The following is a 111,021-nucleotide window of genomic DNA, read 5'->3' as shown; positions in this document are numbered from 1 at the left end:
TATTAATGGTACTGATACATTAAAAAAAGGCAGTTGAAAGATAGCAAAATTTAAGACTTCAATCTTGTATAAATTTCTGTCACGATTTCTTTCAAGTCATTTCTCGCAGAGAATACATAAATAAATAATTGAGTTACTATCGGGATAAAAATGGAATGGATTGATAAAAATGGAAAAGTGGCTCGTTTTATACTGAATTAATGTAATTTCATACGCGACATAATCTATTTACGTCAGTATAACAATTACAAATTGATTTTTTTTATAAAACGCACGTGTTTAATTTACAGAATAACAAAGAAAAATACAACGCGCTCTGTCTTTCGGTCTAACGAGCGTGAGGTTAACCTAGGGAGGAGGGATGTACGGAAATATCTATTGGTCTAGGACTCGAAGACCTTCGAGCGATGCACGGGGTCGTTTGATCTGGATGCGGGGCGTCGGGACGCAAGGTTACAGCGGTCGTCGGGTCAGCAACACCACGGCCGTCCCTCCCGCTTTTCCCTTTCCACCCTGGCTGCCATCCCTCGTCCTCTCGCCGCCCTCGCCAAGCTCGATGTAGGTACGTCTGCCCTTCCTTCCTAACCCTCCTCCTCAACGAGAGAGAGAGAGAGAGAGAGAGAGAGAGAGAGAGAGAAAGAAAGAGAGAGAGAGAGAGAGGGAGAGACAGAGAAAGAGAGAGCTATGTCGCCCTTCTCTACCCGTCTCCCTCGCTCACTGTCCTTTATTTGTCCTCACTCACTAGTGCCAGGGCGTGCCATCTTCGCGAATCTATCGAGATTCTTAATAGTTATTGCGACAAGGGATCGTCCTTGTGTGTTTCCACGTATAATAACTTCCCCCCGATATTTAAGAAGAAAAAAGACTTATAGGTGCTTATCATTAAGTATAATATATAAGTAATCACATTTAAGTATCACGATAAACATATTCACTCTCTTTCTATGGATCTAGCTTCTGTAATTTATCTCTCCCTTTTTTCAGACTTAATTCCCTCATCGACGTGACATTATTTCCTCGAGAAAAAAAGTGCCAGTTAATAAATATTAAAAATAATAATTAGAGAAATGAAAGATTTCTTTTTTTTTGGATTTTTTTAATCTTGCGAATTTTTGCAAGTTAATTATAATGGATTCCCAATTAGAGTGCGGAAATCACAACAACTGATTGCGAAAATTATTATATATTGATTGCGATAATTATAATATTAAACAATCGTTACTATCGGCGCCATGATGAAACGCAGTAGTCACCCCTTCGATGTCGTCGCATCATTTTTTTATAACACCGCCCTTCCATCGTGATACTTTACCACCACTTGCACAGACCAATGCGGTAGTCGAGTCGCTTGCAAACAGCCCGATGGAGGGGGTGTCTGGATCACCCCCTTTCACGTTAGTCTGTCTGTCTGGCTGGCTACTTTCCTGGGGGTTCGCAACCCCTGCTTTGCTAAACGTTATACGAACCATGACACTGAAATGCACCGATTGTTTATGCACGCGAAGTCTCGCTCATAATAACGAACTGCTTCGCGTATTCCCTGCCTCGTTAATTTTGTTTACCTCAATTTGCAAACTAATTTAATTCCACGACGCTCTTTTCTCGTTAAGAAAAAAACTTATTCAAGCTTTAAATGACAGGCGCTGTCTCCTTCCAGCGATTTTCGAATACTGAGTATTCTCTTAATAAAGATTCTAGATAATAAATATTACTTTGCTTCGTTAACATTCATAAATTTCAATGAGAACGAAAGGAAAAACACACGACACAAAACTGATCGCTTTCGTGCCAATGCGGGCGATCACCTTGCGCTCTCTCTAACAACGTCTATTAATTTTAATTAATGGAGAAAGTGCAAAGAGCAATCCTAAGATGTTATACTGCAAAATATCACGATAATATTATATTCTGATTGCTAATCTTATAATCACGTGACATATATATGCGTACATCTAAAACATGTCAGCATTTTAATCGCTCGTAATTTATTGAGTCAATAGGAAAATCTTATTCGTTTTTTATAAAATAAATAGTATAAAAGATTTTTTTCTAATTACATTTTTTTTTTACAGAATAGATGTTTCTACGAATGTTTCACCTGACAGTTTCTGACGACAATCATCTGCAACTGTGTCTGCTGAGACATCAATATAGATCTACTCTAACGTGAGTCATTCTTATTATTTTATTGCAACTACATATACTAATTAAATAAAAAGAAAAAGGCTCTCGATTATGATAAAATCAAAATATAAAATATTACAGGTCAATACAATATTTATAATTTATGTTAAGCCAAATTAATTATATAAAATTTAATTAAATACAATTGAATTAATTGAATACAAATCTTAGAATTGAAATAACTCTAACTTTGTTTAGATAAAATTATAAATAACTGTGTGTTAATTCCAACGAAAAAAAAAACAACAAAACGAGATAATTTAATTTTGATGAATTGTATAATGAATTGTTTAATCACTTTTATAAAATATGAAAGAAAGTACGGCTTCATAAGAGGCAATACGCGAGTGTACAGTACGGGCTGAATTTTTTTTTCACGAATGGATAACCGATATCGCGTTTATCGTGCTTGGACGGTGCAACGGTTTATCAAGCAGACGGGGTTTTGCACCCTCGTTCCATCGACTATATAGTGTAGGGTTCTAGAAGCAGCTACAGCTACCCGGTAGAGGGAGAATCGTCTGCTGGAGGGGGTGTCTGGGTCAATCCCCTCCAGTCTGGGGGTTCGCAAACTCAAACGCATTTCCCGGGGTTCGCAAATCCGTGAGCGTGAGGCGTTACGACTGGAAGATCCATGACACATTTTCGATCGTTGGCGATGTTCCATCGAAAGTATGCGCTCTTACTATGTGTTTGGCCAATCTAAAAAAAATTTTTAAATCAAATGTTATTTATCTATAATTCACACATTTATTTAGCATGCACTATCAATAAAAAAAAAAAAAACACTTTTAATTAAAATACAAGTACATTGCAAAATGTATATAAAAGGTACGTTTTCACTAGAATAATTTACGTAAATTAAGAGAATATCAAACTATAGAGAAAGACAAGAAAGACAAGAAAAAGCCAGTAATAAAAAAAAAGTATTCAAGATCCCATTAATTCGATACGTCAATGCACCAGCGGATTAACTGTCAATCAACATTAACCGAACATGGAACATTTTTCAATGCCGGTCTTATCTCTTACGGGGTTGGTCTTTTTCATCTGCTCTCGTGGGTTTTTCCGGAAAGCGCGTAACACGCTGCACGCGCCGAATACTTGCACCAGGACAAGTAGCAGTCAGCCACCTACGTACGCGCGTAATGCACGTGCTCGGAGGAGGAGGAGGAGGAGGGCGCACACGTATTGCAAGTAATAAAACTCAACGAAAATGAGTCGACGAGCATAAAAGTGGCACAATTGGTTCAGTGGGGCGGTGCCCCTGCGGCCTTGGCTCGGGACAGTGAACCCCGTGGCCATGCGAAACGCGTGCAGCACGAGTTTCGCTGCACACGGTGTCCCATGCACTCCCCCTCCGCCCCCGACGTCCGCGCCGCGTGCTCTCCTCCTCCTCTTCCCTCTTGCTCCTCTTCCCGTGATGGACTTTTTCTCCTACCTCGCCCCGCGCTGCGCCCGTTTTGCACATATGCAACGTCCATTCTCGGGCGTTTCACTCGCCGTAATGCTTTCAGGGCCGGGTAAATTGTTCTTAAATTTCTCATCCTAAATATATTCATCCGAGCAATACTCTCTGTGTGCTCTTATCAACATATTAATAATTATTACTATCAGTATTTCTTCGATATAGTTTTACGCGAATCTTGTATATATTATTAATATAACTAGTAGTATAATGCAGATGATGAAAGTTTGCTTTCTTTTATCGGTTAGATAATTATTATTATTTTTTTATAGGCACAGAGTGAGAAGTTATTTTAATAAATGGGCGCAAACATTCTTAGAAGTTTTTATATATTATAATATATATAATTTTATCCTGTTATATCAAAAGACAAAAAATCATCTTCATTAAATAATAATTATTTGTTGGTTCTCTAAATTCTCGCATTTAATAATCTTGAGCTAAAAGATATAAAATAAAAGAATCGTTCGTAAAATTTGTAAAGTGAAAAGAAGATCAGTTCGGATGAACTATTGGAAGTAGGAAACTGGTAACAGATATATCTCGATCAGAGGAGCATTAGCCATCCCTGGAAGCTGGCAGGCACGTACGCACGACGCGCCTGGATGCGTGTATGCGCGCATGTTGCCACGCTCTACAAAGCCGACGAGCGAGCTAGCGCGAGGAGAACGTTCACCCTGACTGGTGCATCGGCCCTTCGCAGCGTCTCTCAAACATAAGCAAAATCATGAATTGGCATCCGAGGTCTCTAGGTAAGGTCGCCGTAGTCACGAACTTTCGCCATAACGTAATAATACCCGCCTACACAGTCTCGCCACGATCATTAAGAAGCTCGTAGAAATGTCATCGATTACATAAGAAATTTAATTTTTAATGATTATGAAGTTGAAGTAATTGAAGATTTAAATAGCGAACTCTCTCGACGAACATTCGCGTGGAATCGAAAATTTGAAAATTTATTACGAGATTCGAAATCCGCGGAAATCGAAATTTAAGAAATGTCTAAGGCTACTTGGCGCACGACGTAAGAAGAGGCAAATAAAAAGTTTTCTCGCTACATTGAACGAAGTTGTAGTTGTGACATGTAACTTCGTTCGACGCGTTGTCTCCTATCAAATGCATCTCTTCGGCTTTCCGATCGGCGGATGCCGCTCGCGGTCCACGATCCTGCGTTTCTTCCTCCGCTATTTCCCTCTCGTCGCTGTTTCTTCTTCTCGACGACGAGCCTCCTCCGAGAATCTTCCTCTCCGTCTCGCGTTCGCGCAGCTGTTCGCGCGAACGCGATATTGGGCATTGCACTCGACGGCGCTTCTCGATGCTGATCTCCTGGGTTGATGCACGCGGAATGCAGCCGAAGGCGGCCGACATGCACCGGGAACGACCGAAGTGGGCTACCAACATCGCGCTTGCAGCTGCAACGGTCATCTCGGGTTCGATGCACTCGCACGCCTAGCACTCTGTGCATGCACGATTCTGCACGAATGACTCAGCCGGCCCGGCGCACGAGGAGTACGACCTTGACCCGCCTGCACGTAGGTGCATCGCACCTACCTTTGCGCCGATACCGAGAACAAAATACGTATGTCGTCGCGAATTTCATCGCATCGCGAATTCTAGGTGGATCTCCTCTCGCTTCTGTATCGCGTCTTCTTCCTATTATCGTTATCATCTCAAATATTCAATCTGGTCTATTGTTACTAATTATGTCGTAATATATAATTAATTATCCAATTCATAAAATAGTGCTAGATACATGTGTGAAATATCTCTCAATTGCCTGCTAAAAGTTTATTTAATCATTGTCGAGTAAATATAAGATATAATGTTTTATTCTCGCGTTATCACGAAAGAAACTACCGCGGCTCGTGTGACCTTCGTAGGAGATGGATGAGCGAGGAACAATGACATCTGCAGTAAACACTGCAGGAAAGTAGTACATCACGAAAAACATGAAGAGTCAACGTGCGATATACGAGAGATAAATATGAAATAGATTAACGTATCGCGAGTAATTTAATTTCTGCCGACTTTCATGCGAGGAAAAAAGAGTCCTGCACACACCGGCGCCTCGTATCCTTTTGAAGGATTCGCGTTATTGCAGTTAATTTACGTTCGTGCATAGTTCAAAGTGTGTTGTCCCCAACGCTCGAGTTCAACGACTGCCGGACGAGAGCGAGACAAAGACTGAAAGGCCCTACCTCCTCAGGGTATCTTTATAGAACACAGTGTCATCGACACGCCGGGGTGTATCCATTGTAAAGGTCAATGCATCTATTGCGGATAACCTCATCGCGTTCGTCGATCACGGAATGTTTAATTCGCTTCACAGGCACGCAACACGTCCATGCGTGACGGTTGAGCTCGCTTCGATACTTACCGCACAATGACATCTGTTGATTATTCATGATTTTATTATTTACACACACACACACACACACACACATATATATATATTTTTTACAATATTATTTATGATTTTATTATTTACGCAGTTAAAATCTATCTCTTAAATTTTGCAGATTACATGTTTCACAGAGAAATACTAGACCTCGTAAGTTTCAGATTTCACTGAATCAAGATTTAGATTAAATCTCTGCGCGTATCAGGGGTCTCATAGATCTTTCGTATTTAGACGATACATGATTCTTAACTCTTATCGTTCGTGAATTTATTTAAATGCATTTTTAGATCGTTGATGAATCTGATCCGTTTCCTGTATATGTTAGCCATCGCGTCTGAGGAAAGGAAAGGTTATCGGCATACGTCGTCAGCGCATCCTTTCCTTCGATTTTTTTCGAACGTTGTATTTATATATCAGTGAGGGGATGTATTTTGGTCCCATGGAAGTTGCAGCCACCACGCGATGGCGACGCGCTTTTAACCTTGAACTGATGAACGAAAGCAGCCGCGATAGGACCGCAATGTCTTAAGTTATTTCTGGAACGTCACCCTGGACTATGATGCATCTTGCGTCGTTGATGTGTTTTCATCCAGCTATTCTATCTATTCAGTTTTCTTTTAATGAGCAGGATTTTTTTTTGTTTTTCAAATATGCAAAGTATTTTAAAATTACTATTTTATAATTACACTAAAAATAATAATTAATTTTTATCAATATTTTTTTTATTATAATATATATATATATATATATATATATATATAATTTTATTTTTAAATTACTTGCTTTTTTAGTTAAACAATTGATTAATAAATTAACTCTAATGTTTGTAAAAAACATTATTTGTGACGAGCTATAATATAATCCTATTGATTTACTTTGTGTTGAACTAATATTTTATTATTGTTACTTCATTACAATTTAATTTAATTTAACAGAAACAGTGTCATTGCTTTCTGGTTAATGCTTAAAGATTACGAGAACAATGCGTTTTACGTTCATTTGTGCAATTACATAGAATGTTATATGTCGAGGAGTCGGTCGTCTTATCGTTCAAACATTTTTGTGGTCGCGCATTCTACAGTCCGAGTGCAATGTATCTACAGCACAGAGACGCAAACAGCGAGAGATTCTTCCAAGGGTGTACGACCTGACTGGCTAGATACTGCGGTTTAACTTTACGCACGCTGTCTTTGTTCACGAGGGCGACACCCTTTATACGTAGTGCGTTAACCGTCTTATTGTTAGTCTTCCTTTCTTCGCGCTTAATCGATCTTCATAAGGACAAATAAATGAAATCGATGAATAATAAACTCTAATAAAATTAATGCATTTAATATTTAAAGAAGTCTGAACTTACAAAAGTTAAAGGTTCAATAAGCTTAATCTTTTCAATTCATAGGCTGCAAAAAGCATCTTTGAAAAAAATGATTAATCTATTATCATTTTATTTTGAACATTTAAAAAATCTTTAGTTTAAAAAAATATATGAAATTCAAGTTTAATTCTGAAATTCCAAGATTTAAGATACTTGAAATGGGAAAGATTAATAAGAATAAAAAAAATTCAGGAAATTTCCAACACAAGATTTAAGACTAAAAGAATCCGAAAAATTGGATTTTACTTTTCCAACATTATTTACTGTTGCACTGTTATTAAGAATTATGGATTATACGGCGCCAATGCGGAAAAACATTCGTCGACGAAGGTTTGCGGGAGCGGATTTCATTTTGGAACAAGGGCATTGGTGCCATCGCGGCTGCCGCAGCGTAGCGTCGCAGCATCCACGTTGCAAGAAGAGCCGTCGTGGTACGAGCGATTCTTGGCACGAGTACAAGAGAGTTGAATGCACCGTCTAATTTTACGTGCATCCGCGCACGACACACAGTGTTTTCCTCTAGGTCTAGAGCAAATGTCGCGTCATCGCGTTAGATGTTTTCGATCGAGCAGAATTAAAAGTTAATTATCTTTATCTTATCCAAATCATTTATTAAGTGCGAATTGTCTATCAATAGAAATTGTGGATGTAAATAAAATTCATGGCAAGAGATCAGGCAGACATTTGCTTTCGTGATACGTGCTTATCCAACCGTTAAAAAGTAAAGAACCTTTGAGAATATGCGTGATAGGAGTGATCAAACGGAGTGCTTGCGCAATTGCAATGGCATGTCTGTATCTTTGCATCTTTTGGCTGCAACTACACGACTCCCCACCGAAGATATAAAGGCGGGGTTCGTCAAATACATACGAAGACAAATGCGAAAGGGAGCTTTTTTTGAATATCATTGTCTCCCTCGTGCTCCCGCATCGTTGCATTCGAGAGAGTAATTTCCATTTGATGCAGCTTCTCTCCTCGTCTTTGTTTCTTCCGCGTAAAGAGAAATAGCGCTTAATTATCGCTTAATTATATTATAAAATAGCAATTGCCAAGAATCAACATTAAATCAATTTTATACATAATCGTATATCTCAGAGATAAAAGAATAGAAAAAATGTAATCAATATTTGTATCGTCGCATAATGAGTACTTCCTCCCCTCATTTGACTTTCAAAAGTCCGCGACCGTTTGGAAGCGCCGACAAAAGATTCGACGATGCATTCGATATTGGTCGGTCGCGTCGTCCTGTTCGTACAACCGCGACGACAGAGAGGCCGTGTCAGAGATGGAAGTCGCCCTCCCCACACGGCCGAGAGCCCTCGTCTGGCTTCTGGAAGGAGGTTGTAGGGTAGGGAAGGTAGGAGGTTGAGGTCGTCGGCGCTCGCGGGAACGAGGCATTGACCTCCAGTGAGTTAGGATGTCTGCCGGTATTGATTCGGCGGCGATGCAGCGCGGACTCGGGGGCGGCGAAACGGGAATACCGGGACGCCGCGCCGGGTAAAACGGACGGGAGGGAGGAGGCTGACGCCTCGGAGGGACGACATGTATGTAGCGGAAGGGGACCCGGGGATCTGGAGGACCAAGGGGATGGCAAGGCTCCCGGGACTGAGAGGGCTCGCGGAGAGGGGCGTAAAGAGAGAAGGAGGGTGCAACGTACTGGGGCAAACTTTCCTCTCGCTCTTCCGTAGCCATATAACTCCCTCGTTGCCCGACTAACATGAGCAAAAAGAGACGCGAGCTCGCAGACAGGGGGCGGTTGCCAACCTAGAAGACCCATTAACCCTTTGAGCTGAGCTCCCTCTTGTTCGTCAACATTCTTTTTTAAAGAACCTTTAGATGCTTAAAAGCTTACGTATCGGAATAGAAATAAAACATATGTATTATGAAATATCTCTCTGTCGCAACATCTTTCCAAAGATCTTAGACTTTCCATTTATAAGATCATTCTCAGGGAAAAAATAATATTTGCAATGGACTTATTGCAGTTTATTATCGTCATATTTTCGTATTTACAATCGCATTTATTGTAGGACAAATATATTTATTTATTATTTATTTTAGATTTTAATTTTAACTTATGATAAATAAAATGATGAATAGCGTTAAATACACGACACTGAACATACTTGTTCCTTCGAAATACACACTGGCGAACGTTAGTAGCCCCGGGGTGCGACGCGACGCTTGTTCGATGTACGCAACGGGGAGGTAGCTTGCGAGGAAGTGGTGCAACGGGAGGGAATGTCGGTGGGGTGCCCGGACACCGAGGACGAAATTCTGCAGACAGGATGGCGGCACTGGGGCGAACTTTCGCTCTCTCGCACTGCAGTGCCACTATGCCATTGCCACGTCCTAGGATGCGTTAGCCCATTTTGGCTATTTAATGTAATTACAGATTGTTGATAAAAGAGTATATCTAAAAAAAATTTTGCAAAAATATTTTTGATTCATTATTGTAATTTTGAATTTTCTCATCAGTTAAAACTATATATATATATGTAATATAAAAAAATATATTATTTTTCTTATTTCTCTTTTAGTCGGTTTATTACATGTGAGTAAATTGCTTATTAAATATTTAATAAATATTTGTTAATAAAAACTTATAAATCATTATATATATTATGTAAAAAAAAATACGAAGTAAATTCAATATCAAAATTTGTGCAAAATGACAATTAAAATTCTTGGTCGATTTGAAACTTTTAAACGGATTGTTTGCGCGTAATTAAAAAAAATTCTTATTTTTATATTATTACGTTGTTATCTTTTTGAAAGTATCGATTATATTCGCGCTTTATTTTTCTCGTATATGTCTAACGTTCAAAAGTTTTGATCAGGTAGATTCGCGGACCAGGTATCATTATTTCGACGATAACGTGATGCGTGCAACATTCGTTTCGCGTGCACGCGATGTTCGGGGGCTTTGGCCAGCTGCTGGTGTACACAGTCACGAGGTCATTAAGCTTCAGGGGCATTGGCCAGCGGTAGCCATTTTCAAATGCATCCCCTTAACCGCATGATAGGCACGAAAGTCCAATTTTCTCCTGTATAATTCCCACATGCGCGTGTAGGTATGCACGAAAGATTTTTCGTGACGTGAAAATAATTTATTATTTATTCAAAAGAATTCAATTAAATTAGACTGCAATTTAATGATTTGTTACAATGTATTCCAGTGAAATCACTATCTTTTTTTCCATTCGCAGAGAGAGAGAGAGAGAGAGAGAGATTCTTTTTGTGCACGAACTGCCTTGAATTATTTTTATAATATAAAAGATTTACACTTGGCAAAATTCTCGCTCGCTTTTGTATGTAAAAATAATTTGTTTTTAGAATAAAGATATAAGAGTTAAAGTAGGAAATATTATACAAAAATATATTGAAGAATTTTATAGAATTTGACGCGAATAATGACTAAAGGCTATGTAATGTATTCGATCAAAGTCCTAAGACAATGTACCTCCCACGCAATGCTCATTTAATCCTACGCTTCTTCCTACCATAGTAACAAGATGCCGATTCACGGCCATGCTTTACTTCAGACAACGATCCGTCTAGACAGACACCCTCCACTCAGAAACCTACCATCTTTTCCCTTTAGCCTCGGGCTTCGTCTTCGTCGATGCATTTGCGTACGTATTATCGACCCTTCGTCGCTGGCCATAGCCCCCACTATTGTCACTATATATTATTATTCGATTTCCGGAGAATCCCTAGCTATGATAAAATCGAAAACGTACAAGCGTTTCTTGCTGTTGAATTTCTTGGTATCTGTAAGAGAAGCTCCAAAGCTTCTAATTCCAAGAGAAGCTCAAAACGCTATCTTATCAGACAAAATTGTATTTTTTGATAATTTTTTTTTTTTTGTAATATAGAGACATCGTAACAATGTAAAATGTAAATCGCTAATTAATAATTATATGACTGCATATTATCGATAATGTATACAATTAATGTTAAGTTTCTTTACATTTATTTTTTGCTTACACGTCTTAAAGAATAAATATAGTAAAATATTTTATAATATATATCATTGAAAAATTTTCAATTATTTCAGCTAGCCTGTTGGAAAAATAAGAAGTTCTCTCTACGATAAATTATTCGGTTCTTTCTAAGAACTGCGTCTCATATTCCCTTACAGGTCTTATTTCTCTTGGTTATAGTATTGGCGTCTCGCCCACATTTCTGCAATATAGAATGTCTAACGGAGCAATTTGGAAACAGAACTTTTTCTCTTTGCTCATTTATTTGCCACAAATTTATTTCCTCTATATATGTGTTGTGAAAGTGCGAACAATGTATAATTTTAATGATGGTGAAAACTTCCACTGAGCCGTCTAATTCCTCGGGTAGTGCGAAATCGAGCAGGGAGAAAAGAACAGAGACGTCGAGGGAAGTAGAGAGAAAGGGAGGAAGGGAGTGTGGAGTCGAGTGCTCGAGATGGTATATACTGTCCGTGCAAAAGCCTCAGCCGCGTTTCCATGTGAGGGTGCAGACAGGAAGGGGTGAGCAACCCCTCGACGTCTGGCGCATAGGCGTAGTGCACCACGTATACAATCGGATAGTGACCGGGTCAATGATACCCGACGAGAATAAACTTTTTTTCCACACCTGTCGATTCGCGCTAGAGACACAAGTGCAATTTCCTTTGCGGAAAAATTGTAATATTTACTTATGTGACGAAACTTTCCATTTTTGTAAATTTAATGATAAATATTTTGTGTACTCGTAATAATCTTTTGCTAATATTGCTAATAGTTTGAAGAAAATATTTGAAAAGTATCAACATTTTTGTTACACAAAAATCTCAGTAAAATCTCAGATTAATTTTCTTAATTTTCTTTCTAAATTACAGTCTTTTTAATAGCTCGATCTATTAAGCTAATTATCATTGAAAAGATAGAACCTTACATATTTAATATTAAATTTTTCTATACTAAATGATGCTGTATCATAAAAAAATATTGACGTTAAAATTTTTTTTCTAATTTATTTAACGTTATTTGTAAAAATGTAAATATTAAATATGATGCCTGATTAGCCTAATCATCCTTTGTACTAAGAATACTCTAAAGTCATTGAATACTAGTAATATTCGATATCTTATCAAATTTTAAACATCCCTATATGCGGATATTCTCGACCCTATTCTCGAGCGAAGTGGTTTGCGTTTCGCCCCGGAGAGCAAAAGAGGGGATGATTCGCGTTTAGGTGAGGTCCGTTGCTGCGCGCGCATTCGCGATGCAGCGGAGGTCATCCACCTGAAAGGTCGGGGTCACACTCTTGGTCGTCGTCGTTTATGAGAGGGAGGAAGGGAGCAAATCGGGAGGGGGGGGGGAGGCGAGGGGGAAGTTATATTCGCGCGGGGGTGGCTGTCGCGTGCGAGCCGCGGTCCTGTGTATGTGTGGGGCCTGGTTATCGCCATAGCAACCCCCGCGTGCAGTCAAGGCTAGACCGTGAGCTCTTTCGAGGGTGTATAGCACATTGTGCGCCGTCGTCTCGCGGATTTGACGAAAGGGAAGCGGAGGCGACAATAGCGATTCGTAAAACATCAGGGGCCACCGTCGACGAGATTTCTGCGGCAAGAATCCGGTCGTGTCATCGTCGGAGCGTCACGTTAAAAACCCGATGTAATCGCTTTCTGGCAAAACTTCAAAAGTCGCAGACTCCACAAGGCGATCGCGGTCAATTAGATTTTGACATTTATTTTTATGTTCAGAGAAAGACATTCGTATCGAAACGTAATCGTAGACTTTGTAATTACATCGCGTTTCTCAAGCAATTATGCTACGATGCAAATAATTAGTCAAATGAATGCGAATTGGATTTCAAGCCATCAATTATCGTCCGGTCATTGCGCGATGAAGTCAACGATACGACGACTCGCGTGCATAATTTCCGGTGAATTATTTATCGTGCTATCGACCACAGCATCTGAATAAAAACAGCTGTACCGGAGGTGACACGAGGGTTACGTCAGCTTTTTAGCACGAAGGATCAATTCGTTGTCGCGACGTTGCATTCGGCGCCGGTCGACACGCAACGTGCATACAGATATTCCCCGCGAAGTAATGACAAAGACACAATCAGTCCAGAACAATAATGTAAATTTTATTTCTGAACCTCACTAAATTTATTTTTATATAAATATAATATTGATATATAAAGTAAAATTTTCTCTTTAACGATATTGTTACATTTTCCGTTTTCCTTAAAGCAAATAATGTTGCAGAAATTTGGTTGCACTTTTAAATAATTTCGTGGTTTTAGATTCTCGAACATCTGCATTTCCGCTAGCAGATTATCATTTCTCGATTCTCCACCAATCCGATCACTCGCTTCATCATCGTTGTTTTCGCAGCTTATCCCAGGCAATTCGTCGATAAAAAGTTCAATGTCAAAGCTGAAATGCGATATCATGGTATTGAACGATAATTCGGGAAAAAAAATTTCTGTTTAGATTGCACAAGCATCATTTTGTGGTAGGTCGGGACTTTACAATCCCGTCTCTCCGCATTCATCGTAAAGCTTTAGGAATTAGGGATATATATTTGAAAACCGATACCAACGACAATTATATATTCTGACTGTAATTAACAATGCATTGTAATTTTAAATATGTAGATTTAGTTTTAAGTACATTTACATATTTCGATAAAATTGTTGTAATATTAAATAAAAAAAGATTATAAAGTTAGGCGTATAATTTTTAATGTTGAATGATGTACAAGTCTAAAACATTTTAAGCTACAGGTCAAATACGTACAAATATTAATGGAACACCATGCTGAACACCATATCTGATAGAGATAAATTTTTACGAGTTATTCCTACAATTTCCTCGTAATGCATGATCCATCGCCACAGTAAGCTCACGCGAACTTATCAGTTCGGCTAAAAGTATGTAAAAAGAGTCTTACTGTGTACCGTGAATATCTTTTAAACTTAAACTGTGACAAATAAGCCCGCACTTGCGTCGTACTTGTCATCGGTCGCGAGATACTCGCTACTTAAAACAGATGAAGGCCACGAGGTTAAGAAAACAAAAACATTGATATGAAATGCATCCACGTCTGTAGATACGATATCAGTCGAACCGTCCTCTAACTGTCCGCGTGCTCGGTCTCAATGTTAACGCAAATTATCGCAGGTGATACGACACGGCTTACGCCGATATATTTGTATGGCGCAGCGGTTTCGTAATCGCGTCGCGCGATTATTTATTTTTCCCGTTGACGTCTCCATGTCTCGCGGGATGCTTATCCCGAAATTATCTTAATCATCGCTCAATTTGTCACGAATTCGTGTTTCGATCGACAGCGCGCAAATGTCGCAAGAGATCAATATCGGCGCAGTTTGCTTTAACACAGTGAGTAAAATAGTATTCGAATGATATCTTTGATATTGCTTGTAAATGTGTGCTTGTACTTTATATAAAAATTTTATGTAAATCACACGAGTACGAATTGACGCTAAATCACATCTCATTAATATCGTGCAACCACAGTTTGCGACAGGTCATGGTTTGCTATCTAGTCAGTTGAAAGCTTATCAATCTTTTAACGGCACACTTTCCTCATGTTAATCATATCTAATCTCTACGCGAATTACATTTGATATATTTTATCCTCATATTAAAAATATATCTTATCTTTTTAATTTAATTTAATCATTTAATTTTTAATTTAATATTGAGTCAAGATTTGAAAGAGAGAGAGAGAGATTTTGATTACGTGTATTAAAGTTTAGTTTAAAAAAATTCGAGACTATGAATATGTATGTCAACTTTAATAGAAAATTCTTTTTCCACTGTTTTGTTTTGATGTTTATTTCTCGTAAAACGGCTCGTCTCAGCATAATGCTTAATAACATAACAAATGGTGCGTTGTTGTATAGCGCAGCTATTTTGTATCGCGTTTCGGTTCAAAAATAAATCCCTCTCGTGCTTTCCCGAATCATTATATTCATGTGGAAAAAGTTACTTTCCATTGCGATTTACTGAGATGCCGAGAATAAAATAGATATGTATCGTAAGTAGATATTTGTAAATAAGTACATAATCGTCGTAGCGAAAGCAGTCTACGTTTTTTAAAAAATCTTTGTAATAATGCAGCGAAATATTTATCGAGATTGGAAAGGCTGAACGAATTCGTATCGCGATCGATATCGTATTTGAAGAAAATCGAATAAGCTTTGTGAGGAGCATATTATTTATGATATAAATCGCCGAAAACATTGAAATCCTAGATAACCTTGCAGACGCTAACCTTGACTTTATTGACGCTTTATCACGAAGGAATTTATCGTTCGCTTCTTTATCAAAGTTTCAAAATTTTATTTTGAAAGTGAAACACAAACTGTGTGCTCGTAAAATTCATCGACTTTTTCTATAGCTATTAATAAATTTATGTAATCATCAGATATATTATCAAAGGAATCTTCTCTTTAAACTATCGATTTCCAAAGAAAGTTTCGAGCGTCGAAAGTAGATTTTCAGATCGAATCCGGGGACGATCGATTCGAAGGCAAGCTGAAAGGTAATCTCTTGCTCCGATTGGCCGCATGTAAATGACTTGTTGTCTACGAGCAGAAGGAGCAGGCCTAGGTAGTAGGGCCGACGGCGAGCTAGGTCGCTTACTCTAAGGGCCCTGAACAAAGACCGGTTCTCATATGAAGGTCACTAGTTCAATGGCGTCCATATGCACGCGGGAAGCTCCTTCTCGAAGGCCGTTTCACTTTCGTCGAAGGCGACCAAAAACCGTTTTGGTCGACAGCAACTATATATGTCTCTCTCAGTCTCTTCCACCTCCTCTCTCTCTGCCCGACGTCCCGCCACACGTTTTGCCACGATGCCGATCCGCTTGCACTTTCAACCAGGTTCAAGGCTAACAGAGAGAGATCAAGACAGAGAATTCACTCGTTTCGAGCCGAGACGAGGAAAGGAGAAAGCGCAACGTGCGTATATGCGTAGAAGTAGGTCATAGTATCACGTGTATTGACGCGTTTGTAGCTCAAAGCTATGTGTGATCTCCTTAGGTCCAGCAAACAATCATCTCGCTGGATAAAGCTGGATAAAATAGAATGGAATTAAAAATTAGAATCTTTACGCGAAGGAAAATAGATTGATTAATGTTAATAAGCTGTTGAGATTTTAGTATCAGACACAGAATATTGTGTGTATTTTGACATTTTATGATCAGTCGAGAGTCTTTTAGATTCACCGTACGCTCCTTGCATCTGTTTATATATCAAAGCGCAGCGAATGACACGAATCGAAGATCTCGTTTAGTACAGAGCGTGCCGGTTTCTCCTCCGGTTTGGCGTCGGTAATTGATAGCGATGAAAGTCAAAGCTGGTTTGTCACGATTCGCGCAGGGAGAAACAAAGTTTCACTTTCTTGAGCGGCTCTCACATTCGCTCTCGGCGTTCGTCGGCCTCCGTACCGACTTTTCATGGACCCCCGTTGATCACGATCCGGTTTCTAAAACTCTCGCCGACGCGATTCGCTTTCGTTGGGTGATCGCCATCGGCGCTTTTTAACGGAGAACGAAAGTAGAGAACGATGTGCTCTGGTCGACAAACTGTCTTCGATATCAAAATGCACGATAATCGTAAACATATCATTCCAGTATTGCATACATAAATCTTCGAAATTCGATGTTATCAAAATCTGAGGACGCTCGATAATTCAAATAAAAAATAAGATATTGAATAAAAGAACAAGATTTCCATAAAAGACTTATTCTCAAATTTCAAAATAATGATGTATAATTGCTCGCTTAAACAAGGTTCTTTAATTACTTAATAGGTATTGCTATCATTTGTGAGAAATATCGTGAATACTTTAAGTCTAGATGTTGTAAGGACAGAATGAAAGACTGGTTCAAGTTTACATAGCTGCGAGACTTCAGTGAAGGTTCAAGGCCGCTGGAGAAAGCCTTCCTTGTTCACATTAATATACGTTTACGATATATATATATACGTGTTGCATTTGATATAAAATATTGAAATATTAGATAAGAGAAGGAGCAGAGAAGAACTGTACTGATAATTATAGTTAACTTATCTCATTTCTCCGTAATCTCTGTATATAGCGTAATTATTTAATGACTAGCAAGAATTAAAAGTATTTTTATATTCTACAGATTTATTGTTTTTATTGTTTCACACGAGCTCGTATTGTACGATTAAAAATGTTCAAAGGAATTCTGAAAATAAGAACCGAAAATGTGGTCTTAAGCCAATGTTATTTTACTTCCTTTATATTATTATTTTTTTTTTTTTTTTCATTCACTCAGCTGTTGTTTCTCTTTTCTTTGTTCAAACTCATTTTCATCTCTTTTAAACTTATTTATCTATTTATTTATCTAACCAATATAAATATTCGTTTACCTCCATCTTTCTCTGACGCATGATACGGCTATTTCTTTTTCTTGTCGAAACTCTCGACTCTCCAATGGTCGATCTTTCTCTATTCTAACTCATGCGTGCTACAACGTGCGTCTTGACCTAATACAACAGAGTCGTGCTGAGCCATGTCACGACGCGACCGCGTTCAGACCGGTTTGATGATTCAGGTTCATCTAGATCTAAACAGCTACGGGGCTTGGCCACGTAATACGCTACCCGCGATTCTCTCTCTTCACGTACAACAATGACATGGTACTTCCTCGTGAGAATGGTTTTGAAATGTCGCACGAGACGCGTTCTCGTGCCCATCGAGAGTCACGGACGGCGGATTTAAGCTCGCCTTGAACTTGATATTTGCATTAAAAAAGAGCTCACCCTTTGTTGACCGGAATTTACAGCTAGCTATACACAACGGCGATTGATTTAAAGCAAGTGTCTGGACGTTGTCTGGGATGATTTTTAATTGTCCGCTTGTTTTGTTCCTATTATTTTCAATTTCTAAAAGTTACACTAGTCCTCTATTGGAATTCTTTCGTCGAGTTGTCCCTTTAAACTTATTCGGGACGCTATCGAATTTATATGAATGGGATTGTAAATAAATGCCTGTCATAGTCGATCGATAAAATTAGAGAGCTCTTTCTTTTCGCGACGTTACCTCGTGTCGCATTCACATCCGCATGTTCCTTACAAGGAGTCACGAAGTTGGATGAATCGCGTCACTGATTATGAGCGAGACGCAGAGCTAGTGGGATCTTCGCCGATCCTTGTCCAGGGAGGCCTTGACCTTCGGGATCGTCCTAGAGCGTCCGCTCAATTTACCGTCTAGAGGGATTCTCGGTCGAAATTCAGAAGGGTTTAATGCTCACACCATTATACTTATTATGTCCCATTCTTCTGCGGCGCAACTCGAGGGGGACTCGTCTTAGAAATTACGGCTCGTCCTAAGAATAGAGAGACACGACGGATGTCGTTGCACGATGCATGTCCGGTTTAGTTCACAGTGACGAAAAGTGGAATCAGACATTAGGTACGTTTTAACCCTTTAGTGGCTCCTACGAAGCAGTGCTCAGTTTCAGTGTGAATCTTTTATGTGGAGTTTTGCGGTGGTTCAAAAGCGGATCTCGTTTTAACCCTAAAATATGCTCGACGATCTACATATATATCGACATGCACGAATGTATGCAAATTTTATTATTTCGCTTTATGTCTGGTTCTTGTTGTCTCTAGTTAAGTGTTCTCTGTGTGCTATTCATTGGATTACGCTTATTATTTCTTCTTGATTTTTTTAGCATTGAGCCTCAGACACTATTAAAAGCCTTCGAATTTTACTCACTTAATTTTATTTATTTCATAAATCATACATATATTTTTGTAAACTAAGAATCATTTATTTAGCTAATTAAATGTGTAATATAAATGGAAAAGTCAGCTACATCAAAACTTTAATGCATGTTAAAACCGAAGCAATCACGAATAATCTTGGGAGCGTCCTTTGCTAGATACGCCATTGCACCGAGATAGATGGATGCTTATAGCGAGTGCGTCGAAGCGGGATGCGGGGGCTGATCGATAAAAGCGGCAGTCGGGTTCACAAGCCTCATTCAAGGACAAGGCCATGTGATAGCAGACGCGCAACCGCGGCGCGCACCGAACCACCCCTGCCTATCGCTAGCGCAGGGGCGGATTAACATGCAATTCGGCCCTTTGCCGATGCATCGTCAAAAGAATTTTTTCTCAACGCCATGAGGAAGACGTGACGAAAGTGGTGTCGATCTAAACACGGAAATTTAAAGGTATCCTCAAAAATATCCATCGGTCTTTCATTTGTCACATCTTACAATGACTTATATTAATCTTACTTTAAAACAACAATTAATAATAAGCCCGTCAATGAATCTTAAATCAATCTCGTGATTTTTGATCTTCCTGATAAGTAAATATTAGCGTTATCTACAACATGCTTTGTTTTATGCGCGGATTCAATGGTAAGAGGTTATATCCGGGGGTCGCGTCTTTCGTGCGTACGGAAGGAAGGAAGAGGACGGAGCGGCGAGGAGGGCAAGCGAAGGGCGAAGTCGGAGGGTGACCATGTGTTGCGTGGTTTGATGTGTGGGGTCGGTATCGCTGGAGAAGCCGCTTTATATACGCGCGCGGATAGCGCGCCGGCACATCGGACGCTATAGGTCGAGAGCGTGTACGCTTTTGCTCGCCGGCGGCTATAGGCTGCCCATAGGGATAGGAAAGAGAGGGCGAGGGTGAGCGAGAGAGAGAGAGGTGAGCCCGAATCGGAAGAGAGGGAGAGAACGGCGCGGCGACGCGAGAAGGAAAGAGACGACGGCGGCGCCCGCCGTGCTTATGCACCACTGAATCCGCCGCGACCGGCACACTCTCACTTTCGCCGGCGCCGATGACGGTTCTCGGCGTCGTCGGCTCGTCGCCGTCAGAGCGTTGTGCATCAGCGATCACGTATACGTTAACCACCGCTACGTACGCTAGTTTGCGCGTCCGCAAACGCGAATTTTCCGCATCCGGTACCGCTATTCGGCGACCGAGTAGCATGCGCGCGTGGACGTCAAAGCGAGCGACCACGTGAGAACGTCTTCACCGCGACGTCGTTGTCATCGGGGACGATCTAGACGCCAGGCGTCTTGTTTTGACAGCGTGATCTCAGCGTGGCTCTCGCGACGAAAGAGAGGGGAGGAGGGTTGACGCTCGCCTTTGTGCTGGCGATAGAGCGTAGACATAGAGGCGGTTCAGTTTCTCTCTCTCTCTCGTTCCAGCGCGCACGAGGGTGAGAGATACGGGGAGTTTGACCGTGAGTGGGGCAGAGTGACGCGCCGGGAGGGAGCGAGAAAGTGGTGGGTGCTTGGGTGGTAGGAGAGAAGGGAAGGTCGGCGCTGACTCGCGCGAGGGACGACGCGTGTGCCGAGAGGACTGTTGTTTTCGGCGAACTGCTAAGAAACGTTCATTCACACGTTCGAAAGGCTGCGAAGCGCGCGCTCTCGCGCTTCATTCTCGCTCCTGATCATCTCGCATCCCGCATAATCGCGCGCATCTATCGCGCACGACTCCAAGTGAGAGGCGAGAGCGATCGGTATCGCGAGCGAGAATTTCCCGCGGACACCTGCCACGCGCCACGGTGAGACATTGACCGTGACGCTCGAATCAACCGCCGGGACTGCGCGCGAGAGAGGGACAAGGTGACTGCGTGATTCCACTCGGTCGATCTTGACGAGAAAACGATGACGGATTGCATTCGTGAGAGAAAGTGACTGAAAGTGTTCTCGAGTCCAAATTACAGTTAATGACTTTGGAAATAGAATGAAGTTGATTCGCGCAGTGTTCGCCAGATTGAAATGTCACTCGATTCGCGGATTTGCGGAGAGAGAAAAATGCATTCGTGACAAAAAGTGATTAGCTCATTGGCGTTCTCCAAATTGGTGTTTCGATGTACGGTTGTTGGATTTACGGTGAAAGAGTGCACCGAAACGTAATTGATCCTGACTGTTTATAAAATTCGCTATCGCTGGAAAGAAATTCGAGTGGAATGCCTTTATGAGACTGTCAGTGACTGATCAAAGTGTATTCGTAACGCGACTTTAGTGCATTATACATGTATTTACACGTGTTACGTAAGTGAAGTGGACGCAGGCACGACTTAAGGCATACGAGAGTGTTATCTTTCGCGTGATCCCTCGTGTAACCCGCGATAGCGCGGGTTCCCCGTAACGAAAGTGGCTCACACAGCTAGAGATAAGACCGCCGAATTGCAGGCGGAAGTACGCAGCGCCATAAGGGTGCTGCATGGCTGGTGCCCCCGCCCGCCGCAGGGGCACGCGCGGGGCGAAACGGTGCTGATGTCACCACAGTCCCAGATACGCGCTAATCACGGAAGAAACGGCGGTCCACCTCCGCCGCCACCCGCCACAGTCGTAGTCAGCTCGACTTCCAGTATGAGACCGCCGCCGCCGCCGCCGCCTCCCAGAGCGAGGACCTCCAACGACAGCAAGGGCCATCACGAGGAGCCCACCAGTTCTATTCCCGATCTCGGTGAGGAGCCTGTTTCAATTTCTTTTTTTTCTTATTAATATTCTTACTAATTTATGAAATATGTGTATCTCGATACAAGAATTTAAACACGAGTTCTAAAAATTCTTTTTCTGCTCTGCGTGTGTTTGAATTCTCTTTTAAAAATTATTTTTAGTGGCCTGGTCAACTCTTTACGTTAAAGATTAATTATTATATTAATATGCATTAATTATTATTAATTATTATTGCATGCTTATCCGACTTTTCATTTTTGAAAAGAGAGAGAGAGAGAGAGAGCTATCTTTTTAAAAATTTTTTTAACAAATTCAAAAAGCTAGCACTTTTTAATTTATCATGAGTAAAAAGATCGATAATTATTAAACATCTTGTATAAATGCCTTTTCTTACGAGCTTACGATCGTACATATAATGACTTTCACCGTTCGTCGAGACACACATTGATACACATTTCGCGAGTACATCCACATTCGGTTTACGAGCAACAGCTTACGCAAGCGCGGCTTATGCACTGTTTCGTGGCACAAGCAGCGAGATCATCGATCCATAAAAAAGTGGTTTAAGAAACGACGAACTTCTGGGAGATTCGGACGAAATTTGCATACCGCGGTGCAACGATGGCGATAAATTTCGAGGCGTCGACTGGTCGGATGTAGACGGAGAATTTTTTGCCGCGAATCCACGCTCTCTCGTCAGACTTTGCAGAACTGTTTTATATTCCAGATTATACGACTGTGTGTTTACGTTGGTAAGGTTCATTAACGATAAGTCCCGCTAAGCACTGTTGTCTGTTGGTCGCAATCATCACATTAGAATGAGCGAAGCGAGAAAGAAGTTAAAGAGAAGAGATGACGCGGACGAAAAGGAGATTATGTCAAATTGGGACGATCAAAAAATATTTATACGTTGTGAAACACAAGCAGATAATAATTTTCCTGTATGATAATTTAATCCCGGAACACGCGATCGATCTGTCATCGTAAACGAGGTGGCGAATCATCAAGGTTGTCTGTAGTGAAAGGATCATGACGCGCTCATATCTTTTTTTTTTTATGTTTCGCGTCTCACTGTCAGCGGATGACTTTGTTCACGAGGAAGAAATCGATACGCATATCTGCGAGCATTGGAATTCGGTAAAGTTCGAGGACACCGGGCGGCCGCGACGTCTACGATCTATGTTAATACGAAAGAAAGAGAGAGCCGGCTCTTTAAATCGTCATTCTAAATATAAATTGGTCGGTGACGCAGAGCGCGACCTTGACCGTGAGAAATATCGAAAAGTATTCCGAAAGATCGCCGACACGCATTGTGCAGCGAATCAACATTCTTATCTTACACGCAGAGACGCGTAATCGGAAACCAACCGCGTGGAAATTATACGAGCTGCTAGAAAGAATGACAAATTGAAGGACTGGGTATAAGGACAAAAGACAATGTCATGTTTTTAAAAAATGAACTATTTTCTATTTTCTAAGAGAAATCGAGACTAATGGAAATTCAAGTTTATTGATCCAGAAGAATTGCATTCACGCCTTCAATTTCGCGCTTTTAGAAAACTAATTAACGCGTAACGCGATCACGCACGAGTGCGTGAGTTTTACAAACTTGCCATCAATTCACAATATACAATCCATTATTTCTCGCTGTTGATGAAACGATGGATGACAGATAAACGGCGGCGATGTCTCGCAATTGTAAAAATATATTGAAAGATCTTAAACGAGACGTTATCGCAATGACAACAATAAATTTAAACCGTACGATGATGAGAGTGAAGAGATACTTTGCCGAAAAGTATCGTCTTGCAAAATTGCAAAATCCATATCTTATATTTTTACATGTATTGAAAAAAATTAGAACGACATAGCCACATAATTTACTTGAGATCTAAATCAAGAGTTTAGTTTTTACTAAAACGTGTGTTCGAATATTAAAAACATTCCATCGAGAAACAATAATATTGCAGACTAGACGCGATTAGGCGAGGACTTTCAGGTAGACGAGAGAATGCAAACGATCCCGTTGTTGATCCCGAGTGGGTCAAGTCGTTATGTTTTAAAATAGTCTGCATCTTATCAACGTTCTGTATTATCTCCTAACTGGAGGCCAAGGCTCAGTGACGTGAGACGATTCGATGTGTCATCATACATTTCAACAGAGCTGCTGAAAGCAAGGGAATTTTCTCTGAATAGAGAATATCTCTTTTGGAAAACACAAAGTAGTTTTCTCGAATTCTATTCTATCAAAATTAAACATCTTTTAACTATGTGCTATTTCTTTTATTATTTTTAAAAATTAAAATGCTAATCACAACCTTTTTATATCAATTATAGTAATATTGTTTTCGGCAGAATAACAAGTTTTGGTCGGTGATAAGCACAATTTACTGAAAATAATTAATTATCTCCAATAATTCAATATTATATGATAATAAAATTAGTATTCGGTAATATGTTATAATAACAGCGTTACATAAAAACTAATAGGAATTAATCGAGCGTTAGGGATTAATATGAAAGGGTGTGCATCTCGCTGTATCCCGCAACGTGTACCATGGACGCAGACACCCTTCAGCCAAGGTCTGTCTGTGTGTACGCGTGTGCGTATCTCTCTCTCGCGCGCGCGCGCAACATGTGTGCATCAAGTGCCCGCGTGTGGTATGCGCTATGATAAGAAGGGCAAATACAGTTTGGATCTCCCGAAGATAGGTCTTCGGGCCTCATAAAAGGAAAACGTGTTCTTCCTTGAAAACGTGTTGATAAGTTGATAAACTTTCTTCCTGTTGGATCTTATTGCATTTCGTAATATAGAAAAAAATCTTATGATACAATGCATCGATTATTGCCTTCCGTACGAGAATAGTTTAATGAAACAAATGTAGTAGAGACAGCTTTACAAATTTATTCTTTGATAAATCGAGAGAGAGAGAGAGAGAGAGAGAGAGAGAGAGAGAGAAAGAAAAAGATACGCTGCTTCTTGTATAAAGTTTATAATTAAATAATTATTTAATGTTGAAAAGTATAAAATACTGCAAGAATTGTTGTCAAATCAAATATATTTATTTAATAAAACGTTGTACAGTATTTTATCATAAAAGATTTATCCCCACAGCTTTTTCAAATTTATCAAATATCGTGTTTACAGATATGTCTTGAGCCAAGATTTTCCTGTTGCCTCGATAACAGCTCGAAAGTTTAAGATTTGAGCGATTGCACTTTTCGTTTGATTACGATTATAAAGCGATATAATATTTTTACTTTTTATCTTATCGTTGTATAATTAAACCAAGCAATGACAGCTGTTTGCTCTATTGTCTTTAGTATTGAATAGGAAGTTTATACATGCGCCCAATTATAATTTTATTTCAAAAATGTACTGGAATTTTACATTATTTAATTTGATTCGTGATTTCTTTATAATTCAATTTCTACTATATATATACTCTTTATAATTCAATTTCTATATTCTATATATAGTATATTTCGAGAACGATAAAAAATCGATAGTCGAAAAATAAAAAAATTTATTTTTAGTATATGATACGAGAGACCTTGCTGTCAATCAAAGTCAGCTGACAAGGAAAGATTCATTTTTATTTAATTTTTCAATACATACTCAATAAATGATCTAAAGAATTACATCAGAAACTCGAGCATATTATATCGCTTGAAATTCCAAAGAAATTCGAAGTTTATCTTTCTGACTCAAAATTTAGACATACACAAGATAAAGCTTGAGTAATATATCCAAAGGTCCATAAAATTTTACAATTTAATTTAATTTATTTTTATTCGAATATTTCCATTCTATTTAATTGAGTAGAAAGAGGAATAAAAATAATGTACGTTTTTCGAAAAAGAACAGCGTATTATTCTTATGTTAATCCGATATCATGTGAGTTGTTCTTCAATTGTGTCCCTCCTCGACGCTATTGTCATCGCGCTATTATGTTTGCATTTCCTCTGTAAAAGTGGATCGAAAGTGGAAGGACATTGGCGATAGTAATCATTCGAAAGGTTCGCTGTCTCGCAATGATCCTCGGTTACTAGATAGTAGAAAACAGGATGGAATGGCCCAGTCATTCTCCCCTGCGGTCGCTATTGCATGTGATGCCGCATCAACGTCCCCCCTTCCTCTTTTCGATTCCCATTATGCGAGGGCGCGTTTCCGCGAAAACGAGGAATGAGGGAGGTGATCATGCAAGGCGCAACTTCTCGATAGACTTTTGTCGCGGTGGCAAACTTCCAGTGAGACTTGAGAGGAGCTCGTGAGTGCACATGCGTCACTTTATTAATTACCTCACAATTGTTAGATTTTAATTTTAATACAGTTTTTTTTTAAAGATTGAAGGGTTGAAGAGACTCTCTCTTAATATAATAATTATAGAATTTATTTAATTGCAAATATTTAATTATTATATATTTAGTGAGCCGAAAATTTTTATGACTAATTAAAATCTTCAAGTTTCTAATCAGTCGAAAGTAACGGTCTTATCTGTACATTCTCGCGCGAAGGTAAGCAAAAACGTGTCGCGATCGCGGTCACTGCGAAGGTTGAGTTCGATGATCGACCTCCCCCTCCCCCTCCCACCAAGTTTAAGGTCCCAGCGATCTTGCACTGGGGGTTCATCAACATCAGTGGCGGTGTAGGGAGTGGAGAGGGTGGAACCACCCCCGCAGGCGCCGACGGTGCCGCGCGATAACCGCGTTTTTACCCCTTCCTTGCCGCGTCGCCGCATTCGAGTCGAGGCGATCGCATAATGTCGACGACGTAGAGGCACCCACGTCTACGACAACCACCCCCGCGATTTCTCAGGAAAGGTGCCGTTCGCCGATGCCATTGCACTGCACTGGGTGAGGGTCATTACTCCGAGCAAGGCGAGCCGGTGACCTCGGCGCCAACGCCCGCGATCGATCCAACCCCCGTCGGCGAATGGACGGGGGTGCAATGCACTCGACGTGCGCTGCCGCTTCGTCTCGTAAATACGCTCGCGAAGTAACTAGGAACCTCTAGCGAGCGCCTTGGGTAATCGTAAGAAAAGTAGCTGCAGAATTGCATAACAAATATATATTTTTAAAATTATTAATGTAATAATTATATATATATTTTGTAATTTATAATTTTTTTATAAATTATATAATAAATAATAAATTCTTAAGTAATGAATGCATATTCATAGTCTATTCTATATATGTAGATCTATCAAGATTATGCATCGCAGATTCACTTTTTTGCGGATTTTTTTGCTTGCTTGAAAACGATCTTTTCTATAAAAATAAGATTGAAGAGAATGTTAACGACAGTCGACGATATTTTCTAGTGGAAATTCTTTTATATTGCAATAATCGATATTCTCTCGATGTAAGGCACAAAATGATAATTGATTTCTCTGGGCTCTGGTCCTTGAAATGCATTCATAGATGCCTCTTCAAGATTTTCGAGAAAAGAAAAAAGTCTATTTTGTTGGGATGTAGATTTCTACCATCAAAAATATATCAATCAAAGCAATCTACAACTTTAATAAATTTTTACAAGAATCTTTGATAATGTATTTTATAAAAGAATTTAATCATATTAAAATTCTTAATGTTTTAATTAACATAGTAATCTAGTTCTTGAAAACTATAGATTAATTATTACTTAATGCAATATTGTTTATATTTATGTATATTTTTACTATTTTAAATCAAAATCTTATTTTTTATCGTAAATATATATAACTTTAATATATGTAAATATATGTAAATGATATTTTTATCCTAAACATTTTCCGAGTCTTTATCCTCTTCCGGTGCTTTCAAACGAAAGTGAGAGATCAGCCACGTGGTTATGTCGTTACATCTGTTACGTAAAATCGTTCGTGCAAAAAGGGTTTCGCGTTACAAATGCGCGTGTCGCGTTCTCGACCCCGGCAGATGCATCCGTAAACGCATCCCCACAGTCGGACTAGTGCCTTGTTGCATGAGTTGCATAAATCTATTCGTGAACCAACGGAAACCACTAGAGGGGCTATAGAGAAATTTAGTTGAACACCCGTATTTGCGTAAAGAACCGAATATATTATAAAATATTGTGTTTACGACAATCGAGAAAGATCAACCACGAATCAGATCATATTGTTAAAAGATAAACTCTTATAAGCGTTAATTTTATTCTGTTGAGTTGAAGCCATTTGGGCAAATTTAAAGGATAAAAATCATGCTTTTTCATATAAGTCTCACGCTTTCTGACATTTCTGAATGGTGTCAAATTCTCACAGTGTAAACACGAGTGGCGTGGGAACGAGAGGATGTTTGATGTTGTATTAGCAGCTACAGATCTAGAAAACTGACGGTTAATTCGTAAAAGTATATTAATATTCTCTTTAAAAAAAAATAAAAAACTACAAAGATTAAAGCAACTACATTTCTTATTATTTATATATATATTAGCTAAACAATTGTTTCTTTCTATTATGATTTTTGAAAATTTCTACGTCCTTGAAGACACACGAAATAGTTTTAGAATTACGTAACATAGAAAAAAAAATAAAAAAGATATAAAAGGTACGTGTCGGGTCGCACAAAAAAATACAACTGCATTTCGTTAACTTTCCAAAGAGATCATAAATAAAAAGTAAAAAAGATAGAACAGATAAAAAAAAAAAATTTTTGTTCGTTTGTTACGCATTTTTTATGGTTTTTTATTGCTGCATATTTATTTTTTCATGCGTCATGAATTTATGCATAATTTATGCGTTAGATTCTCTTATCGATATCTCTTGTAATTAATTTAGTACAACGATCTTGCATATGTTATTTTGCAAAAAGGATATATTTCAACTCTTATAAGAAAAGATACGATGAATAATATATTTATCAATAATAAGAAGATCGCTTTTCTCTATCGTGCATTTAAGATCGAAAGTGATTAGACAATTCTTAATTTATGATAATGTATATATATTTATATATGTGTATGTATCATAAAAAATAACGCATTAATAATTTTATTATTAATAATTTTATCTAAAATTACATGTAGATAAGATCACACATCTGGCATATATAAGATATAAATTCGGTCCATCATCGTTTCTGGAGCAGCTGATGTCCTTCCGTCATCGGCAGTTATTTGCGAAACGATTGTCAGTTTAGAATTTGTCAAACTTTTACCTGACTTATAATCAGAAAAGGGTTTGAACAGATGTAAATCTCTCAATGGAGATTCAATTCACTGCTTGCGTCGAATGCCGGTCCAGCTGCCGAATTCATGCATGAAAGATATTCCGTCATTCTGGCGAAAATTTACGTAAATATCTTCTGTAAAGGGTCATGGAATACGTAGAATTGATCAATAATTTTGGAAAGGGTTGACCTGGCCCGACAGAATGCAGCTGTCCTAATGTAACCTCTTCCTTTACGCGCATATGTATTTCGAAAAATAGGATTATGTATATTGTGGCGGAATAATACTTTGCGAATGAATTGTATTGGCTATCTATTTTATGCATCTTTATTCTATTTTACAATATACAAGTTATATATTAGAATTATTAATTAAGAAATTTCGCTAATTGGATATTAGAAAAGTAAATAGGGAAGAAACATTCTTACAGAGACTAGACGAGATACTAAAGAAACCGATCTCTCGAACAGCAGCGATTTTAGTAACTAATTGGTCATGAGATCATACGGGAGGCTCATAACATACCAGTTAAGGGTTAATAATGCAATTTTTAGAGCCTCGGCAGATCTCAAAGAGCATTGGCCGCCGTGCATGGGGCCACGGCGGTGCATCGGCCTGCATATCAGCGACGAACGGCAATGTGCTAGTGCGGTCAGCGTTGTCGGTGTGGCTGACAGAGTGGTGCTGTGCACGATGCAATCTGCACGTCTCTCCTCTCTCAAAGGCCTGTCTTCCCCTTTCCTCTGCCCGCCCTGCAGGCCAGTCTCGCTCTCGTCGTCATCGTCATCATCGTCGTCGTCGTCGTCGTCGTCGTCGTCGTCGTCGTCGTCGTTGCGCCGCCTGTGCAAGGGCTGCAAACGGCGAGCGCGGGGAGGGGGGGCGGGGTGGCGAGATCGTCGCTGGGTGAGAGTTAGACAGGAGGGGGAGGAGGAAGAGTGGGCGAAGGGTGGAGGGACTCTCAAGGTCCGCGTCGTGCATTGATCCTGCTCGGTCACGGACCCGACTTCTCTCTCTTCTCCCTGTCTCTCGACGACTATTTCCTCCTCTCTTCGTCCGCTTCCCCGTCTGTGCCCTCTTTCTCCCTCCTTCGCCCTCCTCACCTCTTCTCTCACTCGCCGTTCTTCCTCGCGCTCGCTCTCTCTCTTCCTTCCTTCCTTGCATCCCGATCATCACCCGAACCCTTTCGAAGGGAACGCGGCCTGTCTGCCGGCTGAAGGGCTCCGCTTTCGAGCAGCCCGAGTATCTTTGTTTTCGGCTCTTGTTTCCGAACTTTCCGCCCGTTCGAATAAAGCACTCGGATTTCAGCAAAATATTTCGCAAGCGGAGGATTATATGCTGATAAATAAAAACTTTGCTTCCTGAGTCATACGGCTTCAGTCAAATTAGCTAACACGCTTTCATTTTTGTCTTCGTTTATTTTTATTTATGAAAAATTTAATTATGAAAAATATTTTTTGAGGATATATTTATTAGATGATATATGTTTTATAATTAAAAGACTCTTACAGAAATATGTTAATATTGCAAAGTTAATATTACCAATATTTATAATTTTTTCCAGATTTATTATTTTATTTTTTATTGCACGTTTCTTAAAATAAATCATAAGTTGGATTAAAATTATAGATGTATGATATTACGATCGCTTTTGCTTTTGCTGTCAAGCTGAACGTTGCATGTCGAGGCGCGCAAAAAGAATTGCACGAGACAAGAACGCGATTATGTCCGAAAGAGTCCTGTTGCGATAACTGCGGGTAAACGAACCCGGTTCTTCTTACATTCTCACTTTGCTTTATCTGTGTACAGGGTGATCGAGAAGTCATGCTCACATATTGAGTAATGTCTAATGTTGAGAGAGAAAGAGAGAGAGAGAGAGAGAGAGAGAAATGTAGATATTAGTATTATTTTTATAATTTATTAATTATGATACACATATATAAAATAAAGATAATAAAAAATAAAAAATATTAATATATGTAATCGTAAATGTATATGTTTTTAGTGTATTTTAGTGATAGTATGTGTATTACGTAATTCTCTCTCTCTCTCTCTCTCTCTTTCTTTTAGTTATTATTCAAAATAATTTATGAAAACATTAGAATATATATATATATATACAAAATAAAATTTGATGTCTGAAGATGTCAATTTTATTAAATTTCAAAAAAAATAAGGCACGTCATCGTATCAATGACTTCGCGGATTGATGAAATGTATGATATGAAAAAGGAAGAAAGAAAAGATGATAGGAAAGAAAGTATATAAATACATGAGATATCGATTATGATAAGCAGCGAGTCGATTGTGAGATAACTGCGATAAATAATAGATCCTTCTTGTGAAATTATATACTTTTTAATAGTCAGATTCTGCTTAACGACATTTGATAAAAAAAAAAGCTCTCAAGTATATAGTTGACTCGGAATTTCCTTGTTTGAGTATAATTCGCGTTTGCTGCCTCAAGAAAAGATTTCGAGATCCTGCGAGATTCTCCAAGGTTGCATGATCTCAAGGGATAGTTACCAAGGAAACGCTTGTGTTTACCGATCCCGACCTTGGCTACGCTCGCATAACCACCCCCGCTGCCCTCGCAAAAGAAGGTGGCGAATCATCCCTTATCGGTTGCCCTTCCTTGCTTTGGTAGGCCGGTCGGAACCTTCTTTCTTTGCAAAAAAATTGTCTCCTCTCGACCAATCTTATCGCACGATTAGGAGCGGATTAATAATTCGTGGATAGCAAACCCGATAGTAGGAATAAGAAGGAAGGCCAGATTTATCAGCCTGTTCGACTAAAATGGAAAAGGTGAAGAAAATGATTAGCCGACGTTAACGATCCTTTAAAAATTGAAGACATTCGTATCTTCTCAGATTCCCTTTTCCGGTTTGCCCTTGAATTAGTTAAACTTATTTATTCAACTATTTTTCTTCTGGCTTTCTGGATGACCTATTTATTTAAGTTCCGGGATTTTAACATCTTTTCGACCACCAATAAATCACGTCGCGATGAGTTTCTAATATACATGGAGGTCGAAAAAAAAAGGAAATTTACAGCCGCTCCACGACTATGATGCAAAAGGGCTAATATATGACTTAAGAATTTAAAATTGTCACGTTGCGTAAAAAATAAATTCCGAACACTTGATTTATGAGATGCAATTGAAAATGAGTAAAGGTTGCTTCCTACGGATGTGCATTGTACGCTGAAGTCCATCTGTAACAACCGTTAATACGTTTCTCAGACGCAGAACTAAAACTCTTTCCGGCATTTCATGTACGACGAATTTTAATGATTGAGAAGATGCTGAATTTTTCAATCGATAATGTATAAAGAAAATATTATATTTGCAATTATATTATTATATTTTATTTACTTATCGATAGTAGAAATCTACAGCAGGCCTCTCGTACATTGAGCGAAATTCTATTGAAGGATTTAATTCAAAATACAAAATGTGTTCGTGTGATGATCGACGTATGGCGTGTATCGTACATATATGAGAAGGGTTTCCGAATTTACGAAATACAGCATTCGAAAGGGTACAAAGATTTACCTGAGATGGATATTCAGCGGCAGCTGGGTCTTATATCGAAATACTTCCGCCCCGGATAAAACCAACGAAACCCCTTCACGGATTTCCCCATTTTATCTTTCTTTTTTTTCGGAAAATAGAGGAAATACGAAAGGGGTTAAAGGTCTATTTTTGGCACACAATACGAACTTCGTAACCGTCATCGAGCCGTCCTGATTTCACATATCTCTATTCCCATCCTCATTGATCGCGAGAAACTCGATATGTTCGACGAAGGGGTTTTATGTCGACCTTGCTTCTAATAACTAAATCAACCTGCCCTTTTACGAAAGTTTAGCTCGATATTTTTAATCTTTAAAAAATATGCTCATGAGATACAATTTATAATAAATTTATGTTAAAAACAAATTTCTAAATTTAGATTATAAGAATAATAAAAAAAAAAAATTCATAGAAATTCTTTTTTTCGATGATGTATCTCATACTCATTGCAGCGATTCGTGAGAATATGCGGTAAAGTAGACAAATTTTTTCACGCTAGATTTATAAATTAGTGAGGACATTTTCGTAGTGAACCGAGGTCAGTACCTTCTTTCTCAGTCACGAGTCAGACGGCCTGTAAACCAATAATGCTGTTTACGCCTCGAATCATTAGGCCCTTTTAAGTTTGATTTACGAGCAGCTTAATTTACAGGCGTGTAGTACAGCGATAGCTATACGAAAATGTGATTTACTAATTCTAATACAGAAATCAATGGTTATTCCAGCTGATACTATCGAATAAGTTTCAAATTCTTCGCTATTTCGTATTTTTAGAGATTATCTAGAATTAGCTGTTTTGTTTAACAGAGAGAAAGAGGGAGAGAGAAATTAAAAACAAATATTAAAAGAAGTTTATATATCTCAATACTGTCAACTTTCGATTTAAGCAAGTAGCAAGTCCTTGATACATGGGACGAAGAGAGAAAGAGAAACATAGAGAAAAAGATGAAGAGAATGAGCGACGATAGAAGAAATGCCGAGAGTAGGGAGACAAGAAGAGCGGAGGAGGCGAAGCGCTGCAAAAGTGCAACGCTCGAGCAAGGTTCGCGCGATGCCACTGACCCATTAATACATATAGAGTCCCGAGTGCACGTCGCAATTTGCATCGGTCGGTAGCCACCATTTGAATTGCTAAGACTCTCTTTGTAGCGATTTTAATGCGATGACGATTTTTTTTTGACTCTTAATCAGCGATCGCCGTACTTATATACATTGAATTTCTTTCGCCCTGCTTGAATGTCGTTCTTATCATGGGCCATCTTTGGTTCATTTAATTTTATTTATGGAAAGCTTGTAACAGTCGGTCTCCGGTATATGTGTGTGTATATTCGTTCGAGTATTTTTAATGTCCACAGTATATAATCCGGATTAAATTTGTTTAAATTGTGAAAACGATTAAAATCGGTACGATGGAACTTTCGTAATTTATCACAATATGATCGAGAAACCGAGCTTCCAATCATCGTCGATTGCTCGCGTCGGCATCTAGTCCGGTAACAGTTGATCGGGCAGGCAGTTGCAAAAAACATTAGCGAGAAAAGGGGAGAGAGGTAACAGAGAAAGGGGAAGGAGGAGGCAAGCGATAGAAGGCTGCACGAGTCGTTGAAGGTCCTCGACCTACGCTGTTAAGGACAGAGACCCCATCTAGGGACGAGACACCCTTTTGCTTGCTTTCTACTTTCGCATGCAGTTTCGCAAAATTCCGCCAACGTACGATGAATTAAATTGCAGATTTTTTTGAATTATAATGTGTCTCCGGTAATATTACAATAATTTTACATTCTAGCAATAAAATTAATTTTAAAAATATATTTTATCATTTTGCCATAAAAGAAATTTTTAATATTAAAGTTATTATTGTAATTTTATCGCATATATTTTGTATCTCTCTTGGATTATATTTAATATAAGATAAAGAAATATTTTGTTATTATTTATATTATTTAATTCTAATAATTGATTCTAATAATTAATTGATATATGTATTTCTCTTCCTCTCTCTCTCTCTCTCTCTCTCTCTCTCTCTCACTCTCTCATTTATATTAAATTAAAAACCTTTAATATCGTTAGCGATAAGGAAACTCGAAAGGGTTAAAATAAATCGATCATGCGACGAAGGTATCGTAGGGTCTTCGACCTCTCGTCGTGCGGTGAAGGTCCGCGGATAACCTACTCCTTGGTTACTGCACTCGATGTCGGTGACCGGGACGATCTCTCGGAGAAGGCAAAAGACCTCTCTGGATTTCTCGGCACCGCGAAATAGTGGACTACTATTCGTACGATGTAATAAAAATAAAAAAAAAGAGAACACATTTACAGCCTGTGGCTGTTCTGAGCTCGCCTTCAAATTGGCGATTTACGTCTAAATTTGCGAAAAATATAACTCTTAATAGTAAGAATATTTTCCTAGAATCCCGGATAAAAATAATTTGCATCTTTTTATAGTTTTATTCCTGTCTAAATAAAGTCTGTAATTCGAGTAATGCTTGTCACTTGAAATAATTTTTAATCGAAATAATGAATAAGAAATTTTTCTTCTTCTGATACGACGGTAAAGTAAAATTTTTGAAAAATATATTATATTATATTTTTTATAAATCTCTAAAGATTCTTTGCAATATAAGGAAAATGTCTGTTTTCGTTTCAAGATTCTTGTCACAAATGGCGAATTCAAAGAAAAAGATAGTCATTCGCGAATTTGCTGTACCCTCGTCTATGGCATGCCCTTCGATTCTCATTCAAGGTCCACGACGAGGGTGCAGTGAACGTCGGCTCTTCGGGGTTTCCATAGCGACCGCCACTAAACTACCCTTGCAACGCCCACCCGAGAGCTGCGTTTCTACTTTTTACCCTCTGTCTCGGCCGATCGAGAGCTATCACGATTGCAATCATTCTGAAAGAAAACGACATGGATCTCACACCAAGATTCATTGTTTTCCCTGCTTGGAATATTGCAAAGATTTGATTAAGAATAATTGTTATTGACATGAGAATCTTAAATCTTATCTATATAAGACTTCAATTTCCAATTTTATTTATTAAAGATTTATTGAATTGAAAGAAAATTTTTCGTAATTACTGCGAGTATCTAAATTTATATATGACATGGTTATAGATACAAAGATCTATAAAATAATAAATTTATATATTTTTAGACTTACTTGTTGACTAATTGTAAGAGACTAGCTAAATATATTCTTTACATAAGATTGTCTGGTGCAATATAATTTTTCATGCTTTGTTTATGTGACCTTAACATCAAGATATCGAAAACAAGCTATAAAGTAATGACGGTAGTAAGTCAATCAGTTCAATCCTATTGTACGACAGCCTGAAAATGTTACTCTTTATTGATTGAAAGGTAGATGGTACGTTACTATGACTACACCGTAAAACTACCTTCGGCCCTTGCAATACTCGCCCTTGCGTGGCTTTTATAGGACGGTTTACGATGAACCCTCATACTTGTGTTGCACGGCTGCACTGGCAAAACAAAGTGACTGACGCCGAACAAAGATGCGGGCGTTCGTTATCTTTACTCAAAACAGCCTCAAAATCTCAAGAGACCCTTTAATTAAATCTTTTTGTTTTAATGTCGTCTTAAAGTAACGCACACCGCGCGTATATCTCTTTCTTCTTGCATTAATTATAAAATTTGTGACATGCTAGAAATTATATAGTAATTTCTTTTTATCAAAGTCGTATAAACGATGTCGGCATGCCTTCTTACAAGGCATTACTTTAATGAAAGACGCGCAATCCATTAAGTAGGGGCTAAACGGTTTGACACGGAAGTTTCCGGCGTGTACCAACAAATTCACATTAAATTTAGAAAATTATTCGTCCCAATTTCTGAAGTTCTCTACTTCTCCAGACAAGGTGACGCAATCTCTCTCCCTTAAGTTAGAATCCCGATCCCTCGCGACCCTGAAACTGAAGGGTCGGTTGACTCTCGTCGCTATCCCTAAAGCATCTCGGAACAAAGACGGTTCCTAATTCGATCGTGATGCTTTGTTCATTCCACTTGGAAACACGTGCGATGTTATTCGTTTTGAATTTTTCAATCTCTCCTCTCGCACATTATACTATTCATATATTGCACGAATATAAATATACAATATATAATACATCGTATAATATTAAATGTAATCATTTGCAGAAAATTTAATGAGACAAAATTATTTTTTTCATTTTTTTATCGTGTACTCATTTTAAAATTATCAAATATATAATTAATATTTAAAAAAAATATTTTAAAAGAACTTTTTGTTCAAGTATACATGATATTTCTTGAAAGTTATTCTAGAGTAACAAATTTTTCCAATAAATAAGAAAGCAAATAAATAATCGATGAGTTAGCACAATTGTTAAACTAACACTGTCAAAAACTCGAGTTTATTTTAGCGTTGAGGACGTTAAGGAAGTATTATCGCCATATGGCGGGCCTTCACCAATTGGCAAAGATACCGGAAGAGAGGGCATCGGGATTCCGGGGCTGATTGCGCGGGACAAGGTCGTCGTTACCCTGACAACGACGGCACGTGCTGCCTCGGTTCCTCTTCGTCTACTGACCCCAAAATGTGCGCGCGACGATCACTTTGGACGTACTCGTGGGATTTGGGTTACTGTCACGGGGAGTAGATAGGAACTGGCGGAGATAAAATATTGCGAAGAAGAATATTGAATCGATTCTTGTCCTACAGATTTATTGATATCGCCGTGCGATACGCGCGGGAGCGATTCGTAATAATCGCCGGAAGTGTGCGGCATTCGATAGGATCTGGCTCCCTTTTAGTAATCACACAAAGTTATTAATCTATGTTCAATTAAATTATAATTGAGAAGGTAGATTCAAAGGAATTCACATTCGTTTTATCGAAAGTCGATGATAATGGAACGACGTCACATGTAAGCGATAAAACCGTTTTAAAAAGGAATATATCTAAGTAATTTCTTTAGAGCGTTATGTAATTTTAAGTATATTATATATTTTTTTTTCTTTCTATACGAGTATTCAAAATATAATAAAAGAAAAACATCTTTCCCACTAAAACATAATTTTTAAAAGTGCAATTAATATATTATATGTAAAAAAAAATTTATTCCCGATTGCTTGATTGAAGAAAATCTGATGGAAAATGTGTCGAAAAAAAAAAAAAAAATAGAACAAAGAGCGCTCCTGCCCCAAGGAGAACGAAATCTGCGTTTGCTGATCGGAATGCAAAATAAGCACACCCTCTCAGTTTCTTTCCCTCTATCGGATTGTGGGGGTGCAGTCGATGCCTTTCTTTGTCTTCGACTCTACGTGTCGCGCGATATTTCGGTCGTCAGAGCAGCAAAGTTTCGCGGACAAAGAGCCCGGTTCTCTCGTTGATATATAGCCATTCGAAAGCCCGGAATCCAGCGAGCTCGGTGAAGGCTAAATGGGGTGAAGGTCTCCAGGGTTGGAAATCGTGCCGGGACTGTGGGGGCGGTTAGTAGAGAGGAAGATCGAACTTGGCCGGGGTGAGGGTCGGGGAAATGACGACGATGCGCCCTCGAACTCTAAGCTTCGACCTCGCAGCTCGCTTCCGGCTTCTACACCTATTTACGAAAATCCTAAATATACCGATCCTCGTTTCAGACTTTGTTTTCTCACCATGTATGATGCCCGCATGATTAGTCTTTGCCCGCACGTTGAGACATTTATAATATAGAAGAATCAGTATCAATAATAATGTACATATGTATTTAAAGAGAAAATATATTTGTGTGCGATAGATGTTTTATAAATATTATAAAATTCTTAAATAATTTTAATAAAATTATTTTACTTGAGATTGCTAAATCAAAGAAACAATAATAATACTCCCACTAAAAGAGAAATCATTATTCATGGTTTGATCAAGCTCTCAATATTAAAGCATTAAATTATAATTCGAAAATGATTATTGATTCTAGGGCGAATCTGTAAATATAAATTCAAGCGATACTTAAAGAATCAATAATCCTTACCTTACCTTATCAGAAATATCATAAATATTTTTCCGCAATATTGACTATATTGAAATATTTCGATGGAATAGTAAGACATCGTATATTGAGACAATATTTTTCATATAATTTTCTTTTTGTTTCAGGTAAGTTCAAAACTGATTCGGTGCCGAATGACTAGTTTAATCAAATCATTTGTAAGTAAAATAATATTCTCAATTATTATTTATCTATATTCACTTATCTCTTTATGCTAATTCTCGTTATAAATTAATGTTGATAATTGAAATAATCCATTTAAATGCCACTAACAATGATAACAAATCTGATTTACATCAAGATTTGTTCTAAAACAGTAGCTAAAATAAACAATCTGAATTTTTCCATACAACATTTTTAAAGATATTTCATCAATCAATTTTTCGTAATTATACGAAACAACTTTAGAATTTAGTGGTACAAATGATATTGATACTATATTTCTTCTATAGACAAAATTATTATTATTATAATATAAAATTATGTTATGTCAAAATGTTGCGTACATGCGAGCGATTAAAAACGAGCGTTGGGAAACCACGTGGCGCGATGTCACGTGACGTGATCTCGCACGTGCGCGGCTTCACGTGACACCTGTTGCGCTGTCATATGACAGTAGTATAACTTGATGAACAGTAGATGTCGCTCAGTGATACGATGCCAGCAGACTCTATCGGATGTATTGTAAACCAGAGTGGTCTGGTAAGAGCTTCTCACGTTTTCTATGGTCTGAATTGTACTGCCACCTACTACTTCGGTCGACCCGTCGAAGGAGAGTGGTTTGCCCGATACGGAAGTTACCTACTTGACTGACTCTGGTTCGTCTGATTTCACGTGTTTTTGATCCCTTACCAGTCGCGCGAATACATCTCACACGCGACTGAGAACTGCTCGAACGGATATGTCACTATTTTCTTTACGGATGTAAAAGAGCGTGACTGTTAAATATAAAAGATATGATTGTTTTTTTATCTATGAAATCTATAAAAGCATGCCATGCAAAATTCATCAAGTTCTCTGACTTATAACTATAAAAGACTCTAACGATAAAAGATGTGAAAATAGCAATAATAAATTATCTCATATAATTCTTTTGATAGAAAATAAAAAATCAATTTGTGTGCAATATTTTATTAATTTTATTCATCTATTTTCAATATTAGATTTTTTTTTTAATTGTAGATTAAATTATGTTATATAAGAAAAGAATATTGGAAATATCGTTTGCAGTACATATCCATTCAGCTCTTGAAAAAGCTCAATTTAGTTTCATCTGAGTCTTTACACAATTATGTTCTACGATTTTCTCGAGGATTTGTTACAAGCGAACCCTGATAATTTCCCTCGAGGCCAGGTCAATGCACCATCACGCCGCACTTTTTCCGTATTGTTGACGAAGTGAGAGGGTAGACAGCCGGATTAAGTATCTTTACCGCAAAAGTATGTTGCGCAACTGCATTGCTGCGAATTGCGTGGTAACGGCATGCTATATTCCGTGCAGGTCTCATTTTAGATACCACATAGCCCTTTATGGACTTGCCGGTTCGCTATCGCGAAATAAATTCTTTATTTAATTACAGAACGTCAATCATTCAAATCACGTTCAATATTTGACAAATGTAATGTAATATTTTAGTAATAATTAAGGAGCGAGATATGTATATATATGTAGCAAGTATATAAAATTTTATATACATTTTAATTTTTTAATTTTGTATACACAGAGAGAGAGAGAGAGAGAGAGAGAGAGAGAGAGAGAGAGAGAGAGAGAGAAACTTTATTTGGAAGATAAAACGTATATAAATTTTTTATAATTAATATTTTTTAAAATTTTGTTTTAAAAAATATTTAGATATATAAAATTCCTAAATATTTAAAATAGATCCTAAACGATTATTTAATTTAGTTTTATAATGTGTAATTTTAATTTGTATTTTGTATTCGCAACTCATTCACATTTAATTGATAACTCTTATTAAATAGAATAAATGACAGTTTTAATGCCGTTTTCCCTTTCTTTCGATTACTGATACTAACGTTCTTACATACGAGTAAGCGTGATACAACTCTGCAAATAGCGTTCTATTAACGACGTGAAAGTCGATGTGAGACGCGATAGAATTTTCACTTTGCACGATTTCTGGTTTTTTGCGATTGAAATAAATCGATTATTTTGAGCTCACTGGAGCTCTATTGTTGTTGGATCCTTCTAATCTTTTCCTTTGAATATTTTTGAAAAGTCTAGAAAAATTTCAATCGCGAAGAATCGATAAAATAATATCATTAAATTTGAAAAGTTGAGAAACTTTTATAGCCATTCTTTTTATATCAAATTCGTAGAGATAAAAGCACATTAATTAAACAAAAAACTGAAAAGCAACTTCAATGTTTAAAGCAATCCTGACATTTTTTTTTCTTTCACATGTCAGAATTGTTATTTATATAACTTTTTTGTGACATTTCTAAATGAGAATATATATTTATCTACATGTTATATTGTATTATTGTTATTGTTCTCGTATTGACATGAAAGAGAAAATCTCTTCGTTAAGTCACAAACGACCAGACCAGACCTCGCGCAAACTCGATTGCAGGACGCATCTGCAAATCTCACGCATAATGCATGCGTGCAATTACGCGCGACACGTGGCGACTCGGCTGGTTCGTTGATCAACTATATAGATTCTCCGATGCACCGGTGTGCACTGGTGTGCATACGACGTCAGTGCGCCAGCTAGCTTGTTCGGTCGGTCTTGTGATGGTATTTGCTAAACGTGCCTGAGCATGTATGCGTGCACGTAACCGATTCTCGCACACGAGCAAAGTCAAAGTTCAGTCACTCCGTAACCTCCTTTCGATCGAAACTATTACACACTAGCCAGCGACTCTCAACCAGTTGGATTTTTTTTTTTTTACTTTCATTCTCGTTAAGCTTCGCAATATCGCATCGGCAATCATTAAACGCTCTTATCCGCGTCGCAACAGTTTATTAACCTGACGTAACTCAAGTAAGATGCATACAGCTCGAGATCTTTTTTTTTTTTTACATACACGTTTCTCCACATCGGCTCTTATCGCATTCACATTATTGATAGTTGGAATAGTATGTGTAATTAATGTTAACAAAGTGTCGCGTAAGAGTATCGTCTTTTCTTCCAGTTACAGATTTATCATATCATCGAGCATCCTCAAATTTTATTCCGAGTCGTGCAATTTCTCTCGAAGATGCCACTCCCTCATTATTAGGATAATGTACCTTATGAAACGCTTTCACTCTCTTTCGCTTTCGCGGTGAAAACAGTAGAACGTAAGTCGACTGTGTGGCCCGATTTAAGCCGCAAGACGTAATGAACGAATGTATGTTGCAGAACACGATACACACAGTGGAACAATTACTTGCAACATCCTGAACAATCTATATTTTTTAATGGACTAATTTAATAATTTTTAATTCATTTATGTATCTGCGCATACAATTAAAAACGTAAACTTTTGAAGATTATTCTAACATATAAAGCCGATTGTAAAAATTTTATTGCGGCATGAAAAACATTCTCGTTTATCTAACTCGTTATGTAAATCGAAATGTAAATCGAAATGATTTTAACTGTTAGAATTGATGGTCTTGGATAATCATTACACGGATGCAATTTCTTCAGCATAATCACGATCGTATATACATGTAACACGTTACTTCAGCGTTAAAATGTAAGAGCAGAAATTTCGAAAATAAATACAAATCAGTAGTTTCGTGGTTCCATCGAGATGACGAAACGCATCGCAATCATCGCGCGAGATTCGCACACTACTGATAATAGATATTTATTCAAATTGCGTCCTGTGCAAATTTATAACACGGGCTAATCTCACGGGATTCTATTCCGGAAATTATGCAACTGCTGCAATCACAGTTGGCTACTCTCTCGCGCGCCTTGTTCGTCTCGTCTTGTTAGGAAATAAAACTTTACCTCCCAATTTCATCACTTTCGGTTGCATAAGAAGCGATAGGGTGTAGGGTGACATAATGTGTAGTTGATCTTGGTATTCGACGATTCATTATTTCATATTCATCATTTCGGGATATTGAATCGTTGTAAACGGTGTAGTAATTAACGTATTAGCCAGTTTTGGCCAGCTTTGTGACGTATTCTTTGTAAAGCATTCCATTGTAAAAAGAATCAAGAAATAGCTAAAGAAATCTTTGATGGTTTAAGTTTCGGTAAAATTCATTTCGTTCATTCTTATAAAATGATGAGAGAAATTTCAAGTATACAAGTAATTTTTTTTTTTTTTCAGACAATGTATAGATCCGTGATGTTTAACGTTGCCGTTGCGATCGATTGAAAGTGACTCGTCGCGCTCATTATCGGAAGAAATTAAAATTCATCGCACCCCACCTTTTATCGATCCGATCGAGGATCGATAACTGCCAACAGCCCCGTTATAAGTCGGCCGGGACGTGGTGCTGCTGGCGCGCGAAAGTAAAAGTAGGCGGGCAACACGCGTTGAACTGCTTGAAACGCGTCCTCGAACGGTCGCTGCACCATGAGAAGTTACCCCGGCCCCTGTGTTGAGCAACCAGTCCGGTAACTGTAGTTCAGTTTCGCTTCGGCTCCTCAGAAATTTCTCGAATGCTTCGAGATGCATCTCGAAAAGTTTCGTTCCGCGACGACACTACGTTATGTCTCATACACCGCTCGATATCTTTTAAAATCTTAATCCCTTCTCGCAATCTCTATTTACCGAGAGAGACTTCTTCGATGGCTTAAAATCTTTCACCCCGAATTAAATTCGCCAATAAGTTTCGTATTAAATTGAGGCACATATAGATTGTACAGTTCGTTGACTACAGTTTCTTCAATTTCATAAATCCTAGATTCTGCCACGATATAGTTAGAATTTTCCTAGATCTCTGATTTCTCAGACCTTGGATCTTCCAGACCTTGGAAACTTTCGAACGATCTTACGAGCGGGGCCGATCGAGATTCGGAGCGGCGGAGGAGGTCCTGATGGACATTGCCGTTTCGCGAACAGTGGCTGCGCTCGGTGGGAGCTTATTCGGTCGTTGGGTTGAGTTGAGCAAGCACCGAGAGCGAGCAGCAGTCACCTCGATAGCGAGTGTTGAACCCGCGGGAATCTAGGCCGGCGCACTGACACACCGCGTATACGAAAGGCGAGCGATATTAACACACATACGAGTCGATCTGTATGTATCAGCCCATGTATCGTGTGTGCACATATACAAATACGTGCGCGATACGTGTACGAATGTATGTATTGGGGATCATTGGGAATCTTCTCAAACGGGAAGATTTAAATCGCGAATCTTAAATAAGCGCTACCGTTTCGATCTACCATTACGTTTCATCGTAAAATATCCCTTCAAGATGAAAAACCTTCTTAATCTCCGGATGTTTGATTATTTAAGCCTCTGACATTAAAGGCCAAGCCAATTAATTAATATTGCGCTTTAGTAATTAGGATAGATTAATCGACAGCTGCATCGCGAGTTAGTCAGCGCAGGCCAAAGGAGAGTACGAGAAGCAGCGTTTGTGCGTGAGCGCGATGCGTGCCAGTAACGCCGAAAGTGTCCCACTAACGGCGAGAGAACAACGACCTGGCGAGTCTCTCTCTCCTCTCCTCGTACCCTGCCCATCCTCTCCGTCCTCCGCACTTTGCGTCATCAAACGCCTCTAATAACGCACTGTCGTTGTCGTTCGACTCGATACAAGCCCGACCCGTTTCGCTCGCGAGAATCAGCGAGGAATTTCGCTCACACTTTCGTTGTGAGAATTTCAAAGAGCAACGATCTAGTCTCGCTGCAATTTATGAAGAATACATGAATTTGATTATTGAAAAATAATAAGAAAAATGCGATATAATCTATGAAAATTTAGAGATTGAAAAGAATAGAAATTGAAGGAGAGTATTTTTATCAAAAACGCGTAGCGTAATAAAATCGAAATCGTGACAATCTGCTTGTATCGATCGACACAGTTGTGCTTATGCTTTTCGATTCGCCTCTATTAATCACAAAGAAGTTCTATTTCCCTTACTAAATTTATGGAATGACTATCTCTGTACGACTTTATAGATGACTGTTCCTTTCGTCGAGGAAGTCGTTTCTCAAAGGAGTTTGATCGTCAACGTAGGCCGCGATGTCTTAGACATAGAAACGCTTCGATTCCGGCTTTCTCAGCCGGTGGAGGGTAGATTGGTGGCGTTCGATCGGCTATTATGAAACGGCAAATTCATGCCCGCTTGTAGCGCGGACATCGAACTCGGGTCCGTTCACGGCGTTACGAAATCAGGAACTTTCGAGTCCGCGTGTGTATTCGTTACACCATACTGAATTTCTAAGAACGTAATCCCAAAGTGACGACAGAACTATTAATTTTGCACGACGATCGAATCGCGCACATCGCTACTATCAATAGCGGTTATTCCGTTTGATCTTTTATCAGAAGACTTGAGATCCTCGAGAAATCTCTTTGATTTTTCAAGCCCGTTGATCCTCGGATCTTTGAGTTTCCAAAGATAATGAATAAGAAAATGGATATTGTAAACATCTATCTTTTCTATTCTATAACATCCTGTACATTCTGTTCGAGCTCCATCTGCGCTAGAAAGCACCAAGGATAAGTCCGCCTACGAGCAGGCGAAGCGGTTCGTAGTCGCGAAACAGCAGCGGTTGCGAAATTCATTAGCGGCTGAATGCAGGCATTCTCGATCGCAGACTCGATCGCGGGAGCTCAATCTTGTTGCTAAAGCTGCCACTTGAGTAATGCACGAGCAAACAAAAAAAATCACATTGGACATTGTCCGTCTTACTGTTCATACGCTTACGCATAATTAAAAAAGGCAGAAAAAGAATATATATAATATTTGACGAGGAAATTATATTTTATATTTTGCAATAAAATTTTCGTTGCGTTGCAATAGATTTAAAAATCTTTCTAATTCAAGAAATATAACTTGGATTGTTTTGAATCGGCTTTCTTGTTCGGAAGAACCGCTATTTACTTTCGCTAAGAAAATCGAGGATTGAGAAATCTTACAATTAAATTTCACTCTCTGGATCTCGAGTGCCTTGCGTTACGATATTATCGTTTATTAGTCTCGTTATCGGTCGTTGCTTCCCTTTTATGATACAACGAATATCTTATAATAATAGATTATTGCGTCGAGTACCATGGAATTATTCGAACGCTAAAATGGCACGGGTATATCTTATCAATATTAATAATTTTACGTTTATAATGGAGCTTTTAAACTCTAATCGATTACCGGCCTAAAAAATATTTGTAATAAATTCTTCGTTAACTTACAAATTTTTGTATTCGACAGCGTGATAGTTAATATGATCTTTTCGATACTCTAGCACATTTATATTTATATTTTTTTGCAAAATAAATTTTTGTACGCATATTTTCTAGATAAATATATATCGCAAGAGTTTGATTTCTTTTAAAATTTAAGACTATTTATTATTCTTCTGACACTAAAATATTTGCTAATTTGAAAATCCGCTATAAAGCTCAGAAGATTTACGAATCCAAAAATCTGAGGCTCTCGATATTAAAATTTTGAAAATTTTACGATCTCACATTTTGCAAAAAAGAAAATGAGGAAAAGTGTTTTGAATGGAGGAAAAATACGCGTGTTGCCATTGTCGCCGATGCAGCTAGGAGGCTGTGAAAGCACCCTAAGGCGCAAAAGCGAACCGCGTGGCCAAAGCCGCTCACCCCGTCCTCGACAGCGGTGGTTCGTCGTCCGCACACGGCCTTCGGAAATGGGGACGTTCGCTAGCAATCTCGTGGATCCGAAAGAGAAACAGTGACAGCGTCGCTGAGAGCCAGAGAGACCGAGTAGGAGATAGCGAGAGTGAGAAAGACAGAGATAGGGGAGACGTGCGAGAAAGACGAGAAAAGGGAAGGCTACGCTGAGACAGAATATCTCCGGCGTGCGAGGGAACAATTTTCACTTGGTGCTTCATACGACCGTTGCGAATAACCGTACGAAAGAAAGAGAAGGCGGGACAAAGAGATCAAATCAATTTAATACATATGTAATGCATACGTTTCCTTTACGGAACGGAGAACTTCCGTTCCGCCATCGGGATACTCTCGGCAAGTCCTTGTCCTGTGACCAGTAGCTTTTACCGGATTAACAGCCATTTCGAAGCAAGCTATCGGCAGAGCTACGCATCGCGCGCAGATCTAAATTGTCGTTTTATACAGCACGGAACGCGAATTATACGACGAGCAAAGTTACATGGAACAAATTCTAAGACGAGCAATTAAATCATCTAAAATTAGATATGGATGTTGAACGTTAATTGCGTGCGATGAGTGGTACAGGTCTCTATGATGTTTGTCCTTCTCCCTCTCCCAACTCCCTGTCCCGTCCGGCTCTCCTTCGCGCTCTCCTCCTCGACGATAACTCGATGCTACGAATAGTCGCCATGCACAGCGTCGTTGGATGGCGTAAATATATTACGCGATAAATATGCCGTGACAAAGTAACGACTCGACTGGGACGCGGCGAATGTCCGAATAAATCAATGACGACGCAGGAGGCCGGGACGGGAAAAGTAGGGCTGAAAAGTTGTGCGGGAAGAGAAGTTTGCATTTTTTCCCTCCCCTCCCCGCGAATTACATTTGCGGCGATTCGAGCCGCCTCGACGCGAAAGTCGAGGAAGATCTTTCGCCTTCGCGTTATCGTCTACATCGACGACGTTTGCCTCTGTGTGTTTCTGTACCCGGGAGATGTCCTTTCAAACCCCTTCATTGCAAATGGAATATGCGCCCCCGATTTCGAAGGCCGATCGGGCAACGCACCGAGTGTCGGTCAACAGAGTGATCTGTTCTAACCGTCGTTCTCTTAAGGCACCCTCACACCAAGTCGTTATCTTCCTCTCGATTCCTTTTTACGTATCCGTGTGAAATAATAATTGTTTTTTTATTTTGATAATTAATGATAAAATTAATTAACACACATCACTATTGTTGATCTGTAATCTATTAAAGAATTATAAGTTTTATCCAAAAATTGACGATATGCTTATCTCTTTATGAGTATTTATAAAAAATATTTTAAAACATAGATTACTCGAGTTTATCAAGGTAATTGTAAACGTCGACGTCACGCTTCTCATTGTCTCTTTCCTCATCTTTAATCAGTCCTCCAGCTGGGACGGCTGCTATACGGTAACACTCGAGAAAGCATGTATCGTGCGGCTGAATGCACAGGTTGACTCGACTGGTTGAGTGAGTGAGCGAAGATGACGTCAGAGCACGGTTGCAGCGCCCTAGATCGAGGGAGGTCACCGTGTGCCAGGCCGATGGCCCACCGAGGTCGTACCCTCGGTCTCTCCGCGCCGAGTACGCTTTTCGTCTAGTCGTTTCTAGGCTAGGTTGGGTTACGTCTCCAGAACGTGGGAGGCCGTCAAGTACAGCCTCGGAAATCGGATATAGCGTCCAGCATACCTATAATGCTCTAGGTCATCCAGGTGCTCCGAAGAGTGACCATCCCCGTCGTAAAGTAATCGAGAAGTGTTCGATCAAATTTAAAATAATAATCTTCTCTCACTTGTGGATTTGAAATTTTCTGAATCTCTACGCTCGTTATAGCATAAATCTTTCTAAGAAATCTGAAAATCTCTCGAATATTATACGATTCTTCAAAAAATTCTTAGAAATTTGAAAAAAGAACTTTAAGCGAGAAGGATGCGAAGCAAGAATTTGATTATTATATAAAAAATAAATGCCGCCAAATTTTTCATTCCAAAACTCGCCTTTATCGCAATCGAATGATTCTTATCGTAGGTTGCACGCGTTCGCGTTAAAAAAGAAAAAGAGCCGCTTAATCTCGACTTGCAGAGGCGATCGCTGTGCATGTTTGCTTGATCGTGGAACCGCGGTGAAGGGTGAGGAGAACCTTCTGTCAGTGGAACAACGTACCGCCGTGAACTCTCCGCGTCTCTGTGCCACCGCGGAATCGCGTGTCATGTACGTCAAGTGCAAAGATGCATTCATTGCGGATGCTCGCGCGCGCGCGCGGACACGAAAGGAGCTTCAAACATATAGATCTACTTACTCTGCTTTGCATTCATAAAATTTCCGACGAATATTTGTGACGAGTATTTTGCCGCTGTTCTTCTCTTCGCGTATTTAAGATGTGATTTATTGGTGTCTTGCGCTTTAGTTAAATCAAGTGATTGACGCGAAATTAAATCGCACATTTCCTCTTTCCCTTTTATTTTTATCCATTTTGAACAAATAAGCGCAACAGTAAAATTATACTCCGTCATGCCTGATAATTCATTAATAGCAGAGTACGATTCCACTAGCATGCGATCATATAAATTGAAATCCACGAGGCTTTAATCTTTGTATCGAGTATACACGAAGGCGATGATAGAATTACACTTGTCTAGTTTAGCATATAATTATCGGAATATGCAACCGCGGGAAAGGAAGGAGATCGTGACGAAACGTAATTGGGCTCTTACTATTTTTTTATCAAAATCACACTAGAATTTACGCGTCGCTCACGCTTGACGTATAATTTTCCCGGAGAGCGGGCGTCGCCGAGCGTTCGCTTGTGTATTTGCACGCGTGTCTCGAACTATACAAGTCGCATTAGTTTAATCCATGAACGGGGGTGTGGCGGTGCACAATGCGCTATTTTGGAATACTTAGAATCACGAGGCAATTGTTGCAAGCCGTATCCTTTCTCCGACTGCGTTGTTTCGAGTCGGACTTCAATGTGAACAGTCCTCTCTATTGTCACAGTGTTATTAAAGTTTCAATGACGGGTGTGACATTTTCTGATATCTTGAATACGAAGGAGTTAGACGAGAGATGACTTTATTAAAGACAAGCGCTTTTTAAAAGTTACATTTTTAACCGCGAGATTCAGAGATCAATAAAATGTTATTCTAGCAAATTGTATTTCCATGACTGACAAACAATCGTATGCAACTCGTATGCAACGTATGATTTACCAGCGATCTAGCAATTTTCAATATAGAAACCAGCCGTCCCTTTTTCCTACTACGCTCTACATACGCTGTAAAAAACCGGATTAACTCCTTCGTCCAAGCGAAACTCGTCTTGCAAAATTTCCTCATCTTCGTATTCACTCTCTCGTCAGCTACATTCTTAGTTTTGTCTTTGGAGAATAAAATATATTTTTTTCTTATATAATTTTAACGCCATAGAACATTTAATATTTTTTATTATTTTATTTTTGTGTGAAACAACGTAAAAATATTTATTGTATATATATATATAATCAAGAAATTAATTCAGTATGTAATTTAAAATATAAAACGTACCACGTAATTATTTGCGGATTAATAGATCGATCATCATACATTTCTTCCAACATTTTCATGATAAAATATTACAACTGCAATCTAAAATACAATCTCTATGGAGAAATATCGATCTCGCCTGGTGAAATCGATGAGTTAGACAGCGGTTAGCGCACCATATCGCCTACAAGCGAACGGGTTACGCTTGTGTTGATCCTCGCGGCATACCTTAATCCGCTCCAACAAACCCTGGCAAGCCGTCGTGACGTGTTGCAACCACCAATGTATTACCAGACCGTGCTTACGCTCACGCTTGAGACTTGTTTGCTGTCACACTACTTCCGGTGATCGATTTAGAAACTGTCGCATAGCGTTACCTCCAGACATTTCGAAGAGAGGATCATCGATAAACATTACGGGCAATCTATATATTTACGGTGAATTTTCGCGAGCACATTCATGGATATCATTAATTGTCGAGCCACAATAAATGCATCGTGCTTAATTATATAGAATTGTCAAGTGCCATATGATTTCGTTAATATCAACTTTAAAGACAAGGAAATTATTAATGGAAACGGAGCGCAAAAAAATAGCAAAGGGTCATCGGTCTCGTGCGAATTTTTTCGAAAAGAGAAGCACGATCGATCGCTCGGACAGATCATATTTACCTGCATACGATTGCGCGCTCCGTAACGAATGAACCGCGTATGTGCAATTCCGATGCAGCTTGCTGCTTGTCCTAGTGGGCGGACATTCACCCCCGCGAGTCGAAGATCGCCGATCAGAGGCGAGGCTTCGCGAAGTTTCCGAGGATTTGCTGGATGCTGTGTTATACCGCGAGATTTTTTCTCTTCTAGATTTCTTTTCAGCCCACAGTTTTTTCGCGCGCTTTTCTCGACGATAAAAAGTGTCGTAGGGACTAACGTATATCATTATACGATATTGTTATCAGGACATATCCGATAAATTACAAAGCTACTTTCTACCCGCATAATCAAAACAACTTTTTTTCAAGACTTCTTGTACCGATCGATACGCTATCGCAAACACAAAAAAGGGTGCACTTGACTTAGTTCCCGCACTTAGGCCTTTAATTATATCTAAATTCAACATTAATATTTTATCGCGATTATATTTTTATGTTCTGTTTTCATATCTAGATTTTTTTATTGCGTTTTTCAAACTGAACAAAGATATGCCGCGACCCACCTCTGAATATTCCGCGCTCTCGACCAGCGCGATCGACCTCGACGACGGAGAACGGAGGACATTGCACTTTGACCGTATCTAATATAAGATACTCCGCGCGAGTATAAATACAACGACTAATATACGTTGACGAAATCATTAGCATATCGTTGCATTTTCGTCGATCTTCTACACTTATTCCAAAAAGATCTTTTGCATTCTTAGCGACTGAATTTAATAATTCAAATGTATTAATCAAATTTTTCTCTCGATCTCTCTTATCATTTAAAATAGTATTAAGTGCATTATAAATTAGGAAAAAATATGATGTGTTTTATAACTTTTTTTAATCTACCGTGTATTATATAACTTATTATAATAAAAATAGGATTATCTGTTTTCTTGATTTTTAAATTATTTTTCAACAAAGATAGAGATAATCTTATACGAGCTTTTTGAAGATAGCATAGTATATATATATTATTATTTTTGAAAAAGATTTAATACATTTTTGAAAAATTCAGCTTTAATATCTGTTACGCATATATGTATAATTCCAAGCTATTTTAAATAACTATTATTGTTGCGCAGTCGCGCGCGTGATGATTGCAACGCGCGAAAATCGTTATGCGCATAGTGAAAGGACTTTACGCGTTTGAAATTAACTGTAACGTTATAAGTATTACAGGGTAATAATGTCGCGCGCATATATTCGCTATTCATAACGGCAGCATTGCACTTCGAACTGTCACAATTATTCTAACAATCGAAGATAAGATAAGAATGGAACATAGTGTATATATTAAAGGAGAATAAAAAGTATCGGATTTAAAAATGTTGGATAGAGTTTTTCAATTCGAAGTGCTATTGTAATTAATTTCACAGTGACAAGTCCTTCGTGAATAACATTCTTAAAGAAACGTCATTCTGTTAATCAGTTGCTGTATCAGCTCGCAGCTCGATTAGACATTCGCGAAATGTATCTTATCTTCGTTTCTGTATCGCAATTAGCAGCGTTACGCTACATTATCCGGGCTATCCAAGGAGCGGTCGCGTTTCTTCTTTCTTTTTTTTTTTTTTTATCAGCCAAACAGATTGGCAGGCGTTAATGATAACGTTACTACCGGTCGCGCAACCGAAAGCAGCCGATACGGTATTTCGACAGTAGCATAAATCCGCGATCGATCGATAAACGGCGCGGCCGGATCGTTGCGAGGCGGAGAAAACGCATTTACGACAGCGCTTGACAGCTAGGGTGAAGGAACTTTATCTGACTGGCGACTATCCGGTAATGTAACGCGTTACGTTACGTGGAAAAGTTACGATGTCTGGCTTTCCGTACTTTCGGCACCTAGTTTAGGCGAGACGTGTCTCCCTATCCATCTACTCTCTCCGGGAATTTTTTTGCCTATGTTCTCCCTTCTTTTCGACTAGCGCGCGATAGAGCCAATTCTTCAAATTCCACCGTCACATTTTTAGCTGACCAGCAACAGGCTTATGTCACACTTGATCTATTTGAAATCTAGCGCGCCATTTAAATGCGATAAGAATTTCATGAAATGCAAAATAAATCCGACTCTATAGCAGTTACTTTGCAAATTATTGAGATCTCGCTATCGTGAAGTCGATGATATGTGTTTTTGTTGTACATATTTAATTTTTATTTACATATTTAAGTATTTTGCGCCGATTATAATGTTAAAATAATTTTCGTACGATTTATAGAATTTTTTTAACTGCAAAAGCGTTGAACGACTTTTATCAATTAAAACGAGCAAATCGAGATTCGCAGAAAAAAACACATTTAGCTCGTAAGTTTGTAAGATGTTTTGAGAACATTATTGTGTAATGCCATACCCACAGATTTAGTTGACTAACAAATACCGATAATGGAATGTGCGTCAGCCAGCATCTTCTAACGTCTGCAGATTCAACCCCGAGAGAGCTCAACTTACGTTGGTCAAACATGTTATTCGTGCTACGGCATCTGAACGGCCGCGTCTATGTGAGAGACTCATACATTCGTATATACGTCGTATTGCTGATTGAGAATAGTCACTGATTGTGTAATGGAAAATTGTAGGCCGAACAATGTCGGTCGTGAAGAATGCGAAGAAGAAGAAGAAGAGGGAAGGTGATAGAGATATATATATTTTCTAACAATGAGATGATAGAGATCTCTGAGAGGAACATGAGAATTATGAGATAAGCTATAGACAGCTATATATATTGTGCATTTATAGATTCTTTCCAGGCAATTGTGGGCGTATGAAACTGTTGTGTTTTAGAATTAGTTTCTAAATCGATCGGACATTTTTATCGAATGTAACTGAAATTTTATTGTCGCTTTACTATTGCCGAAAGTTCATGTTTTTTTTTTCTACATCGACTGTTTATCGCTCGAAATTCAGGAAAAACTGTCCGTTAACGTATCTCGCCTCGTTTCCAAGTTTGGATAGTAGAATAGACTTTCCCGACCTGATCGTTCCAGTCAACCTACCTCGGTAGCCTACACTCCTATAGTTACATTGCGAAAGAAGTACGAGTCCCAGTTACCCACATTCTGCGCTAGATATTGGCTGCTAATTAAACAATCGGCGATTCAAAGTTTCTATTTCAAGATTTCCGAGAAACTGCGACGCAAATTGCGCGTAAGAAAAGTGCTAAGGGAATATTTCTACGGTAGAATTTTACGGGATTCTTCTGGTGTTTAAGAAGAAAAAATTTATTTTAAATAATTATATTACTCGCGTATTTTTCGAGCGAAAAATACTTGCATGTTTATGTTTATATGTTGATATTTGTCTATTTTTCTTTACTTCTCTATTTTTCATTTAGAAATTCTCATAACATATCTATATATGTATATGCATATCTAAATTATATATTTATTAGTTGTGTTTATGTTTACGTGTTGATATTTGTCTATTTTTCTTTACTTCTCTATTTTTCATTTAGAAATTTTCACATTTATATATGTATATGCATATCTAAATTATATATTTATTAGTCTCTTATCTTTTCGAGGTAATATACAAGTCGTGCTTGCACAGTACACCTCGTTGCACGAGCCTTGTAACGCGCATTGCGAATGCGTAACGTGGGACGAATTGTGGGTGATAAAAGTGATAAAAATGTTCGCTATAGAACTCGAGTTTTCTCATTCGGAGCTTTGCCAACCGGATAGAAAGGAAGCGTAGTCTCAAATCGGCGCGAGATATTTAGATATCTATGCGCTTTCTCGCTCAATAAAGCATCGCACGTGGGAGTGCACCGCGAATTTCATAATTACAGGTTTTAACTCTAGGCTTATTACGAGTATATCTCGCGCGTGAGTCGAACTGTGTGTGCACCTGAAAAATTTCAACGAATGGGTGGGTAGCTGTCGCAACGCGGAAAGTGTCCCACGCAAACTCCGACAGGCAGCTGACATTGCATAGACATATCTATTCTGACCGGCTGCATATCTCAGGCCGTCCATTGTCTGTGTAAGTAGGCCTGTGCGAGAATACAATAAAATTGTCCTCCGCTGCCGATATACTGCGGACCACGCGTACGCAGTGATGAATTTACAGATTTCAAACGAACAAGTCAAGAGAAGGGGAAATTTCACATTGGATTTTTAATTTTATATTAATATAACACTCAATTTCTTTGTATTCATATAATTTGATTAAGTATATTAATAAGTGGTAAGTATATTAGGGATATTAAGTACATTAATAAGTATAATATGTATATTAATAAGTATAATAATAAGTATAATATTTCTAGATTTTTTTTAAGCTTAGATTTTTTTATTCTCTCTGTGGAGCTTTATATTTCTCTAAATTTTTGAAACTCCATCCGAGGAAAGATTTTCGAATGCCTGACTTTTTATTCGTACATTGTCAACACTTTACACAAAATACAATACATTTGTAAACCAGCATTTAAGTAAAATGAACGTAGATATAATCTCTTAATGAGAGATAAGTTTTCGTTGGATTCGATCTTCGAATTTAATAGAGCTTTCTCAAATGATTTAGACAAGCCAATAGCATGAAATTTCTGAAATCTTGTATATAAAAGAGTATGAAAAATCGTAATAGTATTTTCTATTATCATAACTCATAAATATACCGAGTAATTTTAACAAAGATTTTTAATCCTGAAAATTCTTGCGACTTCAGATGTTGTTCTGACAAAAGAAAAAGAACAAGAAAAAAGGTTAAAATCAGATTTTTATAATTCAAGTTTAATAATTGTAAAAGAAAACGCGAGATTTTTTTCGGTTAAGAACAGTAAGAAATAATTAAATTAAATTTAAAATAACTAATAATTTTTTTTTTTTAATTTATAGATGGGACATTGTTTACACAAATAAGTGTGGTAACTCATTATAGGCGTGAGTTCATTTAACGTAATGTTTTCTCGATACATTCCTCTTACATATTCTTAGACAGTTATATACCACGTACCTACAAGTCACAGTGGGGTAGGTTAGGCCTGGACTGCGTTTAGATTACGGCGTCTGTACCGTTGCTCGCTTCGGTCCCACCACTCACCTGTGATCCAACTCGTATTTTCCATAGACGTAACCCACGTGTTCGTGACACGCGCACATACACGCGCATCCGATAGCGCAAGGATTAAATGGCTTTCACTCTCTGAGTATTGGTGAGTCAACGACAGCCTAGCAGCGCAACGCATTATATTTCCTGTTTGTGTATATCACATATTCAACAGGGCCGTAACAAAATCAACCCTTCGACGCATATATATTTAATGTTTTTTTCCAGAAAAATACAATACGAATTAAAATAATAAAAAATTCTCTTAAAATAATAAAAATATTACCGCTTGATAGAAGTATATTTATCATAAAAAAAGCGACATGATTGTGAATCCTGACGTCATCTATCTCGATTTCTTAGAATTCTAGCTCGAATAATAGATTCATATATTTGTAGAAATCTCCCTCCGCAAATCCCGAAGAATTGTGCGTGACAAGTTGATTTGCTGGGTTAAGGATGCAATTATTCTAATTGACACTAGCGAAGCTCGAGAGAGAAAAAAAATAAGCTTTCGTCATATTGCGCGTTAAGTTACGAACAATGCAGTTTGGTGAATCGTCGTCAAGGCGCATAAAACCTAGGTCGAGTGTTCGTCGGCTGAGATCCTTGATCCTAATGACGGGTCAACCGTGCCAATTGGCCGTACGAATGAGGCGGTTGTGTCCCGAGGATACGACCGTGGTTTAATCTCGACTCGATAAGATCAACTTCTGAACACGTCTCTATTACCCTGAGAATAATACGCATTAATAATCGCTTATAGTAGATTCACTGAGACCCTTTAATGTTTCATTCAGGCATAATTATGAAAGGTTATTGATAATTGTTAGCAATATTGGACTCTATCTATCCGGAAATCTATGAATCTATAATAATCTGCAAATTTATCAATGAAATCTAACAAGTTATAAAATTAATTATATAATAATAAAACAGCGTTTAAAGTATATCTCGTTTTAATGTATATAATGTCTTTATTACTGGAAAAAATTTATATATAATCAAATTCAAATATATATAATTATATCAATATAAAATATGTCCATATATGTATTCTCTTTATCTTGTATAATCTCTGTCTGTATGTGCGTGAAAAATAATTAGAAAATAATTGAAAAATAATGAGAAAAATAATTTTTACATCATTTTTTTTTTCAGAAAAAATGAAATTTGAATAAGTGAAAAAAATTTGCCTACATATAATCATGTATAAATTTATATGCGATTACATAGGAGCAATTTCTTATACAAGAGAAAGAAAAAGTATGGACATATTTTATATTTAATTATACATTTATATTTGATTATATATGAATTTTTTTTTCCCGAGAGTAGTGACTTTCGATCTCCGAAAGGATGGAAAGTTCTCTTCGTGACAGGAGAAAATTGATTTACTCGATGTAAAGATGCGTCGGGCAGAGATTTTTCGACCATCTCTTTGAATTGCGATCTGGCCAAAATTTAATTCTTGGACGAATGATGGAGCGCGCGCGGGGTGGACGCGCGGCGGTGGCACTTCGGTGATCCCCGGCGGACTCGGCGCGCAGGCGCCGCGATACCGCGGCACACCACGCCGCGAGCAACTCACTCGCGTACCGTATCGCACGGCACACACAGCACACCAACTAACCCAACGAACATACGCGGGCCCGAGCCACGCCGTTTTGCAAATATTACGAGAGCCACGCGGTCGCAATAGCAGCAACAAGCGGAGCGCGCAACTGCCGGCGAGAGAAGCGATCGAACAAAAAAACGGACAGAGTGTTTGAACGAGCGTCACATCACCCTCGATCGTCTCGATCGCGATATCGGGCGATATTGATAAGAGTCGATCACGGCAGGACTGGCGAACGAAGTGCGTGTACGGGATTTATTAAGTGAGACTCGACGCGGCCGCTGTCAGTGAGAGCGGGACTGTCATCGCATGCTCCCGCGGCGTGGCATGTTCCCCAACTGTTCATTGTTTACATCCGGGTGGATGCACCAGAGGAAAACGTGCGTCGGGGGATCGTAGCGCGACTCGAAGGGTGCGACACGCGACTTTTTCGCGCCGGGCGATGACTGTGCAAAAGGTCAAGCCACGCGGCACCGCGGCGGAGGAACAACAGCCCTCGGCGTCTGACATCCTCTCCCCGTCCAGCGAACCCACGGAGAATGACAAGGATCAATTGGCGCGAAATTGTTATCGCGCGCTCGTTACGCAGGACAACGAGAATCTCTTAGGATGCGTCTTGGCCGGTGAGTGAGAGATCCGACGAAAGGGAGAGTTCACCCTCCGGCGAACGAATCCCGCGTTTACATAAAACTCGCGCGTCACTCGTAGGGTTTAAAAAACGTTGACGGTATCTATAACGGAATCCCGCGGTAAACATTTCTAACGTAACACGGATCGCTATTCATATAGGAAGGAATAGAGAAAGAGGCGTTTTCACTTTCCAGCGGGCAGGAATGTAGGTCGCGGGGCCCGGGACGAGGCCGAGTTCGTTGCCCTCGGTCGGCGGCCTTCCACTCGGCGCTCTGGCAATTTTTCTCCGTCTCTTTCTCCTCCCACCCCGCGTCCTCTCGCACTCCCTACTCCATCCTAAACTATACCCACACCACGGCACGCTTCTTGTTCACATTGTCGATACTAGCCTAGATAGTGTGAGAGCCTCTCTAAAAGTCTCCCACCCTCTCACGCTCACATACGTGCGGGCGTTTCCTCCTCTCTCAATTCTCTTTCTTTCATCTCTCTCTCTCTCTCTGTGTTTCATGATCTCCCCTCCTCACTTCCATTTATTTCTCTCGCTCTGTCTCCCGCTTCTCCTCTTGGCAAATCGCGTGCTCGCGCGCGATCCGCCGTCTCGCTCTCTCTCTCGGCAACGCCGACAGGAAAGTGGGTCGACGGGGCCTTGGCGCGAGGCTAGTTCGTTCACCCTGCCTGCCCCGTAACTGGGGCAAGATGAAATTAACCGAGCAGTCTCCCCCTTGCCTCGCCGCGTTCGCCAAGTAGAGCCGCGGTGAACTCCGCGACTCGTGTGGCCAATCGCTGTCGGATCGGTTCAACGAACTTCAACTGGGTCTCCCCATCTCCCCACTGCCCCTAAGGGTAGGCTCTCCCACCCCAGTTTAGCTATTCGACGACGGCTAAACCTCCCCACCTACATCCACCAGCGAAGGTCACCAACACACGCCGACGATGTCTCGTCGAAGATCGGCCGCCGTGTCGCTCGCACGTACTAACACGCCAACATGCGTGACGCGTGACTTCGTAGAGAGCGTGTACACACTGCAATGGTGACGTACGTATGTACATACGTACATGCGTGCGTGAGTGCGTGCGCTCACCACGCCGGCCTATCACCGGCTGGGAATTCTCGTCGGCGTGGGCTTCGTTACGTAATCGCGAGATAGTGAATTACACGTTGGACTATCTACTCGCGAATCCCTCTCGCCGATCTCTCTTTTCTTCCCCCTCTCTCTCTCTCTTCGTCTCACCTCGACCCGTCGACTGTCTTCGGTACTCGGAGAAAGTATCTACCCAGCTAGCTACACACCGCTGGACCGTGATCACTCTCGCTGCTCGCCGTGCCGGAATGCTTTCACCGCTTCTTCGCGTAGCGAGTGGTCATCCTCTGGCTGCTTGCTCGCGATGCATCATCATCATCTCCGGTGCACTGACCTGCCATATGCGACGTGCGGTTATAGAGCTGTTAGTTGATTACGGCGGCAGTTGATCTTATGCACGTCCCTTCCCACACAAAATTTTATGTTATCATTTCTAAATTTCCTGATGCATTTTTTTTATACGCAGAGCCAAATTCACATTCTAGCATATTTATGGCCGAGCGATTTTAATGAAATGCACGCATTACTTAATCTAGAATTTTTTTTGGAATAAAACTCTTTAGGACTTTTGGACGAAAGGTACTTGAGGCTCCATGTTCTTAGATTGATTATTCAATTTGAAAAATTGATTGAAATTATTAAATGTTAATGCAGCTATTGAGAGCAACTATTACACGACTCAGAAAGAGAAAGAAAGGGAAATTAAAATAAAAATAAAAATTCGAAAGAAAGTCTATGTCGTAATAAAATCGCACGTCCTCCATTGGATATTTTCTAATTGCGCTTGTGCCGACTGCTAGCTAACCACAAAAGCAAGACGCGCGGGCAATGGCCTGGCCTCCTCCCGGTCCCCAGTGACCTCGATTGATGCGCGGTGTCCTCTCCCAGTCCACCTTCTCTCTCCCCTCTTCTCCCACCCCCTCTAAGCGGAGCGTTGACTCGGTATCGTCCAATCAGAGGCCGGTTCGTCGACTCTCCGGGCTGCTCTCTCGGGGTCGTTCTAATCTCGCAACGTCCCTACGCCACAAGCCAAACTGACGAGAAGCCTGATAAGAGTACGATCCTGCCTCTCCTCCTCTCCCACACACATGCACGCATTCTCTTTCTTTTTCTTTCTCTCTCCGTATCTCGCTCCCTCCCTCCCTCCCCTTCTCTCCCGCCTCTGCCTCTTTATTTTGCCATTCTCTCTCTCTCTCGCTGCTGCCGCCAAGGTGAACAACCTCGAATCGTGTCGGCACTCTTATCACCCGCGAGCTCCGAGCCCTTATCGAGTGAGCGCACGTTCGCTCGAGTTCGCCGAACCGCTAACAAAAATGACAATTTTTCTTGGTCATCGTGTAACACGAAGATGTTCGTCTTGTATTAATGGGGAGAGTGGGAAGATCGCGATACTTGGAAGAATCGACGACCCAGTTTGACTAGTCGCAGTAAATATCAATGCTTTTGTCGAGAGCTTGTAGATAACATCAATCCATTAGAAGATTACTCACTTTCTAGTAGTCATATAGTACATCTTTATGGAAGCTCCCTATCAGTAAAACGAACAATGATTGTTTCAAAACCGAAATAGATTATTTTTTCGTTCAGAGAAGTCAGATAATACTTTCACAGATAATATTTTCAATGTCTAATGCTTAATTAAAATTAATTTAATAATAGTTATAAATAATCCGTTTTTCCGTTATCATATTTGATACAAAATACAGTAGGATAGTAAGAGATGTATGTGAAAATAAAAGAGCGCAAAATGCGCGATAAAGATTGAGAAAAAAGCGAGAGAGAAGAAATAGAGTTGTCTTATTTCTCGTACGCGTATTTCCCTTTCATTGGCATCTGGACGAACCACCTTCGCCGCTGCCTTAACTTCCTAGCCAGACCACTCTTACTTTCTTTTTGGTGAACCGTGCTTCGTTTGGATCTCGTCGAGAAAAGCGAAAAACAATTTTTACATTACGTTTCCTACGATAGTCCGCCGAATAATCTTACTCGAATTTTTTCGTAAACTGTTGAATAAAAATCGCATCGCTGCATTTTATCGTATCTTTCGTTTTCTAATTTTCCGTTTTAATTACATAAAGTTTATTTATTCCATTTGATTAAATCAACGAGAGAGATGAAACTAGTCGTCGATGTAAAGTATTTTATAGAAATTCAAACGAATTGAACGATTACTCACGCGCCCCTCGGAACTTATGTAGCGTAGGAAGGGTCGTGAGGGGGAGGCAGGAGGGAGGGCCGGTAACCTCGAGGCCAACGAACTCTGACCCACCAACCAGCCCCGATATCGCTCATCCCTCCCTTCCGTGCTAAGTATAGCATTTCTACCAACCTGTCGCCCTATGCTATAGATATTACATCCACCCCAACTTATGCATTCCACCTCCGCGTCATAGTTAGCCCATCCCCTCGAAAACTTGCCGATTCCACTCTTCTTACCACGAACTTAATATAAAGTTCGCCTGCTCGTTACAAAATTTTTGTTTTGAACAATCGCGATATGCAATTTAATCTCATACGAAATCTTCAAAAAAAAAAAAAAAAAATACGAGAAAATTTAAGAAAGCGAAATTTATTCTAATCTGTAGAAATTTATATCTCCCTCTAAGAATCGAAATTAAATATTGTATATAATAATTATATGCATCTAATTTTTATAAAAAAAATGTATATAACATATAAGGATTTTTAATGAGGAATGGATATGTACGGATTATTATAATGTATGGACCTTAAAATTCTCCGCACAGATTCATCCTCTAGAGTGATGTATATTTCTTTGACAAGCGATCATAGATACCTTCAGAGGCAAGAGGGAGGTCCGCGAGCGCCGAGGTCGCGAGGTCGTCGACCGCCGAGGGTGGCACTCACCCTAACTAGGCCAGCGGGTCTCTCTTTCTCTCCCTTTCCCTTCCCCCTCCCGATACGCCCTTCTCTCGGTTTCTCCCACCCTATATTATCATGCCCCCACTAGAACATGCAGCCTCTCGGAGACGGGGTCCATGGTTCTGCTATTTTCGCGGAGCCACTTGACACGGATATACATAGGCCACCTACGTTTAGCGGGATAATTTGCGTTATCGGGGTCATTCCACCCTGTTTCGCGAGAACGAAGCAGCCGCTCCCGCTTAAGCCCCCGGGGCTTAATCTTTCGAGTTTTACCAAAAACGAGAATATCCTATGTGATTGTCACGACAATAATGATATTTGAGATGTACTTTCCCGTTTCTGTCTTGAGTCAGTTTTAAACCTTAATCAATTTCGACTTCGAGTACACGAAACAATGATATATTAGTTTACGTTTGTAGACTATATAATTATTTAATGCAAAATTATCTATCAAAAAGCTATCAACTCATTGAATATATTTTTCTTTTAAAGTAAAATAATACATTTTTTATTTTTTTTCGCTTCCAGTTTTTTTAGCTTTCTGTTCTACGATTAACTGTGAAGGGCGACTAGATTGAAGCGGAAATTAACTCTTTTTTTTTTCTAAAATGACAAACTATATTTTATTTTGCTTTAGTTGCATACCTTCTTTTCTTTTGATGGTCGATAGGAAAAGAATAGATACGGTAAGTCTTCCGGTGATGGTTTCGACGTTAATAAAAAAAAAGAGAAAATAATAAAAATGTAGGGAAAAAAATGCTCGAAGTCAATCGTAACTCAGAAGCCACTATTCGCCATGGTGAAAAAATATAAAACATTTTATAGCTGCAAAACGTGCGAAGAGTTCGTCGAGAAGTGCGAAAGGTTCTTTTTTTAATCCTTCAAACCTTCGCACATTTGCGAAGAAATGTCTATCGGGAGAAAGATTACTTCTTAAACTGTATAGGAAAAAAATGAAAAGACTTAGTCTCTCGCGTGGTTTCGATCCCGTTAGGGACCGCGTCGTTTTCTATCGTTTTAGTCCTCCTTTTTATTTTTTTAGATTTACCGACGCAATGAACGAATTCTTCTTTTTAAGCATAATCGAGGTCGATACTAGAAGGTCCTTGTTACCGTTACGGAAGGGTTAAAAGAAGAGTTAAAATATGCTAGCAGAAATCCATCGTAAAATTTGGTCCTTTTTTTTGTAGGAAACGAAAGCATAAAATAATTCCGCCTTTCCTTTATTTTTATGCGTAATAATTCACATCCACAATATATGTGTCCTCTATCGTTTTTATTTTTTTAGACATTTTTTCGTTTTCCGTAATATTTTTTTAAATAGACCCTCCATCACTTATCTGATATCTAGTTCTTTATCGAATATTTTCCATAGGTATTATTGATCCCAAAAATATCACGTGGTTGACAGCACATCGTGCATCGATCGATTGATAACAGATCATTGAACCATGCGTCATAATAAATCCAATATCTTTTTTTCTCTCTAATCTTCTCTGTCTTCCAAACGCTATTATTAATCGTTAGATTTAATACATAACGCATCAAAGTGTCGGCGAAAATAATGTCTGTTTAAAAAAAAAAAAGTAACAAATTGTAAGAGCAATTTAATTAATTAATTTAATAATTCTAATTTAAATAACATTTATTGTATTATATCCAAGTGTGCTGTTAAACATGCATGTTTCCCTTTTGTAAGTAATTATCATATCTGCGGTTAATAAGATGCATCACGACGGTTAACCGTGACGCATAAACACTTAATCACTCGAGTATCCGTCAAGAGAACATTCAGCTTGTTAGATAGGGGGGGAAAAAAAGGTATTGAATCACGATCGAGAGGCGGCGTGAACGTCGAAGGCGCGCATACAGATCGATTATCCTCGTTCGATGTCGATGAACCACTTGACGCGGATTCCGGCTCCGAAGGACGAGCTCGCCGATCCGCGACGAACTTCGCGTACAAATCAGCCGATATATCGGCGCACCCGGTTTTGCATACCTGTTTGTCTCTTACGTGGTGCTAATCGCACCAATTGCAACTATTGTGTAAGTTATAAATATGGTAATAACCGTACGTTGCTTAATGTCACACATGCCTGCCAATAAAAAGCGATACAATCGATATATAAAAGCTGGACGTATGAGGATATGTGCAGATTGCTCCAGACCTGTCATATTTTTTTTTCTTAGCAGGTTATAGGTTTTTTGATTACTTTTCTTATCTAAGTATGCGAGCTTAACGTTTATAAAGTCAAACGAAGATTTATCGATGATTGTGTTATAGACTCTAATCGATCAAATCACAAGTCCATAAATATTTTTCTCGATCGTTCCGAGGAGAAACGCGAGTTTCACGAAGGAATAATTTTGCGGTTTGTCGCGTCGCGATTTACAAAATTCGCGCAATTATCCGCGTAGGAGGATGGTTTCGAATGGATGCTATGACAATACATAATAAGGGGTGGCGGAGGTTGGTGCGTCAAATCCGTGTCGCGGTTGACCGGGTTAGGAATCGTGGTGAAATCATTGCCCCAACGACCTGATATCACCCCGATCCCGGGATTCGTGGTGGTATGTCCATGAGAGGGTGGGAGGCCGGAAACGGGCGACGAGGACTGATTTCTCAAGCGCAACAGCAAATTTACTTGTTTCGACTCTTATTAATCATTGCGAATAAAGTATTAAAAAAAACCATTAATTATGTAAATCAATTTTTTTTATAGATATATAACGATATAAACAGAAGCAATCTGTTTTAGAATTTTATAAAAAAAAGCAAAAAAATTAAATATTTAACATGTATGCAACAAACAGTTGTATTTTTTCAATGATTAGTATCGTTAATTATTATTCAATTATTATTTTCAATGATTAGTACGGTTAATTATTTTTTTTTCGACATTGTACATATACATAATTATTTTTTCGCTGAGATCTGACGGGTTAAAAAATATATAGTTTCATAAACATTAACCGACAAAGCATATAAGAATATTGGCGATATCGAATTATGACACTAGAGATATCGCGTAACCATAAAGAAACACGCGGTCGCTTGCTTTCACTTTCTCAGAGTTACCGATTAACATCAAAGTATTGTGGATCACTTTCATCGAGCTTCCGCGATGGGAACGTTTCACATTGCGCAATTTTTTCCATCAATTTCATTAACATTAATAAGAGAAACATAATTCAGCTGTTTGCTCAAGGATTATAAGCATATTCGTATAAATAGATATATATGTAAATATTCTGTTGAATATAAAATTAATCTTATTCCGGAATAGATGCGAGATTATTAAAAGAAATTGCGAATATTAGGAGTCTAGGACAAATTTTGGCGATAAAAAAAAAAAAAAAAAGTCATCGCACAAATGAACATAGGGAGAGAAAGAGAGAGGATATGTTACACGCGTCTGCCTATATGGAGGCATGCGTCAGTGATCTCTCAAGGCCTTCGCACATTAGCCGTTCGGTAGCGTTCGCACCGTCCCACTTTCCTTCGCGCCCGGTCAACGACCCTGCAGATAGGTGTAGTAGGTGCTCCAAGGTGATACACCAACACGCGCAAACGCGCGCGTTCGCTCTCGCGAATCTATTCCGTTTTCAATACAGATTGTTTCAAGAAAGATACATATCGGAGTTCTATTTTCGAAGTTGTCATGATCGAAATCGCTATTCTCGCGCTATTTTTATGCGTATATTAATATTTCTTAATTTATCCCGGAAAAAAATAAAAGGACAATATTATTCTTCACGTATAAGTTTTGATGAATGTAATCTAGTTTGATCAGAAGATTACATTGATTGAGATCTATCGAAATTATCAACTTAAACTAACGTTGCCCGATAGTTAAACATTTTTTTTTTTTGCAATTAAATCTTTCCTCGCAATTCTTCTATTGTACATATATTTTTTGCGCAATGCATCTGTTGTACATTTTTTTAAGCATATAAGTAAATCGCGTATTAAACCCGGTAAACATTCTGTTAAAGTCATCCGTTTGCAAAAGGCTATCATAAATCGATGAGAATAATACATATAGAACACCGATGGCAGTTAGCTAAGTCAATATCGGCAATGAACTACGAGAAGTTCTTTTTAAACTTGTAGCTAAAATTATTTAAAACGAGTTTCATATTGTGCTTTCATTAAAAAAATGAAAAATAAGATCTAATTTTTTTCATTCGGCAATATAACATTAAATAGATTTTAATAAAGTCTTTCAATAGGCTAATCATCTTACGTTAAACTTTATTTAAAACAATCAGACAAGAAAAAAAAATATAAGAAACAGTGTGCTGCTGTTAAAAAATTTTTTTTTTAAACATCCTATACACGCATTACGTATACGCATGCAAAAATCTCATATGATCGTGAAACGTTTCGTACGCAATCCGAGCGGAGGCGCCACCGCCTTTTGCGAATCTCTAATGAGAGGTCGGTACGATAGGAAATTCACATCTCGCGGGTCGGTACCGATATGATAAAACGACCGAGATAACGTTATGGCCTCTTAGAAAGGGACCCATGGATTCCAGTTTGATTTTCGAAAACGCCCGGTTTTAGTTTCGACTAGCTGTCAAGGTAACATACTTGCCTACGTAAATGAGGATAGAGTTAGGTCAGGTAAAAAGATACCCAAAGGTTTTACGAGATGGATTACAGTTAGATTTTGTTGCTATTATATTGCACAGCATTGGGATTGTAAAACTGACTTCTAAATAACATAATTTACTTTATGAATTTTCTCAGACAATGATATTAATAGTCTTGATAAATTTAATAAATTTCTATTGATTTTTCGTGTGAGATACATATAAGCATCTAAGTTTAATTGAATTACACTTCGTAAAAGTGAAAGAAAAAAAAGTTGAAAAACCTTTTTCTTGGCAATGATTATGTATGTAGACAGATGCAAACAAAAAATGAAAAATTAGGTCTCTTAAAGGTCGGTGAATGTAATATCCAAGTAATTAGAAAACCGATTCGCGCGTGATACATTGACGTCAAGCCTAAACCCTTATGCAACATCTATAGACAATGACAACATTTCTGCATATGGTATCTATTTTTAATTGATCAATGTCGCGTGTCCCACTTGTGACACTGTATGATCGTACAAGTTTGTTGATAATGACACGAGATATAAAGTATCGCCTGCGAAATCGGCATAACTTAAGAACCTTTGAATCGATTAAATCTTTTGATAATACATACCAGTTTTATCACAGCACATACGCGCACGAATAAATACTAACTTTTACATTATTATGTTAATTATATTAACATACTTTTATCTTTTTGTTGCAGGTAAGCTAATCAGTTAGTTACCTTGCGATATCACATGAAACATCAAGGAGTAAGTAATTAAATATAGCTAAAAAATAAAATTGATAATATATGTGTATCGAGAACTAATATATTCAATTATCTGAGCTATTCGTCCTTTCTCGTGATTTTTATCAATAGTTATAAATTGACAGAGAGATATCATCTGTAACGATCATATCAATTAATATCACTCGGATATATCATTGCATTGTCCATGCATTTTGTTGTTAGTTATGGATGATTCCGCTTATAGCCTTCTATCCTATTTTTATTCTTTACCGCTGCTATTTCTCATAGATTTATGTCACTCATAAACAGATATAAATACGTTCAACAGGATTTGTAAAGTCTAAAGATCCCGAGAAGAAATAAACAAGATTTATATTATAATTTCATTAGCATCGAGATTACATCGGTAATATAATTGAAGTTGTGCTGCATTCTACATAAACGTGACAATAATAAATCCGAAATTATCTACGGAAAAAATTTAATGTTCATCAAGATCGACATGTATCCCTTCATCCATTTGTTTCTTCATTCCTGATTTTTTTCCGAAAAATGATTAAACGCGCCCAGCGGCGAGTTAGATCTCCCCCAAATAGCGTGGGCACATTGACGCTTGCGCAAGAAGTCTCGCGTTTCACCCCGCGTTTCACCCCGCCGCATCATTCATGGTCATATCAACCCTCGAGTACGCATTACCTTCCCATCGCGGGGAAAGGCGCATTGCTTAACACACGTTGTCATTAACGCGGATATGTCAACAATCGTGGTACGCGATGACGCGAACGAGGACGCGATCGTCCGCGGACCGATCGTCGACTATAACACAACCCTGAATCCGGTTGTCATCAGCGAGACGGCTAGCATCGTGATCACTGAGACGCAGCAGAAAACCGACACCAGACGTCATCAACGTGTCAAAGGTTCGATAAACGCATTTGCAATAATATCACGCTTATCTTTTTAATAGCTGAAATCTTTTAAACGGGTGTGAAAAATAATCAGACGCTTGTCCAGAGAGCGAAAACGTAATCTAGTAATCGGATGTTCGATTTTGTTAATCCTGTCCGCGAATCTCAATATATGTGATATTTCTATTAATTAATAATTATTCTCAAAATTTGTATTGTTACATTATCTTTCACTATCATTTGCTTATCTCGACGAGGTCATTTCTTTGAAAGGATATGCTGTTCATCATCGACGTTCCGCGCAGGATCAGCTGTGGGCTGATGAAGGATTGGACTAGTCTAAATATTTCATGTCATTTTGAGGCTTACGATAAGTTATTACTCTATTTATCTATGCAATAATTAAGCTCAACAACTTCTTGCAATACGCGCTTTGATCATAAGTAATATTAATTAATGTCAATATTTATTATATAAATTTAATATTTTAAATGTCATTTCAAAGAAAGAGATATTTGTTCGTTTGTAAGTTCTTTATTATTGACTTGGTTGCGATAATTATCTCGGCGTATCTCAGGACTGAGCCCTTACAACACATTATGAAATTTAGATTCTGCTTGAAGCACTCATATTGCATATTGTTTATATCCTCGTATCATTTTTCACATGCAACCGGATATATTTGGAATACGCAATTTGCGCGCCTTTCTCCGGGAAAAGCTTTGACACTGAGTCGTATCGATTTTACCTCGCGCGGGGCTCACGTGCTCGTTGACATTGACATTGTCGAGCTGCACGGACGCGGGTCTGCCATCTGTCGTCCGCGAACTTATATGCACCTAACGATCAACTTGCACTGTGTACCGAGCGATGGCAGTTGCAGCATCACTTAAGGCTTAAGGTATCTTTAGAGAAGCGGGAAAAAGCGCGCTTTTTATTATCAAAGTATGCCTTTCGTATATGCTTGATGAAGAACGACGTCACATTTCTGTAAAAATTGATGTTATAATTCGACTATAATTCGATTACAATTTGATTCCGCTAAGTTCAATCATCCCAGACAAATGATATATATAAGCGAATATAAAAATGAACTTATGTAGTTTCCGATACTTGATTTTGCCTGTTCATCAGTTTAGAAATCTATAACGGAGAGAATGTCGATTAAATTAATCCTGCCTTTCCTTTCTTCTTTTATCGCGAAATCAGCAATCGCTATTATAATAGTCTTGTTGCAATAAATATATTATTATCAAGTTATCTATCCTAGTGATAAATGCTCCTGTATAATGAGATCTAATTCCACTCCCCACGTCCCTCAGTACTTGCCGAGAGAAAAAAAGATACGCGTTGAATAATAATAGATACGAGAATGTACCAACGTCAGTCGTTTTCGAATTTCGCAATTGCTCGTAAAACGACTCACGGCCGTTGTTCTACAATTATATGTTGACTTAGAATGTGTCTATGTCCTTCTTCGAAGAATAATGTTCTCGTCTATATATACATTCGCGACAATTTACTTAGTGACCTGAAAAATATGCCGAGAGAAATATATATCGCATAAAGACCTTTTGAATAATTTTCCTAGCGTCAAGTCAAGTCGTCACTGCTACTCCTGTTTTTTTGTTTTTTTTGTTTTATCGAACGTCCCAGATATAAAAACCTGAAGATCCTCTAGGGGCAACGGGAGCCGCGAGGTGAGAGTGCTTTCACCTTTCTCTCTGACGTTGTCTCTCTGCTCGGCCGCGCTACTCGCCCGCGCGCTCGCTCCTCTTTCTCTCTCCCCCTTGACAGCTTTTACTCTCGATCGCTCGCTACCAGCCTCTGCCACTCGGAGAAAGCTGCAGCTCTGACCTCGCGCTCGCGGCGACATTTCTTCTTTCTCGTCGATCTCTCCCTCCTCCTTCTCCTCCGCCGAAGAGACCCTCTCGCACTTGCTCTCATCTCGTCGACCCACCTTTGAAGTTGCGTCACGTCTCGTGTGCCCCGACTGGGCTTTATCGTGTGCGACACCTTTCTTTCGTCGGCTTACGTAAACGTATCGCCAATTCTTACCTAAACGCGTTCCTCGAATGGGATATTCGCCGCGTTCGCAATTTAATGGATTTAAACGATTTCAAACGACCCCATCAAGCGTGCGCGCCATTTAGACGAATTTTGTTATTGTTCTTCTCGATTGAGCTACTAAATATAGCAAATCTATACTCGACATACAACAATCGATAGAACGAAACAGAATTGCGATATGTACTAAGACTTAAATTAATAACTCTTCTGTAATTAAAGATTCTATATAATATATACGATATCTTTAACTCTTAAAATATTTAAATAACGGTTTAACATTTAAATAACGGTTAAACAATGAAACTCAAGCCAGGCCAATAATGAACATCTCTAGAAATAAGAGCGAAATTTCGTCACGACGTCTCGCAAATGAGGCGACCGTTTTTACAGTCAAGCATGTCCAACGCGGTATTGAGCAACGTCAAACGGGCCTCGGCCGTCCTGGATGTCGGCCGGTAACCCCAACCGAATCAAGGCCGTTGGTACACCGACGCCGTGTCGGCTCTTACTTTCACGCGTTAGACGCGACGCTTGCTCTACTCGCGTATCGATGACAACGTAACATTGCGCGAATCAACCCAAATATTCAATCATCAACTTGGATCGATACAATAGCTCTGATTATTAACTATGGTAGTTTTTCCTACCAGATTCCACACATATTTATCTCATATATGTACATCAAATATGATGCGATATTATTTAAATTATATAGGAAAATTATTAAGATTATGTAAGAAAAGAATTCAATTTGCTTTATCAAATTATGAAAAAATAATAAGAACGCTATCTGATTAAATCTCATTAAGATTATATCTCATCAATCTATTTAAGAGATCGTGTTGAAGAAATTAAAGAGGACATTAAGTTACCTTAATATATTAAAAACCACCTCTTACATCAGATCTCTCTTTGTCTACATCAGTCTGTCGGCTATTACGCATCTAACACAAATAACTTAGCACCACTTACGTCAGCGGAGACTGCGGACGCAACTTCGAAGAGCTCGTCTTCTCTGGCATTCTGTTAACTCCGCAGCAAACAGTGATGTGTACTCGTCGTGTCAGCAACAGGCGCAACCAGGTCATGCCTACGACCCGATGGCCTTGCTTTACGCGCTGGACCGCGTCATCTTGCGAAACCGGCCTGCTCGATTATTTTCGATCGCGTCTTTCTTCGTTCGCGTCTCGCCTACTCTGTGACACCTAGTTTCATAAAAGGGCGCGCGGTAACGCGCGCGCGCAAAAAAATCATTAAAATTATCATTAAAAAATTATCAGACGACGATTATAGGACAATCAAAAACATATTCGCGTCGAGACACATCAAATATTAATCATATATCTTTCCTCGAGTTATCATTCGCGATCGCGAGCTACGTAAAATGAAGGAACGACATGTAATTACCTCTATTATTATCTTAATTCGATTCTATTCTTCCTGTATAGAAAGTTTCCAGCACTCGCATCGAGTGTGCTGGTAATATTTGTACCGGGATATCCACGATACTTTTGCCATCGAGTTAGAAAGTTTTCGGAGATAGCGAAAATCGAAAGTAGTTTACGTGCGATCCGTCATACGGAGAGGCTCGCGCCGAAGACACACGCACTTTTCCCCGGGATTCGATTGCGATTAATACGTGCAAAAATACGTGTCCGATCGGCAAGAGTTTGCGCAATGAGTGCGACGAGTCAGCGTTCCCAATAAATTTTCAGTTCAGCAATGCCGAGCTGGTCATTGCCCCCCGACCCATTTGCGCGCCAACTCGGCGACCAGCTCTCCCTCTATTTCGCGTTCTCCTTTCTTTCCTGGTCGTCAGCCTGATTCCGCACCACACATACTGCGTACCTACTTTGAGAGATAGGTGAATCGAAGAGAAATCGAATGAGATTTATTCCGTGTGAATATCTGATTTTTGTAAGACGACCTTTTTTACACGTCAATATTTTTGAAGATAAAAAGGGCAGACACTAATTCATTGCACGAGTCTCGCGAAGGAGTCAATTTTGTATTAATTAAAACATTTATAAGTAAGGTAAGTAAGACGATAACTTTGTGATTGCATATGCGATTATGTGCACGCGATAAGAGAATAATAACTTCCACATTATATACGGCGTAGAGCAATAAAATGCCGTCGTACTTCTCAGACATCACACAGACTTATCCAACACGCGTTTGCCCGACGTGCGAGATTATATCGATTACATCTAATGACGACAGGAGTCATTAACGCGATACTTGCTTCGTTCGTTCTTCCTTCTTTCTACTCGGGTTCGTTCCCCTCTTCGATCGTACTTCAAGCGCAGCGCGATAAATGCACACTCTGCTACAACGGCCGATCTCTTCGTGAAGAAAATCCATTATTATTTTGCCGTGCTAATGACATTGTGAACCGCAACTCTGCTTCCGTAATCTCGCCTAAGGATTCACCGTTAAATCGATAAGCGCAACAAAAAGTATTATCGCCAAGAATATCCAGAATATAAACCAAATTCACTAGTTATGTATGCTATTTTTGCGGGAATCCATCTTTGCATTCTCTCGTCGATGTTTTGTTATCATAGTATCTCATAGTATTTCAAAAGTCAAATCAATATTGTTTTCAATCTACATTTATCTGCTCACATATCGTATGGGAAAATTTTTTATATACATAATAATTTTTACTCATATCATTTTTACTCATATCATATTTTATAATGATAATTATAATTATATTATTATATCATATTATTAATTATATTATTATTATAATGATAATTATAATTAATTTCTTATTTGATCACGTGGTGAGATTGATCTTATTTTTTTTATTCGCGATAAAATTCGAAAGATATACACAAACAACTTGCGATTTTCGGCGAACGCGGATTAATCGATCAATTATCGATTATATCATATCTCGTCGGGCAGTTAAACAAAGGAAAGATAAAAGAAACCTTATAGGACACGTTTATATCGATAAAGCATATTCATCCAACGATCACGCATTGCGCGACATTCGCACTTGAGTACCAAGTACATTGACACGCAATATTCGCGGAAGAGAGGGACGGGGGGACCCATAGGTCACTCACCGCCGCGCACATCGCGCGCGCGTCTGGCGTCTCTCGTTCTCTTCTTCACATGCGTTAAACTCACATAGCCGGCACGTGAACACCCGCCACCGCCACCGCCGCCACGCGTATCCTTGACGCGTGCACCTACCTCCTCGTCCCAGGATTCCGCGTATAACGGAATCATGGATTCGTTTAGTAGAGGCACACGTGCCAGAATCTACTCGTAAACCTTCGAGAGCGCGTATCGATTGATGGTAGCGGATACTTTCCGGACAATTTATTTTGACGACGTGTCGAGTAACGTATCAATCGAGAAATTGATTTATACCTATACTATCTCGCTGTTTGCTATTCGCGATATTTAGTAAGGGATCTTCTATTTATTATGTTCTATTTATTATTATTACGATTTACACCAGAATCGGAATTCCAAATTTGTAAGTCTAATGCTGTCAGGATTCTGTGATTTTCTAGCCTCGTAATTGCGTTACTCCATTAGATCAATGGATTTCCGTGTAAGCGGGATGTTCCGCGCTCTAAGATGAATAATTCTAACCCAATCAAAGACGTGCTTCCACCACCAGCTGGACGTACTAAGGATCGAAGTTGAACGTTCTAGCGCCGCCTTTTAATCAGAGCACAATGACGCGGTTGAAAACGCCCGAAAGCAACATTTGTAAACAACAATCAAACACTTTCGGGCCCGCGGCGTGATTCATTCCCATCGGCTCATCTTTAAGTCTGTGACATTAGATTTATATTAGGCCACGTGACACGAATATGATCTACGATATGATCAAAATTTCAGATCACTATTAAATATTGATTGACTTTTTTTCATTATTTTTACCGGTGCTATATTGTGTAATATAAAACTATTTTCCTCATTTTTTATCAAGATACGATCGAGATTTCGTCCGTCGATGATAATAATAAATCGCGGTATATTTTATCTTCGGCGGATCTTCAAAAATGCAGACTCACGATTAATTATCGATATTTAACGTTGAGATGCGAGAGAAAGAAAAACAAACGGGAGCGCGTCTCATTTCAACAATAGCGGGTATGCGAGGGCACTTTCGCAGAGCCGGATCGTGGCCATTGGCATTTCGTCACTGGCCAACCAGGTTGAATAACCGGCGTTACGTCATCGCAGTACACGTTTGCAGATGACCAGGAGGAAAGAGGGGCAAGAGTGCCAACGAGAAGCAGCGACGGAGTAAGAAGGTGGCAAGGGACGAATGTAGAGAAGCTGGTGGGGACTATGGAGGTCGATCACCTACGTACGGGAGTCAGTGACACCTCATGATGAGAGAGGACGCTCTCTCTCTCTCTCTCTCTCTCTCTCTCTCTCTCTCTTTTTCTTTCTCCGCTTCTCGTTTATTCGCGCCAAGCTTCGAGCAGACTCGCCAAATTCTCGACAATGTCTTCCATGTGGAGGCCGCGCGCGCGAACGGTCAGGGGGACAATTTCGCCGAGTCACGTGGCTAAATTCGACGTCTGAATATCCCGGCACTTTAAACATTCAGATTCAGAAGGGATTTGGAGTTTTGACGTTTCCGTAATGTAAATATAGGTGAGATAACTCGGAAAGATAGTCGATCAAAATGTTGCCCGAGCAAAACTTTCAAAACATTACGTCATATTTAAGCGATGAAATTGTTCAAGTCTTTGTAGAGAAATATGCTAATCGAGACAACTGTATTAGTTCCGGGATTAACTACAAATTTCCTATATTTGGCGGTTCGGCCTTGTTGGGTCAATGGCTCGACACCGCGGGCTACTGACTCCTTCGAGACGTATTACGACATCAGCAGAATCTACCTTTCGGTGTAGTGTATCAAGCCGAGAGGTCAAGGACCTTGACGGTTGTTGTTGTTCTCGTTTGAAACGTACTGAATTACGATGTCGAAATGCCGAGGCAATTATGCTTAGTGCGCAATCTTCTAGCCGATAACATTTCGTTCGCCTAATTAAATGCGCAGTTCTTGCCAATATCTTATATACGATTTGCTCGAAAATTTGATTGCAATCGAAAATATGTGACATTTTGATCCCTCTTGCATAAACGCCACTTAATCCGTACAGGTTCTATTATCTCGCGATTGATCACCGCAGACTCGATTTCCTAAGAATCGAAGATCTCGTTAGCAAGTGCCCTTTTGCCGCTTTTATTGGTCGAATCACGTGGGCGGTACGTTAGTGAGATCGAATGTTAATCGCTCTACAGCTGAATCGAAGGAAGCAGGTCAATCCGAATCTGGATCACGAGAGTCAACGTAAACGAAAGAGGCAACTTATGGGCGAGATCCAACATCGAGCTAATTGTCAGTGAATGCGAATGCCTTTAAGTCGTGACGAAATGTTAACAAAGCCCGATATCACGTTCCAAAATTATCAATTGCCGAGATAAAAAACAATTTGTTTGCATAAAAATTATCGCGTTTTTTATTGATTGTAAAATTATATATTACATGTATATATAATGTATGACGAACAAAACTTTTATATAACATAAATTGTTGCGATTTTTTAATAAGAAAAATTAACTGCATATCTATTAATACATTTATTTACATAGAATTTTTTATTTTTACGATTGCGAATTTTAATGAAGATCTATTTCAGCTGAAAAATACCATGAAAAGTTTATTTAAGAAGATTCTGCTGTAAAGTAAAAATAAATCACTATAACGATCGCGATAGAAATTAGAAAATGGGACGTTTATATTTGCGCGCGTAGTCATCCGTTAGTGATCTAAAAATAGGTCGGTAAGCTGCGGCTAGCTTCCTCGTTCATTGTCGCGAATTCGGTTCGCCTAACTGTAGATCCGCCGATGCACTAGCCGTGCACATGCCACGACCGCGTAGAGAGAGGTCGATGCATCGTTAGGAGCAACCGCAACGACGCTATGTACGACGCGCCAGCACGCGGATTTGCTGCATCTACCAATGCGTTTTTGCTATATTTTAAATTTTTTCAATTCCCAAACTATCTCATGAATAAAAAAGGACAACTATAATTAAATTTAAATACGATTAAAATTATTTAATAGCAATATTAAATAAAAAATTTTTGGACATAAAAGTCCAGAAAATATTTCAATCTTTACTTTAGTCAAGTAACTTTAAAATATTATGAAATTAAAATATTATTTAAAATATTATTTGAGAAGATTATTTATATGTTGGAAGAATGGTTGTATGGAAGAATGTTAATATGAAATTCTTAAGAAAATTTGTTCCTGCATTTTATCATATAATTATTATAGCAGTAATACAAAAGAAGGAAGATTCGCAAAATTGAATAAAACTCAAGCTTTGTACGTTAAAATTAACTGCGACATAAAGAAAAAAAATACAGCAGTAGTTTAAAGTGGGTCCCTCAGGGCCCGTTGGTGCGAAATAACGCGGTGGAAACAACGCGCTTACGTAACAACCAAAGTAGGCAAGCGCAAATTTGGTTATTCGGTCAGCGGCGCGCGTCGCGGGCCAATGAGCGCACTGAGGGGACCAGTTTTACAAGCTGCCACATGCTCTCATATCGACAGGCTAGGACTTCATTGTAATTTCAAAAGTATTTTTTAACTATATCGCAATAAAATGTAATCAATTATGTCACTATATATATTGTAATAAAATTTTCCTATAATACTCATATTAATAATGATTAATCACGCTACTCGATGTTTGAAGGGAAAAGTGAGCGAAAGATACTATAATTTTTTTATAGACTTTTCTGCCGTGAAAGTTTATATAAAGATTATATAAAATATTCAATCTCACATCGAAACTTTTATCAGTTCTATTAATTAATTGCAAAACTGGCTTATTGCATAATCATTACAAAGTTATAAAGATTAATCTGTAGTGCTAATTTTTTTTCCATTCTCGTTACATGTATACCTCTTTAGCTCGCTTGTCTCATAAAGCACATTGTTGCATCGATGTCTCACTATCGTTCTTTAGATCATGGTCGCGGTTCCTCGAGTACATTGACACCGGCCGTTTCTAACATTCCGCCCAGTACTCTTCATTCCTCGCGCGGACGCCGCGCCGTGTTTCGCACGATGCACCGACACGGTGCATCGAGTTCAGCGAACTCGACCTGACCCTCGCTATATCGATGCTAATGCGGGACCACGCCAACGCAGTACCACGGGGACCGACCAATAAGTCCGTCTCATCGGTTGCTCGTTACCACAAGCGGTCCTTCAGGAAGGGACGCATTCGCGAATAGAAAACCGCCCAAGTGCAATCGTCCTCCCGTGAGGATGAAATGGAATGAGAATTCAATCATTTATATAAATTTTAAGTACGAAATTCATAGCTGAAGTTAACGCATCGTATATAATATACATTCGCATCTTTATAAAAAAAAAAAATAGAATCTCATTACTTCGTTAGATCTCTATATATCTTACGAGAAAAACGGAGTAACCAGGTGAATTAACTTCCAAGCTTTTACAATCGGCGATTGAGGAAAACGAGGAAGTGATAAGATCTTTCCATTTCTATCACGAGAGTACTATCCCGTCGCTCGTTAGTCTACGAAAAATACGTATCGCGTTGTAAGTTGTACTCATGCGACTGGCGATTGGCTTTCCCAGATATACTCTCTCACGAGACTTTCTCCGGCACGCTATCGTGCATTGTTTCGTGACACTCTCGCCGTGGCAGGGAACATTCGCCTTATGAGTGGCGTGTAATTATACAAACACTCTATATCTTCGAGACGCGTAAGTAAACGCGCCGATGAGACAAGTGTCGGTTGACAGTTCCAATTTCCTTCCCCGATTATCAGAGCGATTGTTAGATAAGACGATAGGCAAATCTATATTGGAAGGTAAAATGAGGAGAGAGAGAAAAAAATTTTGAAAAATTTAGTCTCGCGAGACAATTACATAAGCCGATTCTCGCGCATCCTTTCGCCTGGTGCATAACTTTGTCTTTGTTTTCTGCCATGTGGTCCAGCTACCGCGCGTCCCTCTATCCTCGCGTCCCCTCTCGCTTTATCTTCCGCGGATGTGGAGCAATATGGTTGGAGGTGAGTGACCGACGTCCAGTTGCGTTCACTAACCTCCCTCTTCCCACTCCTCACCACCCGCCAACCACTATGGTCTTCTCCCATTTTCGCGTTCGCGCAGCACTCTGAGCATGCGAATAAGAGCGAGCTCTCGATGCCCCGAGTGGACTCGATCGCACCGTCGCTACTTATGAATTTAGAGCACTCGGCAAATCTGGAGCACAGTTCAGGCTTAGCTATACACGCCGTCTTTGTTCGCTTCCCATTCTTTGCGACAAATTTTCATTTTTACTACAACCTCGTTCTTTTGCTAAATTCATGATTATAATATTTCTGCATATTAAATATAACTGAACCTCCCCTCGATATCAAATATTGTTTGAGGAAATAGAGCAATACACAAAGTAGAGATTACTATCAACAATAAATAATCTTTTTAACGATTAATCTTCACACGACTGACAACTTTAATCTTCCTTGTATTTAACATATTTCATTAAACATTTTACATTCATCGAGATTTAGCAATTTTGCGAAATAATTATTAATCTTGTTGCTATTAAACTGTTTGATTATCAGAATAATCATTGCAGCTTAGATTACATTTGATTACGGTTGTTATATAATCAGGTGAACAATTATGCCCCTTGAAGAATGTCCGTTCCGTGTTTCCGTTCCATCTCATGCTACCGACATGTACTAGAAATGATTCGAAAAGAGGCTACGAGATTCCATTCCATTAAATTTCCATGCACTTCGCTTTTATTTGCCAAAATCCAGTGCGAAGTTACGGTGCGTTGTATGGATGAATATTTCGCTTACTATAATTATATATATGTATATGATATATATTATTCAAACAATATTTAAAAATAAATACTACGCCGTGAGCAGAACAATTGTAATTTTGAGACGGTAAAATCTAGCGGCGATATTTTAAAATCTGAATGCGGTAAGTATGACGACTACTACCCCTAGTAGTCTAGTGCCCCGGGGTGAATGCACGCGGCTTCAACGAACGTGTGCATGCGTACGGATTACCGAAGCCCACCGCCCTGACGGCGCTTCGCGCGTGTGCACATGATGGTCGAGGGTCGTGCCGATGACCGATCAAAGAAGAGTTCGCGTCGTGAATACGTGATACGTAACCGTCCAAGGCACACGGCCACTGACCGACGCTCAAGCGACTCGGCTCGAGCGCATTGTCCTCAGCACTTGTCGAACTTGTCGCATTTGAGCACAAGTGTCCCTATTATCAATAACTTCATGAGATCTTTAATTGTAAACAATGTTTTTGCCTAAGAATTCAAAATCTTGGCGAATTAAATTTCGACGCTGAAAATGTCGAGAATAGAAAAACTTTTTTTATTTGGTTATATATATATATATATATATAACATACTATCCTTGAAGTTATATATATATATATATATAACTTCAAGGATAGTATGCTACTTGATTTGATAAAAATCTGCGACTCGAAGTCTCTCTCTAAAGCGCTCGAAAAATAAAAAAAAAAAAAATTGATCGATGTCCTTACGACATCCTTTTCATTCCCGCCGAGGTCAAACTGCGCAGAGACGATCGGATCTCAAGGTAGGCGAGTATTGATAGATAAAAAGCTACGTAAAAAGTAGGTTCACGGCCGTCGTTTAATTTAATACTCGATTGGATGAGGAATTGGCGAACAAGTCGGTAAATTGCTTATTTCATGCGTGATTAATGCGGATTATAGTTAAGTCAGATTATTAGATTTCTACGTAATATCGAACATGAAATATAAAATATCAATATTTTGCCGATGAAAATATCGCGAAAAAAATAATTTTGCCGCTCCTTCGTTAAAATTGCAACATTTATTTCTTCCTTAATGATATCTAAACGTTATCTTTGCTTCCTAAAATAATAGAAAGTTTATTTGTGGAAAAATTCTGGACCACGATCCTATAATTCTATCTGTACGATAAATCTGATGACACGCGTTGCATCTACTTCACCTGTAACCTGCTTATAACGAGCCGCACGCACGTGCGTACAGACTAACGCGCGTAACGACAAATACTGAAACCTATAACTTGATGCGTCATTCGCAGAGATCGGACAGGCTAGATAGAATACGAATCATACTGAAACACAATGAATCATTGGTAAATTTCGCATGTCGTATGTGTACCTTTTCAGCAACGTCCGATCTTCTGGATCTTATTACTAAATATATACTAAATTGTATAAATATCTATCGCGAGATATACAAAGATTTGATGATCAAAAATGATACAAGATTAAAGCTTCGCGTTATTAATATCTTAATATAACTAATATGAAATCAAAGAAAGAAAAACTTTCAATGAACAGTGACAAGTTTTCACAACATAACTCTCTAGTATAATAATAAATATTTTTTTTCTATTACGTGAGCTCATATTATATAATTAAATCTATACAATTAAATCTAATTAAAGAATTAATTAAAATAATTATTATTAAAATAATTAAATCTCGATGTTACTTCCATGTATACGATTAAGAAGCGTATGAGTTGATCGCCAATTGTTTCATCAGCTTGTCGGAAATAATGAAAGCCACGCTAGAAATCGCCAAGGGAATTTCCCATCAAAGAAGAGCAAGAAGAGGAAGAAGAAGAAGGAAGAAGAGAAGGTGGTCGAGGGGAGGGGAAAAACGAAGGAGCGAGTCAGGCAGGCAGGCAGGCAGGCAGGCGAACAGGCGTTCTCCGTTCGTCGCAAGATTAGCCAACCTGGAAGAGGGCCGATGCCAGTGAACTCGGTTGGCCGGTCACTAACCAGGTAACCCACACTAGCAACGACGTCAATGTGCTATGCAGCAGCAACAGCAACGGTTACGCTACGGGCTTTTTCACCGTTTGTCAGGAGGCCCTCGGTCGCGGAGTGCATAGCCCTGGTTAGGTGTACCCTGAAGTAATTGCACACGAGATTCCTGCCTAACGCTCTCCTCCTGTCCCCTGCGCCTTTCCTCCTTCGTCCTTTCCTCCTGTGTTTCTCGTACATCCCTCATCAGGGATTACCTCGACGTCGAATCAACATCGCCGCTCTCGCCTCTTCCGGGAACGAGGAAAATTCGCACGGTTTATTAATCCTAGAAGGAACGGCGAGAGATAAAGAAAACGACAAATGTAAATCTCGAGATATGAGATATTTTTTTTCTATATTGCTATCAAATGGAATTGGTAATTCTATCCACAAATTATTGATCTGCTGTTATCGTTTATCTAATACATTATTAGACAACGCGGGAAAAACCGCTACTCCGTACGTGTATTCACGCGTAAGTTTATCACGTGACAAGGAAGGTTCGGGATGGAAGAAGCGGTGGGGTCGACTTCACCACGACGTCACGTTTCACCGTCACAAATTATCAACATTAACGGCCGATCCGTGTCGTTAGGTCATCAAAAACAACAGTAATCATTTGATATGAGAATAAACTATAAATGTTTCTTAAATGTTCTTCAAATTTGTCTTTAATACTATTAGAAATATAACGCGATATTTATATTTTTGCCAAATTCTTAGTTGTAATTGACACGAATAAAAGGTCATCGGTTTAATGATCTAATCTATGACTCTTTTAAAATATATAAAGGTAAAAATCTAAAAATTAAAAATATCTAAGACATCTGAGAATTAAAAGAATGTATATATGAAATTTCAAAAAGATTTAATAATTTAACTAAAGATATAAGAAATTATAATAAGGAATTAAGCATTTAAAAATTTAAAGACTCGCTCAGCATCCACTTTATTTCTCTTCTCCCGGGTCGTAAAAAATCACAAGGGAGCGTCACGCGGTCGGCACGATTCCTCCCGATTTCCGCGCGAGAAATCCCGAAGAAACATCGAGAAGTTCACGGTCAAGCGTCCCTCGAAGCAGCGTTACTTCGTATACGGAGTAAACGTACGCGTGTGTGCTCCGTGCAATCGAAAAGAGAAGGAGGTAAAGTGAAAAAGAGGGAGAAGGAGAGGAAGAGAAATGCGAAGAGCGCGAAGGATCGAGGGAGGGAACGAGCGAGAAGCAAAGAGGAAGCCACGATGGCGAGCTAGTGGGGCTTGCAGTTTGTTGCCCGATGACCGAGTTCATCGCCTCCTTCTCGTTGTCGGTGCCCCGAAATCGAGAATCTTCGATGATCGAGCGAGTCGCGAGACGAGACTCGCTTTTTCATTGAAAGCTGCCGGGAAAGGAAATCGAAAAAGCGACCTATCTCGTGAAGACAACATATATGATCTAGAACAATTTTCAAGATACATTGTGCATTACGTGCTAAAATATCTATTTTCGTAGGATAAGTCAGATGTTCAATAATGTCTTCCTTCTGTGTGCTTTTATAGAAAGATATATTAAAGGAAATATTTTTGTGCGCGTTTTAAAATATTACACTTCAATATAATTCACATTTTGTGCAAAAATAACATATTCATCATGAGCGATATCAATTTTTAACAAAATATGGATACTAATAATATTTTTTCCTACCTCTTAATATCATCTATTAATTCGCGGTACCGAAAGTAGATCGACCTCTATCTAGAGAACCGTTCCCGGTTCCACGATCGTGCACGCAACGGCGACCACCACGCCAGACATTACATCAACGAAAACAGTGGTCACATCGTATGACGCAAAAGATCATTCATCTAACAAAACTGCGCAGGTAACTGCCACGTCTGGATTATAGTGGCAACGAACTTTCGACGATGTGGGTCAGAAAAACAGGCTTAGCGCGCCAAGCCACTCTTCACTATGAGACGTCCATTTCCGACTGCTACCAGAATTATCATGCTATTTGTCATACTTGATGCTCCCGTAAAATAAATTACAGTTGTAATCTGAGAGGAGACAACTGATGACAATTATACTATTCGAAACATTGATTTAACATCTCAATTAAATTTCCACGTAAATATCAGTAAAAAAGGGAAAAACCTATGTAGATAAGTAATCTCCGATTAATTATTTCTTGAATATTTTTGACGAGTACAAGTTCTTACAATTTTTTATCAGCGATTAATCGTCTAGTTATAATAGAATTCTTATCGAATGAATCGTATTGTAGAAAGTTTATTTCCATCCGCGCGTGCAAAAAAAAAACAGATATTTTATTTAATGAGAATTCTTTTCAAACGCCATGCATCGCGAATGCATTTGCCAAAGGTCAACGACCGAACACTCTCGATCGTTCGTATTATTCGCTCCTCTCACGCATGCGTGCTTAAGGCAGAAAGGGGGGTAAAGGAGCAGTGCGCAAAATTTTAGTGGCCACTCGGCGATATCACAGTACTATTTACGCGACTCCCCTTGGCTATAATTGGAAAAGTTACGGGAATAGTTAGAGAAATACAAATTTACAAATACGGAAAAAAATCATGATGCACATGCTAGTAACGTACCGGCAATTCTAGGGTCGACGGCCGACGACTCCTACGATCGTTATGTCATTCATGCTCTTACGCACGCACGTACCTCTCGGACGTACGAGCGCGTACTTAAGCGTAGAAACGTAGGAGTACTGTTACGTGTCGCGTTCCGTACCGAAGAAACACGATGAATTTTCTCGACGGTGTGACGAAAGAGTTATTTGTAATTGGGGAGATTATATCGCCGGATCCCGATGACGTCCACTATTCTTCTCGAAATAGTACGACGCGTGATATTTTCGGTCAGATCTATTTTTCTGAGAAAGATCTATTTTTCTTCTCTGAGACTTATATATATATATATTTATTAACTATAAATAAATTCAGATTTTCTTCGATAAATTTCCGCAGATAATGTCTGCAGACTTGATATGAATAAACATTTTATTTTGTCTCGATTATCGAGAATTAACCGATTTTACGACAAAACCGAACGCTTGCTCGGACATGGACCGTTCGAAGAATCAGGTGCGCGCCCTCGAACGTCTTCGGAAGCGATTATCTTTAGAGAGACTGCCTCTTCGTATTCTCAACAGAGCCCTTCGCGAGAGAGTTCAAGGACTCGAAGGTGGTAGAGGACGATGAGCGAGAAGAGAGGAGGAGAAAGGACGTGTATTCGCGCGATGACGAGGATACGTAAGGGCAGCTGGGAGCGTTACACCTAGGTAGGGCATTGCACCGGTGCACACGATCTGGTAGAAGTCTTTGCCAGGCGCTCGCGGTGCAACTGCAAAGAGTTGCATTCGTAGCCGCGTGCAGTGACCCGCCCTACCGTTAGGACGGCCCCGAGGATGCATTCCCCTCTTCTTCTCTCCTTTCTTCTTGTTCCTCTTGCGCTTCTTCTTCCTTCTCTTATTCTCTTTCTTCCCTCTCTTCCACTTTTCGAGCGGTCCTCTCTCCCCCTCTCTCCTCAACCCTCCCTCCATCCCTGGATTCGCACATCTCGAACGTTCCTAGGCATCGGGAAGCAAAAGCGCGTTCATCTAACGAGAAGGGAGAGGGCGAGGAACGAACTCACCTTCTTCCTTCGCTTTTCTTTTATCCCATTCTAACCGTGCCGCATAAGCTCGCGCTAAGTGCGAAATGCGATTGACCTCGCGGTACCTCTCGCAGTAACAACTCTCGAAACGGATCATTTAATTCAAAGATACGCGAATAACTATTAATTTATCACGCCAAGTGACATTGTAGAAAGTCAAAACGAGATTGTGATCATTGCGTGATTTTTCTCTTGCTGCTTATTTGCATTCATATTTAAGCGTCTCTCTATTATCTCTTTTTAATTTACCCGTAATTTTATATATCGTCGATTCGCTCTCTCTGTTATGAAATGAAAAAAAGAAAAAAAATTAAAGATGATATTTATCGGCAATCTTTCTCTACATACATATTTCATCTAAATTTTCTTCAAATCGACAGCCGAGGGACAATATCCTCTTAAAAATCGATTGTCTCCAAGGGTGCACGGGTGCACTCGCCGCTTCGCTCGCCACCCCGGGTTTTGTGCCGGGCGTCGCGACGCCCCGCACAATCCCGGCGCGTTTCGTTCAGCGTCGACGCAGGTGCTCGTTCGCGGCGGTCGCGCGGGGTGGGATGGGGACGAACGGCGCGAAGAGGTCAGTGACCGTTTTGCGAGCTGGTAGGGGTCGGCGCACTCCCGAGATTACGCGTGTGTGTATGTATGTATGTATGTATGTATACACACACATACGTGTCGGTGCAAGACGCGCGCGCCGATGCAGTCGCTGCACTCCCACGTCGCTATGCAGTCCCGTAACATTCGCGGAAGCCGCCTGCCTCCTCCCTCTCTTTCTCTCTCTCTCTCTCTCTCTACTTCTCCTCAGGGTCCTCTCCTTCTCCACCTATCTTCGCCTCCATCCCGGAGTGAAGAAGCTTCGCTCCGTGGATAGACCGATTTTGACTTAGCAACCACACTCGGCGCGATACACCCCACCTTCCCCTACCTTCCTATATCCAATTGCGCTGCATCGCCGAGGTGGAGGACCTCGTTTCCTTACCGTTCGGCGGAATTTCAAACGAACGGCGGCTCCTTATCCGCGGAAAAAGCGCATTCCGTTGCCGCGACCACGAGGTCATTGATTCTCGTGTCAACCTTTTCGGTCGTATCTCGGATACGCGTTGCCCGCGACGCGGTAGTCACGATTGGTTTCGCTTTCCGGCCCACTTGATGGAGGACCCCGGCGAGAGCCGCTACCGACGGTGAATCGAGAGGCGCGCGACACGGTTTCTCTACCCCAATTAAATCTACTGTACGGAGGAAATCGGTGATTTACGGTCTACACAATGTCTCTTGTTAGAGAGCTACTGTAAAAGCAAAGCGTGAATTAAAAGATCATGCAGAATTCACTATCTAATAATAAAAAAAAAAATTTGTCGCTTCTTTGATCGTATATCGTATTATATTATTATGGTACACATTGAGATAGCGATTGTTGACAGATGTGTTTGACACTTTGTACATGTATCGCTGCAAGGGCTTGAAACGGCCTTCTATCGGGCTTGTACTTACCCGATAGCATCTTATATTGTATATATCAAAACGTTCTTTCTCACCACTAGAGCCACAGACCTCCCTCCCTCCCTTGCAACCCGCGTTCGATGCAACGGATGCAACGCGCTGTGCGTTGCTGTACCCGCATTTTGCGAAACCGGTTCCCATGCCACGTATTGTCGGTAAGGTTCACAATGCAGATGAGTTAGATCGCCGCGAGATCGCGATCGGGTGAGACCACGCGAGATTCGAGAACGGCAAGGCCGGTTATGTAAAAGCCCCCATTAATCGTTTCCAGACTGCTCTCTCTGGGTCAACGTACCGCGAGGACGCTGACACGGTATCCATTGTCTTCCTGAAGACCACGCCTCGCACATAGAGCTTCTCGACGTTCTAGGATCGATGACCGCGAAAATTCAGGATCTTAAACGATCTTTTCCCTCGCCTTTTCTTCGCGATGTGTCATGTTAAATACATTGACCTTTGATGCTTGAATCGGCAATTTAATTATATTTCCGTCATTACGCGCCATTATTCATTATGTGTGATTTATTATCGGTTATTTGGTTAGAGCTAAATAGGCGGACGAATTTTTAAGACAACTCTTACGTTCTCCAATCTAACGCTCTATCCTACCATATTCTTTCCAATGTGATTAATAAAATATACATTATTTTTATGTCTTTCCAAATAATTTTGCAAAGAATTTTTCCATAACCCATTTTTATTGAATTAATTCTTTTCTCGTTCTAGTCTGATTTCTATACTTTTTTTCTTAATTACATCAAGAAAATTTCAAAGAATCTAGCGCATCATAATTTGATTCAAAACCGCAAAATATCCGCACTTACACGTTCCGAATCCGAATATAACTTGCCGCTCAAATATGTTTCCCAGAACATTTCTTGAAGAGAGAGACTAGAAATATTTATTTTGAAAAATCTTTCCAAGAAAAAACATATCGATGACAGGTGATCATGCTTACATCAAACTAATTGCATTAAAACTATATTTCAAAATTATAATTTAATAATTACGAGCTCTTACAAGGCAATTTTTTGCAACTTACAAAATGCTGACTGTAATATTATGTAAGGCTATGCAAACATGTCATTATGTGCTGACATAAACAGATATTTTATAATTCAAATATATTTTATTTCTTTAAATACACTAAGAAAATGTGATATAAAACGTATATTAAAAGAGCTCTGCTAAATATTAATATTATATTTTACATCATCTGTATGTTTATTTCAAAAAATACAAATATATATTTTTAAATAAAGAAATATTTATTTATTAATGTCAATCTAATATTTATGTGTGCGTAAAGCTGCGTACCATAAATGATCTATGATTTTTTACAAACAATGTATTTTGCAATATTTTCAAAAAAAATCGATTGACATGTACAGAGCAACAGATATGTTTTTATTTTTATATCTAGATAGCAAACTAAATTTGTCATAGAATTATTTTATACATTGTTGTTCCTTTCTATAAAATGATATTAAAACAAAATTCGTACGTGTAAATTTTTTTTTTTGCAAAAATATTAAATGAAATATAAAAAAAAAAAATTAATTGCCGATTATATGAATCTGGTAATCAAGCCCCAGAAACACGGTCTCATCTTTCTCACAGTCAGCCCAGTTAGCGGCTTATGTTAGTAGAAGGCTCGCACGATCGGCCTCTTCGCTTCTCCTCGTTTTTCGTGATCAATCGAGGAAGAAAAAAGCGGTTTGCCGCGGTTACCCGTTCGTCAGTCCGTGAGAGGAGGCGGGACCATAAGTAAAGGTACTCGCTATAATCAACTTGCGTCTCAAAGTAGCAATACGAAGCAGGCCAGCCTGGGGCTAGTGGCACACGTTCCTTGCTCTCCTCATTCTTCATCTCTATCTATCTTTCTTTCTTTCTCTGTCTTTCTCTTTGCCAGCGCTACCTTTTACCTTCACGTTCCACATCGTTTCCTCGAGAAGGCGCTTTCCTTCCGTTTACCTTGGCTTTGGCATCGCGAATGACGCTTTTGATGATCTTAATACTTTTAATTAAATTTAAGCTGACTTATATACTGCCATTAAAGTTTAAATAATGCGTTTTTAAGTTTAAAAAAAATTTTAAATACATTGACCATTCATGTATGAAATATTCGCAATATCCACGGATATACACAGCTATTCATAAAGTACAGGATCTAACGGTTCAAGGAGCTAAGAGACCTTGTAGATTGGAATACTCTTGATTCTTAGAACAGACCCAGGATAACGCGATATCCCACTTCTTGCGTTCGCCTAACCCACGCGATCCGATTTATAAGCAGCAATCTATTATAACTCGATCATTTTTCTTTGTCGACAATATATAATGGCTAAAGGAAATGAGATTTTGAAAATCGAAATCATGATAAACTCCACGATCAGAATGATGAACGTGTAACGTTCAATCACGACCTTCTATTTCTTCCTTTACACTGAATCGATGGGATTCGCGGCTGACAGAACTTTACTGTAACTCGTCCATCTTGGTTCATCAAAGATCTAACGGTTCGAGATGCAGAGATGCTTTGGAAATCGAAGCCTTCCTAAGACTCGCAATCAGAATGGCTCGCGATATTGCATTTCTTTCTTTAGCACCAACTGCGCGAATCGCACCTTCGGCTCCGCTCATCTTTACTTCGCCGTTGCAACTGTACTCGAACGCAGACAACTGCATTATATCTATGTCGCGTCATTGCGTGCCTTCCTCTCGTTTCTTCCTCCACCTTGAACGACGCGAGACTTCTTTCGCCGCGTCAATTGCGCGCGCGACCGTTTACAGAGGCGAGAGCGATCGTGTGCGTGTGCGCTCGCTCGCGAACGCAACGAGGTGGTCTCGAGCAGCGGCCTCCTTGTGTTTCTTTGCAGGTCGCGGCACAAGTCGTTCATCGTTCGACCCAGCACGTGGCGCCAGCAGAGAAATTACTTTTTCCATTTTTCTTTCGCCGCGAGCCAACGAGCAAGCGCAAACAGTATCGCCCGAATCATTTTCACAATCGACTCTGTGATTGATGCGACAGAATGCATTTGAGTAGACTCGATATAATCGCGTTCGTTTTCAAATCGCTTCTTAACAAAAGTTTTATCATTATCAAATTTAGATCGACTTGTGTGATTGATTGAAAATTGGTCGCTAGATATATTGCTTCGCCAGATATAATAAAACTCGAGAAGAATTTTAATTAGAAGAAATATTGATGTCTTTTACAAAAGAAAAAAAAAAAAATATAACGACTTGAAAATGTAGCGGAATATCACGGTCAATATCGTGAGCGAGAAATACGACGCTCGTCCATTCGACGACACATCGTCGTTGACACATATCCTGAGTCACTGCGCTTGCCTGAGCGAGATATGATCGAAGACACGCGCCGCATTGTAAGGATTACGCCGACGAAATACAACGCGCATCTTAATGTTCGTGCAGCGGGTGCACGCGTGATGCAACGCAGCTGCTCCTCCACGCCCACCGATCCTCTTCCGTTCCTTTTCTTTTTGGAACGACCGATCCTTCGACGTTCATGCCCAAAAAGCACGCATGCGGTCACGTAAATTTTATATTTCCCATTTCCCAATGAGTCTAGATATATTTTTTATGTATAGTTTAGTTTTTAAATATTTTCGCACAAATGTGTAAAGATTTAGGATCTTCTCTTCCAGTCCGGTAGTTGGCGTTATTCCAGAGTTTATTATCGGTTAATCGATTGTTTATTCCGCTTGTTCTTTGTAAAATTTGTTGCTCGTCACACAAATCTTACAGAGGCATTATAAAAATCAATGAAGCGCGTGCGATGCAAAATACATGGCACATGTAAAGCGACAGGACGGAAGAGTCGCGTGGTATTTTTACGAGTTTGTACATACGTGCACCCGCTCTTACTGCTGCTGCTGCTGCTGCTGCTGCTCCAGGTTCAGTGACATCACGCACGCATATGCGTGACGCGCAGTGCGCACCGTTATGCCCATAGCCTGCCCCATAGCGCCCACTGCGGAAGTATCGCCATATTACTCAACGGTACGACATATACGCGACGATCAGCGTCCGATGTGCACCAGGTCTATGTATTCGCGACTATGCACTCCGTTAATCCGCGAATAGCGTGAAAGCAGCGTTCAGATCGAACAATATTCTCTCGCATAATAATTATACGCGGCACCTATCAATCTCGTCATAATAAATTTATTTATCTTCACTTTTAATTCGCGTGGACAGGCAAGGTAAAATCTCCTTTGTTTTTTTTCTCGAAAATAAATGATTTCTAAATAATTTTTCAATTATAATTAAAAATTCCATGCAAATTTGATGAGAGAACTTCAGTCAGAGATGCGAATAGCATCTTGTGGAGAGATATCAAAAACCTTTGACATTCGCATCGTGATTGTGCAATAATCAAAAGCTGGATAGGAAGCCGAGAATCTTGATGGAGGCAAAACGACGATCAAGTCGGCAACCGGTCGTTCAGTGCCAAGGACACGAACGGTAGACAATGCAATCCTCGGTTGCCGCGAAAAGGCAACCTCTAATTACGCGCCTCTGCTTGTTACATTTTTATCCTCTATAGCGCCTCCTCTACATGCATCGCTGCGCGTTACTATTCCATTACAGCGAGAGGAAGGAATTGCGAACCATCTTAATACAAACGCCAATAATCCTATTTACATAATTGCTAAAACGAATCCATTAAGCCATACGCGGAGGCGGAAAGTCATGTAATTCAAGCGCGGGAACCAGATAAAGCGAAGAAACTCACCTACGGTTTTACGAATGGGACGTAATTAATATTCATTCGACGTTGTAAAATTTTTTTATTATTCGAGCTAATCTTTTTTTTCCCCCGAAGATTATCGATTATCGTTACAATAGTAAATAATCATCGAAGAAAATATGCGCGAGGATTATTTCAACACTCTATGAAATGTGTTAGTGAAGATGAAGCATCAAATTCGCTTCACGTCTGAGAATGTAATATTCTCTGACACGGTGCTTAAAGAAAAAGAACGTAATAATAATACGTGCGATAGGCTTTACAGTACGATCGATTAAAAATAGATGCGAGGGTCATGATGTATTCGTTGCATATAAATGTGCGTGGCTGCAGGTCACTACCCGATTTCAAGGAAACGCCATCGTCTGACCTCCGTCGTCGCGGCCATTACATTCGAGGTCTGTCCGAGTTCGTAGCCGAGTAAGAGAGCGTGAAGAAATGTTTCAGCGAAATACACGCGTAAATCTATCTCACGGAGAGACGATTTATCGCTCTCAATAAGCATCGGTTAAGAACCAAAGAATAACTCCCTTTTAAAAAGACTCGATAATACATAAATCTCAGCGATTTATGATAAGCGTAATAGAATAAAGAGATATCCCTCAGTTGCATTTTTACTTTTTATTTATACAACCTGTGCTTTAATAAATATAATAAATAAAGACATATTTGTCCTATATATAATAATTTACTCTTCGGATTATTTTCTATCAATGAAAGCAAAGTTGATGATTATGAAATCTTCATAATTCAATATCCTCAAATGCTCACATTCGATTCGCAGCCGTATAGATTCTTTAGACCGCAGGAAGTACATTCAAGGATTTTTCATGGCAGGATATTTCGGATTCTCGAAACACGAGATTTTTGTGAAAAAGCGGGAGAAACCGAGCAATCGCCTCAAAAATCGAAGATTCAATACAGAGAATCATATAACCCTTCCCCTTCTGCTTTCCTTTGAAGCTTATTACCGACCTTGCCATTGTATATTATACAATATGTCTTTGTAAAAGAAGCTTTTGTCTTGTAAACATACAAACTTTAACTTTCTTCGTATGGTAGAGTGGTAGTTAACACATTTTTATCATTGACGCAATTTGTTTTGTTGCGACTTTACAACAGTGCAATGACGATAGTGCATTAACCGCACTTTTCCTCTTTCTCTATACCTTTCTCTTGTACATCATTAAATAATCGAACATCATTACGTGACGAAAAGATATTTATAAAGAGATTATATCAATTTTGAATAATAATTTAATTTGAAATCTGATTATCGCAATATTTTTTATGAGCAAGATTTATTTATAAATTTAGTTATATAAATATTGCTTATTATAATATTTAAACGAAATTTTTCCATTCTCATTGCTTAGTTGAAGAGGATCAATAATTAGTAGGTTTTTAATATCCGTTTAAGTTTTATCAGCAGTAATTCGATGCGACATAAGAAAAGCGATAAACAGCCAGGAGAATGCTTTCGGGACATCAAGTATATTTATGTTAGAATAACGAATACCGACCTTAACTTGATCTCTCAGTCTGATTCAGCGAGTATGTCGAATGGTCATCACATTTTTCATGCAAACATATACGTGACGATCAGTTCTTCGTACATAATGTGAATCTTGATGAAAAATTTTAAAATCAAATTAATTAGATTAAATCATTTACATGACATTATTAAAAATTGTTAATACTTTAAATTGGTAACAAAGATTATGACATTCTTAAATCTTCGCGCGAGAATTAAAATTTTTTGCACTCGAGAGTGGGATATTACGAGGAGAAACAAAGCAACACATATGTCGCGAGGAAAGAAAAAGAGGACGGCAGTATATATTAAAAAAGGAGGAAGGAAAAAAAGAGCAAAGGGGAAGAACGTTTGCCATATAGAGACATAAGGAAAGAGCGAGTGAGCGAAAAGAGAGAGGAACAAGTGTGGGAATAGAGCGAAAGAGAGACAAGAGACAAGGATATAGCGAGAGGAAGAGAAAAGGAGAGAGAAAAGGAGAGAGAGGAGAGAGAGAGAGAGAGAGAGAGAGAGAGAGAGATAGATAGAGAGAGAAGAGCAACGCGACAATCACTACACTCGCGGTTAGCTCGAGCGAGAGGGCGCATGGCCTTGGCCGCCGCTGCGGGGTAATTCAGTCAAGGTTTCGGCCGATGAACTTCCTCCAACGGGAGGAAGGAGACCCCGCCGGCTGGTCGAAGTAGATGCGGTGGGGAAGACGTCGGACCAATCGCGCGACTACAGGGCCCGTCGAGCCGACGACCGATTGGTCGGGCCCGTCGCGGTCGCGACGGCACAGCTCCGGGGGCCCGCAGCGAATTGTCAGTGACCTCGAGCATTGAAAATACGATGAACTCTCTCGGGGGGCCCTGTAAGAGAGCGTACGGAGCAATGTGTTGTGTGTCCTCTACTACATACTAGGTAGCCAGGGCGTAGACATTGTAGATGGTCGAGGCACAGCCTGCGATAGCCTGGCAAGCGAGCAGGCACATCAATCCCTCCCCACCTTTCGAGTTGGTCAGAGTTGCCGAGTAAGGGCTGCACGGCCCCCAGGTAACCAATACTCGGCAGCGCCGAACACGAGTCAGACCAACGCGAACCTCCCTCGAGCGAAGACTTACTTTCACTCTCTCTTCAGGTTACCATCCGCTCGCGTTTCGCAAGCATTCGTCGCATTTGCCGGCGAGCATCGCTATAACACCTGGCCGTAACCTTTGCACGGCCGCAGATCGTACCGATCCGTCGTACATCTCAGAGCGAAGTTCTCGAGCGGAAGTTGGGACGCGCGCACGCGAATCGATATTCATTAGTGATCGGTCAGTGAGCGAAGTGACAGTGAGAGCGAGATGAGGACCGATATTGTAAATGTGGACCTAATCGTTCTCAGTGCAGTGTCGTGAACAAACGCATGGAGTTTCCTTCCGGGACGAGAGAACATTGACAGAGTGAAAGCTTCCCTATCCCGACGAAACATGATTCTTATTGCGGACAGTAGCGCGCAGGACACGCTGGCAACGTCACCCGCATCCGAAACGCTAATTGGTCTGTCCACGCATGATTCTCGTGCGTCTAATGTGCCGCGCGTACCCACTCAGGGCATGACTAGTCCGTATCACGTAGTGCAGTTAGCAGCTCATCGTCTTAGTCCCAGTATGCCGACAATGGATTCGACAGTCTCCTCCGCTAAGCCCGAACCCGAACTCAACATAGGTACGCGACAATTAGCCGCTATCACTTTGACGGCGTGATGAATAATGTAATTTAAGATAGGCGCGTGCGAGCGTGAAAAAAAAAAGCGGGTAGGACCGCGGGTGAAAGCAGAAAGTTGTAATACGGCGATGCTGTAACACGCCGCACGCGCGCGAGAGAGGAGAAAGTGTTCTTCTTTCCCTCCCACCTTTCTCTCGCAGCTGCATCGCGGCACGTGGAGAGGAAGACGCGGGAGAGGATTATCGTTGCGACGACCTGCATTAACGGAAGATGCTTCTCTCGCTTGTTTCAGAATTCGACGGGACCACCGTGTTATGCCGGGTCTGCGGTGACAAGGCGTCCGGTTTTCACTATGGAGTCCATTCCTGCGAGGGATGCAAGGTGAGTACCGACGGCGTATCAGTTGTCAGTTAATGTAGCGATCCGATTCTGTCAGCGCTATCGTTTTAGTTCGAGAAGAGTTACGTTACAATATCTAATCGGATTTTTAAATCAAAGATTCCGCTGACGGAATCCGATGTCGCGAAAGCGATCGCAGCTGTGTTTTCGCGCCGAGCGCTTTCGATATGTTTATCGAGGTGTTTTGTTAAGAAAAATAATCTTGCTTTACCGTTGTCATAAATGTCAACAGTAATTTGATTTGTAATCGAAAAATACAAAAATTAGAAACAGAGATAAATGTTTCTAATTAAAAACTTTTTTATAAATATAATATACATATAAAGAAAGTAACAGAATCGCGAGAAAAAAAATGTGATCAAATTTCCATTAAAGTAAGATCAACTTGTCCAAAGAATCTGTCGAATTAAAATTGTTTAAAATAGTTTAAAGAATCTGTGGCAATAAATTATTATAACATTCGGGAGAACATTCTTCGAGAATATCGAAATTGCGGATGCGCAGTACGGCCAGTAGGAGTGAACGTGCGTGAATGTGAACGATGCGAGATGAGAAACCAAGGCTACATAGGAACTGTCGACCGAGCACGGTTAACCTTGGTCACGCGGAAATCATAAGAGATTTCAAGTGGTCCTTGAGGTTATTTCACGACCCGGTAGTTCTCTCACATCGGCAAGGAATCTCCTCCAAGGTCATTTTCAATTTACGTATCGTCAGGGTCATTGCGATCGTCGACCATCGAACTTCTTAATGATTATAATGATTGACGCAATCAGGATCAAAAATATCCATCGTTTCCTTGTAGAATTCCGTCAACATTCGCTACGCTTCTACGCCATTTTTTATGTTAGGACGCCATCGTTCTCGGGAAGAAACGGTTAATTTAGAGAATTAACCATTGCGTAATATATTGCGTAAAATTGGGCGAAAAATGTGATTTTTTTCCTCGCTATGACTTGTTCGCGTTAAAGAAATTCGGAAGGTTCACAGCAGGTAGGCTTCTCAAATTCCTTCTAAAGATCCCTTTTTTGTCAGTAGTTTCCATACCCTAACAGCTTAATATCCTGACTAAATGAAAAATTGCTGAAGAAGATGCTGAAAATGTCACTCAAGTCGGAGTATTATTGTTGCACTTTGTGCTTTCATTATCTTCGTATCGGAATAAATATTCGCTCGGATGTTTTTTTTTTTGTCTCGTCACGAGGATGTTTTCACGAGCTGTGTAAATTGTGCTCCGATTTTGACATCTTTTGTTTCGATTGTACGCACGTCTTTCAACTCGACCGGAAGTGGGATAGGACTGGCTATCGACGCGGCGTTTTAGGAAGTGAAGGAACGGCGCCACTACCCACCGCCGACTTTACCACCTCCATCGACACACGACGCGAGGATGGAGGTGGTTAAACTACCAGGTGCTGTGCATCGTTCGCGTTCGCAGATCGACTTAGACCACTCGCGCGGCAGCTTCGTATTATCATCTTCTAATCTTCACAAACGATTCACGATTATTTTTACGAATCTTTGTATGAGACACATGCATTTACGTAATATTTTTCGAATGCAATAGTCGCGGAGAGAGAGAGAGAGAGAGAGAGAGAGAAAGATTTTTTCTTTTTTATTTTTGTAAGATTTTTTTTTTTTAATATTTTTTATAAAACTTATTATTATCTTATTACATCTTTATAAAAATGTTTTCATTAGTTTGTTGCATTTACATATAAATTATTAAAGAACTTAACAGTTGCATTTGCATTTATTATTGATTTAGATTTATCCTTGTTCTGCAAAACTGATTAAAAAGAAAAACTTCAATATTAATCAGCTGTTTATGATTATACAATATACAAATACTTGAATATAATTTTGATTATTGAGATTAAATTAGACAGAGCAATAGCTACATATCTTTTAAACACATTTTTTTGAGAATGCAGTTGAGATGAATAATTCGTTTTGATCGTGCTTCTCCCATTGAGATAATCGAACGGAACCGCCAGTAGACATTTTACGGTGGGGAACCCGAAAGAAGGTAGCTAAAAGAGAGAGTTGGGCCAACCGAAAAGCCAGTGATCATCGTTGCAACCGCGGGAAGGCGAAAGTATCGGGAGGACCTTTCGATTCATGGCGCAGAGCAGGTACTTCTGCTTTCATCGCCTCCTATTGTAGGCATGAAAAAAAGAACTAGATCGGCCGCATTCCATGTGGAAACACCTGGCTAAGGATTTTTCCGTCCCTTCTATACGTCCTCCCACTTTTCCGCCACCGAAGGCTGAAATTCACTGGAAAGACTAATCGGTCGGGCAGAGTCATGGCCCCCGGTTGGTTGACTAGGTCAGTAACTTATGGCCGCAGCGCCGTAAGAGGCGCTAAACCGAACGAGTCTCCACCGAGTGACCTAGCCGCTAGCGGTAGACCGTCTTAAGGTACTGGAAGAGGGGCTGTGTGGAAAGGGAAGAGAACGCGGAAGAGTGTTGGATATCTTTAAGACTAGGTCGCTCGGTCGCACCACTGTTGCACTATTTCGCTCTACCGTCTCATCGGCAGTATGCTACTTTTCTCTACGCGGATTGCAACACTGAGATATTAATTTCGCCGTAGGAAAAAGCTTGTCAATGTAAGCGTCACGCGTAAAAAAAAAATACGTACACGATTAAATGATATTTTTGTTAGAATTTTTTATTAATTAATGTAGATTCGAGAAAATATTATTTTGAACATAGCCAAAAGTATATGTTGATATATCGAAAAATTTAACTGTCAATTATCGGGATTGAAAGATCCAATAATGTAATAATCTTCTCATGTTTTTTTGATGTGAGAAATAAATTATTTAAATAAATAACACATTATTGTAATATTTTGTTTTTTTTTCTAATTAGGTAAAAAATGTGTTTTATTAATTTATTAAAGTATCGTGACGGGGAATAAAATAGATACATATTTTTAAATACTTAAAAATTAATTTGAGCTAAATCGATTACGGGTCAGAAATAGTCGAACGGCGTTATTATCGTCCTACTCTTGCTACCATAACGGTACATATCATGGTGAGATTTGAAATAAATATGATTTTCATGAAATTAAAATTGCATACTTTAGTAATATTTGAAATTGATAAGTTTTGACTTATAAAATAGCTTGAAATTATGTTAAAAAAATAAAAATGCATTTTTAATTTTGAACACGAACTCTCTTCCAATTAGGAAATCTTAATTTATAATTAAAAGATATAAATCTTCAAAGTTCTCCCTCAATATATGAACTAATGGAAAATAAATCGCCGTAATACTGGAATATTTTCATATGGCCAATGTTTTTGAAAGATTAAAAAGTGTTATTTAGGAAAAAAAAAATGAGATTCTCCGATACAGTAGAGTTCCTCTTTAAATCTCCGCGACGAAACAATCATCGGTGGAGGTGCACGTCGACGCTTTTTCCGGAGGGTTGAAATCAGGCGACCGGTGCATTAACCCTCCGGTCGTCGACCCTCCGAGCCAGTTACGTCACTCTCTCCCTCCTCCTTCTCCTCCTCCCTCATTCCGCTATCCTCTCCGCACACCCCTTCCCACGGGAAAGCCTTCCCCCCCCCACTCTCCCTTCCTCTCTCGGGTAACCGTCATTTTTGACGTCGTAACGAGTCGCGATCTCATTTTCATTTGATTGCGCGAGTATTTCGGTGCTCGCTTGAGGTTACTGACCCCGGTACATCTACTTTAGAATCGGGTCAGTCGCTTATTATCGTGGTAGGTGTTCGCTCGACGTGGTATCTGTCCACCGGAGCGGGAGCTCTTCGAGATAACGCTTCCCCGCCGGGCGAAATCGGACCGCCGCAATTTTTACACCCGATAAATTCGTCCCGCGAAACATGATACCATCGGCAAAAAGTATAATAGATCATTCTTGCCTTTCCAACACGCGTCACGCCGTTTTATTATGTTTTCGTGAGTCAATGAGCTTCGAAAGTATTCGCAATTTACACGGATGCATCTCGTGGCATATTAATAATTCGATTCGAATGACAGTGGAAGGATCGAGAAAACTTGTTATAGAAAAGAACTAACTTATTAATTGATTCTTAATCATTTCACAAAAGCGATGCCGAAGATAAAGGTTGATTTGACTGTTGAGTAGGTCGTTCTAGATTGATGGATTAACTGATAAACAATTTAGATAGCGATAGGATTCGATAGGCATTTCTATGGTACGCAAGATTGATCGAGATCGATATCCAATTTTATAATTTAATAACTGTATCGCTGTTATCGTTCGGTAATATCAGCAGGGTGCAAAACTGCACGCATAGAAGCGATCGTCTCTGACCTCGGCGATCGACTTTACCGATATCGATGCCCGGGCAACAGAATAGAACGGCAAATTCTTGGGGTCGTAGGAGAGTGTTAGAGCGAGCTAGCGAGCGGTTAATGCCCTCGGAGCGGAGAGTGTCGCGACTGTTGGAGCGGCGCACGCGCGCGCGTTACGTACGTCACCGTTACTCCGTTTCGCGTCCTCCTCTCTCTCTCTCTCTCTCTCTCTCTCTCTCTCTCTCCCCTTTTCAGCTGCCTCCTACTTTTACTATGGTACCTCCCGCTCCCACTCTTTCTCTGTGCCAGCAGATACGCTCACCTTCCCCTACCGTCCCTCAGTCACAGATCGCAATCCCTCCTCCCCCCTCCCCCACCCACCATCCGTTGCAGCAGTCGCGCGCTCCGGTCGTTGGCCCCGCGACCACATCGTGTATATGTCTCACACTCTCTTTACCTATATATGTACATACTCATATGCAAGCATGTATGCGCATACAACCCCGTACACCGTCATCGTCGTTCCTGTCAGCTCCCGCTGTCGTCGCTGCACTTCCACAGAAAATAAAATTGGAGCTTTAACTCCCGATCAATAAAGGGCTTCCTCAATTGTCAGAATGATCGCGCGACATCTCTTCTGAAGATTAGAACCGCGACGAATTTTTGTTTATCATTATTACGCCGTTGCATATTTCGATCTTTATTATAGAAAATTAGAAAAAGCTCTATAATCTTTTTTTGATGAAAATTGAATTGCAAGTAATAAAGACTTGCGGAATGAGTTTTCTCAACGCGACGCGCGAATGGAGAACGGAGAATAAAGCAGAACTTTCTCAATCCGGCGAAAGTTTCGGCGGATGCGAGCGAGCGAATCGCGAGTGCGGCATTTCGTTTGCTTCTCTTCTCGATGCATTTTTCTCGAAACTATTGTTAAATCTAATGATCTCATTGTTGGAATTGTGGAACAAAGAAGAACATTTCTATTCGTCGGTATTTAAAAATCGAGTTTACATGTGCAAATCAAATTTGAAGTATCGAATAAAAAAAAACAATAGAATCTTTAGAAATATTTTTAGCAGTAAAGATCAATTCTCGATTTTTTACTTTGCTTTTTTTTTATAAAAAAAAAAAAGTAAGGATTTTAAGAATAAGACGCGGAACAACTTGAGGTAGCGCGCAAAGGTGGTCGCCCCCTGACCCGTCACGGGCCTTGCACGGTTCGAGAGATCGATGCACCGCATTCCCCCACACACCTCCTCCTTCACCCTTCGCTTGTCGGATTCCCGCCGACCGAGAGGTTCAACAGGGGTTGCTGGCCTCGTCCGGGCATCCACGATGGTAGCTCGTGCCCCGATAGCACTTTGCTGTAATTTTGTTTTTCACAAAAAGTAAATATCTCGAATCAGAACTTTTCAGACTTGCCGGTCTGCCAAAGATCCACTTTAAACGCACAAACTAAATAAAGCGAAATTATTCCATTTCCATCTTAACTATAATATTTGAAACATCTTTCAAAAAAAAAAACGAATTTCTCAAAACAAATTTTAATTGAAGAAGAATTTGGATTTTTATGAAATTTTATTACGTTATCTCATTCGAAACAAGCTGCCTTCTCATTCGAAGGATCAACCGATCGGAATGATCGGAGGCAGCGATGCTTAACATTGGCAACACTGACAGTTCATTGACTTGCATCAAACGCTCGAGCCGATTGACAGCCCGGGCGCGGAGGTGCAACGGTACATCGTTCTCTCGACGATGCTCCGCACGAAGTTGAGGTAGGCGAGGTCGCGCGTCTGACGTCACACGGCGGAGTTACTCTGACGACGAGCATCGCCAACTTTTCGTACGCGTACGTGCATACACGCGCGATCGTCGACACGACACGTCGACGACCACGGTAACATACATAGAAGCTTCACGAAGGATCCCCCACGCGTTTGTCGCGCGTTACGTAATCGTCTCGTGAGGTCGTTGACCGATACACGACGGGAAGTATCTCTGCACTAACCCACCCCTTTCCCAATTTTTATTCATTCTCATTCTTCTCATAGATATGCAGCGGTTAACAAGAGAGATTGAGAGATAAAAAGGACATATACAAATATATATATATATATATATATGTATATAGCAAGGGAGATTTCTCTATATTCGAGCTTATATTTGCGAGTGGGTGGTGTTAGAGGGGTATCAGCATGAGGGTAGGAACCGAGAGATGGAGGTAGGGCAGGTCGTTCGGAGAGGGTGGCTCGGGATGGTGGGTGGGGAGAAGAGAGGGAAGAAACCCGTTAGTAGAGCGCCTGCGAGCCTCTATGCTAGCGTTCGCGGTAGATACGACGAGGAAGACATTATCTAGGGTTCACACTAGTGCGAGGGAGAAAAAGAGAGAGAGCGAGAGACTAGGAGAAAGAGAGAACTGAAAGAGGGAGACGGCCGAGGAGCGCCAGAGCGCGCAAGGGGGACTGACTCTCACTTTCACGCGGTGAACTGCGGGTGAACGTCCGGGAATTAGGTCACAGTGTCCCCCACCTCGGCATGCCAGAGGCAATGTGCCGAGGCTCTATGTTCTCTGTGCTAGAAAGAGCCAGTCCACAGCCAAGCTCCGATACAAACGGTCGCTTCTTTCCCCTCCGAAAACTCGCGTTATACTTCGATACGCGCGTCCACCGCAAGCCGGGTACCCGAGAAGAGACTACACGCGAGTCTTGGTGAATGCGGATTACGTGAGAAAAACACAGTGACTGACATAAGCCGCTAGAGACGATCTGTCGCTTTTTTAGACGATACCCTCTCGCCTAGGTAGCGTCATCAATTTCGAGCCGAAGGATATGTACCGAGTGATATAATCATTTGATTGAGGCGATATATAAACTATATACGCGACAAACTTTCGCATATTCGTCCAGATAGCCGTGCGATTTCAATTTTCCTAAGCCGGAGTGAATTAATGGGGTGCTTGTGCGAATGTGATCTGGCCGCCCCGCGTTCGGGGACCGATTGCTCATCGGGGTCTTCGTCAGACAGCGACGGTCAGATTGACGAGGGTTTTGTTGGTGATTCGCAGGGCTTTTTCCGCCGGAGCATCCAGCAGAAAATTCAGTATCGGCCGTGCACCAAGAATCAACAGTGCAGCATCCTCCGGATCAACAGGAATCGCTGTCAGTATTGCCGTCTCAAAAAGTGCATCGCCGTCGGCATGAGTCGTGATGGTGAGTCTTTTTAATATTTCAACAAAGAGAAATTTTTGTTTTGTCCATCCGCGCTTTCATTCAGATTTAAATATTCAAAATAAATTAATCGTTATGAAAAGAAATGTCGCGATTAACGATTTGAAAATTTTAACTCATCTTATTGTATCTCAATAATCATATAATAAATTTAAAATCATTTTCCGTCTCTTCTCTCTTTTTCTCGAATGCGAAAAACATCTCGTATATGCACAAAAGATATTATATATATATTATTAATCCTAAAAGAATATTTGTAATAAAAGCAGCCTATTTCGCTCCGAGTTCGCTGTCATACCAGATTGAGTAAAACGCCGCATCCCCTCCCGTGTGCATTTCTCGCGAAACACGCTTTTCGCGAAAAGAGTTTCTAAAATTTAGTTTGCCGGGTCATTGACCGTTTGCGTAACGTCGTTCCCCGCGACACGGCGTAATGTCGCAACGGGCGAAAGTGGCCAGTGCGCCGTTTGAGAAAGCAACGGCGATTATCTCTCGATTGGCGTATAAGCAGATCTTGCTTTCTTTTCTCGACAAATCAATAAAATCCTAACTATCTTTTGTCGAATAATCGCGGCAATTCAGTTGCGCGCGCGATGCTTCGCAGCACCTCCCGCTGGGATCATTGACCTAGGTCGTCGACATGTCGCGCGGGCGCGATTATATATATATATATATCATGCCTCCGATGAAATTAGAACGTGCTCTTCTTTAAATAGATACAAATTTACGGTATTTATTTTTTAATTTTGGCAAATTAAAATCTGCAATATTTTAATAATCATAACCACGATAATTCAAAAATGCAATCGAGAGGGTAATCTATAAATTTTGAGATTTTCGAAAAATATTTATATCAAAATCGTTGGAAAAAATCGATGCAAAGATGCGCCCACCGATATCAACGTGTGATTCGCGGGGTCAATAGACGGCCGCTGCGTTCGTCTGGCGGATGACTCCCAAGTCCATAGAAAGAGTACCGCTACTCACCGCTATACGTCCCCCCTTTCCCCCGCTTGACCCTCCCACCATCATCCATCCTCCTTTCCCACTACCGCTCACCGTCCTTCTCCTTTCCCCGGCTCGAGCGATCATCGGTCTCAGCTTCTTCGGTCGTGGAACGCGCCGAGTCCCCACCGACCGCCGACGGCGATGCCGCGCCGTCGCGTGGCGCTACACTTCATGCGGAGACCTCGCGAACTTTGCTTCTCATAACTACATTCCCCTTCCCCGATGTACGTTCCTCTCCTTCGCGTATCAATTCTTCCCCTTCTACGTTCGCGGATCCACCTGGCCGGTAGGCGCATGCTCCTGTCGCAGGCCGCCGTCTGGCCAAAGCGGTACGTGACCAACTGATCATAGCGCTTCGCACTTTGCTGCGAATAACTCATCGTCATTATGATCGGGCGCGTTTCCTCCACCTTCGTTGCATTGTATCCTCAAGTTACAAAGAAGCCGTGCGAATCTTCGCAAATGCGACTTCGAGAACTAGTTCGTATTTCGCGAAATGAATCGAGTTAAAGCAAATTTTTTTTCTGTGCAAAATTGACAGATTCTGATTGAAAAGAACAAAGATACTTGGAGATCGCGTTCTTGAATATTAATCAAGTCACCTTGACTTTCGCGCGGGACACTTCCTACACGTCCATCGATTTTTTTTTCTACAGATTATACGCTCTCTAATGACGCTCTCCTGATTAAGTCGTAAATTAAATTATGAAACAAAGATTGAAAAGAATGATAAAGAATCGGTACTTGTCCGCTCTAGTTTATAGCGTCGACACATTTTCAATGTGAAAGATCGATAGTCCGCAAATAGATAAGCCGACTATCGACAGCTGGTGAGGGGGCAGGTAGTCAGCGAGGGGTTGCCCAAGGTCGCCGAGGGTAAGTTACCCCCGACAAAGGAAGTTCGCATCTGCGCATAGAAGAGATATTCGACTATCTTTCTCGCTCCTGGCGTTAAACGCTACGCTTGACGCGTCGTACATTTGCTCGCTATATAGTGTATATAGGTCGGCGGTACGCCTCGTGCGGCTGTCGCTGAAACCAAGTTCAAGGCCAAAGGCTCGGCAAAGGCCACAATCGCGCGGGATGGTGGGGATCGTTGATGGCTGAATAAGTGGAGGGGCTGTTGAACGCAACCCGCGGAACATCACTCAGTCGGCGGTGATGCTGTCTCGTGTCTGCACGCGTACTACGATCGCGCTCGTTCTTTAAAGTCGGAGCAGCCTCCTCCTCGCAGCACGCGCTATCCCGCCGTGCCATCACTTGGAGTGACTCGTGTTTCGAGTTAGCCGAGAGGATCGTTCGATGATTATTAGTCACGCGAAAGAGCAACGTCATACAGAGAGCTTTCATCGTATGACAGTGACAATCGCGGTGTCAGGCGGTAGTGATTTATAGTGACTGATATAAAAGTTATAGTCACGTGCGTCAAAGTGCAATCGAATCCAAAATTTTGTTTGATTACTCGACGCGGTTTCCCTGAATCGTCATGGGAGACGAGTTACCGATTCTAAAAGGGATCCTCAACGGAGTAGTCAACTATCACAATGCACGTAGGTGTCATCCCTTCGCGCGATAACAATTCTAATATTTACGCGGTGTGATAGCGATCGTAGCAGCAATACCGTACTTTCTAACCGAGGATTCGTAGTAACGCCAGAGCAACGGACGCTCACGCGTCGCACTTTCATCTCTTCGCGCGAGAAAGTCGTGCGCTTTCCCCTCTGATTTTTTTTTTTTTTTCACCTTTAACGCGAGACCATATCTGGTGTGACGGTACTTGCGCTTTGAATAATCGTTCGATTTTACCGTAATTCGAGAGACGCGTTTTCTTTAATTCTCTCACTTTTTCGTGCGCGAGCATCAGGCGAATGTCGACGTTCATTCGCACGAAGGTCATCTCGCGATAGCGGTCGGGTCCGTTGCATGATTCATCCATTGATCGCATTAACTATTTATCATCGTCCTTCCTTTTGCGCGCGACGTACGAGCTTCGCAGCACATCTAACCCATGATTATCCGTTTCTGATTACAGCGGTGCGATTCGGCCGCGTGCCAAAACGTGAGAAGGCCAGGATTCTGGCTGCCATGCAGCAGAGCTCTCACAGCCGTTCTCAGGAGAAGGCGGTAGCAGCCGAACTGGAGGATGAGCAACGTCTCCTCACAACCGTAGTGCGGGCTCACCTCGACACATGCGACTTTACCAGAGACAAAGTGGCTCCCATTCTCGCTAGAGCCCGCGAAACTCCCAACTACACCGCGTGTCCACCGACCTTGGTAAATAAGCTCGACCTTTCCTCTTGACATTGATTACGCAAGCCGTTTCGCGCCGCATTAAGATTTGACTAGTCGGCGTCTACGCTGACGTCAATAGCTCCGCGGGCCTTGGGCCGTCTTGATCTTTCGAGCATTCTACGCGGAAATCGCTCAAGAACCAGGCGACCTCGGCTAGCGCAAAGGAGGAAGCGAGAACGCGTAAACGTCTCGTCTCGTTTTGTCTCGTCTCTCTTCCCCTTACGAGGACGCCTGGTATGCTCTTCCGAGTGACAACGGCAACGTGGACGTCCTTCGACATGATTTAACGATTCGTCGTCTTTTGACCTCGAAATTTTGTTTTTTTTTTTGTTGCAGGCATGCCCCTTGAATCCTAATCCGCAACCATTGACCGGGCAGCAGGAACTGTTGCAGGATTTCTCCAAGAGGTTCTCGCCGGCTATTCGCGGTGTTGTTGAATTCGCGAAACGTATACCTGGATTCAGCCTGCTGGCTCAGGACGACCAGGTCACGCTACTAAAGGCCGGCGTTTTTGAGGTGCTACTCGTGCGACTGGCCTGCATGTTCGATGCTCAAACAAACAGTATGATCTGCTTAAATGGCCAGGTGCTCAAGCGAGAATCCATCCACAATAGTAGTAACGCTCGATTCCTAATGGACTCGATGTTCGACTTTGCCGAAAGGGTCAATTCCTTGCGATTATCCGACGCTGAGCTGGGATTGTTCTGCTCAGTGGTGGTGATAGCTGCCGATAGGCCCGGGCTTCGCAATACCGAACTGGTCGAACGTATGCACAACAAGCTCCGAAACGCTCTACAAACGGTACTCGCGCAGAATCATCCCCAGCATCCCGACATTCTCCGCGAACTATTGAAGAAAATACCCGACCTAAGAACTCTGAATACCCTCCACTCTGAAAAACTCCTGGCGTTCAAAATGACCGAGCAGCAGCAACAACTGCAAGCTCAACAACAGCATCAGCAGCAACAACAACAACAGCAAACGCACGTTATCACCGCTCAACAACAATCGCATTGGCCAATGGAGGAGGAGCCCCCGGCATCCTGGGGCTCCGCTTCGGACGTAACTTTGGATGAAGCGGTGAAGAGTCCGCTAGGTAGCGTATCGAGCACCGAAAGCACTTGCAGCGGTGAAGTTGCCTCCTTGACAGAATATCATCACGTTGCACCACCTAGCGGTCATCATGCCTCAAGCGCGCCTCTTCTGGCCGCTACCCTAGCCGGTGGATTCTGCCCGCATAGACGACGAGCGAACTCAGGCAGTACTAGCTCTGGCGACGATGAGCTTCATCGCGCTACCATGTCGAAGACACCTCAGCCACCGCAATGTCCGCGGTTCCGTAAATTAGATTCACCAAGCGACAGCGGAATTGAATCCGGCACCGAGAAGCCCGACAAACCGGCCAGCAGCAGCGCTAGCAGTGCGCCCACGTCTGTGTGCTCGAGTCCGCGCTCGGAAGACAAGGAGGTCGAGGACATGCCGGTGCTGAAACGCGTGCTCCAAGCGCCACCGCTATACGACACCAATTCATTGATGGACGAGGCTTACAAGCCGCACAAGAAATTCCGCGCTTTGCGTCAGAAGGATAGCGCCGAAGCCGAGCCGGCCGTAGTGGTCCAGCATACGCAGTCTCAATTGCATCTGCATCTGACTTCGCCACCGGCGCGAAGTCCGCCCACTCAAACGGCACAGCCTCAATGCCCGCAGACCGCGAGTTTGTTGAGCAGCACGCATTCCACCCTCGCAAGGAGCCTGATGGAGGGTCCGCGGATGACGGCGGAGCAGCTCAAGCGCACGGATATCATACACAACTATATAATGCGCGGCGAAGCCAGCCCCAGGTCGCCCACAGCATCGCCGTCGCCTGCAGAGCAATGCGCATCGACAACTACCGCGACAGCGCGCACGACGCAAGGATCTCAAGGTCTTCTGCAATGCGCCACCACGAGTTACTCGAACAGGTGGCCGGCCACCTCAGTGATCACGACGACGACAGGCGCGCGACAGCAACAGCAGCAACAACAACAGCAGCAGTCTTCCTCGGACTATCTCGCTGTTGGCAATTCCCCGGCTTCGTCACCCAGATATCTATCCGCGGCGGCGACTAGCAGTACGAGTACGAGTCCGAGACCAACCTCGAGTACGGCGGCCACATTGGTATTGTCCGGCTGTCCTAGCAACATGATGGAGCTACAGGTCGACATCGCGGACAGCCAGCAACCGCTGAACCTATCTAAGAAGTCGCCATCTCCGTCGCCATCACCGAGACCGCTCGTCGGACCGTGCAAGGCCCTTTCTCTCGAAGCGTAGTGTTCTCGCGAGCTCGAGTGATCTCCCGTGACATGTGCTAACGCGCACGAAATCGGGATGTCTAATCCACCTATCACCTACCGGCGTGCGCTGATCGTCGTCGTAACGCGGTACAACCTTTCCCGGCTCTTAACAAGAAACGAAAGTGCCAGGACGCTCTGAGAGCGCGTGACAAACCAAATAATTTATTAATTTAAACTACTTATTGCTAAAAAAAAAAATCGCGCGAAAGAAAGGAGGTGGAAATTACGGAGGAACAGTCGAGATACATCTCCGCGTATATTTATGAGGAAGACAGATATTGTCAGTGGCGAGTTGCTTTTTCCGAGTGTGTGAAACGACGATGGACATCGCGGACGGACGCTTGCGCATTGAGTGCCGATCCGATGAAAGCAACGATACCGTGTAAGGGAAACCACCTATCCACCTAAAACTACCTATCTACCTGTCTACCTACCTAAAACCTATCTGCTCTAGGTGTACATCTAGAAGATAGAGTATCAGCGACGGAAAAAAATTAAAAGGTTGAGTGTTACAGAAATTAATAATCTATCTACATGTGATAATCATGGAAATCGCGCATCCTGTACAGTCTCCACCTCATTCATCGATCATCTACTCTACTATAATTATTGAATATTATAAAACTAATTAATATTATTGTAATATGTGTAAGGTATTATAATCGTAAAAAAATTATCATTTTTTCGTGTACGTGTGTAGAAAAAAAAAAAGACGCGTATGATATTCTTGCGCGAATGACGTGAGGAAGATATAGAGAGAATGAGATAAAATGAGAGCGAGCGAGAGAGTGACGAGTGAACGTGCTTGTGCAAATGAGTCGGGGCAAATCGCAAAGCTTCATGATCGCGGTGGCAACCGAGAGGCAAAATCGCGCACGCGATTTTAAAGAATTAAACGTTTTGTTATGAGACTGATCGGCCCGCCGCGGCCGCTAGTTTGCAATTATCGTACCTTTATACACCACGTGTCGTGTCTCTTCGTCTCTTCGAGGAGTAACGACTCGAGAAGTAATTATATCCTCTAATCGCGCTGTATAGCGAAATAGATATCGTAGGCCCGCTTAAACGCGTTATACAATATTATGTGTCGTGTGCATGCATGAAAGTCAGACAGATAGATCGAGATAGGATCGCGAGAGAGAGAGAGAGAGAGAGAGAGAGAGCGAGAAAGAGAAAGAGAGCGAGAGTGGGAGATGAACATAAAGATAGAAAGAGAAAGAGAGAGAAGCCGCGAAGCGCTCGAGCAAAGCGGAGTTCCGATAGAACGGCGAAGCGCAGTGTAAATAGTAGATTCATAAGGCTATGTCTTGGTAGGCGCGAGTGAACCTCTTTTGCTTCGAGAAAATCGTGAGGGATAGTTAGAAGATACGCGGCGGGCCGTCGCCGACGTGTGTTGAGACGCCTGCCCCCTCCTGCTATCCCCTCCCCCCTCTTTTTTCCTCCTATCTTCCCCGCCTAACCATCCGCATATCTCAATCCCAACATAAATATCGCATCAAACACGCATAAAAACCCACAACACGCTGAGCGAGTAAACTGATCTTGAGACAGTTATAGAAACACTTATGCCTCCTTTCGAGACGGACTAGATCCCCTTGGTTCGATCTAGAAGAAGCTCGCCTTATTAAGCTCGGTCTATAGATCGGCGATTGCAAGCCGAGTTGCATTCACGTTCGGTCCAGATTAAAGGGGAGCTGGTCCGCGTCCGAACGGGGCATCGAAAGCACATTCAAAATGAGTCATTCAAATTCAGTCTGTCTCCCAGCTAGAATATAGCCTAACGAGAGTATTCCTAAACACCCAGCTTAGAGGCCTCTATATTTATTGTACCTAAAGAGAGTGCATTTCTCCCCCTTTCGCCGTGTAGCGTGATATCACACACTCACCCCCGGTCCCTCGAGCAAGTCCTCGTATAGAATCCTCCTGGCTCTCTTTACAAAATACACGCATGATACGCAAAACAGACATATTTAACGGACACGACAGCGACACACATGCACACTAAAGCGAACACTTGTCTTGTCCCCTTCCCCGCAGACAACCTAGCGTTGATATTCGTAATACTTGTTATGCATAAACTACACATAATTATTATAGTGAACGATACATATAAAGTATGATATATTTCCCTATTCATTAAGAAGGAGAATACAAACAGCTGTTGTTTCTGGTGAAAAAAAAAATTAAAAAAATATGGATATAAAAACGTACTCTACTACATGCAAGAATACAAATGCAGCCCCGCATATTGCCCAGTGAGCACGTCATTTTGTACGCTTGGGAGTTGTGAGGTCGTCTGAATAAACATTGTCTGGTGAATTATACATAAAAAAAAAATTTTGCCTTCTTATTTACCATTAGCCTGACATTTCTCCGATTCTTCCAAGATTTAAGATCTCTTATCCTACCTATATCTCTCAAGAATATTCAAATCTTTATCTATATAATAACTTTTTGCTATTTTTATTTAAACTTATTCGTAAAATAATATAAATAATTAAATTGCGAATTTAATAAATGCTTTAATTAAGAAACATGTAGATTTAATATATTATATATTTATCTCTGCATAAAAAATATGACATCCTCAGCAATTGCTATTTTTAAAAACAGCAAATTATATTTTATTTTATTTTAAATATAATAAATAAATTATATTTTACTTAATAATAAATTATATTTTACTTTTTCTAAAATTCTTATTTAATCTCTGGAATAATTCCGTATATTCATGTTTAAATTAGTCGTTTTGGTGTCTATACATCTTTTTTTGATTAAACCTTGAACTTTTATGTAGCCTTGGTAAGTATTTAGATACGATTGGAATTTGTGAAGGAAAGAAGGACGCCGACTCGATTACAGCAAAGAACTCGTATCAAGCTTACCGCTGATTATGATAAATCAAATTATGATTAATAAAATCGTTTCATGATACGTGTGACATTTTTTTTTCGATTAAGATTGTTTCAAGAATCAAATGATTATCATATAAATGATATAACTGATAACTTAATTTTTAATTTTACTCTTTTTTTTCTTAATATATAATTATATAATTACGATATATAATTACTTGTTTTATACGTCCCAAAGAAGAGAAAATTCCGATATAATTTGACATCTGAGAATTAATCGCGA

General features: G+C 40.3%; 1 protein-coding gene and 1 long non-coding RNA gene across 5 annotated transcripts; both read left to right on the top strand.

Annotated features, from left to right (window-relative positions):
* The first annotated feature begins 283 nt into the window (after positions 1 to 283).
* LOC126858033 (uncharacterized) lies at positions 284 to 2,276 on the top strand. Its single transcript, XR_007688597.1, has 3 exons — positions 284 to 558; positions 2,073 to 2,166; positions 2,266 to 2,276. It is a non-coding gene; the product is annotated as an uncharacterized LOC126858033 (long non-coding RNA).
* A 19,407-nt stretch (positions 2,277 to 21,683) lies between these two features.
* On the top strand, positions 21,684 to 109,810 carry LOC126857993 (nuclear hormone receptor E75). 4 transcript variants are annotated; one of them, XM_050607975.1, is made up of 5 exons: positions 21,684 to 21,891; positions 94,613 to 94,701; positions 102,088 to 102,232; positions 105,291 to 105,532; positions 105,887 to 109,810. In XM_050607975.1, the coding sequence occupies exons 1-5, from the start codon at positions 21,699 to 21,701 to the stop codon at positions 107,858 to 107,860; spliced, it is 2,643 nt and encodes an 880-aa protein (XP_050463932.1). In that variant the 5' UTR covers positions 21,684 to 21,698; the 3' UTR covers positions 107,861 to 109,810. The 4 variants fall into 4 exon arrangements, with proteins under 4 accessions (XP_050463932.1, XP_050463933.1, XP_050463931.1 ...); XM_050607976.1 differs by lacking the exon at positions 21,684 to 21,891 and adding an exon at positions 57,316 to 57,943; XM_050607974.1 differs by lacking the exon at positions 21,684 to 21,891 and adding an exon at positions 93,481 to 94,320.
* The last annotated feature ends 1,211 nt before the right edge of the window (positions 109,811 to 111,021 follow it).

This window comes from Cataglyphis hispanica, chromosome 23 (genome assembly GCF_021464435.1).
Source record: "Cataglyphis hispanica isolate Lineage 1 chromosome 23, ULB_Chis1_1.0, whole genome shotgun sequence".
NCBI classification, from domain to species: Eukaryota; Metazoa; Arthropoda; class Insecta; order Hymenoptera; family Formicidae; genus Cataglyphis; species Cataglyphis hispanica.
Note: the sequence above shows the minus strand (reverse complement) of the source record. Positions and strands in the feature narration are given on the sequence as shown.

Coding starts and splice junctions, on each gene's coding strand:
- LOC126857993 (XM_050607974.1), top strand. CDS start 94,083: ATGATTCTTATTGCGGACAGTAGCGCGCAGGACACGCTGGCAACGTCA. Junction 94,702..102,087: donor ATTCCTGCGAGGGATGCAAG/GTGAGTACCGAC, acceptor GGTGATTCGCAG/GGCTTTTTCCGCCGGAGCAT. Junction 102,233..105,290: donor CGTCGGCATGAGTCGTGATG/GTGAGTCTTTTT, acceptor TTCTGATTACAG/CGGTGCGATTCGGCCGCGTG.